A 132,394-nucleotide genomic window follows, 5' to 3' on the forward strand; every position below is an offset into this window, starting at 1 on the left:
TTTTCTTCTGTTGAGTTTTGTTTCCTCTTTCTAGTGGTTCCTCCTATTGGTTCTAATTCTTACTTGCAACATCACTAATGTTAAAATAGGTCTAATAGGAATGTATATGTATAGCCTATATCAGATTGTGCGCTGTCCTGGGGAGGGAGGTGGGGAGGAAGGGGGAGAAGAAAGAAAAAAAAAATGGAGCACAGCTTCTCCCACAATACTATGTTGGCCGGAGAATCTTAATTCATGTTGATTGAATTGAATTGGCCAATAAATCCACACTAAAGGCCTCCTCTCAGAAAGTCTTAGTGCCGTTGCCAGCTCAGTGAAATCCTCCATTATCAACTGCTACTAATTTCAGAGGAGTTATTAAATCAAATCTCTCAGAGACCCTTGTGATCACTGATCATAGGATCATAAATTTTGAAATACTAATTCATTTATGTCCCTTCTTCAAGTCACACTTATCTATTGGCAAATAACTTTGGTATATATATACATGTACATATGTATATACGTATACCTTGTGCATGGCAGATAGGTGGTTCAGTGGTTAGAAGTAGACTGGTGGAAGTCAGGGCCTTGGAGTCAGGAAGACTCATCTTCATGAGTTCACATGTGGTCTCAGATACTTAATTTCTATGTGACCCTGAGCAAGTCACTTAACCCTGTTTGCCTTAGTTTTCTCCTCTGTAAAATGAGCTGGAGAAAGAAATGGCAAACCATTCCAGTATCTTTGCCAACAAAATCCCAAATCGCATCACAAAGAATCGCATATGACTGAAACAACTACATATACATAAATACATGTATATACAGTTTTCAAAATAATTGCAAACTATTAACAACCCTATGAAACAATACTCGAAATCACTAATAATAAGAGAAATACAGTTCCCATGAGAGCCAAGATAGCAGAGTACAGGCAGCAACCCAGTTGAACTCCCTCAACATTACCCTTCCAACCACTTTAAGAAAATGCATCCAATCAAATTTTGGGGCAGCAGAGCCAACAAAAGGTCATGATGAGACTTTTTTCTTGCCTAAGACAACTTATGAGGTTAGCAGGAGAGGTTTGTGACTCCAGAGTGGAGGCCTATCTTGAGGGAATACAGAAGCTGCCTTCAGAAGCTCTCGGCCCAGAAGTGATAAAGAGATTGGACAAATGGTCAGAAAGAAATTACAGGAAACCCTTTGTGGATACTGGGTGCAGCTGGCACTGATTGGCAATTCTATTGCCCATATGCAGTTCTGGGTTACATTTCCTGGGTGGTGAGGAGCACTTGTGGTCTGTCATAAGGAAACTGATCACAATTCCAGGGCCAAGAGGAGCACTAGCACTTGTGGCTACAGAAGAAGAAGTAGGGGATCTGGTGGTCACAGTCCCAGGGCCAAGACGAACATTAGCACTTATGGCTGCAGGGGAGCAGGGACTCTTCCTAGGTAAAGATCAGAACCTGAACCAGGAGAACTGTGATCACACCTCTCCTCACATCATACCACCACAGAAGCATTGAAAACTTGCATACCTCCAGAACTAGTTCTGAAAACAGCAGCACAAAAAAAGCCTGCTTGGGACAGTGCTTCCCCACCCCTATGTAAGCAAAGCCCAACATTAACATAAAGTTCAAAGTCAAGAAATATAATGAAAAAAAATGAGCTAACAGAAAAAAAAAAATCAACCCACAAACCTTGACCATGAAAAGCTATTACAGTGGCAGGGAAAACCAAGACACAAACTCAGAAGACAACAATGTGAAAACAGCTACAACCAGAGCCTCAAAGAAAAATGCTAATTGGACCAAAGCCCAATAAGAATTCCTGGAAGAGTTTTAAAAAAGAGCTAAGAGTGATAGAGGAAAAATTGAGGAAAGAAATGAGAATGATGCAAGAAAATTATGAAAGGAGAATTTACTTCATAAAAGAGGCCAAAAAAAATACTGAAAAAAATACTAAAAAATATAATTGGCCTAATGGTAAAAGACACAAAATTTCACTAAAGAAAAGAACTGCTTTAAAAGCAGAATAGGCCAAATGGAAGAGGATGTACAAAAGCTTACTGAAGAACATAATTCTTTAGACATTAGAATTAGGCAAGTAGAGCTAATGAATCCATGAGACATCAAGAAACAATAAAGCAAAGTCAAACTAATGGAAAAAAATAGAAGAAAATGTGAAATATCTCAATGGGAAAACAATTGACCTGGAAAATAGATCCAGGAGAAATAATTTAAGAATCATTGAACTACCTGAAAGCCATGATCAAAAAAATAGCCTAGACATCATATTTCAATAAATGATAAAGGAAAACTGCCCTTAGGTGCAGAGGGAAAATAGAAATGAAAAGAATCCAACAATCACCTCCTGAAAGAGATCCCAAAAAGAAAACTCCCAGGACTATTATGGTCAAATATAAGACCAGAGCTCTCAGGTCAAGAAGAAAATATTGCAAGCAGCCAGAAAGAAACCATTCAGATATCATGGGACCACAATCAGGTTCGCACAAAATTTAGCAGCTACCATGTTGGAGGAGCACAGGGCTTGGAATATGATATTCCAGAGGGCAAAGAAGCTAGGATTATAACCAAGAATAATTTACCTAGCAAAACTGAGTATAATCCTTCAGGAGGGAAAATTGATATTTAATGAAATAGAAGACTTTCAAACATTACTGATGAAAAGACCAGAATTGAATAAAAAATTTGACATTCAAACACAGGACTCAAGTGGAGCATAAAAAGGTAAACATGAATGAGTAGTTATAAGGGAATCAGTAAAGTTGAACTGTTTACATTCCTATATGGAAGATGATACATGTGAGTCCTAAAAATTTTATCATTATTAAGACAGTTAGAAGGAGTGTACATCGATACAGGTATGAGTCAATTATGTTGAGATGATCTCAAAAAAATTTTCTTTAAAGAATTGGAAAGAGAAATGCACCAGAACGGGGAAGGGGAAGTAGCATGGAGACGTTTTTGTTGCATAAAAGAGGCATGCAAGGAAAGGTTTGGGGGCGGGGCAGGAGATGGCAGGCAACGCTTGAATCTCACTCTCATCAGAATTGCTTCAGAGGGAAGTATATACACACTCAGTTGGGTATAGAAATCTATCTGACTCAATAGAGAAGTAGGAGGGAATGGGGATAAGAGATATTGGGGGGCATGATATAAGAGAGGGCAGATTAAAAGAGGCAATACTCAAAACAAAAAAAAACAAAACAAAACAAAACAAAGGGGCAGCTAGGTGGCACAGTGGATAGAGCACCAGCCCTGAAGTCAGGAGGACCTGAGTTCAAATTCGGCCTCAGACCAAACACTTGACACTTACTAGCTGTGGGACCCTGGGCAAGTCACTTAACCCCAATTGCCTAAAAAACAAACAAAACAAAAAAAAAACAAAAAAAAGAGGCAATACTCAAGAGCAAAAAAGACTGTTGAGGAGGGATAGGATAAAAAGAGAGAAAGAAGGAAAAGAGAAAGAAAATAGGATGGAGGGCAACATATAGTTAGTAATCATAACTAACATTAATTGGGATAATAGTGAATATATAGATTAATTTTGGTAAAATTGTCATTTTTATTATATTGGCCCTGCCCACTCATGAACAATTAATATTTCTCTGTTTATTTAAATCTGATTTTATTTGTATAAAAAGTTTTTTATGATTTTCTTCACATAGTTCCTAGGTTTATTTTGGCAGATGTACTCCCAGGTATTTTATACTGTCTGATGGTTTTGTTTTTTTTTTTTTTTTTTGGTTAGGCATTGGGATTAAGTGATTTGCACAGGGTCACATAGCTAGTAAGTGTTATGTGCCTGAGGCCGGATTTGAACTCAGGTCCATCCTGAATCCAGAGCTGGTGCTGTATCCATCGCACCACTTAGTTGCCCCTGTCTAATGTTATTTTAAATAGAGTATCTCTAGCCTATCTCTTTCTGCAGAATCCTGTTGGTGATATGTGGGAATGCTGAAGATTTATGTGAATTTACTTTATATCCTGCTACTTTGCTAAAATTATTAATGATTTCAATTAACTTTTTAGTTGAGTCCTTAGGATTTTCGAAGTATATCATCATATTATCTACAAAAAAAGATAGTTTTATTACCTCATTGCCCATTATGATTCCTTCTGTTTCCTTTTCTTCTCTTATTGCTGTTGTTAGGATTTCCAATACAATATTGAATAACACTGTTGACAGTGGGCATCCTTGTTTCACACTGGAGCTTACTGGAAAGGCTTCTAGCTTATCCCCAATACAAATAATACTTGCTGATGGTTTTAGGTAAATGCATCTTATCAATTTAAGGAAAAGTCCTTTTATACCTAAACTTTCAAGTGTTTTTAATAGAAATGAGTGTTATACTTTATCAAATGCTTTTTCTGTATCTATTGATATAATCATATGATTTTTGTTACAATTCTAGTTTTCAAGGTGTTGTTTTTTTCTTAAGATTTTGGATTTCTTTTTCTAGTTGGTTAACTTTCTTTTCATAATTTTCTTGATTTTACTGTATTGCTCTTATTTTTCTTCCTAATTTTTCCTCAATCTCTCTTATTTGATTTTTGAAGACCTTTTTAAGTTCTTCCAAGAACTCTTTTTAGGCTTGTGACCATTTGACATTGCTCTTTGGGGTAGGAGTGGCTTTTTTTACTTCACTGTCATTGTCTGAATATGAACCCAGATCTTCTCTATCCCCACAGTAGCTATCTATGGATTCTTTCTCTTTTGCTTACTCATTTCAGTTTTATTTGTAGTAGCTTATTATTATAGTCAGCTCTAGTCCCTTGGTGTGGGGAATGGTGTGCCTGGCCTCAGGTCTTTCTTACTGTTATTTTCTGAACTCTGTCAGGGGCCCAACCTCAGGCACTCCTCTGCACCACCAAGCCAAGACTAGGACCCCCAGCCATGCTGTGCTGCAAATGCTCTTGCTCTCTGCAGACTGCAACCTTTAGCTCTCCCCAATGGCTTGGAACCAAAACCAGGTACTTCCCTCCTCATTTTGACTGCATTGGTCTTATTTGTGCAAAAACTTTTTACTTTTATATAAGCAAAATTATCTAATTTACCTCACATGATACTCTCTATCTCTTGTATGGTCATAAACTCTTCTCTTATCCAGAGATCTGACAGGTAATTTTTTTTCATCCCTAATTTGTTTATGATATCACCTTTTATGTCTAAAGCATGTGCCCATTTTGACGTTATCTTGGTATACGGTGTTAGATATTGGTCTAAGCCTGGTTTATGCCTATTTTCTAGTTTTCCCAGAAATTTTTGTTGAATAAAGAGTTTATGCCCCATTAGCTTGGATCTTTGGATCAAACACTAGAGTTACTGTGGTTAATATATCGTGGTCAATGTATTGTGTGTCAATATATGGACAGTTGTCAATACTGTGTGCCCAATCTATTCCATTCAGCAACCACTCTTAGCTAGTACCAGATTATTTTGGTTTCCACTTTGTAGTATATTTTGAGACCTGGTACCACTAAGTAGTGTTAACAAATGACAAGAAAATGAAGACGCTCATTTTGTAAATTGTAAAATATGATTTTAAGGCAATTATATACCCTGCTTATCAAGACAATATAATGTTATAGAAGTGAAAAAAATAAGGATAGAAAAATTTGAAGAAGTATTAAATGAAAATATGTAAATGTCATAGAATATTTTGATTTCTTGTTGAAGTTACAGTTGGTTCAGGTGTGAAAGAATTCACCTGGACCTTCTCTGTAGCCATTGGTGATGAGTTCAGGGTGGATCCCAAGAATGTTGGGGTGCTACATGAAATGATGAGGAATAGATGTTCAGGTCCTAGTGTCCTGAAAGAATTCACTGTGACAGTCTCCCAAAGAAAGGCATTTATTGGGGTGATGTACGCAAGTGGGCCTGCTCCCTGTGAGGCAGAGCCCCAGTGGGCTCTACTCCACGTAGGAGGCAGAGCATAAGCCACAGGCCCTGCTCTCCTAAGGGAGCCCAGCTGCCTCTGCTTCCTGTAGGAGGCAAAGGCTAGCTAGGTCAAAGATATGGTTTAAATACAATTTTACAGAATAGGGGGAAGGAGAAAGAGAATAGGAGGAGCAAGCATAGCTCCAAAATGCCTAGGGAGGGGAAGAGTTTTTCTGGAATTGAGGGTGCTTTGTGAAAGCACACAATGAAGTCCACAGTGGGGGCTTCAATGCAGAGTCCTCTTTGATCTCTTTTCTGGCTGGTCACATCCTGCGTCTTATGTCCTATCTCAGGTCCTGCTTGCTCTATCTGCCTCAAGCACTCTTTTTTACCTCATCATTGTCACAAATTTTCAAATCATTTTGTAAATGGGGCAATAAATGACACGTTCCAGGCAATGATTTCCTTATGTACATTTCATTAAGCTAATTTTGCCTTTGGCTAGTACGAGGAGATCTAAGAGAAATCCTTTTTAACGATGTGTTTATGGCAAGATGAAGAGTTTTGGGTTTTTGGGTTTTTTTTTGCAAATGTAAAAAAAAAAGTCAAATAACCCCCAAGTCCAATTAAATGTATTTATGGTCTGAGAAAGGACTTGTAGGGGAGAGAGTTCTTCAGCTGCTCAAAGGGGTGAGATAATACAGTTTCTAGAGGCTGGGGACAACTAGGTGGTGCATTGACTAGAGAACTGTGCCTGGAGTCAGGAAGATCTGGGTTCAAATTTGACCTCAGACACTTACTAGCTGTGTAACCCTGGGCAAGTCACTTAATCCCTATTTGCCTCAGTTCCTCATCTGTAAAATGAGGACACACAGGAGAAGGAAATGGCAAACCACTCCACTATCTGTGCCAAGAAAATTCCATGGACAAGTTCACGAAGTCATGAAGAATCAGTTACACATGACCAAATGACAACATTACTATTAAGAGGAAATAGGTTTTATGCCATTTCAGTTTTTCCACTTATCTCAGTACACTTGCACAAGAGTATTTCCAGACTGCCATTTCCTGCAGGCTGGTTATGCACATACCCAAAGATCAAGCAAGGTTTAAGCATGGAGCCCATTTGGGTAACTTTGCACACCAGGATATAGCACGATTATAAATGAATCATTCAACAAGTATTTAATTACCTACGATGAGGTTCCAGGAGAGGCAGGTAGGTGGCAGAGTGGATTGATCACTGCGTTTGGAACCAGACTCATGTTGCTGAGTTCAGATATGACTAACCTCAGACACTTACTAGTTGTATGACCTTGGGCAAGTCACTTAACCCTGTTTGCCTTAGTTCCTCATCTGTAAAATAAGGTGAAGGAAATAGCAAACCACTCTAGTATCTCTGACAAAAAACCCCAAAATGGGGACATTGACAGTTGGACACGACTGAAAAAGACAACTCAACAACAAATGTTAGAGACACAGTAGTGTAAGGGAGTCACACGGTCAAATTTACACTTAAGTAAAATTACTTTGGAGCATAGGAGGCAGTGGTGAGAGACTAGAGGCAGGAAGAGCAATTAAGAGGTTAATGGAATAATCTAGGTGAGAAATGATAAGGCCTAGAACTAAACTGGTAGCTCTGAGTGACAACAAAGGGTCCAAAACAAGAAATGCTATGAAGATACAGAGGGAAATGTTTGGTTTGACTATTTGGGGTGAAGTAGAGTCCATGAAAATGTGAAGATTAGAAGTTTAGGATATTTGGAACGAGGGAGAGTGAGGAGTCCACGATGATGCTTTGTGGAACTGGAAAGATGGTGAAACCTTGCAAAAACTGGGAAGTTTGTAATTCTGGGGTGCTTGGGCCAACCATCAATTCCTTATGTCTGTGCCTTAACTTAGTTTTCAAATGTGTTGTCACCTATGTTTTACTGTATTTTTATTGTTTAAATATTCCCCATCACATCGTAATGAGGTTCCCCCGTCCCAGAGAAGCAGAGCAGGTCAGCCTCCTGGGGCAGAAGGGCCAGGCGGTGTGGGGGGAGCTGAGGCGAGGCAGGGGGGCGCCCCAGCCCCCCAGGAGCTCCTGGGGCGCTCAGGGTGGGAACGGGGGGGGGCTGCCCCGGGGCGGCCCCGCCGGCGCAGAGCCCGGTCCACACAGTTCCTTAAAACCAACTAATAAATTTCGGGGTCAGTGGGGTGGAGGGGTCCCGGAGGGATTCCAGGTCCGGGGCTTCGGGTCCGGGCCCCCCCTCCTTGAGACTCTTCACAACTTCAGCTCCTCTCGCAGGTAAAGGTACTCTCACTGCCTTCCTCCCAGGGAGTTCGGAAGCGCTTTGTTAGCCTCTGGTGGCGCCACAGGAATGTAAGCCGTCCAAGAAGCCCGGTTTTCACGAACTTTCCCAAAAGCGCCTCCGAAGCGCAAAGCAGAACAATCGGAACCAGAGACTTCCTCATTCTTGCTCTTGACTGCGAGGCAGCGGGAGAAACCAACGGCTGAAGTTTCGGGGGGTGGGAGGGCGAGGGAAGCGACGACGCCTCCGCTTCGGGTGAACACAGAGCACACAGCCCGTTAATTCCTGCCTCGGCTTCTTCTCCCTCTGTCCTGTCCCTGGGAGCTTCTCCTGGGGCTTCTTGATTCTTCTCTGCAGCCCTCGCAACCTTTCCCCCCCTCACCCTCTTGGAGGCAATGGACCCGGCGGATCACGTGGCGGGACGGAGCTCGTGACCGCGTCCCCTCCCAGGTGTTGTCACTCGGTCCAGCTCTCGGTCCCTCACTCCGTCTCTGCCGCCGGACTTGCAAGGATGCTGTGCGGGGGAGTGTCGGCCGCCAAGCCGGCCACGGCCGAGACGCAGCAGATCGCGGACCAGGTAAGAGCTGCGTCGGAGCCTGTGGGGCCTCGCTGCCCGGGAGGCACGGCCGCCGCCCGCCTGCCCCGCCTGCCACGCCTTCCCCTCCGTCCGTGGGAGGCTTTCGGGTGGGCAAGGCACCGCCGGGGTCTCTTCCGTCTCTGAATCTGAGACCCCTCCCGTAGGTAGGGACCAGAAAGAGCCCGACTCAGTGTTTACTGAGCGCCTACTGTGTGCGACCCTGGGAATCCCGAAAGGAGAAATGAAGCTTCCAGCTTTGTCTGTAGCAGCACCTTGTTCACGGGCCACACCTGGAACTCGGCTTTAGCGCTGGAAGCGACTCCGGAGTTAGCGTCCTCCGGGCCCGTCGTGCCCACAAAGTCCCCCAAGTCTAAGGGCAGCCTAAGCTGCAGTAACTTAAGTGTAAATGCTTCAGACTTACAGAAAGCCTCATTCGAATGCTTATTAACTTAAATTTATGTTCACTTATTTTTGTGGGCGTCCGGTTATGCGTTGTGTGTGCGACCTTCTTTGGATTTCACTTTCTTAGACCGATGGATGATCGTCACATCCATCCCCTTGGGCTGTTTCTTGTATGTTCGAATCCAAACCTTGTTGGGGGAAGTCTTTATAAGACTAAGGTGAGAAATGAGGATTAATGAGCAGCAGATGATTAAAGTTTTTACAAAGTTCAGAAATCTAGGGTGATGTATATAGGTATGTATATATAAATAACACAATGAATGGGATTATAGTGTTATATGTAGCCCTTGAGTTTTGATAAGAAAAAATTAATATTTAAAAATTTAATTAACCTTTCAAATGTTTTTGGAAGTTTGTAGCTTTATTAAAACTTAAAACTCAGGCAGCTAGATGGCGCAGTGGATAAAGCACCTGCCCTGCAGTCAGGAGGACCAGAGTTCAAATTCAGCCTCAGACCAAACACTAGACCCTTACTAGCTGTGTGATCCTGGGCAAGTCACTTAACCCCAATTGCCATAAAACAACAACAACTTAAAACTGCTCTAAGCTTTGGGACATGGTGTACTTGTTCCTTGGAAGGTGGGGTTCTTTGAAGGAAGAAGGAAGTAATCATTTTAAAGTTATGGCATTTAACTAGCGAAATGAGAGGCTACTCATCTTGACTCATAAACCAGAAGTTTCCAAGCTATTTTTGGTTCTTATGGGAAGTGTTAGTAATGACTAGATCTTAAGATAACTAGATTACAGGGAATAACCATACAACTTCTGTAAAATAAAACTTACTAAAAGTCTTTTTTTTCTTCTCTTCTCTCACCAGTAGAGAACAGGAGAAAACACCATTGGTATCACTGTTGTTTTCTTTTTTAAAATATATTTTTTGGTTCCTTCAGTCTTTACATCACGGTCATTTTCCACCTCCACTCTCTTGTGGCAAAGAAAAACCATCAAAAGCATAATGACTGTACCTCACCATGTACACAAAAATCTGTTTTAGTAGTTCCCTTCATCTCTGTCATGAGGAAAAAAGCTTTATTCTTTGGGACCTTCTTTTCTTTGTTTTTTCTATTATTTTGAATTCAATTTCTTTGTGAAGACTTTTTTCACTTAATTGTTGTAGCCATTGTGTATATTCTTTTCTGCTTATTTCACTCCACATCAGTTCATATATGTCTTGCCATGTTTCTCTGGATTCCTTGTCATTTTATGTTCTATAATTCACAAACCATCATTTTTTCTGCCATACCTCAGTTGATGGGCATGCACTTCTTTTCTAGCTCTTTGCAAAGAATACTGCTATGAATTTTGATTACAGACTGAACCTGCCTCTAACTTCTGGGTGGCCTGAGCAAAACAGAGCAGGCTAGAGACAGGAGAGTCTGGAATCAAACAGGGATGTATGTGCCAGGGCCCCACCCCTGGTGGGGGGGACCCAAGGTAGTAGGGTTGAACTTTGATTTATTTACTTGTGGCTCAACAAAGAGTCAAACAGTGTAGTGTAGTAATAGTGGTGAGGCAAGGTTGTCTACTGACAGAAAGTCTGTTCATAGCAGGGCTTCATGTCTGGGCCTATTGGTGCTTGCTTGAGCTCAAAATCAGTTCTAGAAGGTGAGTGCAAAGGATTGTTGTTATGTCAAGCTCAGGGCAGAGCTTGTTTGCTGGGCCTTAACTCTGCAAAACAGGGTGTCTCCTAATAGTATCTTGACAATATTTTGGTATTTATTGGGACTTTGTTGCTATCTTTGACTTCCCTGGTATATATGCTGGGTCAGAGGGAAGTTTTGTCCCTTTTCTTGCATAATTACCAAGTAGTATTCCAAACAGATAAACCACTTCCCATCTATCAATATGTCTCTCTAACCATGACCATTAGATGTTTTCTAATATCTATTAGATATTAGATAATTAATTAAAATGTATGAAAATAGATAATTTCTAATTTGCATAGTGTAAATGAAACCTCAGAGCTGTTTTGATGTGCATTTCTCTTACATTTGGAACAAACATGGTGTCAAACTCAAATAGAAATGGGCCACTGAAGGGTGCATTATGTATTTTTTTTAATCTGTTAACTAGTTTCTTACTACATTCTAGTAATTGTTATTGTCCACTGTAATACCTCTGGTGTAGTGGATCAGCCTGAAAGCCTTATTTTGAAAATATTTTGTTCATATATTTTGACCACTTATGTATTGAGGAATGGCTTTTAGTGTAATAAATTTTTATCCATTTTCTGTGACTTTTGAATGTCAGACCTTTATTGGTGTTAATTGTGTAAAAGCTTTTTAAATTGTATATACTTAAAGTTGTCAATTTTCTCTTTTATGATCTGTATTCCTTGTTTGGTTAGGAATTCTCCCCCCACTAATCACAATTGTAAAAAATGCTCTTTCCTAGAGTTACCAGTTTTATTTTTAAGATATGTCACTACTCCACATACACTTAAAGGTTAAGATTAAGATGATTACTGTAATCGGCTCCAAATCTCGTCATCAGAACAATCATTATATACATTTATCACTTGGATTCAAGTTGTGTTTTTCCTTCTGTTCTAATTATTCATATACTTTTTTTGATTTGTTCTTTATTCCTCAGGTAAAGGCACAGCTTGAAGAGAAAGAAAATAGGAAGTTTCCAGTCTTTAAGACTATGGAATTTAAAAGTCAAGTGGTTGCTGGAACAAACTACTTTATTAAGGTACCATGCAGAAGTACAGTGGTTCTCTAATCTGAAACTGTGTTACTTTAGGTGCCTTCATGAATACTTTTTAGTTAATTGTTTGTGGAGGACTCTAGTAAACTTTAAGGGGCAAGCAGAGGTGATGGTATTTTTTGTTTCATTAACTAAATTAAATACTCCATAAGTACTAGACACCGAAAGCAACAAAAGCATTGAAGGAGGTGAGGAGAGAGAATTGGGACATAAACTAATCCTACCCCATGCAAAAAACCTGGGGGATGGAGAAGAGTTTTGAGGCAGGATGTGAAGATCAATCCTTGCCTTTGAAGCAAAGAAGTAAAAGGAAGAGTGGTGGGAATGATCCCTGCCCTTCAAACTCCCTCTCTCTCCCTCCCCCTAAAAAAAAAAAAAGTAGGAAAAATCTTGGGATTTTTCTAATTGTAAATTGGGTAATTTCTGATCCTCTGGTACCAATACAGTAACTAACCTGTAAATTACTGTCATGTACATCTTGTTTGTTTACTTTTATGTGTGGTGTTCAGCCATTTCAATTGTGTCCAACTCTTCATGACCCCTTTAGAGGTCCTCTTGGCAAAGATACTGGAGATGTTTGCCATCTGCCTCATCACTTGTCTCTATACTAGTCATATAAAGTGAACCTTTTCTTAATATTCAATCTAAATAGAATAAAATCTGTTGTTTAATCTACAACTGTTATTTATTTTTGCTTCTTAGGTTCATGTTGGTGAAGAGGAATTTATACATATTCGAGTGTTCGAAAGTCTCCCTCATGAAAACAAACCATTGGTTCTATCCAGTTATCAAACCAAGAAAACCAAGAATGATGAATTAGTCTATTTTTAATGCACTATTTTGAATAGTGGCCCTTTGTTCTTTTATGTGGGTACATTAGATACATCATATGGGCAGGTATTAAAATTTGGGACAATAAAAGAAATCTGATATTTAATAAGTAGCTTTCTGTTTTCTAACTCTGATATATGACCACAGATCATTTCATTATTCATCCATGATTTTCAAGTACACTGAACTTATGTAGCAATACAGCTAGGCCTTCTCTGGGCCTCAGTATCTATAGTTCAACCTTTCAGTTTGTAAAAGATTGATGATATCATTCCTTAGAAGAACATGCTGGAGACCTAATTTTTACCTTTTGGCTGGGGTGGTCATGAAGTTTATAGATTTAGAGATAATCTAGTTAACCCCTTCATTTTCAAATGAGGAATCTGAGGCCTGGAGAAATTAAACAACTTGAATAATTTCATACAGATAATAAGTAGCAGTATTCGGACTCATCTGGTTCTAAATCCAGTGCTCTTCCCACCAGGTCGCTGTGTGCTGATGTTTTAATCCAGCAGGTGGCCACCCTGCAGGGGACCTGCAAATCTCTTGGCATTAATTATATCCACACCTAATTGGTTTCTTTTAGTCGCCCACGTTGAAATTTTCATTTGTAACAGAGTAAGGCTTTTGTGGGCTGTAATTTGTGAATGACCACTTAATTCATCATCACTTTCCTGCTTGCTGAAATGCTGTGATAAGACTTTCCTTCTTTCCCTCTACCCCACAACCCGGCCCAGGCCCCTTCCCTTCTCTTGTACCATGGATTAGCAAAGTTGCTTCCTGTACATGATTGGCCCCAGCTTTGCTAACACGTCTTGTTAGCCACATAAGACATAAAAAGTTTTAGTCACACATAGTAGAGGCCACTTGGACGTGGTGGATTTCTGAAAACCACACAAGTCACTATATCCTTCCTTATATTCTGTCCTGATGACCAGACATTTCTATATGGTCATGCAGTCAGAAGAACGAAGTGCCCTAGTATCTTTGTTGTATATTCCTGCTGTGTTAGGGCAAAGTAAACCTCCGTTTTCAAACTGTTCAATGACAAGTGCCTCATTTTGTTTCAGTATCAAACCCTAAACTCGGAGTGCTGGCATAAGAGCCACATCCAACAGATGGGCTAGTGGGTTGTCAAAATATTAGGAGAGACCCTGTTTCCAGAGCTAAGGCCCAGTAAGTAAGCTGTGTCCTAAGCTTGGCATAACATCAGTCCTTTGCACTCACCCTCTGGCAAAATCATACAATTATCGTATTGCTCTGACCAGCACCAGGTGTTCTACAAACACTTGCTGTATCAGTGTTCCGGTCCTGAAGTCCTTCAATGAATCACACTTGTCTCATTGTTGGTGTTACCCCTCATTGTTAGGGCTGCAGTTCACTGTGTAGCCATTGGTATAAGTATCAAGGTTTAGCTGCACTAAGGTGGATCTCCCCACTAAAAGTGGAGCCCTGGCATGTGTCTAATTTGGCTCCTTGCTTGCAAGTCATTTTCCAAACATTGAGATTAAACTTGGTTGATTCCTGACTCCTGTTTCTAGCCTGCTCTGTTTGACTCCAGCCATCCACAGGTTAGAGGCCAGTTTGGTCCAGTTTGACAGAGTTTTGATATTTTCTCATTGGGTCTACCATGGTACTGTCAGGCAGCTATGATCTTATGCCCTTTGTGAGCATGGACCAAAACATACATTAAATAATGCTTAAAATCTCACGTACTAGTGGAAAAAGTCACGAAATTGCAACCTGCTTCTAGAGGATGACATCATCCCTGACAAATTGTCATATTGAATATATTTGAAATTCCATTTATGGGTCTTTCTGCCTTCCCAGGAAACTAATTTATTAAGTTTTTCTTTATGCAAGGGAACATTTACTATCTGTAATTTCTACCCATTGATAAAATGTAAGCTCTCTGAGGGAAAGGGTTGTCTCACTTCAATATTTGGTTGGGTTTTTTTTTTTGCTCACTTCAGTATTTGTATCTCCAAAGTTTAGCATAAAGTACAGGCTTAATAAATCATCGATTGATTGATCCCAGTTCTGCCATCTAGGTCCAAACAAAATAAAGCTGTCTTCTACATGCCAGCCCTTCCAAGTATTTGAAGCCCCTCGATGCATTGAATGCTGGACTTGAAATCAGGAAGACTCGGGTCCTCCTTCACTTATTAGCTGTAATTCTGGAAAAGTCATTTAACCTGCTTGTCTCATTTATAATAGCACCCACCTCCCAGGGTTGTTGTGAGGTCATATAAACTTTCAATGTAAAATGCTTTACAAATCTATATAAATGTTATCTATTATACCTTAATAATAAAGAGATCTAGACTTGGAGAAATTGGAGTAATGTCTTTTTTTAAATTTAATAACAAAAGTATTTTCCCCCTTCCATTGAAAAAAGGAAAATGAAAACAAAAAAACTTGTTAGAAATTCTTGCATTTGGCTATGTCCAATCATATGTCTGTCTCTTCACTTCTGTTGAGTCCATCACTTCTGTTAGGAGGTGGGTATCTTGCTTCATCATTATCTCTGGAATCATGGCTGGTCTAAGTTTTTCAAATTACTTGTCTTTACAGTGTGTAGTGTATTGTTTTAGCGTTGTATGATTTATAGTGTTGTTTTAGTTCTCACTTCCCTCTGTCATAATTTTTGAAAATTGTCCCTTTCATCATTTAACCATATAGCATATTAATACATTAATATAATTTGTTCAGCCATTCCCCAATTGATGGACATCTCCTAGGTTTTCTTTTCTAGTATAAAAAAAACTTAAGACATATTTTTGTGTATATGAGCTCTCTTTTGCTGGTTCCAAGGGTAGTTTAGTAATAACATTTAGGGCCAGATTGTTTCCAGAATGGCTGGTTCACAGCTCCACCAACAGTTCATACCAGCTAGCTTACAACTTTTTCCGTATTTGTCATTTTCCATTTTTGTCATCTCTGCCAATATGATAGATGTGAAGTAAAACATTGGAGTTTTAATTTGCATTTCTGTATTAGTGATTTGGAGCTGTTTTTATATGGCTGTTGATAATTTAGTACTTTGAAAACCACCTGTCCATATCTTTTGACTGTTTATGAACTGGAGAATGGATTTTCTTCTTATAAATTTGTTCGGTTCCTTATGTATCTTGAAAATGAGACTCTTATCAGAGCAACTTGGCTGCAAAGACCTTTCCTCAGTTAATGGTTCCCTTCTAACTTTAGCTGGATTGGTATTTTTTATATAAGTAAAATTGTATACTTTATAATCTGATCCTAACTTGTTTGGTCATGAACTCTTCCTTTATCTGAGGTCTTAAAGTTAATTTTCTTTCTCTTCTGAATTATTTATAATGTCATTATGTCTAAAGCTTATCTTCATATACAGTATGAAATAAATGTTGGTGTCTGGCGTTTTTCTGCCATATTATCCAGTTTCCCTAGTAGTTTCTGTTAGAGAAGTGGGGTTTGTTTCTTTTTTTGGGGGATGAGCCATGTCTTTTTTAACACATGTTTTGTGTCCCATGGCCAAGTCCCTTAAAACTCTGAGTTTCAGTGTCCTTTGTTAATTAAGATAATAATGCTTGTAGTATTATTAACTCAACCCTACTGCATAGTTATGAGAGTGAAATAAGTACACACACAAACACATACACATAATAACAATTATATTATGTACAGTAGAGAATATATAAATGTTTTGCAAACCACTTGAAAGTAATACATAAATGTAGCCATTATTACTTGTAAGTTATTATTTATTACTTGATATGTAGTCAAAAGAATAAAATACTTATCTGGATCTTGGTGGCTGGCTGCAACTGATTCTTAATTCACATCATGGATGAAATGCACCACTTTGTCAATGCTATCTCTAAAATGTGCACAGAGCTGAACACAATCTGCTGCACTTTGTACTTGTCAAGCCCCGGCCATGGTATTAACATTTTTCTTTGCTGGACACTTTGTGGTTTGAAAAAATGATATTTTATTTTCCCCCAATTACATGTAAAAACAATTTTTAATTAAAGTTTTGAGTTCCAAATTCTATCCCTCCCTCTTTTCCCCTCTCCCTGAGAGGTAAGTAATCTCATACAGGTTATACATGGGCAATTGTGTAAAATATTTCCATATTAATCATTTTGTGCAAGAAGACTACAACAAAATGGAATAAAGAGAGAAATATAGTTATCCCTTCCACTTTGTGGGGATAGGGGGGCCGGTGCCTTCACGATCTGGAAAAATGGGTAAAATTTTTTGGTCCTCCCTTTGTACCAGAAAAGAAGTCTGAACTTTTTTCTTTTTCTTTTATGGGGTGTTTACAAAACCTTATTGTAAAATTTGGGTTAAGTATTTGGTCCTCGGCTCTGTGTTATCTGCTGACCTTTGTGTGTCATCTGCAGCTTCTGCAAAACTCCCCCCAAAATTCCCATTTAATATTTTATGCCAACCTGTGATATATCAAAACTGTGTTGGGGAAAGTAGCAAAGTGGGAGGGATAACTGTAGTATCCTTCAGTCTGTCTTCAAACATAAATTCTCCCTCTGGAGGCAGATAGTATTTTTCATTGTAAGTCCTTTAGGATTGTCTTGGAGCATTGTATTGCTGAGAATAGCTAAGTCATTCACAGTTCATCATGCAATAGTTTTGTTATTGGGTATGATGTTCTCCTGGTTCTGCTCACTTCACTTGCTATCAGTTCATGTAAATCTTTATAGGTTTTTTCTGAAATCATCCTGCTTTTCATTTCTTATAGCACAATAATATTCCATTACAATCATATATCACAACTTTTTTCAGCCATTCTCCAGTTGATGGGCATTCTCTTAATTTCCAATTCTTAGCTACCACAAAAAGAGCAGCCATAAATATTTTTGTACAAATAGATCCTTCCCTTCCCCATCCCCCCCTTTAAAAATCTCTTTGGGATACAAAACTATTGCGGGATCAAAGGGTTGTATAGCCCTTTGAGCAGTTCTAAATTGCTCTCCAAAATGACTGGGTCAGTTCACTACTCCACCAACAATGCATTAGTGTCCCAGTTTTCCCACATCCCCTCCAATATTTATCATTTTCCTTTTTTGTCATATTAGCCAATCTCATAGGTATGAAGTGAGTTGTTTTAATTTTGTATTTCTCTAATCAATAGTGATTCAGAGCATTTTTTCATAAAACTATAGGTAACTGATTTTTGTCTGAAAACTGCCTATTCATATCCTTTGACTATCAATTGGGGAATGACTTGTATTCCTATTTGACTCAATTCTCTACATATAATTTTTCTCCAGAAATAAGTCTTTTATCAGCGATACTTGCTGTAAAATTTTTTTTCTCAGTTTTCTGCTTTCCTTCTAATTTTGGTTGAATTGGTTTTGTGCAAAAACTTTTATAATAATCAAAATGATCCATTTTATATTTTATAATGCTTTCCATATCTCATTTAGTCCTAAATTCTTCCCTTATCCATAGATTTGACAGGTAAACTATTCCATGCTCTTCTAATTTGCTTATGGTATCACCTTTTATGTGTAAATCTATTTTATATGTACCCATTTTGACCTTATCTTGGTATACATATTGTAATATGTTTTTCTATACCTAGTTTCCACCATGATGCTTTCCAGTTTTCCCAGAAGTTTTTATCGAATAATGAGTTTTTGTCTCAAAAGCTTGGATCTTTGGGTTTATCAAACACTAGATTACTATAATTGTTTACTACGATGTATTGTGTACCTAATCTATTCCACTGATCCCTGCCACTTTTTTCTTAGCCAGAACCAGACTGGCTTTTTTTCTCCCATTTAAAAGGCTTTTAAGTACATAAAAGTGCAAACTAGCTAGCAGCTTTATATTGAATGGTTATTACTACACAATACAGTTATTGTATAATTCACAACTTTTTGATAAGTATCTGGGCCCTACCTGATATATTACACAGGCCCTTTTTGCTACTAATTTCAAAGTTACTAACTCCCTGGGGACATGCCACCTTAGTATTGTTTTCTTAAGGCAAGAGACCAAACCATCTTCCCTAGCCTTAGTTCCAGTGATACCCTGTTAGACCCAGAGGTCAGGGCAGAACTGAGGGATTGTGAATGATGTTAGGTGCTATGAACAAACTCCAACGATAATGACATTTAGTCTTTTGCAAATGGTTATATCCAACGTGGTGCAAATTTCAGGGAGAAAGCCCAAATGCAGAAATACTTGTCTGTATTTTACAGTTTGGATCAAATACGGGTGCTAGCCCAGCTCTCTGGACCATCTGGGGTGAGAAGTATCAATTGCATGTTACCCCTCTCAAGTCAAATAACATAATTTACAAATGTTAACCATTAATGAAACAGGACATGGGCTCCTACCCAAATAGAATAGGGCTATTTTGTGCAACAAAGAATTACCATTGGCCTAGCTCAGCTCCACTCCACAGAACTTTGGGTAGGGCACAGGATTCAGGGTCCGGTGTGTTAAGGATTCAGAATCCAGGTTGTTGAGGCCACCCACACCATGACTAGAAAAGAGCTTTAAGGCCTAAGCTTTTATCCTACCTCACATCAAGCCGTCAGGGAGCCTCTAATCACCATATAACTATCCATGTATTTGTCACATCTGAATATAGCTCCATGTAGTTTGGGAGAAAAGGAGCCATCATTTCACAATGGAGCCATAGCTTCAAAATAATCACAAACAATTCAGTTTTTGAACTGTGAAAATTCATAAATACCTATAGATTTTTCAGGACCTATGAGCAAATGCAGCAGCTGACTGTATTTATTCAGTAACAAGAAAGCCATCCATTATACATGTGTCCATGTGGGTGGTATGCTGCCTTTGTGGTTGTATACAATGTAACAGCAAGGTAACTTTTTTCCTTGGAAAGTCTTTCAAAGAGAAATTTTTTCTGGTGTGATTCAGCAGGACCTACTCATCCATGGGATGGAGGAGTTACAGAAGCAAACAAAATAATTCTGTAGTTCAAAAACAACTTGGAATAAAATGACTATAAGTAGCTCTCAATTAAATATAACACTCCAGACAATTCCTTCCAGTGGTTTTGCTTTTACCATCTGGAGAAAATGAGATCTGGAAAGACTGAGAAATTTTTTTTTTACAAGCCAGAAGTCGGAGGAGCAGATTGCACAAGATCCTGGTCTTGGGGGCCCTTAAAGCTCCCTGGTTCCAAAGAACTTCCTAGAGCTTTAGTCATTGGAGGCATGGGACATGGGTACTAGACCTGTGTCAGTGACAAGAACTTCTGGTAGTAGCTCTTGGTGACATCAATCATCAGTTCCGGGGCACACTCTGGGAGCTCCCCAGAGAAGAGTCCTGGACAGTCCTGGACAGCCTGAGAAGATAGTGAATGGTGGGACTACAGTTTCAGGAAGTAATACTGTATTGTCTAGAATTTTGCAACAGTCTTTCAACACATAGCGTCAGCCAATTACACAGTTTTTCCCTGTGTGGACATAGGAACCAATTTGGGCTTCACTGACCACACAATCCTCTTTAATAAAGACATGATCACCAATGTGTAGAGGAAAGAATATAACTCCTTTGCTGAATTTCTTATATGGTGGCTTTATGATGCTATGGCTTTTCACAACACAGTGGTGCCCAATTCTTACATTTGCCAGATCCCCTTGAATAATACAGTCATTCATTATGATTGTCTTTCCATTTAGGACAGTTTTGGCTTCCACACAGAACTGACTGGTGACTAACTTTGTTTCCAGATGCCGTCTCAATGTACTCGGAATTATCGTAGAGTAGCTTGCTCAACTCTATCTCTGAAACCTTTGTCTCCAAAGCTCGTCTCTTTTCCTCTTGCTTCCAGTCTCCCCAGATTGTTTTAATAATTACCACTTTGCAATACAATTTGAGATCTGGCCAACTTCCTTCACATTTTTTCACTGAGTCCTTTGATATTCTTAAGTTCTTCCAGATGAATTTTATAATTTTTTCTAACTCTATGGTAGATTTATTGGTATGGCACTGAATAAGATTAATTTAGGTAGAATTGTCATTTTTATTATATTGGCTCAGGCTCCCTATGAGCAATTTTTCTTCTACTTTTCTTATTTGCTTTTTAAGCTTTTCTAGGAGTTCTTTTTGAACCAGAGACAAATTTACATTTTTCTTTGAGGCTTTGCAGGTAGCCATTTTGACACTGTTGTGGTCTAAGTTTGTGTCTTGATCCTCCCTGTCACCACAGTAACTTTTTTTAATTAAACAATTTATTTTTAGTTTACAACATTAACTTCCATAAGATTTTGAGTTTCAAATTTTCTCCCCCTTCCTCTCCTGCCCCCTCTCCAAGATGGCATGCAATCTGATATAGGCTCTACTTATACATATATATTAAGCATATTTTCACATTATTCATGATATAAAGAAGAATTAGAAATTATGGGAGGAACCACAAGAAAGAAGAATCAAAACAAAATAACAAAAGAAAAGGAGAGCAAATAGTATGCTTCCATCTGCATTCAGATTCCATAGTTCTTTCTCTGGATACGGGTAGCTTTCGTCATCATGAGTCTTTTTGAGTTCTTAGATCCTTGCATTGCTGAGAAGAGCCAAGTCATAGTAACTCTCTATAGTCAACTTTATTTTTTTGTTTGTTTTTTGGAGTTTTTTTGCTCATGTTCTCTGCCTATTTTGTGACTGTGCTTTTATGTAAGAGTTAGGCTGCTGCCACACTGTTCTAAGCTTCTTGTTTCTGGGCTTGTGGCCTTGCTACTGGCTTTCACTGGGCCTCAGAGCCTAACTGCCCAGTGGCTTACACTGGTGAGGGCTTCCCTATTGGCTTGTACTGGCCTCCCCAGGGGTGGGATCCTGCTGCTGGCTGGCTTCAGGAGCAGGGTCTTGCTGTCAGTCAGCAATGGGGGTTGGATCTTGATGGTGGGGCCTTGTTCTGCTGCTGGTCTGGAACTCCTGGCTTGCATGTGGGGCTACTGCGGGGCGAGAGGCTCACTAGGGGATTGCCCTGAGGATCAGAGCCTTTGTGCAATGTTACTGCATGAGACAGACCTCTCTTGGTAAGATGCTTCTCCAATCCTAAATTGGTTTTGAGGCATTTTTCAAGATTGTTTGGAGGGCAATTTTGGGAGGGCTCCAGGGAGTTCCTTCCCCACTCTGCCATCTTGGCACCAGAAATTCATTTTATGCTTCTTGATATAAGTCGTTCCTTGTTGAGTTTTTTTTTTAGCTGCCCTATCCTTGCTGATACACACTGACCTTGCAGTTTACTAGAACCCCTAGAAATGCTTCACGGGAACTATTTTCTAGGTTGGATTTTTTAAAATATGTAAGTATAGGATTTTAGTAAGATGAAATTAAAAATGATTATTCTAGCTGCAAATCAATTTAAAGTATTTATTAGACACCTACTATTGGGAATATAAATTAAAAAGTTAAGGAGATTACATTCTAATAGAGGTATATAACATTATGGAGGAGTGTTGACTAGGTGTTGACCAGGTCTGATTCAGATAGGTGTAGTGGTTCAGGTTCAGAACAAAATGAGACACTTGTAGACTACTTAGCCATCGCATAGAAAGGGTAGAATATTGATTCTATAGAGCACAACATAGCTTCCGTGCTTCTGCGCAAACTTGTTGGCAAACTGGGCAGAAACCTGAGTGAACACAGGAGATGCCCTCCCTTGTGCCTAGACCTTTGGTAGGCCTTGGCCTCCTATGCTGGGCCCTGCACTGGGTTGACTCCACCCCCTCCCCTATAATACTGGAAGTGCTAGAGAGTTACTTGTTTAGCCATTCCCCATGATGGCCATCCCCTCAGTTTCCAATTCTTTGCCACCACAAAAAGATGATACAAATATGCTAAAAATATAACTAGGCTAAATTTTTTGGACATGGTTCCAAATCCCTCTCCAGAATGGTTGGAGTAGCTCACAGTTCCACAAATAGTATATTAATGTACCTATTTTCCCACATCCCCTCCATAATTTATCATTTTCCTTTTGTCATCTTTGCCAATCTGATGGGTGTGAGGTAGTACTTCAGTTTGTTTTAATTTGAATTTCTTTAATTACTAGTGATTTAGAAAAATTTTTTCATGACTATTGATTACTTTGATTTTTTTCTTCAGAAAACTCCTATTTACATCCTTTGACCATTTATCAGTTGGGGATTTATAAATTGGCTCAGCTCTCATGAGATGTAATCTTTATCAGGGAAACTTGTTGCCAAGATCTCCACCCCTCCCTCTGAGGCTGCTTCTGGTTATTTTGGAATTACTCTATTTTCTTGGGCTTCTCAACCCACAGTGTTCTCCCCCCTCCCCAGGCAATCAGGGTTAAGTGACTTGCCCAGGGTCACACAGCTACTGAGTATCAAGTGTCTGAGGCTGGATTTGAACTCAGGTCCTCCTGACTCTGGGGTTGGTGCTCTATCTACTGCGCCACCTAGCTGTCCCTCACAGTGTTTCTTCATTATGTTTATTTATTTATTTTTTTCTTCTCTTTACTTCACATTTTTAGTCTCAGTTCTTGATTAGGAACTTTGTGCTCAGGACAATCTTCTCTTAGGCTGCACCCAGTCTCCTTGGTAACCATCTATTGTGGTTGATTCTGTCTCCGCTTCTGTCCTGACAGGCAAGGGTCAAGATCTGACTTCAGGTACCTGAATACTGGAGTTCACCTTGGCTTGGGATTCTGATTCTTGGTTGGCTTCCAGTCTGTTTTCCTGGAACAGCTTCTCTCCTCACTTCATAACCTGTTTGCCTACACTCACAATACCTTCCTTGGCAAGGCTCTTCTCCCCACCTCTGCTGGTTTTAATCTGGTTTACTAGAATTTATGTTGGATTCCTCAGCACAACCCATCTCCCTGCCATTTCTGCTTTCCACGTTTACTTGAGTTGGCTCTGGCTTACCAAGTGAAAACCATCCATCTTTGCCACTTCTGGACATATTACTGCACAGTTCTAAACTATAAGATTTCGATTCCATTTCTTTTTAGTTGTCTTTATTGTTGATATTTCTCAGATTCTTTACAGATATTTCCTGGGATTTTTGTGGAATGTGTTCAGCCATACTAGTATCTGCATTTTGCATACAGCTCAGCATCAATGTCAGAAAGAATAAGGAGAAATCTTCAGAAATGACCTTTGGGATCCAAACCAACAGCAGCTGAGCCAAGGACTCATCACACAGTGATGCTGCCTTTTAATGTGAACTTGAGAGGAATAATGCCATGTAGGAAATGAGCTAAGAGTGAGCCCACTCTCTCCAGAGATTGGGATGGGATAGGGGAGAGTATACCCCCCAGGATGTTGGAAGAAATGTTTGTATTTTTGTTATTGCTAAATGTTTGAAGTAAATTTGTTGTCGTGGTTTAGTTGTTTGACTCTTTGTGACCCCATTTGGGGTTTTCTTGGCAGAGATATTGGAGTGGTTTGCCATTTCCTTCTCCAGCTCATTTTACAGATGAGGAAACTGAGGCAAACAGGGTTAAGTGACTTGCCCAGGGTAAAACAGTTAAGTAAGTGTTTGAAGCTAGATTTGAACTCAGGTCCTCCTGACTCCAGGCCCTGCACTGTATCATAGACTGAGCTGCCCTTAAAGTAAATATCCCTTTGTAAAAGCTAACTGATGTTAAGTGGTTAAATGGAATTGGGACAACACTCACTGGCAACTGACAGTGGGGAGAAAACAGCCAAAAGGGACTTAAGTTGATGGCATTAGAGGAGAAAAACCCCAAATCTCTTTCCTCAGGGGGAGATATAGACAGCCAGACTCTAACAGAATACTCACTACATAATGACTGCTCTGATTGCTGGACAAAATGTGAACAAAACATGTGTGCTACTTCAGTTAGGGTGGCTTGCACAATTCCAAATGGATAAAACTCTCGTCTTACATTCTTTGTATTTGACCTAACATTCAATTTAAGTTTTCTGAGGTTAAAAAAAAATCAAAATACAGGCTGAGGTCCTATTCTATTAAAAGTAAAAAAATGGGGGCAGCTAGGTGGTGCAGTGGATAGAGCACTGACCCTGAAGTCAGGAGGACCTGAGTTCAAATGTGACCTCAAACCAAATACTTTACACTAGCTGTGTGACCCTGAGCAAGTCACTTAACCCCAATTGCCTAAAAATAAAAAATAAAAGTAAAAAACCAAAAACAACAAAAACAAAACAAAACAAACCAAAAAAAAAAAAAAACCAAAAAACTTCCTGATCAGCAGCCCAGAAACTTGCAATCAACTTCTTTAGTCAAGAGCATCAAATGACTTCATTCTAGGTGAAATTTTTCTTTAAATAATAAATCTCATAAAACAAACCTAAACACACAAATAAATATATATATTTATTATAATCATGTGCTATTAATAATTATTATTATTTTACATCAGGGCACTTCAGGAGTCACAATGTAGGCTTTCCCTTTGCCTATTTTACCCAACACTAAGAGAACCTTAATTAAAACTGACTCATGTATCAGTGTAATTAAAGCAATACTGGTTTAGTCTGCTGAAATTGCCAACAATGTATTTAAAAATAGGCTCTAATAATTCTGTTATGAGTAGTATAATAAACAATCATTTTATAAAAATCTAGTGACATAAATTGCAAATTAAAGTAGACTATTACAATCACCAGAGTAGTACCAGATAATGAATTAAAACAAGCTAATAAAAATGGACCATAGTTTTACAACCTTCTGTAAAGCCATACTTTAGTAACATCTTAACAGAGAAAGGACTGAAAAATGTAATCAATAATAGCTGACCTTTAAATAACACTTTAAAGTTTACAATGCACTGAGAAACAATTCAGATGCTCTAATGTTAACAAGTAATTCTGTTCCAACAAATCTCCCACAGCTTCTGATCACTTATTAGATCTCTTTGCAAGTACAAATCTGAGACTTTCTCATATTACTATTAAGTTATACCAGAGATATTTATATTTCCACTGAAAGATCTTTGAATTTGAAACTACAACTGCCACCTTTCCTCATATCAAAGGTTGATTGGGGATGTGTTCCACACATAAATCATATAAAAATCACTTTTGATTTTTATTGTATTCATGATGAAAAATAAATTTCATTTAAAATAAGTAGGATAATAAATGAAGCGATGAAGATACAACAATACAAACTTGTTTTCTTATGGAACTAAAATGATTTCTGTGTAATGATCTCATGTTAACACACAGATCTCTGCTATCAAACTGTACTTTTAAAGTATATATGTATGTATATATAGAATTAAAAAACCATATATGTATATGTACATACATATATGTGTATGGCATTGGGACTACTTTTGGCACAAAGTCCTTGCCCCTGAAAACTGTTTAAGGTCATGCTTCCAAGGACAAATGAATCATAAAGTGATAGCATTTCAGATTATTTCACAAATCCAGAAGAATTTACAGGAGGCCCTTAGTAGTAAAACATTTCTGGTTGTTCTGAGACAAGATACTAAATAAGCAAAACCTAATACAATACTGAATTTTACCATTTAAATGATATTTAAAACAATTTTAAAATTAGTGTTTGTCAAACCAAAATGTGCATTTTTTTTAAAGTCAAAGCAGTATATACCATAATTTCAAATCACAGATCAAGGATATATTCCCACCCCTTCAAATTTTAATACATTCATTGCATTTTCAGTTTTGTATTTCTACATCCTTCTTTCTCCTGCCCCAAAGTGCATACAGCCTCTAAGGTTAAAAACAATGCCTTGGATTTTCTGACATATTGCTATCTTGCTTTGATTCAAATTTGGTAATAGTTTATATACTAAGACTTTGTAAAGCCCCAAAGTTCACACTGATTTTAGACACTGCTCCTTCTGTTCTAATTTCTCTGGGGGGAGGGGAGGTCCTATGTCAGAATGTTGCAATCTTTTCACTTTGAAGTAACATCAACTAGGTCTCTTCTAAGAGACCTTGCTCTTTACCTCTGATTTGACAAAACATTCTAAGTCTCAAGAAGCACTATTTATTATCTATATATGTGTGGACTTGATGTAAAAAAACTGAACTGTCAACATGATGCAGGAAGTGATATTAGTGACTTCATTGACCAAGAGGAGTTAAACCACAAAGAAATGATCTACAATTGTTTATGTCTAACTATGACATTCATCAGTAGATTCAACTGTTAAAGAATAAATAGATTTTTTTTAATGAACATAAAATTATAAAGTGAAATGGTATAGCTAGCTTAACAGAGAGCAAAAATTACTCTTTGTTTTACCATAAGAAAAAAGTTAATAAATTTTCATTTCTGGAAGACAAAAGATTAAAAACATAGTTTGATAACCATAGTTAGCTACTAAGCTCTGCTTTGCTAACATAACTTAAATGGTATTTTTATTTGTGGGAGGGGAGGTGATGTGAAGAGAAAACATTTGGTTCTCCTTTCACCAACAACCATATCCCAAAACACCACTCATTAAAATATACCCAAATACGGTGCTGACAGTAGCTCGGCTTCTTTTCATTGTAGACTAGAGGGTTTCTCCAGAAGTCAAGTGATAAGAATCAGCCAATAAATTCTACAAAGATCACTCTACAGACAAATGGAGAGGGGAGTGATTTGCAACAAGTAGGTAGTGAAAGCTAAGCTGGAAGGACAGGTCGAAGGTGTTCAGAATAAATAATTCACCTAGTTATCCTACTCACTATAACTCTAATATTACCTTCTAAACCTAGGCAAGACAATGGGAGCAATCACCCTTCTCAGGTGAGAGGATTAGGGAGGGCAGAGCTACTCTCCAGTAAGTTCCTAGGTATGACCCGAACCAAGAAGGAAGGAGATCTGTGGATGGCTTTTCTGGAGCCAGCGGTGACGTCGGTACGAGGGAGGAACAAGCTGCAGAAAGCTTCTGTTGCTGGCTTTGAGAAGAGACCCTTTGCCTAAGGGAAGATATGAGAACTGGCCTTAAGGCCTCCTGGTTTTGAACTCTTTTGACAGGAATGTGGAAAGTAGAACAAAGACTTGTGACTATCGGGCAGTAGTGCTACATTGTAATTATAGAGTGTTTGACATCATACTATGAAATGTTCATATAAGTTAACTAAGAAAAACTAGTTTTCCAGGGGGAAAAAAACTACAAAGGAAATATTTCAATACTTTGCGTTCCTTGTTATGCCCTTCAGTGCTCTATATCCCCCATCCTAGTGTTCTTAGATCATCAGGTTCCTGATAAAAATGCTCATGGATTAACAAGTTCAAACACTACAAATTCTCTCTTCCTTAAATAAAGAGGATTTGCTTTCATGTATTGACAAAGAAACCAACAAATCAGGCATCAGCAAGGGAACTGTAATTGTGGGTGGGCAGTTACTTAATGGGTCCTGGCCTAACAGTTAGCTGGCTTCTTTTCTTTTAGTCTTGGAAAATTATCTGAGGTTACCAGAAATTTCAGAGAAGAAAGATTTGCTTTTATTCTTAGGGCAGAAACAAAGGAAAGGGTAAGGGGCATTTACTAGAGAAGTACAAAACTGCCACTCCAATGCTTTGGCTTCTGTGAAGACCAAGATAAGTTGTGGAAGGAAAAAAAAATAATGTATTACTAGAATTTTTAAAAAATTGAATGTATCCAAGGACCTTAAATTGTTCAGGTCAAGAAACAGTAGGTAGTCAACTCCATTGGCACTGCAAATGACTAACTGATAATATTGCATATGCTACTTTCCTTTCCCCAAGGAGTTCCAATCTCCCAGTACTCACCCTCCAGACTAATTCCATGAACAAATCTGGATGCTAAGGATTCTGAAAGAGACATCCTTGTGATATTGTCCAGGGCAGTATACAGAGTTGGATAAATTGAGGGGAGAGGCCTCTCCTTCTCTGAACAAGGAAATAAAATCCAAACATAGCTACCACATATTTTCACAACAAAAGATCTGCTGATACTTGACACTATTTTGTGAGAGAAAAAATATCAAGTTTAAGTCACATCTCTCAGGCAGACATTACATTTTTTACAGGAAGGGAAACAAAGACATCAATACATTGTGCGTTATTGGGTGACGTGTTCACATTCTTTATAACACAGTGGCTTCCACTATGATCTCTGGATTTTCTATATCCATTTTGCTTTGGACCATTCTCAGTTCCAGTTGGGCTGGACAAGGCTTCTTCCCTTTTCCAGCTTGTGCTGAAAGAATAAATCAGAATGTCAACTGAAAGGAAATGAAGCAGTGAAGAAAAATAGTTTCTTATTGCTTCCATTAGGAAGGAAGGAAACCTCTGCCTCACTGAGAAGGTGAAAGCTGCCAATAGTCAGGTTACTTTTATACTAAAGGCTAAGGTCGAGAAAGGGGCAACTGTTCTATGCAGATGATAATTTCCCCTCTAAAGGGCTAGGAAGAGATTCTTAGGATCGGATTACCTGGGGAAATTAGGGTTTGAATGACTGGTTTAGCTTTCTCATTCTCTAGAGGCATAAAAAGCCCAGTCAATGTAGAAATGGTGGCCTGGAGGTTTCAGTAGAACTTCCAATATATTTCAAGTGAAACAATCAGATGGATTCTCTTTTTTTTCCAAGTGATCCTACTTACAGTTAATTGATTTTGTCCTGCAACTGCCTAAGTCATGGTTCTTTGTCTATGAACTTAGTTCAAAAATTCAGCTGGCCTGTAATGACATAAGTTTAGAAATCCAGTTCTCTTGTTAATTACTGTCCTACTCTTGTGTCAAGGAAATCTGTTACCCTTGAAGGTGGCAGGTGGACATCAGGGAGTCTGGTCTAATATTTTTACACCACCAAGCTATCCTTCAAGCATGTCTGGTTTGTTAGAAGTCTAGATTCACATAATGAACATTTCTTAGTCACAGGAGGGAAGAAAGGGGTTATTGCTAGCCCTTATTCCCCATCTCCATCCAATCATATTTTCTTCCATCTATGATGCTAGTCTTCCTATTTTCTGTACTTCCCAAAACTATAAAGGATAGTTATCCCCCTCATTCAGGGTCTTAGCTTTGCTGAGGAAGCCGAGACCCTATTTATTGGTATATTTGCATTTTACTAATTGGACATGCTCAGAACTTTGTGCCTCAGTCTACCTTAATTTTAACTGTTACACAGGGATGATTTCTTGACTAAATGTTGTCAATTGTTGTGGTGAACATGAGGACTCTGGGGAGTTACATATTACTTGAATTCATTTACAAATTTGTTTTTATTGCATCTTATGATCCCTAGATGCCTAGAAGACAGGGGTCTTCTAATCCAGAGCCTTAATCTCTGGACTGGCCTCAGCCATGATATTTGGTATGGCTGGCAGGGACTGTTTGCAAAAACTACAAGGTTAAATTAATTGCTAAAGTAGGGAAGGGTGGGTGGTGTGAAAGAAAGAGAGCTTTGGTGACTGGATGGCCAGAGACAGAACCCAGGTATCTTGTGTTATTGGGTTCAGATGGGAAGCCTTATTACTGGGATAAAGATATTACTGGGATAAAGAGGAAACTCCCATTTATCACACTGGATAATGGGTATGATGAATGCTTGAGGAGTTTGATGAGGAATATAGGAAAATGGCAAATTTAAGTGTCCTTGGATCTTATTAACAGTTTTAGAAAAGCTAGGTTGCCAGTAAGGATAATGAAGAAAAATGGCCCTTGAATACTCAGCCTAAGAGGCACAGATGAATGATCTTTTGATCTTTAAGAATCTGTGTTCAAGAAGACAGAGAAGTAGCTTATTGATCTAGTAACAGCACAGGGGAAAAAGACAATGCTAACTGGAGTGGAGACTGAAAAGGCTACAAATGATGAACATCTCTGACTTAGAGGTTTCCTTTCCAATTATGTTAAAGCCTAGAATGGTTATGACTGTAAGAAGAGAATAAGAACAGGAAGGAATAATAAAAATTGGGAACTAGAGCCTATATGGTGGGAGCCAGAGCTTGTACGACTCCATCGAGAATGTAAACTACCTTGCATAAAAGTAAACAGGAAAAGAAGCTCCAACTATCCCATGGGAGAACTTGAACACAACCCTGGGCCATCCCTGGCATTATGCCTTCTCTGTTCCATTTCTATATAACATCTGGCCTGCTCTGGGGTTGGCAAGGGAATCCATTTTACTTTGTTCTACTGCCACCCAGGACAACTGGCCACTTGTGAGTAAGCTCCCAAATTAACCCAATTAACCTTAATAAAACCTTTTAATAACCAAGCTGGCATGGGCCCTTCTTTCTTTGGTATCTCAATTTTCTCTTGGAGGCTATGCTAACCTACAATTGGCATAATTAGGGCAGAACAGATCTGCCCCCTTTCAGAGACATAAGTAAGAAAGCCTTGGCTTTGTCCCATTACTTCTACTACTTCTTAGGGAGTGACTTTGAGGGAAGTCAAAAAGATGGACAGGCTTTTACCACCTTAGAACTTAACAGTCAGAGGGGAAATTTATAATGCAAGGTAATGAATCATTAGAATAATGGTGAATGAGGGTGTGGTCTAACCGGGGCTATTCAGTTTTTGTCAGTTTCAGACTTGTATCAGCTTGAAAAGTATGATAGGGAACCATGTTTAAATCCCTGCTCTCATGTAGGTAAGGCTAGATTTTGTCAGTACCTTAAAAGGTACTGATTCATTCCACCAGCCTTGTTTGGTTCAGGGGACTAAGGCCTCAGATTGCTGATGTCATTTCCTCATTGCCTGAGTGTCAACGGTGGCTCATGATGGGAAAAATTTAGATGAGGGAGCTTCACTCAGCTGAAGCAATTCAAAATGTTCTCAATGTCTATGTTGAATAATTTTTTTTTTTTGGCCTGCTATAAATTTTACAAGTTTATCCTTGAAATGTAAATCTTTACCTTTTTTGGGGGGGGGGGGGGGAAAGGCCAATGTAAATCCTAATAGTATCTTTTTTTTCCTCTGAGGTAACTTGAAACTATACAAGCCTTAGGAAAAACTTTGTCTAATACTTATGAATTAATCAAGAACTCTGAGTCTGTGCTCTAAGCATAATAAAATCTGGTTTTCAAATGTCTCTACATATTGATAAATATGATTGGCAGCAATACCTATTAAGGAATCATTTAATATTTCCCTAATAGTCCTCTTAGGGTGAGAGCTAACATTCTTTTGAGGCTAGTCTGTTCTACCTGCCTGAGTTATTGTGACTTGGAAAGGAAGAAGTGCCAATAGTCAGGTTACTGTTATACTAGGGGACCCTCAGGAGGGCCATAGGGCAGCCTAGTTTCTACTAAGGGTTTTGGTGGGCAAGACCACTAAGAGAAGGAGCACACTTGCTCAGATAGAGTTAGATGGAAGACCCTGTGTTTGGGTCTCAGTTGCATAGCCTCATCAGGGAGAGTGTACTGAAGGCACAGCTATTATGAGTTCTTGGGAGGAAGTACTTATATAGGGACTTACGGTAGATACTGTACTGATTATTGTAGATAAGGCTAAATGGAAGCCTTGGACCTGCTTGAACCATTCCATGAAGTGAAGATTAAACAACTTTAAAGAACTGAAAATTGTTAGTCTAGAAGAGACTACCTTTAGCACTTTCAATAGTCCTCTGGAGAACATGGTGCATGGCTGACACCGTCTTTTCACAGGCCACCTGTAATAAAGGGAGCGAAAACAATTGACATACAACTCCTTCTGTGACCCATGAACAGGTTATGTAATATTTAAAGATTAACATGGAAGTTTTGTTAATGAGAATTTAATTTTCCTTTCATCAGACACCAAGGAGATAGCAGCTGGGTCCAACATAGTGTATAAAATTACATTTCTTTCATACTATAATTAAGGACAAAGGATAAAATCAAGAACAGTATGTCTAAAAACAAGAGGCCATAAGTTACTTACTGCTATTTTTTTTTTTTTTGTGAAGCAATCGGGGTTAAGTGACTTGCCCAGGGTCACACAGCAAGTTAAGTGTCAAGTGTCCGAGGTCACATTTGAACTCAGGTCCTCCTGACTCCAAGGCTGGAGCTCTATGTACTGCGCCACCTAGCTGCCCCATATATTTTCAATAAAAAGTTTTTCTTTAGGGGTAGCTAGGTGGCACAGTGGATAGAGCTCTGGCCTTGGAGTCAGGAGGACCCAAGTTCAAATTCAGCCTCAGACACTTGACATTTAGCAGCTGTGTAACCCTGGGCAAGTCACTTAACCCAGAGTTCTACTTTGCTTGGAGGAAATTAATTCCCTACAGTTTCCTTTCTACACGGTTCCTGTCAAATGGGAGCCCCTTTCAAATTCTTTGTGAGGAGATGTCAAATGCCTCTGCTACAAAGGGGAAAAACCATTGGATTTAATTTCTGAAAAGTTTCTCTAATCCAGAGAGACTGAGTGAGCAGCAAGTGCTCTAGGGGAAAAGATTCTGCAAAGCAAAAGCCCTGGTGCGGTGGGCTGGGTCCCACTGCAGGCTCCTTTCAGAACCCTCTCCTCTTTAACATCCTTGCTCTTCCCTGTCAGCCAGTCTCAAACTCAGCCTACTGGCACATTTCAGTAGATCTCTAAAAGTTTTTCTTTCACTAAACATGAAGAAAGAAAAAAAATGAGTATTTCCCTTTACACAACAGAACACAAAAAAGATCATTCTTAAAATATAGACATATGAATCCCAAATACCTATCATACAATCTTCCTTTTTAAAAAAGCTCTATAAATTCAATATGCCACTTTCAAAGCTTTCCTGCTTGTCTGTTTCCTTTTCAATTTGCTCCTGTTCTCTTCTGTGCACTTTTCCCTTTATCCAGAACTTAAATTTCCCAAAAATAACATTTTCATATTAAAAACAAAACACAAATAATAGGATTGTACTGAGAATCTTCATTTTATATCATTTGCTTTTAAAAAAAAACTCCTTTAAATTCCACATTACTTTCACAACTGCCCTATTCATCTGTGCTTATCTTCTATTGTTTTCTATACAATTAAGATTGTTTTAATGGCCCTCTTTTTATGGTATTACTATTTATTCTTCTTACCTCCCCTCCCATTAAAAAAAATTGAAAGAAAAAAATCCTCATTAAAAAATAAGCACGGTCAAGGAAAACAAATCCACACAATGACCATTTCCAAAAATGTATTTCTCCTTCTGAAGTGAGTTCACTTCTCTGTTAAGAGAAGGGGAACATGTTTCATCACAAGTCCTCTGGAGGCATGGCTGATGCTTCTATTGATTAGAGTTCTTAAGACTTTCAAAGTTGTTTTTCTTTACAATTGCTGTACAATGTTTGATAATTATAACTCACTTCCCTTTGCATCATTTATTAAGCACCTGCTATGTGCCAGGGACCGTGACAAGGACTAGGGATGGCAAAAATGAACCAGTCCCTGCCTTTAAGGAACTTCTGTTTTATTGGGGGAAAGATGTGCACATGTAAGAAAATACAAATACATATACAATACAAACAACACATATAGAAATAGAATGTAATTGGGGAAGTGGATCGGGAAAGGCATCATGAAGGAGATGCCTTTTCAGAGAGATTCTAAGAGGCAGAAATGAGGAGGGAAAAAAGAACTTCGCAACAGAAGGACAGTCCAATTTGACTGGAATGTAGAGTGTATAAAGGGGAATGGGTTGAAGCCAGATTGTGAAGTGCTTTAAATATAAAACAGGGGAGTTCATATTTGTATAGAATTAGCAACTGAACAGATGAGAGCTGAAAACTTCACCAAGAGTGACTGTAGAGAGAAAAGAAGAGGCCCAGAATAGAGCTTCGAGAAACATCCAGAGTTAGGGAGCCTGATATGAAAAGGAAACTGAGGCTAGACAAGACAGGCAGAAGGAAACTCAAGAGAGGTAATGTCACAAAAACCAAGGAAAGACAGTAGTTAGGGTCAAATGTTAGAGAAACATTAAGAAGGACAAGGACTGGGAAAGTCCTTGTTTTGTAATGATCAATTAAGAGATCATTGGTAACATTGGAAAAGAGTAGTTTTAGATCAGTAAGAATGTCGGAAGCTAAATTGCAAGGATATCAGAAGTGAGAGGAGAGTAAGTAGAGAAAATGAGCACAGATAGTTTTTCTAGGAGTTTGGCTGTGAAAGCGAAGACACATTGGGAGCAACTAGGTGGCGAAGTGGACAGAGCACTGGCCCTAGCGGCAGAAGGACCTGAGTTCAAATCTGGCCTCAGACCCTTGACACTAGCTGTGTGACCCTGGGCAAGTCACTTAACCCCACTGCCTAGCACACAAAAAAAAAAAAAAGAGAAAAGGAAGACACATATCCAATAGCTTGAGGAAATGTTAATAATAAAGAAATTTTCAGGATGAGGGAAACCTTGGAACAGTAGGCAACAGTGAAAGTGCCAACCAAGAGAATGAAGATTAGAGGTAGGGGATGGGGGATGATCGTAGGAGAAATTTGCTAGAGAAATAGGAGGGACAAGGGTACAAGCAGAGGTGCTTCACAAATATTATCTCATTTGATCATCTCAGTAATCCTGTGAGGTAGGTGGTATTATTATCAACATTGGAAATTGAAGTATTAGCCTTGGAACAAGGGACTACTCTTCATCAGAGCCTGGAGCAAAGGAAGAGAAAACGGAAGATGATGTCAAAGGGTTCTGAGAAACAGAATTGGGGAGAAGAGGGAGCTCACAAAAAAGGACATCTATTTTCTCAGTAAAGTACAGGGCAAGGTCATCTCTTGATGACCTTCCTCAGGGCCTTGAGGAAAGAAGAGGAGATCTGAAATAGTCACTGTAGGAAATATAATAGAACGAAATGATTTATTTATGGTAGTAAGGACCCAGTCGAAATGAGAAAACACATGTAATTAACCTATGCAGGTGATATCAGCCTGTCATGACCTCATTTGGAGGGAAGGAAGCTCTCCAGTATTCCATCATCATCTTTTTTTTGGGGGGGGGGGGAGGCAATTGGGGTTAAGTGACTTGCCCACAGTCACACAGCTAGTAAGTGTCAAGTGTCTGGTCTGAGACCAGATTTGAACTCAGGTCCTTCTGAGTCCAAGGCCAGGGCTCTATCTACTGCACCACCAAGCTGCCTCCCCGACATCATCTTGTTCCTGCTCTCCTTTCATCATATTTGAGCATTGGTTAAATCTTTTGCAGAGGATTTATGGAAGGATTTGAACAAGAACTATACAAGACAAGAAGGCAGGGATTTTCACCAGACTGGTGAAAAGAGTATAGCCGCCCTGAGGAGATTACAATTCACTGACCATCAAATTTATTTAAGTGCTGTTGATGTAAACTCCCAAGCAAATTGCACAGGCAAAGTTTCAAATTCTTTGTGTAGAACCAACAATTCTGGCTGAAATTTTCATGACATCTACTTGATTATTCTTGGCATTTTACCCTTTTTTTTGGTCCCCCCGCAAAGGACTGCTTTCAAATAGCCTTTTTTTCCTTCCACCTTTCTTTTCTTTTGAAGGAAGATTGTCATGTAATTGCTGTAATTTCAGTTTAGAACTCTGACTAGTATTCAAAGTCACAAAAGCTGTTCCAGGTTGCCTAGGATACAGTGAGATCATGTATCGTCTCTCCTCTGGCTCTTAAACTAAAATTACATACTGTTTTTAAAAAATCCAAGTGAAGATTATTCCAGAACTTCAAAGAGCTACTATTTCACTGGTGTGGGGTTCATAGTCTCCTCTATACCTTAACAGGAATACTAATAAGTTACCGTGACCCAATTTACTTAAAAATTTCTTTCAGATTTGTTGTGTATTATATTCCTTAGCTTCATCAATTCATTTGAAGAAGGCAGGGGAGGGGAGACAAAGAGTAGTCAATAAATCAACTAAGAAGCAGGGCTGTGCTAACTGCTGGGAATACAAGGATGACAATGAAACAACCCCTGTCCTCAAGGGTTCTAATGGGGGGCAGAGAAAGGAAAAGACACTATATGTGTATTCTGTATAAATGTAATATTTATAAAACAGATCCAAGATAATTTTGTGGAGGGATAGAGGCACTTGTAGCTGTGAGGATCAGGAAAGGTCTAAAGCTGGGGTGGGGAACCTTCGGCCACATGTGGCCCTCTAGGTCCTCAAGTGCTGCCACTTTGACTGAATCCTTCAAATTCGTACACCAAACCACATGTAGCCTCGAGGCTGCAGATTCCCCACCCCTGGCCTAAAGTGCTGGCTCTGGAGCAGACAGTTTGAAGGAGACAGGACTCAGAGAGGTGGAAGTGAGAAGAGAGGTGCTTCAGACATGGGGGACAACCTGTGCAGAGACTGGAGGAAGAGGAAAGTGGAAAAATGGATTAAGGTAGAATAGCATGGAAAGGTAGGCTGGAGCCAGGCTGTGAAAGGCTTTAAAGGACAAACACAGAAGTTTGCATTTGACCCCAGAGGGAACAGGAAACCACCGAAGTCTCTGGAACGGGAGAATGACATAGTGAGAATTGCCTTTAGGAGCACCAACGGCAACGGTGTGGAGGATAGACCAAAGAGGGGAGAGACTTGAGCAGGAAAACCAATTAGGAGGTGAAATGTGATGATGGTAGTCCTGAGAGCTAGAGAGGAAGGGACAAACAGGAAAGGCATTATGCTGCTAAATTCAAGGCTTGGCAATTGAACGGATAGATGAGGTGAGGGGAGAGTGAGAAGCTGAAGATGCCTCCAAGGTTATGAATCCAGGCGACTGGAAGGTTAGTAATGTCTTCAAAAGAAACAAGGAAGTTTGCAAGAAAGGTGAGTTTGAGGGGCAGAGGGGACGTGGGAAGATGATGAGGTCTGTTTGGGACATGTTCAGTCTGAGGACATTCATTTCAAATGTCAAATAATGAGGTGGTGATAAAGACCTGGAGATCTGCATGGAGAAGAAGTACACCCATGTAAATCAATGAAGTTCCCAAGGGAGAGAAAATGTAGAGTGGGCAGAAAGTGCCCAGAGCAGAGGTTTCTGGTGTACCCACAGGGCACGTGCTATGGATGATGACACAGCAAAGGAAGCTGAGAAGGAAAGGATAGGTAGAGAACAAGAGAAAGCAGTAAAAATCCAGAGAGGAGAGATTATGCAGGAGAAGATGGTAAATAGCATCAAAAATTGCAGAGGGCAAAAAGGATAAGAACTGAGAAAAGGCCTTTGGATTTTGGCATCCTTGGCAACTTTGGCTACAGCAGTTTTATTTCAGTGATGAAGTCTGAAGCCAGAATACAAAGGATACAAAAATGAGTGAGGACAAGAAATAGATAATCAAGGAGTACTCCAAGGAAATGAACCTGGGTGCTAAAAGGACCACAAGGGTGGTCAAAAGAAAACGGAAATTTGGAGGTTGGACATACTGAGTTTGAGATGCTTATGGTGATATCTAGGAGGCCACAGATGATGTGGGCCTAGAGTTCAACAGATTGGAGCTATATATGTAGAAAAGGGAGCCAGGGGCAGCTAGGTGGCACAGTGGATAGAGCACCTGCCCTGGAGTCAGGAGGACTTGAGTTCAAATCTGACCTCAGGCACATAACACTCTCTAGCTGTGTGACTCTGGGCAAGTCACTTAACCCCAATTGCCTTGCCAACAACAACAACAACAACAAAAGGGAGCCAAGTACACACAGTGGGATGACACCAAGCGGCTGTGGTTGATTGATGATCTAGCAAGGAGACTGAGGATGTGCCAGGAAGGGAGAACTGGGAAAGCACTGTGTGATGGAAGTCAAGAGATGAGAGCACTGTCAGTGGTGTTATGAGCTGCAGATGAGTCAAGAGGCATGAGAATGGAAGGGAATTTATTCTTATCATTTCTTGACAAAGAAAAAAAAAACAAATTTTCTCTTAAGCTCACCTTGAAATTATTTGGGTGCTTGTGTGTCCAAGCCAGGAGCATGGCAGCAAACAAGTCTCCTGTTCCCACAAAGACAGCATCCACTTTCTGAATTTCCATTTTGATTCTTTCTGTCACTTTTGTGCCATCTGGTTTTTCTGTACAAAGAGAACAAATGAGACTAGGATAGTAGTGCCTTTATGGAAAAAAAACATTCTTAGACATAAGAGGATAATTAAGTATAACTCACTGGATGCATTAACAGCACCTTCATTCAACAGATTCTGAATATATCAAATGTACTAAAGCAAAAGGACTCAGAATGTTGGCTCCTCACTTTTCAAAAGCAAGGTGGGGCGGCTTGGGATTCTCGATCTAGTCCATAGAACACAGAGTGGGGACTTCATTCAGGCAGCACTGTAACATAGTTCAGGAATCAGGGATTTAGCTAGTGGAAACTCCCAGGCAGGGCAACTTCCTCTACCAACCCATATTGAACTTATAGTCGTGCTCCTGTTTATTACCCATAGGTCCATCAGCAAGTCATGAACCTAACTAAGCTTCAGTCTCCTCGTCAGTAACAGGAGGGAGTTGGGTCAGATGATCTCTACAGCCCTTTCCAGCTGTGGATCCTATGATCTGACTCTATGGGGACCAATGGTTTCCCTCACATCTGCAACTGCTCTTAGCAATTTTGTTTTCTTTTATTTTTCTTTAGTTTTTAGGCAATTGGGGTTAAGTGACTTGCCCAGGGTCACACAGCTAGTAAGTGTCAAGTGTTTGGTCTGAGGTCAGATTTGAACTCAGGCTCTCCTGACTTCAGGGCTGGTGCTCTATCCACTGGGCCACCTAGCTGCCCCTTGCTCTTAGCAATTTTGGAAATGGGTTTAAATCCTTCTTGAGCTGATTTTCAGCCTACACTTCTTCTTGGAATAATAAGTTCCATAAAATTAGTACTTTCTGTATAAAATGCTCTTTACTTTTTAACCTGTCCTAAAATTCTTCTTGGCATTTGATGGTCACCATAGCCATACCCCTAATGATTACACAGAGGAAATCATATATCCTTCCCTCAACCTGTTTTCCTTCCCAAACTAAAGTCTGAAGTTTATAAATCAGTCTTCATATACTGTATAAGTCCATTCATTCCCTTTACAATCTTAGTTTTCCTTATTTTTGATACTCCTTCATGATACTCAGAATTTTGTTGGCCTTTCTGGCCACAGCTGCATCTTATACCCTGAATAAAGGAAAGAAGAGAGCAAGCTTTATAGAGTGCCTACTATGTGCCAGGTCCTGTGCTAAGTACTTTACAAATCTGGAGCATTTATACTTCTGAAATTATTAAACCTTAAAACTGCACTAAGACTTTGGGGATAGCACATACAGTTAGGATTATGCTTTCTTTCAATTGTTCATTTTAGATATGTCCACACTGACAAGCAAACTAGAAGAGCCATATTAGGTTAGAGAGTAGGTGAAGAACATGACTTACGCTTCCTCTGGCTTCCCAAAGCAATCAGGTAGTTGTTGCCTGAAGAAGCTGGTAAGTCAGAACTGGTGATAACTACAGTCTCTGGTCCCATAGAATGAAGTATATCCATTACCTACCCAAGCACAGAAAAACAGGATCTTAGTAACAATCATTATCATCTTATTAAGACTAATTAAATTAAATATTATTCCAGAATGGCAAATTAGAATTCTCTGCCATAAGGTCACAACATTCTAACCATCTTCTTTCACATCCAAAATAAGTCAGATTCACAAGTCATAATTCACCATGATGACATAAGTTCCCTTAAGACAGGAACTGCATTTTTTACATTTAAAAAATATTTTTATTGATATCTTGTTAATTTTCAAATATATTCTTCCATCATCCAGAGAGGCATCCCTTTTCAAAAGAGGAGGGGAGGGGGAAAGAAGAGAAACAAAATGTAGTTCAGTAAAACAAACCAACATATCAACTAGGTCCAACATTTTATGCAATGATCCACTGCCAGGATCTCCTCCTTTTTTTTTCTTTTAATTGCTGATTTTTTTTATTGACCAACTTTCTTTCTTTCTTCTTTTTTATTAATTTATTTTGATTTATCAATAATCACTTCCATATGCTTTTGAGTTTAAAATTTTTCTCCCCCTTCCTCCCCGCACCCTCCCCAAGACGGCACATAATCTGATATAGGCTATACATTTACATTCATATTAAACATATTTCACATTAGTGATGTTGTAAGTAGAGATTAAAACCAATAGGAGGAACCATCAGAAAGAGGAAACAAAACTCAACAGAAGAGAAAAAAAATAACAATTCGGCCTCCATAGTTCTTTCTTTAGGTGTGGATAGCATTTTAAAACACAAGGCCTCTGGAGATGTCTTAGATCCTTGTATTGCCAGGAAGGGTTAAGTTTATCAATATTAGTCCTCACACAACGTGGCTGTTATTGTGTACAACGTTCTCTTGGTTTTGCTCACTTCACTCTGCATCAGACCATACAAGTCTTTACAGGTTTTTCTGAAGTCAGCCTGTTCATCATTTCTTATAGCACAATAGTATTCCATTATATTCATATACCACAACTTGCTCAGCCATTCCCCAATTGATGGGCATCCTTTCAATTTCCAATTCTTTGCCACCACAAAAAGAGCTGCTATGAATATTTTTGTACATGTAGGTCCTTTTCCCATTTGTGTGATCTCTTTGGGATATAGCCCGAGAAGTGCTATTGCTGGGTCAAAGGGTATGCACACTTTTATAGCCCTTTGGGCATAGTTCCACATTGCTCTCCAAAATGGTTGGATCATTTCACAACTCCACCAACAATGCATTAGTGTTCCAATTTTCCCACATCTTCTCCAACATTTATCATTTTCCTGTTTTGTCATGTTGGCCATTCTGATGGGTGTGATGTGGTACCTCAGAGTTGTTTTGATTTGCATTTCTCTAATCAATAGTGATTTAGAGCATTTTTTCATATGACTATAGATGGCTTTAATTTCTTCATCTGAGAACTGTCTGTTCATATCCTTTGACCATTTATCAACTGGGGAATGGCTTGCATTCTTATAAATTTGACTTAATTCTCTATATATTTTAGAAATGAGACCCTTATCAGAGACACTGGTTGTAAAAATTCTTTCCCAATTTTCTTTTTTTCTTCTTCTTCTTCTTTTTTTAGTGAGGGAATTGGGGTTAAGTGACTTGCCCAAGGTCACACAGCTAGTACGTGTCAAGTGTTTGGTCTGAGGCCGGATTTGAACTCAGGTCCTCCTGACTTCAAGGCTGATGCTCTATCCACTGCGCCACCAAGCTGACCCCTTCCTTCTAATCTTAGTTGCATTGGCTTTGTTTGTGCAAAAACTTTTCAATTTAATGTAATCAAAATTATCTATTTTGTTTTTTGTAATGTTCTCTATCTCCTGTTTGGTCACGAATTCTTCTGTTCTCCATAGATCTGACAGGTAAACTATTCCTTGCTCTCTCGGTTTGCTTATAGTATCAGCCTTTACATCTAAATCATGGACCCATTTTGATTTTATTTTGGTATATGGTGTGAGATTTTGGTCTATGCCTAGTTTCTGCCATACTCTTTTCCAGTTTTCCCAGCAATTTTTTTTCAAAGAGTGGGTTCTTATCCCAGAAGTTGGGGTCTTTGGGTTTATCAAATAATAGATTACTATAGTCATTGCCTACTGTGTCTTGTATACTTAACCTATTCCACTGATCCACTACTCAATTTCTTAGCCAGTACCAAGCAGTTTTGATGATTGCTGCTTTATAATACAATTTAAGATCTGGAATGGCTAGGCCACCTTCCCCTGCATTTCTTTTCATTAGTTCGCTTGATATTCTGGACTTTTTGTTCTTCCAAATGAATCTTGTTATTATTTTTTCTAACTCTATAAAATAATTTTTTTGTAGTTTGATTGGTACGGCATTGAATCTCCTCCTTTTTAAAGGGGGCAAACACATATTCTCTCTAACTGATGGGCATCTACTTTGTTTCCACTTCTATGCTTCCACAACAAGAGCTGCTACAAATATTCTGGAGCATATGGATATTTCTAACTGTCTTTGATTCTCTTAGGGGTAAATGCCTAGCAGTATGAACTTTGGTCCAAAGGATATAGATATTTTAGTCTCTTTCTTAGCATAACTTCAAATTTTTTTTTCCTGTCCCCACTCCACCCTACCTCAGACCACATATACAATCTCTGTTTGGAACAGCTCTGGACAAAGAAAAAGGCAGGTTAGTCACTCTCCAAAGAATAATGATGCATTTAACTTTCACCAAAAGAAAAGCAAAAAGAAAAATTCATTTGAAACTTCTGACTCATTCCTTTTTCAGGAATATCAAAACTGTAGCAGGCAAAAGGAAGCATTTTTGTCTTTCATTAGGAGATTTCCACAGGCTAGCTAATCTAATGAGGAAAGCTGGACCAATGCTCCTACCTCTTACTTCCCTACTAGGCTTCCAGACAGATCACAATACCACTGAGCTTTCTGGCCTCATCCACGAAGATCAGGAGCTGCCTGCTTCCTCATCCCATCTACCCCAACCCTACACCAACGAAATGCTAATACAGATTTGTCTGCCAATTCCTGCAACCAACACTGGGCCCTCTGAAACTCCTATTTCACAATTAACAACCTTCTTGTCATTTTATATAATTTTTCTTCTTGTACCACCCATCTTCTATCATGCACATCTTCTTGGCTCCTTCCCAGTGACACTGCCAACTTCCCAACTGCACTAACTGTCCACCAGAGGCATCAGGCATATATCACTAGGCCTGGAATCGGGAAGACCTGAGTTCAAATCCAGCTGTATGAACCTTGGCAAGTCAAATAACTTCTTCCTGCCTCAGTTTCCTCACTAGCAACTACCATACAGGGTTGTTGTGAGGATCAAAGAGATAATATTTGTAAAAAGCATTTATCATAGTGCCTAGCACATAGTAGGTACTATATAAATGCTTATTCCCTTCCCTATCTCCCATGACTGGAATGTTCTCCTTCTGCCTCCTAGAATACCTGACTTCTTTCAAGACTCAGCTAAGCTGGCTTCCATAGCAGCATTAGGATTAATACAGAGCATCCATTTTTTAAAAAGTTATAAATAAATGAATCCTTGTATTTCACCCCAAATGTTTCTATAATGTATGTAATTTACTAAGGCAGCACTTCTGGAAAGTCATGCATTTCCATGGTCAAGAACTTTTCTTTTGTTTGTAAACTTCCATCAATAAATGAAAGAATCCAGGGGAAAACACTGTATTTTCTAATGTCTATATCAACATTCAAGATTTAATATCTAAATAATTATTGAAAGTTTGGTTTAATAAGGTTTGTTTCAATAATTTGCCTTATACATACTACATGGGTTATTCCATATTTCTGTATCATAGCTTGCTTTTCATAGCTGGAGTTCAAAACCAATACAAATAAGATTTTCCTCATCTCTCATTCCATGAGATAGTTCCAATCTTCAGTGTTTTCATTAGACTGTGGGGAAGATCATATCTCCATCTTCATGTTTTCCATTTCTCCAGCTGATTTCTCCAGATTGACTGGCTGATGTGTTAACTGAGAGGAATGATTACCTATCGTGCTGGTTACTGATGCACAAAGGCTGTTGGTTCCTGGTGACTCTGATGGCATTGCTAGAACCTTTGCAATATCAAGCCACCCCATTCCCAATCCCCTTCAGCTGCTCTGATTCTTTCAAAGCACCTTAAATTGCTTTGGATCAATTTTGGATCAATCAAACTTTAAAAAGAAAGAAAAAGGAAAAGGAGGTATATGTACAAAAATACCTATAGCAGCTCTTTTTGTGGTGACAAAGAACTGGAAATTTAGGGGATGCCCATCAATTGCTAAATGGCTGAACAAGCTGTGGTATATGATTGTGACAGAATACTATAAGAAATGCTATAAGAAATGATGAGCAGGATGCTTTCAGCAAAACCTGGAACAACTTAGATGAACTGTTGCAAAGTGAAGTGAGCAGAACCAGGAGAACATTATATACAGTAACAGCAATACTGTATAACGATCAACAGTGAATGATTTAGCTATCCTCAATAATACAATGATCCAAGACAATTCTGAAGGACTCGATAAAAAATGCTATTGACTTCTAAAGAAAGAATAGAGAGACTCTGAATGCATATCGAAGTATGCTTTTTTTTTTTACTTTCTTTTTCTTTTCTTTTTTTTTGGTCTGTGTTTTCTTCTGCCATATGGCTAATATGGAAATCTTTTGTGTGACTGCACATGTATTATATATATCAAATTGTTTGACTTCTCAAGAGGGGGGGGACGAGGATGGGGGGAAGGGAAAAAATTTGGAACTCAAAATTTTAAAAAAACAAATGTTAAAAATAATTTTTAGATGTAACTGGAAAAAAATCAAATACAAAAATTTCCACATACACACAAAAAACCCAAACTAACTTCAAGAAGAATATCCCTTTTGATTTCATATGAAAACACTTTTGACTTACCAAATGATCCCCAAATTTAGAGCTTTATATTCCTTCCCATGCATGAAGGTGTTGTCTTTAGGAATACCGGTATGAATCTAACCTCGTATCAGACAGTTCTCACTAAGATTATTGTTCCCTTTTTTTTTTTTCCAATACATACATCAACACAAGTTCTGGAAAATCACTTGATATAAAGGAAACCTGATTAGGCCTTGGTCTGAGGGCAGCATTGTTAGCATTAAGAAACTTATGCTAATATACCTCAGACTAGAATTCTGAATAAATTCTAGTAACCCTACTCCTTTTCTATTCTAATTCTATTCCTATTCTAATAATCCTACTTCTTTTATCATGCTGTTCTAGTGGAAAGACCCAGGATTACCAGAATCTGCCTCCCATAGGAACTAGTTTCACCGTAATGAGCGAGAACTCCCTTTTACTGTTGAGATATTAGCTGCATCACATATATTACACTACATGCATAAATTCACTTGCTCTAACTCTTGTGCCTATAGAGGACACTATTTGCCACATAAGGGAGACATGGGGTAGAACCCACCTTCAGAGGAATCCATGGGATCCAGTGTATTTTGTCTTTATTTCTACAGCACATGAAGACAAATTGATCTCCAGGGCAGTCACAAAATTAAAAAGACTAGGGCACTAGTTACAATAAACAAGTACAATTACGGTAACAAGTTACTGTCTCTATCATCTCTCTCTTCCCTCTGTATTTCTCAGAAGCGTGGCATAGTGGAAAGAGTACTGGACTTGGAGTCAGGATATCTGAGTTCAAATCCCTCAGAACAGCTGCGTGGCTGTAAACAAAATCACTTCACCTCTCAGTCTCAGCTTCCTCATATGCAAAACAGAGAATGTGAACTATTATTACTGTCCAGAGATGTGCTGGATGAAGGTGATATAATGGATATCCAGGAAGGTTTGGAGTCAGGAAGACCTGAATTTATCTAGCTGGGTGACCCAACACACTCGTTTCCTCATATCTAAACTGGAGAAAATACTAGTATCTACCTCATAGGACTGTTGTGAGGTTCAAATGAAGTATATATACACTATGTAGCGCTTTGCAAACCTAAAAGCTCTATGTAAATGCTAGCTATTATAACTGTCATGTTAGAAACATATTTTCAAAAAGCTTACACAAATTAAACAAACTTGAGTTCGCACAAATTACAACATGGACTTCAGTATTTTAACTGGGCATCTAGGTCTTTGGGAGCCTAAATATATCTTTACAGTGTGGGTCGGAATTGAACAGGTTTTCCAGCTTGTCTAAGATTTGTCCTGACATACTCGGCAAAGACAGTAGAGATCATAATGGGGGATTTTGTCCTTTGTATTGTCCCACTGTCATTACAGAGGCTGAGGGATTTGAAACAGATGGATGCAGTGCTGACATTTCTATGTGCCCCTATTTTCTGAACTAACTTTATGATCATGTTGTTCTAGTTCTGCTTGAAAAAGGCAGGAAGAAAAAGTGAACATTCATATCATGTGACCCAGGAAGGGGACACTATATCAGCTTCCAGCAGGCAGCAGGGAGGGGGCAGCAGCACAGGACCAAAGGGGTCAGAGATGGAGATCTGTAAGGGACTTAGAGGTCAGGTGATTCAACTCTCTCATTTTATAGATGATAAAATTGGTAAAGTGAAATCTATCTTTATCCTGGGTAACAGTTTCATAAAATCCACAAGACCTTTTACAATGCATTATGTGAAAATAAATAATAAATGAAATATGCCATGGGCAGAATACTTCTCTCCATAGCATTGCCTGAAATTCATTTGCCTTGAAATCTATTTGCCTTAAAGAGAATTTCCTTTCCTTCTCTCTTCTTTCCCACCTCATCAATTAAAGACAGTCTTGAATATAAAAGGTGCTGAAATCCACAGGATATAACAAAGTTGATTCTTAAATTATTTTGAGGTAGTATGCAGTTAAAATGAATTATAAATTCAAAGGTAGCTATGCCTACCTCTAATGCTTCTTCTTGTGTACAAATCTTTTTTCCAGTGAGTAACCTAAAGGACAAACAAAAAGAACAGGGGAAGGAAACAGGAAGAAGAAAAACTAATAAGGTTTATCAAGTTTTTGGTTCTATGGATTAGGTTCTCAGAGACATGTTTCATGTATGCTTTAAGCCATAACCTACGATAATGAATGTCAATCTAAAAACACAAAGGCAATAAAGTAGTATATAGAAATGCATAAGAATATAATGTTATCTGTTACATACTATCAGGAAGAATTTACCTTTGAAAATAAAAATATTACAAGTTTTTAAACTAATGAGTTTATATATTCTGTTCAAAAGCTTGATTAAGGTTTATACAGAGCAAAGTAGAGATTATTATACAATACCAAACTACCATCCAGGTATCTCTCAGTTATCTAAATAAATAGGGAAATACTCTATAATTACAACTTCATTAATTAAAAATTTTTTTCCCCCTTGTCTTACTTATCTGAAATTAATGATGTATTGCCAGACAATTTTTTGGGGGGAAAACATTTTACAATCATGGCTTGTCATTGCTAAAAAAAAAATTCACGCCCAAACAGTAATGAGACTTCTCTTCCTTCCCTACTTGGTTGCCAGGGCAGGCCTAATCTGTTGGCATAGACTCAGAAAACCCAGTGTCATCTATACCATAATGAGGCAGGTATTACAATAATGTATTAATATGTATTTTAAAATTTTAAAATTTAAAAAAAAAAAAAAGAAAAAGAAAGCATTTAAAAATCAGTGAGTTAAAAATCTGTTCTCCAATATGGGTACCCTGAAGCATTCTTTTCAGCCATCAAGACACACATTTTTACTGGAATCTTAAAATTTTGGGTAAGTTTTTCTAAGGCGTACTACATACACATGTCTTTTGGGATTGGCATGCATGAGTTTTCAGGTCCTTAGCTTGCTGGAGCACAGTTTTCCAAATAGTTATCTTGATGTTATGACATCCAGTTTCATCAACTACCCAAATTTCTACATGGAATAGGATGGCTAAAAAAAAAAATTTTTTTTCTTTGCTTCCTAAAGACTACACATGTCAAGGAAACCCTGAAAGAAGTGAAAATACCACCTGCTTCTCTTTGCATACACATAGGTGAAAAATTCAATCAAAATAACTTGTCACCAAACGGTTACTGTTAAAAACTATAGTTTTGGGGTAGCTAGGTGGCACAATGGATAAAGCACCGGCCGTGGAGTCAGGAGGACCTGAGTTCAAATCCGGTTGCATACCAGACAGTTGACACTTACTAGCTGTGTGACCCTGAGCAAGTCACTTATCCCCAACTGCCTCACCAAAAAACAAAACAAAATTAAAAAAAACCATAGTTTTGTCAATTTAGCTAAATTCTGCTTGTGAATGGCAAGTAACTTGCTTACCTTCTAGAAATGAATTAACCCTTTCAGACAGGTAATCTACTGGGGCAGAAAATTTTCTAAAATGGTACCTCAGTAATCTGAAAGAACTCATATCTCCAGCACCAAGCCCATCAGAGAGAAGATTCCTACATGATCTCAGTGTTACCCTCAGTAACCTTACATTTAGAATTGTGTACTTAACAAGAAATCTTTAAAAAAAAAAAGTTAATTTACTCAGCCTCAAACTGATTTGGAGTTATTATATCTGCTACAGGCACAACTTTTTCCTTGTAAACTGGAAGGAGATCTGCTGGAACATACTATGAAAAAGAAAAAGAGAAAAGTTATACATTAAGCAAGAAGTAATAATTGAGAAACTACTAGGTATTCAGGACAGTGCTTAGCATATTCACAGAATACAAAACAGTACAACACTCAGTATTACCCTCAAAACATTTATATTTTAACTAGATATAGGGCAAACACGTGGAAAGATATTCAACAAATTATGACAGTGTATGCTAAATGCCAAATGAGTGGTTCAGATAATAAGTGCTATAGGAGCTGAAAAGAGAGAGAGATCACTATGGGCTTTGAGGGAGGACTTTACTTTGGACTTTATGAATAGGTAGGGTTCCAAATGTCAGACATAGAGGGAAGGGCATTCCAGACAAGGAAACTGCATGTTATAAGGGATAATGAGTAGATCAATCCTTTTTCAATCAGAATTCTTATAAGGAAATAATGCAAAGAAGGGAAAAATCATAGGATGAGATAAAAGAAATGGGAGAGGCTACATGGAGATGTGTCAAACTTTCTAGTTTTAATTACAAAATGCACAGAATAGAGAAAATTTGCTTACTTTTAATTTTGGCTAAAGTGATTAAAATGTACCCCCTGGTCTACTAGAATATTGTTTTCTTTTAGGATGTCGGATTAGTAGTTCAATATGACAATTTTCATTAGATTTCAGAGCTCATCAGATTTCTCTAAAAAAAAAAAAAAATCAGGGGGCAGCTAGGTGGTATAGTGGAGAGAGCACCAGCCCTGGAGTCAGGAGGACCTGCGTTCAAATCTGGCCTCAGACACATAATACTCACCACCTGTGTGACTCTGGGCAAGTCACTTAACCCCAATTACCTCACCAAAAAAAAAAAAAAAAATCAGATTGAAACATACAGTATGTGAGCATCTGATAGAAAACTCATGGACTTTACAGTATACTTCAGATTACCAAGGAAGTTTTTAGATGCCTATTAATTAGCTAAAATTTCCTAGCACTGGTTTATCATAAGGTTACTTCTCTGGAGTAGAGGTACTGAAACATATTTGACAAGTGAGCTGGTCATGCAACATTTACCACTCACACTCTGAATAAAGGTAAACTCTGGACACATTAATCATGATACGGTGACTGAACAAAATCTAAATCCTGAATGATCACTTTACTTGGTTTAAGTCCGATAGCTTTACTCATACTGATTGGACTTAAGAATTTTTTAAACGATAAGTACAAAATTGCTCCCACCTAACCAACAGTCCTAACTACTTAGAAATGAAATAAAAGCATCTTTGGAAAATGACATTTCACTATTGACTTCATGTATTTTAGCTAGGTCTTAATGGAAAGGTTTTACTAGCTGACTTTTTTGTTTTTTTTAATGATGGCGTAAATGAAAAACAAGGGAATAGCAAAAAAATACATAACCATGAGGTTATGTAAATTAAAATGAAAAGATAAACTGGAAAACTATTAAGTAAAAAAAAAGTCCAAAACAAAACAGAAGAACAGATTTATGTGGCAGAAATGTGGTTTTCCAATATTAGATGAGATAATATGGGTGATGGAAAGACTTGCATGAACTGATGCTGAGTGAAATGAGCAGAACCAGCAGAACACTGTACACAGTAATAGCAACATCGTGCAATTGACCGACTTTGTTAGACTTAGCTCTCCTGAGCAATGCAAGGATCTAAGACAATTCCAAAAGTCTCATGATGGAAAATGCTATCCACATCCAGAGAAAGAACTATGGAGGCTGAATGCAGATTGAAGCATACTCTTTTCACTTCTTTTGTGTGTTTTCTTTCTTGTGGTTTTACCCTTTTGTTCTGATTCTTCTTTCACATCATGACTACTGTGGAAACATGTTTAATATGATCATATACGTATAGCCTATATCAAATTTGCATGCTGTCTTGGGGAGGAGGAAAAATTTAGAACTCCAAAACTTATAAAAGCGAATACTGAAAACAAAAAATAAATACATAAAATTATTTTTAAAATTCATAAGGGTGAGGCAAATCTGTGAATTGTTTCTAGTGTCCTTTGTGGCAACTGATGTCTAAGCCAGGGAAGAAGATGGAAGTTTTAATGACCCCAATTTTGTTCTTAACACTGGAAGACCAGTCAAAAGATGTCATAGCCAAGGATCCAGATACTTACCAGAGCAGAAAGTTTTGAGAAAAAGTATAAAGTTAAGGACGAGTACAGAAGTAAATGCCTTCCCTAATAGTACAGCCCCACCCCTCCATCCTCGACCCTTTGTGGGGTTAAGGGGAAAGCAGCTAGAAACTATCAGGCTCTATTTCTCAGAAAGTGACCAATTTCTCACTGAGCTTAAATGGCAAGAAAAGGTAGGAATGGGTCAGAAGTCTGCTTTTTAATGTTTTTGCAAACAAAAATGGAACAAATCAAGTCTAATGTATCTTAATTGTATTTGCTAACAAAAAAGAAACTGAATGAAAAGCATTGGATTTTAAGAGTCATGAAACCTGGGTAACAAATCCTAGCTCTGCTATTAGGTGACTGTGGCCAAATTATTTCACCTCTCTGTCCCCAGTTTCTTCTGTAATATGATAGGGGTGGAGGCATGATTTCCTGGGTCTAAATGCCATAACCCATGATGCTAAATCAACAAGAAGCAGGGAGGCTACATGGCAATCTGAGTAGGAACATAGTTACTGTAGCTTTCAGCAGGGCAGCAACAAAATCATCTATCTAGCTTCCCACAGGAGATGGAAGAAGGAAGGAAAGGAGGAGCACAGGAGCAAAGGATCAGAGATTTAGAGCTGGAAGGGGCCTCAGAAATCATTTAGTCCAACTCCTTTATTTTACAGATGATGAACCCGGGATGACAGATCTTTGCTCTGGGTAATGGTCTCAGAAGATCTAAGGGGCCTTTTATAATGTAATATATAAATACATTTGGATTTTATAGATAATAAATCAGAAAGTTTACTTCTCGTACTGAACAAAGCTGATAGCGTTTTCTTTCAAGAAAGATAATTTAGCATTGTATATAATACTCTGCACTTGACTTTTGGCAGGAAAATTCTAAATCAAAGACTGTGAGTGAGGTAGAAGGAGAGGGAGAGAGAAAGAAATAGTGAGGAGGAAAGTAAGAGGAAGAAGAGACAGAATGAACAGTAACAACACAGTTTTAATCATTGGGCTAACGAAAATAGCCTCTTCTATCACCAAACATCAAATGAGCAAAGCCTGAAACGCTGGTTCCCTACCCACCCATGAATTTGGCCAACATCACCACCTTCTTCCTTCACCCTGTTTAAAAGGTGTGAAGGATGAGGTGAGGAGAAGCAAATATAGTTTGGGAATTAGTACTTTAGAGTGTGATATAACTCTGCTTGAATCTGAGTAAGTTTTTGGGCAGCGCAAAGTGTGCGTGCTTTGTGTTCAGAACCCAGGCTGCAGTGAAGTTGTGCCATGCAACACCCTGGATTCATTACATGTTTGATTTTGAATTAATTTTTGGTCATTGCGCATACAGAAACTTTATACTGTTGCCAAATTTTTTGCGACCTCATGTAGGGTCATGACCCACAGTTTAAGAAGCGCTGTAGAGTCTAAAGAACCTCCAGGAGTCAGGGAGCAGGTCACTTAGGGCTTCAGCAAGTTCGCTCAAGGAAAAAGAGGGAAAGGTAGAGTGACAATATTTTGTGAGCCAAAAATTGGGACATTTGATCTGATCAAGGAGCATCCTGTTAGGGGCAGCTAGGTGTCGCAGCGGATAGAGCTCTGGCCTTGGAGTCAGGAGGATATGAGTTTAAATCCAGCCTCAGACACTTGACAGTTACCAGCTATGTGACCCTGGGCAAGTCACTGAACCCCTGATTGCCTCACCAAAAGCAAAAAAAAAAAAAGGGGGGGGGATAGCATCTTGTTACACATAAACAGATTTCCTTTTCTTTAAAGTGGGATTGTCCCAGAAAATCCAGGATGCATGGTTGGTGTAAATACAAGGAACCCCTGGGACCTCAGTCCACTAGGATAGAAAGAAAGAAATAGAACAGAAATTATACAGTTAACATAAGTCAACTATGACATGATTCTTGGGAAATGAAGCACTATAGACAGGAGACTAGGGAGAAGAAAAAAAAAGACACTAACTAATGCAATGGTTCCCCATAATTTTTTTTTACTCCTAGCATAATAACCTCTGCTGAGAAGAATCTGTACACATTGAATGTTTTAGCTGGTAACACTATATGGGTGTGGAGTTCACGTAGTTGTCTTTAAATTAGAAGAGCTGTTTTTGTTGAATTCTTTGTGAGTTCAAAATCTGACATGCTGAGGTCAGTGCTTATGTGTAACAGACAAATTTTGTTTACTTTGCAAATACTATACTTACCATACAATATACGCTGGGTAAGTAAAATTTAAATGAAACTAAATTATTTATAAATTTTTTTCTGCATTAATTTTGAAGTATAGATTTCCAAGAGGCAGCTACGTAGCTCAGTGACAGACTTCCAGGCCTGGAGTCAGAAAGATCTGAGTTCAAATATGACCTCAGACTAGCTGTGTGACTCTGGGCAAGTCACTTAACTTGCCTTAACTTAAAACGCCTCAGTTTCCTCATCTGGAAAATAAGGTGGAAAAGGATATGGCAAACCACTCCAGTATCTTTGCCAAGATAATCCGAAATGGGGTCACAAGGAATCAGACACAACTGAAATGACTGAACAAACAGCTCCCCAAACTACCAGTACCAGAGCTCATCCTATACAGTGTTACATAATCTTATTTAGATTAGGATTAGAAGAGTTCTGTAGCAAATTATGGGTATTTCTCCAGATACTTCCAAGCTTTCATCTGCTCCTTAAGTTCAATTATTTCAAGTTCCCCAGCCATGTTTCATAGTGGAGAGAGTGTTGTTAATAGTGATGGAGTCTGGAAAAACCTTGATTCATATCCGGCTTCTGGTGCTTTCTGGTCATGTGACCACTGGCAAAAAAATCTCAGTTTTCTCTTCTGTAAAACCTGAAGTACCTATACCTCACAGAATTGCTGTGGGTCTCAAATTCCACAATGTATTTAAGCTGGCCTCAATTAGCATGCCATACAAATGTTACATTATCATTACAAAATACTGAGCAATATATTGGCACCCTTTCAGTTACTTTTAGAAGTGAACCAGCTTCATCATTCAAGCAGTCAGGGAATTACTAACCATGGAGCCTTCTCCATTCCACTTGTCACCCATCACCGGATCACACACTGCAAAATGAAAAAGTACTTTAGGAAAAGACCCTTTTCATGTCATGACAGAGAGAAATAGGATGTAACATATTCTTCAATGTTATAAGAATCTTAATTATTAAAAACAAGATTAAAAATACAAGAAAATATGATAAAGGATCTTGCTTCTTTTCCACCATGCATCTTGTTACATGGCCTTCTACATTTCACTGTCCAAAGCTGCCTTGTTAATTTCTTTTTAATTTATAATCAGTTTCATTTTCTACTGAGACTATATGACCGTAGAAAACCAGCCTAGAAGCCATAGTGACCCTAGATTCAAGTACAGCTTCTGATACTAGCTGTGTGAGTATAGGCAAGTTATTTAATGTCTCTGTGCTCTAGGTAACTGCAGCAGAAAAAGTGTTGACCTATGCTGGCAAAGAGACTTTCTTCATCCAGGAGCTTCTTGCACTAATGAATGGGTCCAGGCCCCATTCCTCTCTCTTCATATTCTTTGTGAGTAGAAATATTATTATTATGGAAATAACAGTGACCATTTCAAATTTTACTAAGTAAGCCCCAGCTTAATAGCTCATAGATAGCATTTAAATGTTTATAAAGAACTTTCCTCAGAACAAGACAGGATCAGAAAAGGTACGTGATTTTCAGGTTGAGTGCTGGAGAACTGGGTTTGAAGCTGGGTGAGAACTCCGGTTTTTTTTTTTCTTTTTTTTTATTATAATTAACAATTATCCACACATAAAAACATTTCAATATAGCTGCCATAAAAAGGACTGTACAAGGTGTCCCAAAAATTTAGTGCAGTTTTAAAGGTTTAAACAAATAGCAGTTTTAAGGTTTAATAACTTCAGAAGTATAAATACTACAAACTTACAAAGAAAAGTATTTGAAATGTTATCTGAAATTTTAAAATACTGATGATTCAACATAACCCCATCTTGTGCTATCTACTGCTCTCGACAATTTTGAACTTTGTAAAAACTTTTATCAACTGCTGATTAGTGAATCAATGGAACACATTTGTAATCATAGCCTTAGGATCATCCAAAGAACAAAGCATACGTGATGGTTTTGATATAGCCTCAAGAGAAAAAAGTCTAATGGAGGTAGAAGAGGAGACCAAGGCAGCCAAGCAAGAAGACCTCCTCCATTTATCCACTGGTTTGAAAGTATCCAGGATGTTATACACACAATACATAATGACAGTATGCCCCATCTTGTTAAGATTTAAAATGGTATTACTCAAAATTCATAAAACTAAATAAGTTTAAAAAATTACATAAACTTTCAAATGTTTTTGTAGGTTTGTAGTATTTATACCTCTGAAAAAAAGGTTTTTTTGGTCGAGGCAATGGGGTGAAGTGACTTGCCCAGGGTCACACAGCTAGTGAGTATCATGTGTCTGAGGCTGGATTTGAACTCAGGTCCTCCTGACTCCAGGATCGGTGCTCTATCCACTGCGCCACCTAGTTGCCCCCTACCTCTGAAATTTTTAAAGGTTAAAACTGTACCAAGACTTTTGGGACATATGGCATATGAAACTGAAATTGTTGTGCATAGCTTGTTTTGAAAATTTTACAAGGTAGTAACTTGTCCCATTTTTGTCTCCTAAAATTATTTTTCATTTGTCCTAGGTATTTAAAATGTTTTGCTGACACTCTTTTTTTGTGTTTCCATCACTACCCACTAATTCTCCCCACTCTCAGCCCACAAAAGAATTCTTAACAAGTAAGTATTGTCAAGGAAAACAAATCAACACATTAGCCACATCAATTCAGGACTTTTTCCTACCACACCTAAGAAATGTCTCTCATGATGCCCTCTTTTTCTCTCTGCTCTCTATCTCTATGATCCTTTCTTCCTATTTGATTCTGAGTTATATGAATCAAAACTCCCAGTTCTATCTGTCCTCAAGTTCTTTTGATATTTTGGTCTTTTTCTTCTATTTACCAGCACTCATTTTTTGACTCTTCCCTCCTTACTGGTATTATAGACCCCACAGCTGGGCTGAACAGTCCTCCTCAGTTCCAAGATACAGATTTATCAGCCTGGGTCCCTGACTTGTATAACCTCTTGGATACAATGGGTTCCTGCTCACTGTCAGTCACTTTTCCCTCAGGGATGAAGTAGCCCCCTGGATGGGTTTTTTTCTCTGTGATCCTTTCCTCTTTGTGACTGCACAGAGTCATCACCTGTTTTTTGTGGGGGATTGTGCGGGGGTATTTGGGCAGAATTACTGAAGCTACCTACAGCTACCCTACTGCTGCCCACACAAGCTTTTCACTTAAGATTACACTTGCAATCCTGGGCATGTGGTGATGGTTAGGAATAGCACTGAGTATTCTGAGCATTAAAGTGCTCCTGTTAACACATGCTCTCGGGAGCACCCAATACCTCGCACGCCCTAAGGCAAGGCGGCCAACTTGCCTCCTTTTCTATCACTGTGAACATGTTGTCATTTTAAACATTTGCATACCTATACTCTTATTCTCTCAAGACTAATTTGAAAACCTCACTGAAAGAAAAGCATTGGTTTGTCATCTAATGTGATCTTGCCTGGAGTCTGGAAATAGAGGAATAAGAAAAACAGCTTCCTACCGTACACCAAGCTGGAATTCTGCTGCTTCAGCTCTCGGATTATGTCAACTACCATTGCAAGGAATGATTTATCTCTTGTGTAACCTTTAGGAAGAAAAACAACAAAGTGCACATGAGCTAGTTTGACTAAAAGAGAACGCTCATGACCTGGAGAAAGAAAGGATGGCAACTGCTATGAATCAGACATTTCTGAACTAAAGTGTTCTATGACTATTCAGCAGAACTGAGAGGAAGCAAGAACTCATGGAGCCAACTCACTAAAAAAAAAACACCCCACCATGGAAGAAATGTTGAAAAGTAAACAGTACCCACTGAATGGTAGATTCCTAGAATTCCATATTAAGTATTAACTATTTTCTTGTTAGTTTGGTTTAAAAAAAAAACCCCAACACTTTTCTAGCCTTATTAGAGGCATTAGCATGGAGCTAAATCCTCAAAAGTACTTGTAATATGACTGGAGCAATATAAGGCACTGCTTAATCCAAAAAAAATTTTGGATTTTGCTGTTTGAGAGGTCTCCATATTTAAGAAAATCTCCAGTTTTAAAATGGAATGTCCTACATTGCCATTTTGGATGTTTAAATTACCATTAATGAAGAATGAATTCTACTAGTCAAAATAAAGATATCTAAGAATAATCCTGTAAAGTAAGAAAACAGTGAAATCTTAGGATAAAATAGTACCAAACTATTAGAACAGCATCCTAATACCATTGAAATTTACTAAATAATAACATTATCATACTAAAAACAAGATCCTTAGAGCACAGGAATCTGTTCGTTCCCCTAAAATTTACACAGGATAAGAATCAGGCCAGGTAAGAGGAGTCACAGACAGGAAAAAGAAAGTGAACTACAGTATAGATTACTAGAATTAGGAGAGCTAAGGAGGCTATATAGCAGGTTCACCATAATATGTTAGATAAGCCATTTCACATCACTGTGTCATAGATATCCCCAATGTGCATATTGTTACTGTTTTTAGCTTTGATAAGTACCGAATGAATAGAGTTTAACTTAATACAACTAACTTATTAGCATCTGAACTAATGAAAGACAAGGGAGATCAGAGATTCACAGAAAATCCCCCAATCTCATTTTAACCAATAATTTCAAATTCTTTTATCAACCTTTAAGAAAGAAAACCAACCACCAGCACTCCTGTTAATAAAATGGATGATTTTCTTCTTCTCTCCATTTCTTAAATACTAAAACCCAAATGTCATTCTTTATGTGGATGAAATAAAGACAGGGTTGGTAACACATATGGCCCTGCTACGCTACAATGAATAAGACAATAATCATATACTGCCTTGTATTATTAGTTAACTTTTCTCCTGAAGTAGACTTGAAACTTCTTGAGAGTAGTGCCAGAGTTATATACTTCTGCGTCCATTATAAGACCTAGCAGCAGTTCTCATACACAATTTTTGATTGCTTATGATTTAATTTAAATGAAGGGGACAATGAAATATTCCGAAGATAGGCAGCAGAAGCAAAGGGGAAAAGCAAGTACAGTATTATAAAAGCTATTAGAGAAATCAGTCAATGACTAATAAGAATAAAAACTGCTTTATTCCATAAAATGCTACAAAGATATTGTTGGTAAAGGGGAAAATACCATCCGGTGCTATTGTAACTCCTGCCCAACAAGTAAAATACTTATAAAATAGAATAAAACACTCCCAAGGCTTCTTACTGACTTTAATGAGAAAGAATTACAGACGTATTTTTTGTGAGAAGGCAGTCCTTACTGGGACTATTTTCTCTAAAAAAATCACTCCTGTGCTTCATAATAAATGTTAATATTTTGCTGAGCCAAAAACCAATTGTTAATTCTAGTTTTAGAGGTCATGCTATAAATACGTGGGATCTTCATTATAGTATTAGGACAATTCATGGAGCCTAGGGGTATGCAACCATACAAAAAAAGCCTTGGTATCAAAGAGGCCCTTGGGATAATTTTTTAAATTAATTAAAAAATTTTTCAGTGTAATAGATTAGGTACACAAGACACAATAGTAAATGATCATGGTAATCTAGTGTTTGATAAACCCAAAAACCCCAACTTTTGGGACAAGAACTCTATATGACAAAAACTGGTAGGAAAACTGGAAAACAGTATGGCAGAAACTAGGTGTAGACTAACATCTCACACGATATACCAAGATAAGGTCAAAATGGGTACATGATTTAAACATAAAGAGTGATACCATAAGCAAATTAGGAGTGCAAGGAATAGTTTACCTGTCAGATCTACAGATAAGGAAAGAATTTATAATCAAACAAGAGACAAGAGAGCATTACTAGATGTAAAATTGATGTATTTTTATTATATTAAACTCAAAAGAGTTTATACAAGTAAAACCAATGCAACCAAGAGGATTAGAAGGAAAATAGAAAACTGGGAAACAATCTTTACAGCACATATCTCTAAGGCCTCATTTGTCAACTATATAGAGAACTGAGTCAAATTTGTAAGAAAACAAGTCATTCTCCAAATGATAAATGGTCAAAAGATATGAACAGGCAATTTTTAGTGAAAAAATTTAGCTACCTATAATCACGTTAAAAAATGGCCTAAATCACTATTGATTAGAGAAATGCAAGTTAAAACAACTCTAAGGTACCACCTCACACATATCAGATTGGCTAATCTGACAGAAAAGAAAAATGATAAATGTTAGAGAAGATGTGGGAAAATTGGTGGAGTTGTGAACAGATCCAACCATTCTGGAAAGCAAACTATGCAATCAAATTGTACACACCTTTGATCCAGCAATACCATTTTAGGGAAAAGGACCTACATGTACAAAAATATTTATAGCAGCTCTTTTTGTGGTGGCAAAGAAGTGGAAATTGAGGGGATGCCTATCAATTGGGGAATGGTTGAACAACTTGTATATGGCTCTAATGGAATACTATTGTGCTTTAAGAAATAATGAGCAGGTGAATTTCAGAAAAATTTACATGAACTGATGCAAAGTGAAGTGAGTAGAACCAAAAGGACATTGCACACAGTAACAGCAATATTTTACAATGATCAACTGTGAATAAATCAGCTATCTTCAGCAATACAACGACCCAAGACAATTCCAAAGGACTCATGAAAAATGCTACCTGACTGCCTCACCAAAAAGAAAAAAAAAGAAAGAAAAATGCTATCCATCTCCAGAGAAAGAACTGATAAGAGTCTGAATGCAGATGGAAGCATACTATTTTTCACTTTATTTTATTCACTTTTTTTTTCTTTTTTGGGTCTGTGTCTTCTTTCACAACATGGACTAATATGGAAATATGTTTTGAATGATTACATATGTATAACCTATATCAAATTGCTTACTGTTTCAGGGAGGGGACAGGTGAGGAAAGGAGAAAATTTAGACCTCAAAAAAATTTTTTAAAAAATGAATGTTAGGGGCAGCTAGGTGGTACAGTGGATAGATCATTGGCCTTGGAGTCAGGAGGACCTGAGTTCAAATCCAGCCTCAGACACTTACTAGCTGTGTGATGCTGTGCAGGTCATTTAACCCTAATTGCCTCCTCCACCTCCCCAAAAATGAATGTTAAAAATTGTCTTTACATGCAATTGGGAGGAAAACAAAATATTATTTTAAAAAATTCTTCATAATCTCTAGAGAAAAGGCTGATTTGTAATATAAATCTACTATGACGAGGGAAAAAAATGTTTTCCTCCATTAATAGAAATAGTAAATCAGAGCTGAGTGCTTATACTACATAAACTACAAATAAAAGACTAAATAAAACTGAGCTGCTGAATGAGGCTGGAAGAAGTTATAAAACTGAACTGACTAGGTCCACTACAAATTTATGTTATTTAATTTTAACTGAGTCATTAGAAGAGCAAAGCAAACTTTCTCTTCTCTCCTCAAGCTTCTCTCCACTCTCAGGTAAAAACCTTCCCTAACACTTTTCTCAATCAACAAAGTGTGGAATTCCTGTTCCATAGTCAATACATTTTCTTTCATCTTATTCCTCTCTCATTCCTCTCCTTCCACCTACGAGCTGTCCCAGAGATCTGGCTCCCTCCTGATGACACTATATCCTTGGCCATCCTATCCAACACTGACCATTCACTTACAGCTCCCCACCCTTTAACCATTTCTAGACTATCTCTACCACAATCACTCAACTCCTTTGAAATTCACTCAATTACAATTTTATGCCAGTCTAGATCATGGTGACTATTGCCTATTTAGTGGCCCCTAAAGCCTCCCCTTATATCAGGGAACTTTAACACCCATATTCATGTTATCTTCCTCTCCCTAACATACAAATTCCTCCATCTCCTTAAATCCCATGATCTAATCCTTCACTCCACTTCAGGGAGAGGGAATTCGTCCAGTCTTTACTATGTGTCAGACACTATGTTAAGCGCTGGGAATACAAATCAAAAATAAAGCTCCTCCTTAAGGAGCTTACATTCTAATAGGGGAAGACAGTGTATGGTCACAAACTGGATCTCATCATTACCTACAAGTGTTCTGCTTTCACAATGAAAAACTCTGACATTCCTCTATCTGATCATAACCATTTCTCCCTTGCCTCATTCCTCCTAAATCTATTCTCTGTTCTCATTTAGATCTCGAATCCCTCCAACCCCTCAGTATTTTCTCAGGCTATTTTCCCCTGTTTTGATTTCAGCATCTTCTATTTCCAATCATGATCTCCTTCTCATCTCCCCAGCTCCCATGTGGTATGGGGTTGTGGATCTCAATAATGTCCTTTTCTCTATTCTTGTGACCAAGAATAGTCAGGAACAGTTTTGCTTTCACCTGGGAAGGACCCCAGTATATCTTCACCATCCTTCCCTTGGGCAAGGGACTCTCCATAATACAACAATCTAAGAAGCAGAGATGCCTCACTTTCTAAGGACACTGATGCCCCGTACTACAATGATGACCCAATAAGAGTAGCCTAGAGAAGTCCACAGTGACAAAGACCTTGGATTGCATGGCAGCCCATATAATGGACAAGGGGGTGTGAAGTCAACCCTAAGAAAATCCAGTATCCAACTCACTCTGTCAAGTTTTGAGTAATACAGTAGATGGGGAGAACCCAAACACTTCTGGACATAGTCCACAGTGAACTACTGACATTCATTTTCCTACAGTTCAAAAGGGAAATCCAAAAATCTGCTGGATGCTTTGAGTTATGAAAAACCCAAATTCCCTATCTTGATAAGCCCCAATTGCCAAGTCACATGCCAGTTTGCCTCTTTTGAATGGGAACCTAGAACAGGCTACAGCTTGGGAAGGCCTAAAGTGGGCCATTCAGCATTCTCTTCCCCTAAGCATTTATGACCCCATGGAGACCACGTTTTGGTTTCAAGCCTGAGCTGAGTTCAGTAAAACCCTAGTTGCTATTGAATGAATGATGCAAGATCAAATAATTACATTTCACAGAGAACTATTATAAGTTGGGCAATACAAGATGGTCCCTGTAATAAGATATACAGGGAATAAAAGACTTCTATTGTTAAATGGAAATGGTACATTCAAAATCACACTTACGTAGGTCTTTGAGGTATTAGTATTCTTAACAAACAGGCTGCAACTCTACCACACGTTGATGCCTTCAGTCCCAATCTGCCTCCTTGACTAGTCCAATAGGCCCTGACCTATGAGGACCCTGCTCCTTACAATGGTGTTTTGCATGGTTCACCAAATTATGTGCACTACAAGAGAGTCATGAGCACCTAGATTCTGGTGTCCATTAATTTGTTAATAGGATATGAGAGATGGGGATTTTGGCAAGTCCTCCCAGTGTGCCAAGCTAAGGAACTGCATTTCTGGTATGTGAGAGAGCCTTGAGGGATGGGCTAGATAAGATCTTCATTTCCACTGATTCGTTGGTAATGGACATGACATGGTTCTGGTTGACTAATCAGGGGTCTGGAGAGAATGGGACTAGGCAATCAAAGGCTCTTCCATCTAGGGTTAAGGCCAGTGGAAGAATTATGCCAATGAACTCTTCCATATACAGTGGTTGGCAGGTATGTCAGCAAATATGAGAGACATATATGACTTCTGCCCTCATGAGCAATCAACTAAGGTTGATGAGGGCCATGATGCCAAGTTGTAAAAAGGTCACATGAGCCCTTAAGGATAATATTTCTCTTAAAGATAATATTTCTCTCCAACAGGACTCTTCATAACAATCAAAGCACCCACTTGTCCTATAGCATCTTCAGCCTACTTTCAAATGGCAAACTGAGCTCCTCCAGAACTGCCCAATTCAGGGCAAGAAGTTTGCTTCTACTAAAGAAAAACTTAGTCAATATGCCCTAATTATCAAGGTAAGGTATTCTACCTCATCTACACCCAACTGATGCCATCTTAGGAAGAAGGCAGTCTTGGAATACAGTTTTCCAATAAAGTAGGCTTACAACCAAGAATAATTTACCCTACAAAGCTAACTGTATCCTACAGGGGGAAAAAAACAACCTTTAATGGAATAGAAGACTTTCACATATTCTTTATGAAAAGACCAGAACTTTGAAGAATAAATATAAGAATCCAGAGAAACCTGGAAAGGTAAATTTATTTGAGGAACTGGGAAGAGCTATATGTTGATGTCTTGCTACTATTCTAAATGGGGAGAAGAAACAAGAAACAACCTTTAGAAACTTAAAATGTCTTCAGAGGGTATTGAGGAAGGTAAATAAGAAAAACAGGCACTGGGGTCTGATTGCTTATAATCTGGGCTTTTAAGAGAGGGTAAAAGGAGGACTATATTAGTGTAGAAAGGAAGGAGGATTAACTTGCAATTTATTGTAAACAGAGTATGTAAGAAGGATATAAAAACATGGAGGAAGGGGTCAGGGAAGCAGGCATCAGATGAATCTCACTCTTCTGAAAGTCAAAGATTGAGGGAAATACACACACACACACACTCACATACCCAGGGTGATGATAGTCATGTGGAAAAGAAACTTCCTGATCCTGAAGGGGGATTAAAAAAGGGGGGAGGGGGTGCATGCAGCAGGAAAAGAACTAGAATCTAAGGGGGTACCTTAGGTTACCTTAGACAATTGGGGAACAGCTGAACAAACTGTGGCATATGAATGTAATGGGATATTACTGTGTCATAAGCAATGACAAAAGATGATTTTAGAGAAACTTAAATAATATGAACTGACATCTAATGAAATTAGCAAAACCAGGAGAATAATTTATACAAGGACAACTATACCATAAAGAAAAACAACTTTGAAACACTTCACTTTGAAAGATCTCTGTAATGAAATGTGATACTCACTCCTACTGACAAGAGTTAATGCACACAAAGTACAGATATACATTTTTAGATATGGTCATTTTGTGGATTCATTTTGCTTGACTTTACTTTTTTCTCATTTATTTTTCTTGATTATTTGGGGACAGGAGTATGGGGCACAGAGATAGTAATAATGAGGCAAAAAAAAAAAGATTTTTAAACATTTTTTAACAATTTTAACATTTTTTTTTAGGCAATTGGGATTAAGTGACTCGCCCAGGGTCACACAGCTAATAAGTGTCAAGTGTTTGGTCTGAGGCCGGATTTGAACTCAGGTCCTCCTGACTTCAGGGCTGGTGCTCTATCCACTGTACCACCTAGCTGTCCCAACATTTTTTTTAAATGCACAAGGAAGTTGTGGCTGGTGGGTTGTATGAGCTTGGGAGCTACAGGAGGGGAAAGTCAACTGAGTAACTGTACTAAGTCAGACACACTCCTCCTGGGAGTGGAGGGCCACCAGGCCCTAAAAACAGGTAAACTTGACCAGGTTGGAAAAATGCAGCAGATACTTCTAGCCTGGGAAAGATGGGGAGACCCAGTCCTTTAAAAAAAAAAAATACACAGAAGACAACAGTGCAGAACGAAGGATAATTTTGAAAGTACATGCTGAACTTAAGATACTTTCTTTTAACGCAAGTGATATGAAATGGAGATTCACAATTTCATAAAGAATTATAATTTTGTGTTCTGCTGTGTGTATGGAAATATTCTTTTTAGTTGTTTCACATGGGAGAGGGTTAAGCTATAGTAAGGATAAGTTCTAGAGATGTGACACAACTATAGCAAAAGGACAAGATGGCAGAAGGTAGGCTGGAAGGCAGATGGTAATGCCCAAGGGGCTGTGGGTTCATCTCTTTGCCTACCAGAAAGTATAAAAAAAGACATAAACAGTTATAAGGTGAAAATCACCAGGTAAATTTACTTCCTCTCCTAATCACGCATACTAACACTCTACTAAGAGGCAACTAGTCCTTTTAAGGAAAAGAGAAGGGTTATATTTTCTTACCTGTGAGAACATAGTCATACTTATTCACACTGTTCAGCTTAAGACCTTCATACAGCTCATGGAGTTCATTTGAATTTAATACCTGACCTTTCCAGTATGGATAACCTAAAAGAAAAATAAAAGTACTGAAGCCTTTACTTACAGTTATAGACATGACCAATATCAATATTAAAACAATACTTGCTTCCCTAAAATAGCATTTTGGTTACAAACCACCATCTTTTCAACATCTTTTTATTATATTTTTAAAATTTTATTTCTTTATTCTAAACTGAAACATACAAAACTCATAATGCACATGAGTTAAGCTGTTGATTCAGCTTATAATTTTCCTGAAGAATGGGCAGTGTCTCTAGTGAAATCCTAAAATCACAAAATTGGTTACTTTAGCTTGGGGTTTTTCTAGAGTAATTCCTTTTTTAGACTATCAGTAACCATTTTCACCTCCATGTGATAAGTTTCAGATAATTTCCTCAGGGCAATTTTGGATAAGAAGAAGATGGAAACACCTAAGGGCAAAAATGGAAGGTTGTAGGGGATCTTTTTAGAAATTTTAGAGATAAGAGGGAAGAGCAACAAGCAATTATTAGCTCACTAGATGCTGGAGGAGACTGCAAGGAATGTAAAGAAAATACCAAGACCAACATTCCTTAGTTGTTGGCTACATTCTGCAGAAGTTTGCCTGCCAGCATTATAAATAAGAATGAAAGTAAACTGGCCCAGCATATTTAGTATAAAAGACATCACTCTTGGCCTTTAAGGTCCATTTTATGAAGGCTGACAGAGCTTGATGTGACTGTTTTAAGTGATGGTGGTAGCGGCAAGATAGGTCACAACTAGGAACCCAAAGGCCTGGGAATGGAAGTAGTCTCCAACCCCGAAGTTTTGCTGCATTCCAAAAGAGATCATAGACAGGGAGACAGGAGAATGAGAGAAGTGAGAGAGAGAGATATAACTTTCACAGGGGGCAAGAAAGCCCCAAGCTTATACTGTTACTGCTCCAAGAAGGAAAGTTATTCCTTCCACTGAAGGAGCAAAGGTTGGGTGGGCTTTCACCTGGGGAAGTTGCAAGAGAAGTTCAAACACAAATCTCATGAGTCTCTAATTGCTCCTGAGGGTATGGCTTAATGAAGCCAATGCTGAAATGGTCTCCCCAGTAGTAAAGACATTGTTACAGATTCAGCTACATGTAGGGGCTGCCCTTCGTTCCTTTTTCTGTGGCTGAGATGGGGAGCTATTTCCACTAGAACACAAAATATTTCCCTTAGGGATCTTCAAGGGAGAAAGAAAAAGAAAATTGTTTTCATAGATGAGATCTGTTCTACTCCACTGCACTCCTTCTCACAGCTCACCATGTACCCCCTGAATAGCCAGCCTCAGGGGAATCAGATCTCATCTTCTGAGTGGAGTCCTACCATAACGATAATATCTTCAGAATTTAGCTATGTATCTCCCTGCCAGGGGAAACTGTACAGGTATGGGCTGATAAAATGGGAAAATCGGAGAAAGATATAAGGAGAGCTGCAGCTATGCCTTGGGGCACTCTGGGAGAGGAGGGGGGTGGAAAGGAAGCACAAAACCCACTATCTTGCTATCAGAGGGTGAGGACACCAGGTTGATATAAGAGAGCACCTGATGACTATAGTGTCCATGGAGTATAGGGAAATTCAGAACTCATTCCTTCAGCTCCACCTAAGCCCTACCCCATTTGGATCATTCCAAAACGGTTATAGAAGGTATACCGCAGAGGGAAGAGATTTGAGTCATCAGTATCTGTGCAAGTCCTTTTGGCAACCTCTGTGTGGATTAATGTGAGTAGGGTCACATGGAAACCCTTGAAATTGCAAGGCAGATGACACCTGGAAGTTTATAGTGAATTATAGGGACCTACAGTCTTCATTTTACTATAGCTAATCTGACTTCATTAATGTTATAGACCAAGGAGCCCAGGCCCGGGATGAGTATTATGTGGCTACTGACTTCATCAATACCTTTTTTCACTTTTCCTTTGTCTGAGACAAGTCAGGAGAAGTTTGCTTTTGTCTGGGAATGAGTTCCGTATATTTTCACTGTCCTTTTCCCAGGATCACCTGAACTCTCCCTCATGCTGCCACATTATAATGGGCCTGGAAACCTGAAAGACTCATCTCTTCGTGGGGGTACTGATGTACAGCACTACAATGATGACAAAATGTTGACCAAGCCAGGTGAGCCACGGTGTCAGAATCCTTATATAAGATGGTAGAGGCACAAGGAGTAAGAAATCACCTATGAAAATCCATGGTCCAGTCTATTCAGTCAAGTTTGGATGAATTCAGTAAGTGGGGAAATTCTAGGATTCAGAGGATTCTAGGAACAGTCTGGAATAAGCTACTGACACAATCTAAGAAGAAAACCTGGAGACATGCAAGTTTTGGACAACCCTCTTTCCCAACCTGAGTAACCTAGCTTTCCATTTACCAAGTCACCCACAGGCACACCTCTTTGAAATAGGGTCCAGAACATGCTACAGCATGGAAGATATAAAAGCAGGCTATCCAGCAATCTCTCCCCTTGGGCCCTCACAGGACTCATGCTGCTGGAGGTCTCTGTCTTGAAAAAAATAAGCTGGCAAGCATTTGGCAGAAAGACTGTTGGACTTGTAGAGATACATGTTTGCCAAAGGGAAAACTCCCTACTACCTCTTTTAAAAAGCAGTTGTTCACCTATTTCTCGGTCCTACCTGCTCTTTAACAGATAACATGGGGTCATAATCATCCTTTTCATCCAGAGTTGCCTCTTAGGAGTTGGGTGATACAAGATGCGCAGGGTACACAAGACTTCTACTGCTAAACGGAAATGCTTCATTCAAAATCATACTTGCCTGGATCTCAGCAGGACTAGTGCCTTTCAAGCATGGACCTGCCACTGAGATCTGAGATTTAGTTCTTTCAAATGGAGGTAGGGGGAGGGAAAGGAAGGGAAGAAGTCTAGAATTTTTAGCTTTTGTTTTGCACTATTTTTTCTTTTTTCTTTGCCTTTACTGGTGATGCCTTCAGAGATAAGGGAAAGTGAGCTGTAACTTTTTTCTTCTTCTTTTTTTTTTCCCCTTAGTACTGCCTATGCCAGGAACACTGTCTAATAAAAGCCCAAAAGCATTCATATGGTAGAAGGTCCTCTAGTAGATCCTTAAGATTTGCGATTATGGGATGGTAAGTAATAGGACCAATACTGACCAGGGTTCCCCGCTACTCTCCCACTTGGATATAGTTAGTTTTTTCACAAAAAGTCAACAAAGCTGGGTCATGATTGGCCCTGGGAATGGGCCAAGGCTCAAGCTGTTCCCTCTTGGACATAACTTTTCCTGGTAGCATCTGGCCATGCAGTCATAGCTTCCTCCTGGTCATCTAACATAAAAAGACCCATCTCCATGGGGCTGGGTCCTTCAGACTTGGTGAATGCCCTGAAACCACTGGAGTCACTACATCCAACCCTGCTGACCAGACAAATTTCTTTATGGAGAAAAGGGGCAGGGGATACGTCTACCCAAGCTAAGTTCTGGAGCATCCTCATTGTATACCTTTCTATGTCAAGGCTAAGTAAATGGACCCATGAGTACCTCATTTTGTTCTGATATTAAGCCTGAACTGACTGACAACCTAAATCAGGTCTGCCCTTAACAAATGGTCAGAAGTGAGGGAACCATGAACAGTGTCACAGAAAACAATGAACATTACTTCAGTTATTACTGAAAAAAAGAAGACCTATTGGTCTTCTGAAGGGAGGGTCTACCTGGAAGGACATTTAGTCCTCATGGAAAGATCATTTAATATAAGAAAATGACAACATGCCCCCAAATAATTTATATATTTAATGCAATACTGATCAAAATGCCAAGGGATTTCTTCATAAAGCTGGATAGAATCATATTGAAATTTACCTGGAAAAAACAAACAGGAAAGAATGTAAAGGGCTGTTGAAGGAAGTCTTGCACTATCGGGCTTTAAATCATATTGTGAAGTGGTTATCATCAAAACTATCTAGTACTATATAAAAAATACAGAAAAAGCATTATGGTACTCAATAGAAGATATCAAAGATACCACCACATACATATAAAAGATTAGGGGAAGGGATAAGAATTGGGCCTGTGATTTCCCAGATTTCCTTCCAAATGAGGAAACTACAGCTCTCTACCAGTAAAGGTGGTGTCTTGTCTGCAAGTTGCACAGTCAGTGTATGTCAATGGTAAGACTTGAACCCAGTACTTCCTGGCCCTAAGGCCAGCCCTTTTACTCAAAAGGCCACAATGCTGCTATAAAAGATTAGTGTTTCCAGGGCAGCTAGGTGGCACAGTGGATAGAGCACCGGCCCTGAAGTCAGGAGGACCTGAGTTCAAATCCAGCCTCAGACCAAACACTTGACACGTACTAGCTGTTTGACTTTGGGCAAGTCACTTAACCCTGACTGCCTCACTTAAAAAAAAAAAAAAAAGAAAGAAAAGATTAGTGTTTCCCAAAACTACAGAAAATAAATTGAGGAAATGTATAGCACTGATTCTGGAGTCAGAGGACCTGGGTTCAAATCCTGCTTCTAATGCTTATTCCCTCAAACCATCTATCCAATCATTTGCCAGATATTATCATTTCTACCTATACAGCAACAGTCACATCAGACCGCTTCTCTCTACTCAACTATTTCTCATTAGGTTCTTATCACTTCTCACCTAGAATACTATGACTGCTTACAACTGCCGGTGCCCTCCCTCCCAAACTGCCTCATATTTAGCTGCTTGGTATATATTTTTATTTATGTCTTATGTACTTACACGTGTCTTTGTTGTCTCTCCATTAGAATTAACCTCTTTGAGAGCAGAGATTCTTTTATTTTTTGTATTTGTATCTCTAACACTTAGCACAAAGACCAGCACATAGTAAATATTTTTAAAAAAAGTTTGTTGATTTATTAATTAATCTCTATGGTCCCTTCCATTTACAAAATGTGTTAATTCTAGGTGAAATTCCAAAAGTCAAAGAAGTGCAAAAAGAAAAGAAACATAAAAATTACTCCACATTAAACAAAGCAAGTTTTCTCTTCAATTATACTCTTATTCTAGCTAAATAATAACCAGCTACATAATAAGTATTTTTGTATAGGTAGCTCTAAAGTTAATTATTATCACACACTGATTCCTAAACCTTCCAATAAAAAGCACCACACCGGGATTTAACAATGTAGTACTACACCAGGCTGAAAAAAACTCTTTTATCCTGCCTACATGAGAGTTCACTTGTCTCTGGTTTCAGGAACAGTATGCACCTTCCTGTGTCACTTTGCTCTTGGTTCAAAGTGATGCCTAAATATTTGGACTTACAAAGTACCTGATCGTGTCTTTCAATTTTACATATGTGCTGTATTACAAATCTATAAACTACTGCCACCCTTAATGCATCCATAACCAGTCATATGGAGCAGAAATCTCAACATATATTGTTTCAACTCGAAGACAAATGGCATCACTAGGAATGATGATTATGGGACCTCCCATAATCAAAATCCAAAATCTGGTTCTTCAGGGATAATCCCTTCAAAACAATTTGAGAGCTTTTAAGTATTAGTGATTCTGATATCATCATTGTTCCTTCTTCTGTACAACAAAAAATACAATTTAAATGAAAATAAAAATAACAGATTTTACGAGTGGCAGTGTAGTGTAGTGGGCAGAGAGATGGCTGTAAATTCAAGAAGACCTGAGTTCACGTCCTACCTGTGACACTCTAAGTCAGTGTGACTGTGGGTAAGTCACTTAACTTCTCAATGCCCCAGGTACTTGTCACTTAATAAAAGTTACTATAGATGTAACTAATGTGGGACATTTTTTTGAAGCCCATTTCCAAATAAAATAAATTACCTGTATGATTTGAAAATTGGACAGAATTCACTGTGTCAATTTCGAATCCCAAAACCTGCAACAGAAATAGAACAAAATTTAGAGGCATAAAATGAAGTCTTAAAAGTCTGGAACACGCTTAAAAATAAAGGAAATGATAAAAATTAGGATATACTTCAATGACTACATACCTACCTCAAAGCTTAGGATTCTGTTTTAACAAAAACCAACCCCATAAACAGATGCCATGGAAATATGGTTTAGAATTTATAATCAGATGATAGAATAGATCATACTAATACAAAAGACCCAAAATAGAAATATAGGTTTACCAGTCTTCAGGTAGAGTATAACTACTGCCACGATACATATGGGCAAGACCTAATTTAATACCTAGATTTTTAGTGTTCCTTTTGCCTAGTAAAAGGCTCTCCTGCTTCACTTTAGCAATGATGTCTGTCAGAAGAATACTACACATTCCAGGGCCTACAGGATCCAATGAGTCATAATCTCAGAAAACAGTAAATGAAAACCACTTACATAAGAACTCAAATAAAAAACAAATACATTGATTGATGCCTACTTTATATAGCATGTTCCTGAAAAGGCCAACAATTGATCAATCAATCAAAAACTATACTATTCAATGCACACAAATGAGAGAGAGAGAGAGAGAGAAATTACAAAATAAATACAAAGTAGCTATGGAGATAAGACACTACAGACAGAGGGAACAATAAATAAATAAATACTTTGGGTAGAAGCCAGTGTTTGAGCTGCTTCTTAAAGGAAAAGAGGGTATCTACTGATATAAGTTGAGATAAGGAGAGGTTACATTACAGGAATAGGGATGGGCACGGCAAAGATAAAGAGATGGAGTACTGACAGGTACAGGCCCTGGGAACACCCTGCACCTCCCTCCCCCCAACTCTCCTGGAGTTTTCTCCTTTTCCCACATGGTCAAGTCTCTGGCATTTGCCTGAGGCATCATCCCAGTAATCCTCTCAACTGGCCTTTCACTGTGGCTGTGCCCAATCTCCCAATTCAGTCCAGTTACCTCCCCATGGTGCCCGTCAATTTCCACTCTTCAATTCTATCTAGACTCCAGTCTCCCTTGGTCACCTGGTCCAGGTCCCTGACTTTGAGGTCCTTCTCTGTTACCTCACAGTCACCTCACCTACTTGGCCATTCCTAGATCCCTCCCACAGTCTTTCTGTATATAAGATCCATCTTGGCCTCCATTTAAGTGCTCAGATTCTTAAAATCTAGCCAATAGCTAGAACTCACTAGAAATCTCACTCACCCCAATCAGTGTTCCAATAAAACTTGTCTTGTTTGGGTCGAATTCATTCAGGCAGAACCAACGTGTCACTATTTTGGGTTCCCAGTACCCCTAAACCTGTAAACCTCAACAGGAAGATGTGTTAAAATACAGAGATGGCCAATTTTGGTTGGATCATAGAGTCCAGAGACTCTATGGGACCAGGTTATGAATGGCTTTAAATGACAAAAAGAAGAGTTTATACATACAAATCCTAGAGGACAAAGAGAGTTCACTGAGCAGGAGTGACATGGTCAGATTTGTGTTTTAGGAAAATTATTCTGGCAACAGTGAGTAGAATGGAGGGAAAGATGAAATAGGTGCATCAATTTAGGATGCTACTGCAATAGTTTGGGTGAAAGGCAATAAGGGCCAAAACTAGGTGGAAGTGGCTATTTTAGGAGAAAAGGAGTCAGATGCTAGAGATACTAGGGAATTGAATGAAGTGAAAAGCCTGAGAGACAGAGTTTCTGGGTAATTAATAATTACTCCTGACTGGTAAACAATTAATGAGGGGTTGACATCTTATCGAGGAAGTAGGCTAAGAGTCTTCAGCTCTTCCTGCTAAGAAGTGGCAGAAGGAGACTCAGCTGCCTCCAGCAGTCTGGACAAAGGAATCCACTTCTACCCAGACCACTTGGATTGGTCTTCTCCAGATACTTGCCCATTCTTGTTAATCTTAACTACACATCTTTCCCATTCACCCTCTTCTGTCCACTCTAATGGACACCACCCTAATTTAGGCAGACACACACACACACACACACACACACACACACACACACACACAAAATGAGACAGGAACAGAGATAAAAAGAGAGAGAGACAGAGTGACAGAGAGAATGCTTACTATATGCCAGGTACTGTGCTAAGCACTGGGAAGAAATAAATAAGCAAAATAGTCCTTGCCCTCAAGGAGCTTAAAGTCTAACGGAGGAAAGGCAACAAATAAAGGGAAGCCGGAAGGGGAGGCGGTATACACTCAGCAGAATAGTGTAGAAATGGCTAGGAAGCGGCCCTGATTCCTGGCAAGTTAGGGTGAAAGCTCATTTATCAGATTCTACTTTGGTGGAATCCAAAAGTTCCTGTAAGAAGGAGGTAGAAATGATAGCCAAAATGGAGGCAGGATAGTCTGCAGATAAACAGGAATTGAAGTCAAACTTATAAACCTATAGTTTGAAGAATCTGTACCGGCCGCGCCGAACACTCCTCCTATAAGGAGCAGGCTGCCAGAGTCATATTCATTCATCAGTCTTCGGTCCTCAACCGGATAAACACACAGAGACGAGCCATCGGGAGGCGCCAACACCAGAGCTTTATTCAGAGGCCATCACAGCAAGCCATCACAGCAAGGCCAAGCAGGAAGGCCAGAGCAACAGAGCAGGAGCCAAGAGAGAGCGCGATCTGACCACGCTCCGTTCCTAAGTACCTACTTAGCCCCTCCTCCCCAGCCAGCTTACTAGCCAATGATTGTAGGGTCAGATACTGGAAGGGGCTGTCTGAGTTTAGCACACCAAGGAAGAGGGAGTGACGTAAGAGGCTAGGACCGGATACAGGAAGGAGGCGTCTGGGATTAGTGCATAGACAGAGTACGTGACCTAGGAAGTCAGACTCAGGAGGGGTCTGGGGTCAGTGCTGCACAAAGGGACCCAGGGAGTCAGGAAGGTCACAGGAAGGAGGCGTCTGGGGTTGACGTTGCATATAGGGAGGGGACTAAGCAAAGGGAACTCGTTCTCTGCCGTCCCTCTCCCACGTGGCACCGCCCCTTGCCTCAGGAGCACAAGCTCCGGCTACTTCCTTGCACCCAGCTTATCTCACATAGCACTGCCCACTGCCTCAGGGCTTCTCCGTACCCAGCCCATCCCAGTCCACCACGACTCCGCCTACCACAGCCCCTGCCTCGACTTCCAAATACCCAGATCTTACCCTAATCTTGCCACAGCGCCCACCTGGTAGTTGCCAACATAGACAGTCCCTCACAAGAATCTATTTTTTTCTCTTTTTTGAAAATATGGATACTATCAGGGAAAATGAAAAAAAATGCAAAAGAAGGTGGCCTATCCATACCAGATCTCAAATTATATTATAAAGTGGCAATCATCAAAACTATCTGGTACTGGATAAGAAATAGAGTGGTAGAACAGGGGAATGGATTAGGTACATAAGACATAGTAGTAAACGACCATAGTAATTTAGTGCCTGATAAAACCAAAGATACCAGCTTATGGGACAAAATCTCATTATTTGACAAAAACTATTGGGAAAACTGGAAAACAGTATGGCAGAAACTAGGTATATACCAACATCTTACACCATATACTAAGAGAAGGTCAAAATGGGAACACAACTGAGACATAAAGGGTGATACCATAAGCAAATTAGGAGAGCAAGGAATAGTTTGCCTGTCAGATCTATGGAGAAAGGAAGAATTTATCACCAAACAAGAGATAGAAGTATTATGAGATGTAAAATAGATAATTTTGATTATATTAAATTTAAAAGTTTTTGCACAAATAAAACTAACTCAAGCGAAATTAGAAGAAAAGCAGAAAGCTGGGAAATAATTTTTACAGCAGGTGTTTCCTGATAAATGCCTTATTTCTCAAATATATAGAATACTGAATCAAATTTATAAGAATACAAGTCATCCCCCAATTGATAAATGGTCAAAGGATATGAACAGATAGTTTTCAGATAAAGAAATCAAAGCTATTTATAGTCAAATAAAAAAATGGTCTAAATCACTATGGATTAGAAAAATGCAAGTTAAAACAAGTCTGATACCACCTCACACCTATCCAATTGGTTAATATGCCAGAAAAGGCAAATGATGAATGCTGGAGAGGATGTGGGAAAATGAGGACACTAATGCATTGCTGGTGGAGTTATGAACTGATCTAATCATTCTGGAGAGCAATTCGGAACCATGCTCAAAGGGTAATCAAACTGTGCATACTCTTTGACTTAGCAATATCATTACTTGGTCTATATTCCAAAGACACTAAGCAATCACATTCAACAGTTTTTCAGTACTTCAGGATATAGTGTGTCTGGATCAGATGACTAGAACTCATCAAGAGGAAGTAGGTATTATTTTATTTCTCTTGGGTATGACACCTGCATAAGGATGGTCAATGGTTTCAATTTACTGATTATTAGCTAGCCTAATTAATAATCATACAGTTCATACCCAAGAGATTATCTGGAAACTGTCTTTCAGAGGTTTTATTCGCTACAATATAAAACAAAATATCTAATGTTTGTAACAGTAATACTGGAAAATGGAGAAAAAAATATGAAGAAAATGCAAAAAATGATTCCCATATAAATTCCCATTTCTAGCAGTGGCATGGGGGTATCATGTTGATATGTTGCTCCTGAAGCCAGGAAAGTACAGAACAAAAATGGTTAATATTATGCCCAGGTAGATGCCTTGGGGGTAGGAGAAAATCACCCAACTGTTAACACCCTTCTAAAACTGTCCAACCTTTTCAGGAGTTGAGCCTTAACAGAAATAGGCAGGAAAAGGATGGATTATAAATTAATAATTAGTTATTAATACTAGTACAATATTAATTTCCCTCAATATCATTTCAATTTTCCTTTGATGTTGAGTTGCAAATTTTATCTAGTTCAACTTTCTTGCTATTTTAGGAAAAAACATTGGTTGTTGAATTGTATAATTTTGATAAGTAATTTAAAGACTTTGCTCCCTTCTCACTGAAATTTTACATGAAGCCAAATTTTTAAAAATCTTGTTTCTATTTTAGGTTTCCTTTTATTTTTGTTCTGTATTAATTTTTTTCTAGTTCCCATGCATATTTTTCTCCATTGTACTAAATCTACTGCATTCCTAGGTTGAATTTACATATGAAAGACTATTATTGAATGCTAATTAGAGAATTAGGAATGATTCAGTGCCACTGATGGTGTATACACAGCATGCTGTTACTGTCACACTGCTCCCCATGTGCACACTTGCTTCCATTTTTATTTGTTACGTCACTTGCTCATAGTTCTGCTTTACTTTATCACTGTGATATAATCACATTTTCACATTTATACTGTAGTTTGTTTACTGCCATTATGGATCAATCCATGACCAACCAGACATGCTGTGAGTTGTTTGAAAAGTTTTTCTTGTTATTTTTACCCCAAAATATATGGATTTCATGATTTTGGTAGTGAACAGAGAATAAAAATAAGGATTTTTTTTTTTTGGCAAGGCAATTGGGGTTAAGTGACTTGCCTATGGTCACACAGCTAGTGAGTGTCAAGTGTCTGGTCTGAGGCTGAATTTGAACTCAGGTCCTCCTGACTCCAAGGCAGGAGCTGTATCCACTGTGCCACCTAGCTGCCCCCAAGGATATTTTTTAAAATGTCAAAAAAAAAAATTACAAGATCTTTCCAATAAGATCTAGAGTAAGGCAAGGATGGTCATTTTCACTACTACTATTTGAGCACTACTAGAAATACACTTATAGCCATAAGTCAAGAAAAAGAAATTAAGGGAATAAGTATAGGCAAAGAAAAAAATTATGACTTTTTACAAATGATATGATATGAAGACCCTTTAAAAATTAATTGAAACAATAATAACAAAGGGGGTGGAGCCAAGATGGCAGAGGGAAAGCTGTGACTTGCTAGAGCTCTCCCCCAAACCCCTCCAAATACCTACAAAAAATGGCTCTAAACAAATTCTGAAGCAGCAGAATCCACAAAAAAACAGAGTAAAACAAATTTCCAGCCCAAGAAAACCTGGATGGCTGATCGGAAAGGAATATCACGCCGTGAGGGGAGAGGAGCTTAGTTCAGTGTGGGCGCGCAGGCCGCAGTGACCCTGGAGCAGGCCTCAGAGGACTGAATCGTGGGCAGCTGTGGCGGTTTCCAGACTTCTCAACCCCTGAACGCCAAAGACAACTTAGAAGGTCAGTGGGAAAAGTCTATTACTGCAGTGAGAGAAGGTGTTAGGTCTCAGCCGCCCCAACGGCAGTGGCTGGCTTTTGAGCTTCCGGCCCACAGACTGAGGGGGAATTGAGTGGCTGATCAGAGGGGGATTGCAAGGATGTCTTTGCCAGTGCTGAGGCAGGAATCTCTTGCTTTACCGGTGCTTGGATCTGGGTCACAGTTCTGAGGGGCAGTCCTGGGGCGAGGAGGAGCGCTGGCCTGGTGGAGCTTGTTGTGGCTGTGGAAAGGAAACACCTCGCCCCTTATCAGAGCACCTTGGAAGAACTAACACTTTTCAGGTCCCTAGAAGTATCTCTGAAAATGGCTGTACAAACCCCCAAAGCTTGGGACAGTACATCCTCCACATTGGAAATAGACTCTTACCTTAACAAAGAGTTTAAAACTCAAGTAATTGGTTGAGCAAGGAGCGCAAAAAGAGTCAGACTATATTATCTTACTTTGGTGACAAAGAAGATCAAAACATACAACCAGAAGAAGAAAACAAAGTCAAAGCTCCTACATCCAAAACTTCCAAGAAAAATATGTATCAGTCCCAGGCCTTGGAAGAGCTCAAAAGGGATTTTGAGAAGCAAGTAAGAGAAGTAGAGGAAAAACTGGGAAGAGAAATGAGAGTGATGCAAGGAAATCATGAAAAGCAAGTTAACAGCTTGCTAAAGGAGACCCAAAAAAATACTGAAGAAAATAACACCTTAAAAAATAGCCTAACCCAAATGGCAAAAGAGGTCCAAAAAGCCAATGAAGAAAAGAATGCCCTAAAGAGCAAAATTGGACAAATGGAAAAGGAAGTCCAAAAGATTACTGAAGAAAATACTTCCTTAAAAATTAGAATAGAGCAATTGGAAGCTAGTGACTTTATGAGAAATCAAGACACTGTAAAACAAATCCAAAAGAATGAAAAATTTGAAAACAATGTGAAATATCTCACTGGAAAAACAACTGACCTGGAAAATAGATCCAGGGAGAGATTTTAAAATTTATTGGACTATCTAAAAGCCATGATCAAAAAAAGAGCCTAGACATCATCTTTCAAGAAATGATCAAGGAAAACTGCCCTGATATTTTAGAACCAGAGGGCAAAATAGAAATTGAAAGAATCCACCAATCTCCTCCTGAAAGAGATCCCCAAAGGAAAACTCCTAGGAATATTGTAGCCATATTCCAGAGTTCCCAGGTCAAGGAGAAAATATTACAAGCAACCAGAAAGAAACAATTCAAGTATTGTGGAAACACAATCAGGATAACACAAGATTTAGCAGCTTCTACATTAAAGGACTGCAGGGCATGGAATATAATATTCCCTAGGGCAAAGGAGATAGGATTACAACCAAGAATCACCTACCCAGCAAAACTGAGTATAATTCTTCAGGGGAAAAAAATGGTCATTCAGTGAAATAGAGGACTTTCAAGCATTCTTGATGAAAAGACCAGAGCTGAATAGAAAATATGACCTTCCAATACAAGACTCAAGTGGAAAATGAAGAGTTAAACAGGAAAGAGAAATCATAAGAGACTTATTAAGGTTGAACTGTTTACATTCCTGCATGGAAAGATGATATTTGTAACTCATGAGACCTTTGTCAGTATTAGGGTAGCTGGAGGGTAAAATTATATGTATGTGTGTGTGTGTGTGTATATATATGTATATATATATATATATATATATATAGGTAGATAGATAGATAAGATAGAGGGCACAGGGTGAGTTGAAAATGAAGGGGTCATATCTGGAGAATAAAATTAAGGGGTGAGAGAGGATTATACTAGGAGAAAAAGAAAGGGAAAGGTAGAACAGGTTAAATTATCTTACAAAAAAACAGAAAAGAAAAGGCTCTTACAGTGGAGGGGAACTGGGGGAAGGTGAGAGGAAATGAATGAATCTTAGTCTCATAGGATTTGACTTAAGGAGGGTATGACATACACACTCAATTGGGTATGGAAATCTGTCTTACCCTACAGGAAAATAGGAGGGGAAGGGGACAAGAGAGTGGGGGTATGATAGAGAGGAGGGCAGAATGGGAAAGGGGGTAATCAGAAGCAAAAACTTCTGAGGAGGGACAGGGACAAAAGAAAGAATAGAATAAATGGGGGGACAGGATAGGATTAAGGGAAATAGAGTTAGTTTTTCACAGCATGTCTACTATGGAAGTGTTTTGCATAACTGTACAAGTATAGCCTATATTGAGTTGCTTGCCTTTTCAATGAGGGTGGGTGGGGAGGGAGGAAGGGAGAAAATTTGGAACTCAAAGTTTAAAAAAACACATTTAAAAAAAAATGTTTTCACATGCAACTGGGAAATAAGAAATACAGGAAATGGGGTACAGAAATCTATCCTGCCCTACAGGAAAATAGAAGGGGAAGGGGGTAGAGATAGCAGTGAAAGCAGACTAGGGGAAGGGGTATTCAGAATGCATGCCATCTTGGGGTGGGGCGAGATGGAGTGAAAATTTGGAACTTAAAATCTTGTGGAAGTAAATGTTGAAAACTAAAAATAAAAAAAATTAATTAAAAAAAACAAAAACAACAACAAAAAAAACAAAAACAAAAATAAAAGAAATTAAGAGCTTGATCAGTGGAATAAATTAGGTATATAACTTACAAATAAGTACAGTAGCCTAATACTTGTTCAATCTAAAGATTCCATTTATTGGGGTAAGAACTCACTATTTGACAAAAACTTCTGGGAAAACTGAAAAGCCCCTCTAGCAGAAATTAGATATAGATCAACAACATCTCACACTACATACTAAAACAAATTCCGAAAGTATACAAAATTACCTTTTAGATCTACCTACTGGGGAAGAGCTGATGATCAAAACATTGAAGCAAAGAGGATAAAATGTACAATTTTGATCATATAAAATTCAAATTTTTGCACAAAACTGCTAACATGTAGCTAAAGTTAGAAGGAAAGGAGGTAATTGGGGAGAAAAATCTTTGTAGCAAGTTTCTCTAATAAAATTTTCATTTTGGATTGATTCAAATTTGTAGGAATAAAAGCTATTCCCCAACTGACAAGCGAACAGACAGTTTTCAGAGGAAAAGTTTAAATGATTCATCAAGGGGTCTAGATGGGAAAAGGAGGCCAGTATAGTTAGTGCAGGGATGATTAAGCAAAATGGGGGGTTGCATTTGGAAATTTTGTTAAGTTGTTTTTCAGTTGTGTCTGATTCTCCATAACCACATTTGGGGGCTTTCTGGGAGAGATACTAGGTTAGTTTGCCATTTTCTTCTCCAGCTCATTTTACAGATGAGGAAACTGAGGCAAACAGGGTTAAGTGACTTGCCAGAGTCTCACAGTTGGTAAGTGTCATAGGCTAGATTTCAACTCAGGCCTTCCTGACTCCAGGCCTGGTGCTCTATTCACTGTGCCACCTAGCTGCCCATAAGTGGTTTATACCAGTTTGGAAATTTTCCTCTCTCAGGTAGAAGGCTTAGATTTAGAAGGAAAGGAATAAGCATGTTATATAGTACCTACTATGTGCCAGTATTTTACACTTATTGTCTCATTTGAGCCTCACAACAACTTTGGGAAATAGGTGCTGTTATTATCACATTTTACAGTTGAAGAAACTGAGGCAAATGGGTTAAGTGACTTGCCCAGGTTCACACAACTAGTAAATGTCTAAGGCTAGATTTGAATTCAGTTCTTCCTGACTTCAGGCTCTGTTCCCACTGGGCTGCTACTCTGGCTTCCCTTTCCTCCCTCTCATGATTCTTAGTGAACCAGTTCAATTTTATACCAAATCCCTTGTGTTCCTTTGATTTACTGCCAGTCAGACCTTGCCAAACCCTAACCCTAGATTACTCCCACCACCCACATCCTCCACTTCTGTTCACATACTACTGAACTAAGCTGTAAGTCACGCAGCCACGCTGAGTGGGTCCACTACAAATTAATATTGTCTAATGGCAACCGGGGCCTACTGCAGCAAAGAAATTTTTTTACTCTTCTCTAACTGATTTTCTATCCCATTCAACAAAATGTTCCAAAACCTTCTCTTACATAGCATCTTGTCAAAGAGGGTGTTTTGCCTTCACGAGCAACATCCCACGCCCCAGAGAATGGACATTCTCTGTTTTTAGAGACAACTGGCACCCATTCTCTTGAATGGATGGAGGACACAAAGATAAAGAAGAGGTAGCATGACATTTAAGAAAGAAAGGTTTACACAGTGGATAGAGCACTGGCTCTGGAGTCAGGAGGACCTGAGTTCAAATCCAGCCTCAGACACTTGATACTTACTAGCTGTGTGACCCTGGGCAAGTCATTTAACCCCAATTGCCTTACCAAAAAACAAAAAACAAAACAAAACAAAAAAAAAGAATGAAAGAAAGAAAGAAAGAATAGTTTGGCCTTACTTTGTATCCCCCTAGTGCATGGGACCTAGGATGTGCTTGAAAAATGATAGGTGATTTGACAGTTTTGGATACAGGTAACTTTTAGGACGGCATATAACTGACATATGATTCTTTCCTTACCAACAGATATTTCCAAGAATAAAGGCACAGCAGAAAGAAAGGGAGGAAGGATGGGACAAAATCTATAAAGGCAATAATAACATAAAAAATGATTCCCAGAAGGAAGGACCTCAGACCTAGTTCTTCAGAGATTCAGTAAGAGAGGAATAAAAGGATTGCCTTGCTATATAGTAAGGGCCCAGCTGAGATTAGATAATACAGAATGGATTTCCTATGGTTTAAGTCTAATCATATCACCCTCCTGAAAAATCTTTAATCCTGCCTTACTGTCTATGGGATAAAATGCAAACTTCTCAGGGTGGTTGGAGTTTAGAAGTCTTGTAACCTGGTCCCAACCGATTTTTCCATATATATTTCCTAATATTTCCCCTCACGTATTCTTTGTTCCAATCAAACTGGCCTACTGGCTATTCTCCTGCCTCCTTGCCTTCATACAGCCTGTCTCTCCAGAATCCTTATCCCTCTTCAATTTATCAACAAGCAACTATTAAATACTTAAGTACTGTATTAGGTGCTGGGGCTATAAAAACAAAAATGAAAGTCTCTGCCCTTAAGGATCTTACATTTTATCACAAGGGACAACATGTATACAAATACACATATACAAAACGAATATAAGACAAATTTTAAGTGAGAAAGCACTAGGAGCTGCTAGGGAGGAGTGGTGGTGATCAGAAATGGCTTCATGTGCCTTGAGCAGAGTTCCAAAGGAAACATGGGATTCAAGGAGGTGGGAGCACATGAGGAACATTCCTAGCATGAGGCACAGAAAAACCAATACACCAGAGACCAAGAATGGAGGTCCATATGTGAGGAACAGCAAGACAGTCAGTCTGGACTATAGAGTACAGGAAGGCAAGTAATATATAATAAGGTAGAAAAGGTAGGTTAAGTCCAAGTTGTGAAGGGCTTTTATGTACAAAAATGTTTATAACAGCTCTTTGTGTGGTAGTGAAAAAACAAACAAACCGGAAAATTAAATGATGCCCTTCAATTGAGGAATGGTTGAGTAAGTTGTGATATATAAATGTGATGGATTTCTTAGGTTTTGATCACTTGTCCTTTGTCTCTTCCAAAACTGATTGAGGTTCAGTTCTACAAAAAGAAAACCCTAAAAGTCAATAGTCACCAACTATATATAACTGTCCCTACTAGTACAGCTACAGTAACAGTAACTAAGAGATCTAATTTGCCTGGGGAATACACATGTAAACAAAATTGGATTCCTGAAATGCCAGAGCAGAGATGTAAATATTAGCTTTTAAAGTATTTTTCTTTTAAAAAATATCCATGTATGCCTTTTATTGTTCTATTACATTTATTTCCATGGCCTGCTTACTTGGTAAGCCATCCTTTATAACAAAGGTTAAAAACTAAACAGGAAAAAGCAATTCAGCAAAACCAACATATTAACCATGTCTGACAGTCAACAAACATTTATTATGCATCTATCATAACCAGGGACTGTGCTAAGTGCTTGAAATACAAAAAAAAAAAGTCCCTGCTCTCAAGGAACTCAGTCTAACTGAGGAAACATCTAAACAATTATGTGCAAAACACATATACAAAACATACTGGAGATAATCAATAGATATAAGGCACTAGTATTAAAGAGGGATTGGGAAAAGCTTCTAATACAAGGTCAGATTTTTATCTGGGACTTGAAGGAAGCCAGGGAAGGTCAGGAAGCAAAAATGAGGAGGGAGGGGTAGCTAGGTGGTGCAGTGGATAGAGCTCTGTCTGGCCATGGAGTCAGGAGGACCTGAGTTCAAATATGGCCTCAGACACTTACTAGCTGTGCAATCCTGGTCAAGTCACTTAACCCTGATTGCCTAACCAAAAAGCAAAAACAAACAAACCAAAAAAAAGTGAGGAGGGAAAAAAATCCCAGCCATGGGAGTGAAAATGCTCTGAACCTGTAAATAGAACGTCTTGGGCTAAGAACAGCAAGGAGGCCAGTGTCACTGGATCATAGAGAACACCAGGAGAAGTAAGATATAGGAAGACTGGAAAGGTAGGAAGGAACCAGGTCAGGAAAGGCTTTGAAAGCCAGAGGATTTTATATTTGATCCTAGAGGTGAAAGAGAGACATTGAAGTCTACTGAATAGGGTCAGTATGACATGGCCAGAGCTGTTCTTCAGGAAGATCAATTTGATGTCTGAGTGGAAGACGGACAGGAATGTGGGAAAACCAGACAAAGAGATCAACTTCTGGAGATCAATTAAAGCTACTACAATATACTAAGTGTGAGAGGATGAGGTCCTGGACCACAGCTGGGGCAGTGTCAAAGGAAAGAAAGGGCAAATCAGATTTGTTACAAAGGTAGAAGTGACAGGCAGGACTTGGCAACAGATTGGTTATGTGAAGAGACAACAGGGAGGCAAAGATGACCCCTAAGTTTCCTCAGTAAGGAAGCTCAGAAGAAGCAAACTCCTGGAGTGAGAGGTAATGAGTTCAGTTTTAGGCATGCTGACTTTAAGGTGGAGAAGTGAGAGATCAGGAGACAAGCTGGGTCTGGATAAGTAGATGTGAGAATCATTTGCATAGATATGATAATTGAATCCATGGGAACTGATGAATTCACCAAGCAAAATAGTAAGTATAGTCTAGAGAGAAGAGCACTGCGGGACTGTCATGGTTAGTGAGCATGACCTGGATGAGGAATCAGCTCCAGAGTCTGAGAAGCAGCAATCAGACAAGTAGAAGAAGAACTAGGATAGACAGAGCAATGTCATGGAAATCCACAGAGAAGAGAATATCAAGAAGAGGGTGAACAAGAGTGTCAAAGGATGCAGAGAACAAGCATAAGGACTGAGAAAAGGCCACTAGATTTGACAATTAAGAGATCATTGGTAATATTAGATTGAATGGCTTCAGTTGAATGATGAGGACAGAAGCCAGATGGCAGAAAGGTAAGAAGAGAGTGAGAGGAAGTAAAGGCACCAATGATAGACGACCTTCTCAAGTTTAACCACAAAAGGGAGGCTTAATAAACAGCTAACATATAGTGCTGCTACATACAAATATCACATTTAATCCTCCCAACAATCCTGGGAGGTCAGTGCTGTTATTTTTTTACAGTTGAAGAAACTAGGTTGGACAGAGTTTAAGTGACATACCCAGGGTCACACAGTTAATGGCTGAGGCTGGATTTGAACTTGGGACTTTCTGACTCCAGACTTACTTGTGCCACCTAGCTGGAATAATAACTAGTAGGGATAGCACAAACAAGTGACGGATTTTGGAGGCTAGGGGAAACATAGGCATGTTTGTGGGCAATAGGGAAGATCAATAGTATCTCACCTCTACAATGAAGGGAGAAAGGTACATTTTCTCAACTATCTTCAAGGGGGTCAAGACTGGTCATTGTAATTAGAGTGTTCAGATTCATTTTATTATTCTTTCCATTTACATTAATATAGTCATGTACATGGCTTCCTTGGGTTTGCTTCCTCCACTCAGTTCTAATCCCATGTATTTTCACTTTTTATGGCACGATGATATTCCATTGTACCCATGTACTACAATTTGTTTAGCCATTTCCATCGGATTAGTATCTACTCTGTATTAGTATTCCTATCCTTCTACAACTCCTCTATCATTAGTTATTCCCATTTTTCTGGGTATGAAGTTAAACCTGAGTTGTTTTGATCTGCATTTCTCCTATTATTAGTAATTTGAGAAGTTTTAAATACAGTTGTCGGTAGTTTGGAGAACTGTTTGTTCATATCCTTTGATCACTTATCCATTGGGGAATGGCTCTTGGCCTTGTATTTTTATACTAAATTCCTAGACTTGTTCTTCTATAAGACCTATAATATTAAGTTATTTTTGCACATTCTGTCTTCAAGGCCTCTCCCTCTCCCTCTCTCTCTGCTCTAAACCCCATCTTCAACCTCTCCCCATCTACTTGTCCTTCTAATATGGCCAAGTCTCTTCCAACTTGCCATCCACTCAAGTGATTGTTCAAGGTTTCTTTCCTTTCTCAATTAAACTCCTTTAAAAACTCCCTCCATTCATTGCATCTGCTTCTTCTCTAACACAATCTTCAGCCCACCTATTCTGGCTCCTGACCTCATCGCTAAATTGACACTGCTTTCTCCAAAGGTACAATCTCTCACCTAACAAATTTGATGGTCTTCGTTCAATCCTCATTCTTTTGAACCTATTTGTTGTACTTGATACTGATGACCACCTTCTCCTCTTGGATGCTAAGGATTCTATGACACTACTCTCTCCTAGTTTTCTTTCTGCTTGTCTGCCTGCCCCCTTTCCAACCCATATCATCTTCCATAACTGAGTGTTCCCCAAGTTTCTGACCTAGGCCTTCTGCTCTTTTCCTGCTACACATTTCTTTTAGTCAATTCATCAGCTCGCATTGGTTCAAGAATCATCTCTATGCAGATGACTCACAAACCCATATATCTAGATCTAGTCTCTGACCTGTAGTGCTACATTACCAATTGCCTTGCCTATCAGACATCTGAAATGGAATGTGTAAGAGACATCTCAAACTCAACATTTCCAGAATTGAACTAATTTCATCCACCACCACCCTCATTCCAAACTTCTCTATGCCAAAGGTACCATGACCTTTCCAGGCTCCAAGATTTATAACATTCACATTATCCTGTACTTCTCACTATCCTTTGTAAAACATAACCAGTCAGCTGCCAAATTTCTACCTCCATAATATTTCCTGCATCTGACCCCTTCTCCCTCCTCATAAAGACAGCTGTTGTCCTAGGTCAGTTCCTCATAATCTCAAACCAAGAGTAATGCAACAGCTACTCAAGCTACTGGGGCTTCAGCTAATTAGCCTCCCTGCATCAATTCTCTCACCACTCTAGGCCATCCTATACACTGTTGCCAAAGCAATTTCCTTAAGAGTAGAAGTGACTATGACACTCTCTACTCAATAAAATTCAGTGTATATTATTGTTTTCAAGATAAAATAGAATGTCCTCTATTTAGTTTTTAAAGCCTTTACAACCTAGCCACAATGTGCCCTTCCAAATAAATTTAGTTTTCTTTCAATTAAAAAAAAATATATATATATATACATGTGTGTGTATATATATATATACTCTCCCTTCTATCTCCCTACCCATTGTGGAAAAAAGAAAAATGAAAACAAAACCCTGTTTTGAGCATACATACTCAAGCAAAATACATTCCCGAACTGGCCATGTCCAAAAATATGCATCTGAAACTAAACTCTATGTCAGTCACCTTTCTATCTGGAGGTTGGGTAGCATGCTTACTTCATTGTGGTTTCTTTGGACCAGTCATTATATTGACCAGAGTACTTAAATCTTTCAAAGTTCTTTATAACTTTACTCTTATGTAATTTTTTTTCTTGCTTCTCTTCACTTCATTCTGCATCAGTTTATACAAATCACCCAAGGTTTTTCTGAAACCACCCTTTCATCATTCTTTATGACATAATAGTATTCTATTACATTTATATACCATAATTTGTTCAGCCATTCTCCAAAGATGGCTATCCCCTTGGTTTCCAATTCTTTGCTACCATAAAAAGAACTGCTATAAATGTTTTTGTACATATGGTCCTCTTCCTCTTCCTCTTTCTCCTCTCTCTGGAGTATAGGCTAAGCGGTAAGCATGCCAGTTGAGCAATTTTTTGGATATAATGATAATAACAGCATTTATTCACCAAGTGCTAAAATCCCATCTTTTACTGGAAACCTCCCCCAATCCCTCAAAATTCTACTACCTGCCTTTATTGATTATATCTTATTTATCTTATGCATAGCTAGCTTTTCACATATTTATTTGCATGTTGTCTTCTTTGGGGCTAGGGTCTATCTTTTGCTTCTTTTTGTATCCCCAAGACTCAGCACAGTACGTGGCACACAGGAGGTTGATAAATGTTCTTGACTTATCAATTGACATATAGCACCTTCTATGTTCTAGGCACTAGGCTCTGCAAATATTATCTCATCTGAGCCTCATAACAACTATGGGGTAGGTGTTGTTATCCTCCCCATTTTACAGATGAGGAAACTAAGGTAAAGAGAGATTAAATTACTTACCCAAGATCACACAGCTAGTGAGGCTAGTATCTGACGCCAGTTGTGAACTCAGGCCCAGCACCCTATCACAATATCTATCTGCTTTACACTCTATTTGCTTTAAATATATTTAATATATATGTATATTTATATAGCTCAAAATTGCTTTTCACAATGACTAGAATAATTCATAGCTTCAACAATAATGCATTAATATGCCTCTTTTCCCATTGAACCTCCTGGGGCAGCTAGGTGGCACAGTGGATAGCACACTCCGATCACCTCACCAAAAGAAAAAAAAAACAAACCACTGAACCTCCAAACTTTGTCATTATTCATTTTTGTCATCTTTGCCAATCTGATCTGTGTGATGTGGAACCTCAGAGATGCTTTAATTGTCACTTCTCCACTATACGGGATTAATGAACAATTCACAGCTCCAAAAACAGCGCAGTAATGTATCCCTTTTCAGACAATCCCTCAAAGATTTGTCATTGTCCTTTTATATCATCTGAATTTTGTTATTTTTTCTAGCTCTATAAAATAATTTTTGGTAGTTTGATTTGTGTGGCACTGAATAAATGAATCAATTTAGGTAGAATTGTCATTTTTATTATATTGGTTCAATCTACTCAAGAGCAATTAACATTTCTCCAACTGTTTAGATCTGACTTTGTGTGAAGTGTTTTGTAATTGTTTTCATATCATTCTTGGGTTTGTCTTGGCAGGTAGGCTCCCCAAATATTTCATACTGTCTACTGTCATTTTAAATGGAATTTCTCTTCCTGTCTCTTGCTGTTGGACTTTGTCGGTAGTATATAGAAATGCTGATGATTTATTTTGGGTTTGTTTTATGTCTTGCAACTTTGTTGAAGTTAATTATTTCAACTAGTTTCTTTAGTTGATTCTCTAGGATTCTCTAAGTATACCATCATATCATCTGCAAAAAGTGATAATTTTGTTTCTTCATTGCCTATTTTAATTTCTTCAATTTCTTTTTCTAGTCTTACTGCTATAGTTGGCAGTTCTAGAACAATACTGAATTACAGTGGTGATGATGGGCATCCTTGCTTTACCCCTGATCTTACTGGAAAGGCTCATAGCATATTACATTTACTGATAGTTTTAGATAGATAATACTTATCATTTTAAGGAAAACTTTACTTACTCTATGTTTTCCAGTGTTTTTAATAGGAATAAGTGTTGTATTTTGTCAAGAAGTTTTTTCTGCACCTATAATTATATGATTTTGTTGGTCTTGTTATTGATATGGTCAATTATGATGATAGTTTTCCTCATACTGAACCAGCCCTGCATTCCTGGTATAAATCCCACCTGGTTACTGTGTATGACCTTTGCAATATACTGCTGTAATTTCCTTGCTAGTATTTTATTTAAAATTTCTACATCAATATTCATTAGGGAAATTGGTCTATAATTTTTTTCTCTGTTTTTGCTCTTCCTGGTTTAGGTATCAGCACCATATTTATGTTGTAAAAGGAATATGGTGGAACTCTGCCTATTTTTCCAAATAGTTTATATGGTATTGGAATTAATTGTTCTTTACATGTTTGGTAGAATTCACTTGTGAATCCTTCTGGTCCTGGGTATTTTTTCTTAGGGAGCTCAATGATGGCTTATTCAATTTCTTTTTCTAAGGTGGGATTATTTAAGTATTCTATTTCCTCTTCAGTTAATCTGGGCAACTTATATTTTTTAAAATAATCATCCATTTCACTTAGATTGTCAGATTGAGTGGCATATAATTAGACAAAATATTTCCTAATAATTGCTTTAATTTCATCTTCATTGGTGATGAATTTGCCCTTTTCATTTTTGACACTGATACTCTGGTTTTCTTTCTTTTTTACATCAAATTAGTCAATAGTTTATTTTATTTTTCATAAAACCAGCTCCTAGTTTTATTTATTAGTTCAATGATTTTCTGACTTTCAATTTTATAAATCACTCCTTTGATTTTCAGGATTTCCAAATTGATGTTTAAGTGGGGATTTTTAATTTGTTCTCTTCTTAGTTTTTTTTCAGTTGTACACCCAATTTATATTTCTGCTCTTTATTTTATTGATGTTAACATTTAGAGATATAATTTTTTTCCTAAGAATGGCATTGGCTGTATCCCACAAATTCTGGTACATTGTATCATTGTTGTCGTTCTCTTTAATAAAATTGATTTTCTATGATTTGTTCTTTGACCCAGTCATTCTTTAGAATTAGATTAGTTTCCAATTAATTTATAATTTATTTCCTCAAACCCCTTACTGAATGTAATTTTTATTGCATTGTGGTCTGAAAAGGACACATTTGATATTTCTCCTTTCTTGCATTTGATTGTGAAGTTTTTACGTCCTAATACATGGTAAACTTTTGTGTAGGTGCCATGTACTGCTAAGAAAAAAGATAAATTTCTTTCAATTCCCATTCATTTTATCCAGAGGTCTATCACATCTAACTTTTCTAAAATTCTATTCATCTCCTTAACTTCTTTCTTGTTTATTTATTTATTTTGGTTAGATTTATCTAGTTCTGAGAGGGGAAAGTTAAGGTCCCCCACTAGCATAGTTTTATCTCCTCCTGTAACTCATTTAACTTTTCCTTTAAGAATTTGCATGCTACATATATGACACATCAAGTAGCTCACTGTTTTATGAATAAGGGAGAAAAATTTGGAACTCAAAATTTTATAAAAACGAATGCTAAAATTGTCTTTACATAAAATTGGGGAAAAATAAAATACTATTAAAGAAAAAATTTTTTTAAAGAATTTGGATGCTATACTATTTGGTGCATATGTTCAATTGCTATTGCTTCACTGTCTATGTCTATTATCTTTTGGCAAAATGTAGTTGCCCTGCTTATCTCTTTTAATTAGATCTATTTTTGCTTTTTCTTTGAGATCATGATTGTGTGAAGAGAGTTATGATTTTCATATTAATTGATGTATGTGTAATGAATATAGTAATAATTTAGATTTTTCAGAATTGCCTCATCTGGCTCATGAGTCAGAAGCTCACAATGCAGTTGAATCAATCAAATCTTGAAAATACTCACAATCACTGCATTCTTGTGCCTGTGTACCTTTGGTGAAGTGAATCAAAGATTGTAGAACCTGTTGTTGTCACAGAACTCTGGTCCTGTGACCACCAAGTAATGACCCCTAAAGATCTAAAATAATAAGGTTCCCACAGAACTCCAGAACACCTGTATTGTGGGCTTCTCATGGGAAACCACTCAGACCCTGAGAAACAGTTGTTTGTAATCCACCTTCCCCGTCCTTTCCGACTTGTGATCTATGTATATAATCTCTGCCTTCACTACAGCAAAGTGGAATTCTGATCAGGAGAATTTCCAATTTGCACATCTGTTCTTCATAATAAAACTAATTAAACCGCTATCTGATTACTGGCACTTTGTTTCTGGCCTGCTGTTTCGTCATTCCCGGGTTAGACACTGGCTCAGTAAAAATCTTAACAATTGCTATTCCTCCTTTTTTATCCTTCAGCTGAAGCATAATAATTTTAACTTTGTGCATGTGCCTCTTTACTTCAAGTGTGTTTCTTATAAACAACATATTACTGGATTCTGGTTTTTAATACACTCTGCTATCCACTTCTGTTTCATGGGTGAGTTCCTACCATTCACATTCACAGTTATGATTACTGTGTATTTCCCTCCATCCTATTTTTCCCCATTTACCCTTCTCTCTCCTTTCATCCTGTCCTTCCTCAAAAGTGTTTTGCTTCTTAAGCTCCAGCCTTGGAGTCAGGAGGACCTCAGTTCAAATTCAGCCTCAGACACATGACACTTTACTAGCTGTGTGACCCTGGGCAAGTCACTTAACCCCAATTGCCTCACCAAAAAAACAAAAACAAAAAAAAGGTGTTTTGCTTCTGACCACTGTCTCCCCCAATATGCCCTCTCTTTTATTAGCCTCCCACCCCTCCTACTTCTCTGAGTGTGTATATTATTCCCCCTTTGAACCAATTCCAATGAGAGTATGGTACAAGCATTGCCTACGAACCCCATTTTCCCTCCACTGTAAAAGTTCTTCCTTTCTCATCCTTTTTATGTGAACTAATTTACCCCATTCTACCTCTCTCTTCCCCTTTTCCCAGTCCATCCTTTTTTCTTACCCTTAATTTTATTTTTTTGAAATCATTCCATCATAGTCAAGTCATACTCATGACCTCTGTCTATGTATACTCCTCCTAACTGCCCTCATAATGGTAGTTTTGAGGAGTTACAAGTATCATCTTCCCCTGTAGGAATATAAACAGTAATCATATTGAATCCCTTATGATTTATCTTTCCTGTTTATACCTTATTTTTTTCTTTTCTTGAGTCATGTATTTGAAAGTCAAATGTTCTATTAATTAGGAATGCCTGAAAGCCCTCTTATCTCATTAAATATCCATTTTCCCCCCTGAAGGATTATATTCAGTTTTGCTGGGTAGTTTATCCTTGGTTGTGATCCTCACTCTTTTGCCCTCCAGAATATCACATTCCAAGCCCTCTGATCCTTTAATGTAGATGCTGCTAAATCTTGTGTCACCCTGACTGTGACTCCATGACATTTGAATCATTTCTTTTCTTTCTTTCTCTCTCTCTTTTTTTTTTTTTGGCTAGGCAATGGGGTTAAGCGACTTGCCCAGGCTCATACAGCTAGTAAGTGTCAAGTATCTGTGGACAGATTTGAACTCAGGTACTCCTGTATCCAGGGCCGATGCTCTATCCACTGCACCACCTAGCTACCCCTGAATTATTTCTTTTCTGGTTGCTTGCAATATTTTCTCCTTGACCTGGGAATTCTGAAATATAACTATAGTATTCCTGGGAGTTCTGAAATACAACTATAATATTCCTGGGAGTTTTCATTTTGAGATCTCTTTCAGGAAGTGATCAGTGGATTCTTTAAATTTCTATTCTATCCTTATTCTAGGCTGTCAGGACAGTTTTCTTTCACAATTTCTTGAAATACAATGTTTAGGCTATTTTTTTTCTTATCATGACATTCAGGTAGTCTAATAATTTTTAAAGTTTCTCTCCTGGATCTATTTTCCAGGTCAACTGTTTTTCCAATGTGATATTTTACATTTTCTTCTTTTTTTTATCCTTTTGATTTTGTTTGATTATTTGATGTCTCATGTAGTCATTAGCTTCCATTTGCCCAATTCTAATTTTTAAGGAATTATTTTCTTCAAGGGGCTTTTGTACCTCTTTTCCATTTGGACAATCCTACTTTTTTTTGGTTTTTGTTTTTGGCTAGGCAATGGGGTTAAGTGACTTTACCAGGGTCACACAGCCAGTAAATATTATGTGTCTGAGGCCAGATTTGAACTCAGGTTTTTCCTGAATCCAGGACTGGTGCGCTATCCACTGCATTACCTAGCTGCTCCCTGGACAATCCTACTTTTTAAGGAGTTCTTTTCTTCAGTGAATTTTTGTACATCTTTTTTCCACTTAGCTTTTGATTTTTAGAACATTCTTCTCTTCAATGGATTTTTGTGTATCGTTTAACATTTGGTCAATTTTGTTTTTCAAGGTATTTTCAGTATTTTTCCTGCCTCTTTACCAAGTTGCCAACTCTCTTTTCAAAATTTTCTTTTCTCAATTTTTCTTCTACCTTACTTGATTTTTTAAATTATTTTTGAGCTCTTTCAAGAATCATTATTTTTTGGGGGGAGGAGGAAGCGTTGTGACCAATCACCTTTTTTTTTTTTTCTTTTTGGTGAGGCTATTGGGCTTAAGTAACTTGCCCAGAGTCACACAGCTACTGAGTGTTATGTGTCTGAGGCTGGATTTGAACTCAGGTCCTCCTGACTCCAGGGCCAGTGCTCTGTCCACTGCGCCACCTGCCCCCCAATCACATTTTTCTTTGAGGCTTTGCATGTAGCAATTTTGTCTTCCGAGTTTTTGTCTCTTGAAAGTCACCATAGTAATTTTTTATAGTCAGGATCTTTTTCTGCTGTTTTCTCGTTTTTCCAGCCTAATTCTTTATTTTTTCCTTTATGTTAAAGTTGGGCTCCTAGTGTAGAGGAGGTACTGTCCGAAGCTTTGGGCCTTTCTTGCCGCTTTCAAAGCTAAGCCTGTGGGTCTATAGGATTTTGGAACTTCCAAGGTAGTATGATCCAAGGCAGGCCTACATAACATATGACCCATGGGCCACCTGTAGCCCACCAAAGCAGCCCGCAGGCAGTATGTTGTACAGGTCTATTTTACATCCTCTACATTTTTCATGGGCTGCCCAAAATCCTTTCATGGACCTAATGATGTGCAGACCTGATCCAAGGAGAAGTGAACTTTCCAGACAGGGACACAGCCTCACTGTAGATGACCTTTGTATCCTGAAAAGAAGGGGTAGGGTAGCACAAGCAGCCTAAGTAGTAACTTCTCCCTCATCAATGACAGTTGCCCTGGAGCAACTGCGAGCTTCCCCTGCAAATCTGGGGACCCAAGTGTGACAGCAGCACAGACATAGGCAACTTGAAGGAAGAGTCACATATCTTCTCCCCAGATTGTGCCCTGAAGCCATCCCAGTAATCAGAAGACAGACAGCCTTCCTATCAAGGCATTGTAGAAGCCAAGTTTTCTAGTTTCTCATTCTTTAACCATTCTGGTAACTTTTTCCAAACAGGAAGCAGTCCCTTGGAGTTTCCCAAAACCAGTTCAAAAGACCACTCTTTGCCTGGATCCTCCATCTCTAAAGGTTCTGGCAACTGGCAGATGGTGATGGGCTGTGGCATGAATGGGTAGTCCTGACCACAGACTTCTCTTTACCTTTCAGCTTCTCAGATGAGCTCCCTAACAGCTGTCTATTCACAGCACTGACCAAACAGGAATCCGAGCTGGAAAAGGTCCATTCAACTCAAGTCCATGACACCCAGCCCCTCAGGAGCTAGTGGGGGTCTCCTTGAACAGTTTCCATGAGGAGTAAAATTCAGTATTAAGCAGCACTCTGTGAACCACTGCAGGTTCATACAATCTCCTGTTCCACCTCCTCCTCATCCCCAGTTAAGCCACTAGAGGAATCAAGGCCACTCGAGCCCTGAAATAGTGGCATTTCCCCCAGACCTTCTCTTAGGGAGTCTCCTGACACCATTTGGCAGCCCATAGAAATGTGCCTCTGCAGAACTGTAAACCTCTGTGACCACTAGCATTTATCGCCTTTTTGGGTCTTCTTTGCCTTGTCTTCAAGGCCTTCCCTGCACCCACAACACACACTTCCAGTTCTGTGCAACCTCAGCCTGGCTGATCCCTCACCCTGGAAACTGAGTGCTCTGAGAAGCCCCGTCCAGGCAGCATTTCTGAGAGGTGTCCCTTTGTTTTTATCACTGTAGGGGGAAGGGTGACCTGTACCTAAGATGAAATGACTGTGACACAAACAACTAAAAATGCTGGAAATCAAAGCAAACAAACAAAAAAACCACGACTCCCTCAACTCTCTCCCAAGCCCATTACCCCTGAACTTTCCTGCTGCGGCTCTTCCTTCCTCACCCTCTCAGCTGAGAACTTGGCCTCATATTTCACTGAAAAAACTGAGACCATTTGCCCGTTTTCCTTCTTTCTCATCTCACATTGCTCAGATTCCTTCTGCTACTATTCCCTCCTTCACCCACCTAACATGAAGAAGTGGTCCTTCTTGGTTAAGGCAAACCCCTCTCTATATGCACAAGTGATCCTGTTCCAACCCACAATCTCCAGCAGACTTCTCCTATATCACTGTTGTTCACTCACTAATCTTCCATCTCTTCTTGTCTATTGCCTGCTTCCCTAATGCCTAAAACAGGCTTATATCTCCCCCATTCTCACTTGATACATCAATCACCACTAATTATCATCCTATATCTCTTCTCTCTATCCTGGCTAAACTTGAAAAGACAATTGGTGTTTCCACTAGCTTTCCTGTCATTCTCTTCTTAAATCTCTGCAGTCTGGCTTCTGATCATTCAACTGAAACTTCTTGCTTTCTCCAAAGCTATCAATGATCTCTTTATTGCTAAATCTGATGGTCTTCTCGATTTTCATCCTTTTTTAAAATTTTAAATATTTTTCCCAATTACATGTAAAAATAATTCATTTTTTATAAAATTTTGAGTTCCAAATTTTCTCCGTCTTCTCCCTCTCTTCCCTAAGTGGGTAAGCAATTTGATATAGGTTATACATATGCAATCATATCAGACATATTTCCATATTAGTCATGTTGTATAAGAAGAAACAGAATAAAAGGAAAAAAAAACAAAAAAATTTAAAAACTGAAAATAGTATGCTTTGAACTGCATTCAGAATCCATCAGTTCTTTCTCTGGATATGGATAGCATTTTCCAACATGAATCTTTTGGAATTGTCTTGGATAATTGTATTGCTGAGAAGAGCTAAGTCAATCATAGTTGATTATCAAACAATGTCACTGTTACAGCGTACAATGTTCTCCTGGTTCTGTTCATTTCATTTTGAATCAGTTCATGTAAGTCCTTCTAAGTTTTTCTTAAATTCATTGCTCATCATTTCTTATAGCTCAACAGTATTCCATCACATTCATATACCACAACTTGTTCAGCCATTCCCCAATTGATAGGCATCCCCTCAATTTCCAATTCTTTGCCACCACAAAAAGAGCTGCTATAAATATTTTTGCACATGTAGGTCCTTTTCCCTTTTTCATGATCTCTTTGGGATACAAATCTAGTGGTGGTATTACTGGATCAAAAGGTATGCACAGCTGATTGCTCTTTGGGCATAGTTCCAAATTGCTCTCCAGAATGTCTGGATCCATTCACAACTCTACCCATGTGCATTAGTGTCCCAATTTTCCCACACCTTCTCCAACATTTATCATTTTTCTGTCAATCTGATAGGTGTGAGGTGGTACTTCAGAGTTTTTTAAATTTGCATTTCTCTCATCAATAGTGATTTAGAGCATTTTTTATATGACTACAGATAGATTTGATTTTTTTTACTGAAAACTGCCTGTTCATATCCTTTGACCATTTATCAACTGGGGAACGACTTGTACTCTTATAAATTTGACTGAATTCTCCATATATTTGAGAAATAAGGCCTTTATCAGAGATACTTGCTATAAAAATTGTTTCCTAGCTTCCTGCTTTCCTTCTAATCTTGGTTGCATAATTTTCACCCTTCTTGCTTTTGATGCACCCTCTTCCTGATGCTTTCTTTTCTCTGTTTTCTCCTACCTGTTGGACCACTCTCAGTCTCCTTTGTTGGGTCTTCATTCAGGTCAAGCCCACTTAGGAAATGGGTGTTCCCCAAGGCTCTATCCAGGGCCCTCTTCTCTTTTCCCTCTATTATTTTTCTTAGTGATCTCCTCAAGTCACATGCATTCAATTAACCTCTTTATACAGATGATTTTCAGATCCATTTGTCCAGCTCTTAACTCTCTGCTGACCTACAGTCTCATTCTCCCCAATCACCAGGCTTGTAATGCAGGTTTTATCCTCCACTCCTCCAATCAGTTTGCCAAGTCCTATCATTTCTACCTTTGTAACAACTCTCAGACATTGCCATTGACCTACTGTATTCATCACCTCATAATCCTAGTCAATAGACATTAAGCATCTACTATATGCCAAGCACTATGCTAAGTGACAGAAGAAAACCACAAATTAACATGATCTAGACTTTATTATATTTTATTAAACATGTCCCAATTACATTTCAATCTGGTTCAGTAGTCAGGTGTTCAAGTAATTTCAGCCTAATTCATCAAACCTTTTTATCAGTACTCTACGTTTGATACAGTTACTAACATTAAGAACTGTATCTAGCATGGGACCACTAGGCTTTTATCCCGGGGCTTTGTCATATGAGGTTGGTGCTTTTTTCCTACAGCAGATGGCACAGGGCCAGTGGAGGACCATGAGACACAGAGGACTACCTCAAGGAACAAATACAGTATCCCTCCATCCACCTGATTTTAGTACCCTGACAGATAGAAACGTGCTGCCCAAGACACACACCATCCTCTTCTCAAGGTACTTTTTCCTACCACCACAATGGCACAATTGCACTCAGTCTCTGCACTGCTGGGATCCATAACACATGGCATCATTGACAATGACTGTGGGGCATGTACTGGCTTGGAGTATCCTAGAATCTCTTTCTCCCTCCTGTTCCCCTCTCTAACTAAATCTGCTCCAGGTGCCAGAATTCCCAGTTAAAACATTACTAACAAAAAAATGAAGCACCCATAATGTGGGCTATTGAAGGAATGAGGAAAAACACAAGGTTAGTTATTACAAATGAAAAATTTGACTTTGAACAACTAGGCAGTACAGTGGATAGAATGTCTGGCCTGGAGTCAGGAAGAGTTGAGTTCAGATCCAGCCTCACACACTTATTAGCTGTGTGATCCTGGGCAAGTCACTTAACCCTGCTTGCCTCAGTTTCCTTATCTATAAAATGAGCTGGAGAAGGAAATGGCAAACCACTCCAGTACCTTTGCCAAGAAAACCCCAAAAGAGGTCACAAAGCGTCAGACACAACTGAAATAATTCAACAACAGCAACAAATTTTTCTACATGACACTGGTATTGGACATGACTGAAAAATGACAGAGCAACTGAAATTCAGATTGAGCTACAAGCCTTTTTTTCTCCTTATGCCCTCTATCCTTTCAGGGTTTAAACATATTTGTTACTATCTAGCTTTTCATCTAGGAATTTCCTACATGAATATAATTACAGGTTCAATTCTTATCTCCCTTAACCAAAACTTGATTAAATGCCTTCTATGTACCAGATACTATGCCAGGCACTGGAGGTACTATTACAAAGTTACTATCTGAGTGACTTTAGCCATGTCACTTAACCTCCCTTGAGTTTTCTCACCTGCAAAATGAAGGGGTTTCACTAAACGACCCTGAGGTCCTGCCCAGCTCTATATCTACAATCCCATGCCTGTCCTATCAGGGCAGATGACCGGGTGGTCTTCTTGGGCAGAGACAGATGGGGCGATTGTTTTATCTTCCATGGGCAGCTCTACACAAGGGAAAAATCCCATAACTAAGTGGATTAATTGGGGGGGGTACAAGGGAAAGTGGAGATGAGGAGTGATAAAGTCACTGCTTTACAAAATTAATACATCTGTTGCTAAATTAGTACTATATAGTATTAAATAAGTGCTATAAACAAGTTCATGTGACCTTGGGCAAGGCACTTAACCCTGATTTCCTCACCAAAAACAAACAAAAAAAAAGTTCAATCGTTCACAGCACTTGCCTATTATAGCGTGAAGCTCTAGTATCAGGTGGTTTGCACACCCAATTTTTCTTCTTTCTTTGTCTTGCTTTTTTTTTTCTTAAATTTTGCAAAACGGCTAACATGAAAATGTTTTGCATGACTTCATATGTATAATGGGTATTCCTTGCTTTCTCAAAGGATGGGAGAGGGGTGGAGAGAATTCAGAATTGAAAATGAAAACAACTTTTAAAAATAGAACAAAATTGTCTACTATTAAAAATATACACAATTATAGAAAGCTTACCTTATTGCACTGCCAATGCATTCCATTCTAGGCATCTACCTGACTTGCCTACCCCCTAGTCTAGGTTCTGCATGAAGTTCATCTCTAATCTCAATTGTACCATGAAGCTTTTCCACAAGTGCTTCAGCCGTCACCAATTTCTCTCTTCTTCAAATTCCTTTGACTTTATGCCAGCACTCTACAAGAAAAGTGGCCTTTTGGATGGCATATTCTAACCTTTTTGTTTGAATAGGCAGAAAGGTAATTCAATTTTAATTTAACAATCATTTAATTTTTTAATTGTACGATATATTTTGTTTTCCTTAATCCGGCCTCAGACACCAACTAGCTATGTGACCCTGGGCAAGTCTCTTAACTCTGTTTGCCACAGTTCCTCATCTGTCAAAAAATGAGCTGGAGAAGGAAATAGCAAACCATTCTAGTATCTTTTCGAAGAAAACTCCAAAATGGGATCCCAGAAGAGCGGGACATAACTGAAATGACCAAACAACAACAAATGCTTATGGGGACAGCTAGGTGTCAAAGTGGATAGAGCACTGGGCTTGGAATCAAGAAGACTAATCTTCATGAGTTCAAATCCAGCCCCAGACACTTATTAGCTATGTGACCTTGGGCAAGTCACTTAACTCTGTTTGCCTCAGTTTCCTCATCTGTGAAATGAGCTGGAGAAGGAAATGGCAAACCACTTCAGTATCTCTGCAAAAAAACCCCAAATGCGGACGTAGAGAGTTGGACATAACTGAAAAATGACTTAACAAAATTTCCAAATATATGCACCCCGACTGAATCCTCTCTTGTAACAAAGAATAAAGGAGAGAGAGTGAAAAGATAGCAATTCAGCAAAAATACCCTAACATTTGAATCTGATAGCATATTCAATATTCCACATCTATAAGGACTTCTCCCCCTTCCACCTCTGCAAAACAGGGAGAAAGGTGCATTTTCTCATCTTCAAGAATAAGCTTGGTCATTAAAATTATGCTACTCAACACTTATTAAGTTCCTACTATATACACAGAATAGTGTAAAGTGATATTGCAAAGGGACTTCAATACCTGGTGAAGGACACTCAACTTGGTAGGCAACAGGAAATTACTGAAGATATCTGAGCAAAGGAATGACAGGACCAGACCTTTGCACAAGAAAGGTTATTCTGACATATCGTGCATGAAGGATAGACTGGGGAGGGGATGCAAAAGAGGCTACTGAAATAACTTTTCTAATCATTGTATCCTAAATATTTCACTGGTAAATTATGCCAAATTGAGCTGATTTATCTCTGATTCTGGTCCTCATCCTGCATAGACCGTATCACTAAGCCCCAGGATCTCTTTTACCTCTTTTTTTTTTCTTTCTTCTCTTGCTGTAATCATCATGATGAACAATATGGTTTTCAAATACCTCCTGAATATAAACCTTTAGTTATCCATGGTAATGGAGTGCTCTCACGACCTCTAAGATATGCCCTAGCAATATGGCAATTTAAAAGTATTACTGAAAACAATTAGCAAACCCACAAGTTATAAGAAGAGCAAAAGAAAGAAATTATTTTGAAATCAACCACAGAGTCAAAATTAAGATCCCTGAAAATATATGGATTCAATATGTTGACTTTGGTACCATCTATGCAATGTACCTAAAATTAAATTCATGAAAACAAACCAAATGCAACTCTAGAATTGTCCTCTGGTTTTCTATTCCAAAGGTTTAAAAAAAAAAAAAAAGGATGTATTTGCAACCAAAAGCAATAAACCATGCCCCTCATTTCGATCTATTCTTTAATCTACAAAGGGAAGTAATTAATAAAATCTAGAATTTTTTTTTTTGCACAGGCCACTGGGGTAAATCAACAACCAGCACCAACACAAGCTATCTGCACCATCTCACCCTCAATCTATGCCTGACTTTATGCTGCCTTCTTTCCCATCCTCGTGAAAAGACAAAAAACAAAAACCCAAATCTTAGAGACTTTGATGTTTATACCAAATACATGATTTGAACTTTCCTCTTGTCCCTTTTTTTCCTTCAAAATCCCTAGATTATTTTTTCTTCAAAATCCCTAGATTGTACAGCAGCTTCACAGAGACTGAGTCTCTAGACAGAACATGGTAAAGTAAGGCCTATGTACCCAATTTCTTTTCACTTTTTAACATTTCTTTCTGATTTATCCTATGGAAAATCCAAACAATCCAGGGCACTTTTTTGTTTTGTTTTAATTTGCATTTTTTTTTATAAATAAGCCTTTTCTGTATTTCATCTAAGGAGAAGGAACAAAATAGAAACTATTGATCTACTATAAAATTAGTAAAGAAAACCTCCATCTAACAAAAAGCTGTTTAGAATCTCTAAATACCTAAGGCAAATGATGACTACTACTTTAAGAAAAGGAACCTTTTCACAAAGGTAAAAAGAATAGGTAACAATCTCTATTTACTAAGGTTTTCACTCTGCAAGAATCTTGGAAACATGTTCTAATTTGGGGCTGCTAAGTGGTGCAGTGGATAGAGACCTGGCTCTGGAGTCAGGAGGACCTGAGTTCAAATATGACCTTAAACACTTACTAACTGTGTGACCCTAGGCAAGTCACTTAACCCTGATTGTCTCAAAAAAAAAAAAAAAAAAAAAAGACAAGAAACCTGTCTTAATTCAATCAACACCTAGTGGGTTTTTATTTTTAAAAAATACTTAAATTCTACCTTGTCCCCCACACCAAGAAAAGTGCTTATAGTAAGTTGCTTAGCAGACCATTTTTACTACAGTACTACTACTGTTCTCCCACCAAAATTAAAAAGTTCCAACATCCTATCTCCCAAACATCTTATTATCCTTTTCTGCACAACTCTGGTCTGCAAGCATGCTTCCATAATAGGCTCATTATACAGAGGCATTATATACATATCTTACAATGTTTAATTTACATTGCTTGTTCAATGACAGCTTTTTTCCCCCCTTCACAGCTAGTACCTTCCCAATCCTTAATCTGTTTCACTGAGTGCTCCTTGACAACTAAAGACAGGGAAGATAATACTAGTCTTGGCCCGCCCCAACCTCCTAGATATGTATGTATGTATGTGTGTGTGTATGTATATAATAGGGGTCTTCTAAGTGTCTGTTTGGGGCAACTAGGTGGTGCAATGGACAGAGGAAGAAGGCCTGAGTTCAAACCTAGCCTCAGACAGGGTGTGACCCTGGGCAAGTTACTTAACCTTGTCTGCCTCATTTCCTCATCTGTCAAATGAGCTGGAGAAGGAAATAGCAAACCACTCCAGCATCTTTGCCAGGAAAATCCCAAATGGGGTCATGAAGAGACAGGCACAAGTGAAAAGTGACTGACTGAACAATAAGAGTGTCTGCTTAAGAACTAAGAGCTGATGGAGAACTAAGGACAGAGAAGATACCAGCCTTGCTCTGCCCCAACGTCCTATACATCTACACATAGGAATACATCCACACAAGTATAAGTATGGATATATACATATGTAGATGCATATGTGATGTGTATTTAGTGCAGATGTACATGTGTATATATAAATATATAAAATGAGTCTTCTGAATGTCCAAGCCCTGTGCCAACCTCCTATACATGTGTACTTATAATATAGATGTACACATATTTGTATATATAAATATACATAAAATGAGTCTTCCAAGTGTCAAGACTTGCCTTGCACTGCCCCAATGTCTTATACATATGCATATATGATGTGTATTTATCATGGATGATGTGTTTTGATTAGTTCGTAAATTGCTGTAGATAGACATATGTGTATATATAAACATATATATATAAAATATATAAAATGAGTCTTAAGTGTCAAGTCTTCCCCTGCCCCAACCTCCTATACATATACGTATATGATATGTATTTATAATCTAGATAGACGTGTGTATATAAATATATACATATATAAAATGAGTCGTGTGACAAGCCTTGCCTTGCTCTGCCCCAACCTCCTATACATATATGATGTGTATTTATAATGTAGATAGAGGTGTGTGTGTGTGTGTGTGTATAAAATTAGTCTTCTAGGTGTCAAGCCTTGCCCTACCCCAACCTCCCCTCCAAAGCCCAGACCACTTAACAGATTATTTGCAATCCTGTCATAGGAACCTAGACAAAAGAGTGAGTTACATAAACTCTCAAGAAAAGAGGAGGAGGGTGGGGGGCTCGGGGGTGCTCGGACATGCCGAGGGAGGGTCGTGGGCTCCCGATCGCGTCTCCAGGCTCGCCCACCAGCAGCCTCCCAAACCTTTCCCAAAAACCAGTGGATTGTCCCCTAACCTCCCCGCGGCTTCCAGGCAAACCAAGCCAGAGCCCATTCCCCCAGCCTCCGCGCCCTTCCACCCACGCCTTACTTGCAGGGGAAAAGTAGCCGCTCGGTTGCCCACATAGCCTCGGACGACGTGACTCTGGATGGACAGGACCCTGCACTCTTCCTCCATGCTGGTCTCCTCCGCCGGGCAGCAGCAAACCCGAGGCTTAGGGTCGGCTGAATGAGGAAGGAGGAAAAAGAGACAGAGCGTCAGGAGCAAGAGCGCGGGCAGCCCACCCGGACAGAGCCCCGGCAGGCTCGGACGCGGACTGGTCCGGGCTACTGGACGGAGGCGACTCCCGCCAGGGTACGACCGCGCCGACGAGCGACCGAGCAATGAGCGCAGCAGCTGTAACCGAGGCAGAAGAGGCGGCTCCCGGAGGGCGGGGGGGGGCGGGGGAATGGGGGGGCGGAGCGCGCAGACCGGAAGTAAGGAGCCGAGGCCAAGCCGGGCCGAGCTGCGAGCGCGAGGCGGGCTGCCCGGGCTCGGGGTGTTGCTGGCGGGCGTGACGTAGGCCGGAGCCGAGGTCAAAGGGTCGCCGCCGGCTCCCCGGGTTGGCCGCGGCACGCGCGGTGGGCCTCTCTGCCGAGCTCGGCTCAGGCGGTCCGCGCAGACACCTAAGTCTCGGTTTCGCATCCTTGCTCTGAGCCGGCTTCAGGACATTTGGGAGCCGGCGTGGATGGGAGGGCGTCGGGCTGACGCTCGCGTGGCATCGCGCCCCGCGCCCACACGGCGCAGCGGGTCGCCCCCGAAGGAATGAACAGCCCACGCGTGTTTCTCTCCAGAAAACGCACCCCCCCTTCCCACTAAGCCTGCGTTTTTACATCATTAAATCTGAGCAAGCCTTTGAACGAGGCAACGTCAGGACAGCGAGGGGAGGAGGCGATCGTGAACCTGGCGCTGAAACGGCTGGGACTCCTCCCACTCTGCAGATACCAAGGTCTACACACGCTCTGGTTGCAAATGGCAAGGGCTTCCTCCTGGACCAAACACATTCATAATTACATGTACGTGGTTTATGAATAAGCAGAGAAAACCGGATAGCGCTATGTTGCGTTATTCAGGTTATTTTAGTGTTGTGCTGGTTTCTATCAAGAGTTACCTATCGCCGCTTTGCCTTGTCTTTCCCCATGCTCAGACAAAATTATTTATGATCTTTTAGCTTCATTTATCATTTTCTTTTTTTTTTTCTAACTCTGTTCCATCTCCTACGATAGACGTCGTTCTTCCACTTCAGTCCAAGGAAACCAATGTGATCTCTCTCTCCCTCTCTCTCTCTATATATGTAGTCTAGATCTACATTTCTGTAAAAATTAAAACAAGGTCCACCAGCTTTCAAAGAATATGAAAAATTATTTGTTAACGTTGTTGAAGCACAGTCTTTCTACCTTCTTCGTCCTTGGCTTTCAGGCGTGCTAAAATATTTTGTACATATATGTGTCATGCATGCACACACAGTATGTGTATATGAATGAACACAACATGTATTTTGTGTTCTAGGTTATTAAAGTTAAGCTTGTAAAGTTGTAATTCTCCTTTGCTTTTATTTGTCCTTGTGCTTCACCTTGGCCTTGGTTTTCACTTGGTGCAAAGAAGAGCCCATTGCTCAGCTACCCTATACACTGACTCCATAATTGGTGTTGGATAAGTCTACCACATTATCCAGATTTCATGGCTCCCAATTTCTGTCACCCACGTAACACACTAACAAATGTTAGCAAACATTATTATATTTTATGTGACACTAAAATAAAGTGGCAAAAGAATGGGAAAAAAAGAGTCACCGTGGGTGTATGCTGACTGGGAATAGCCAGCTGCTACAGGAATGAGGATTTCCCTGGATTGACTCTGTTGATGTGGAATAAGTGAAACACAAACTTCAGAGGAGTATTGCAGTTAAGGGGAGAGCTGCCTTTTCCCAGCTAAGAGCCATGATAGAAGGATTTTAGGGAAACAAGTCAGGGTCATCTTTTCTAACCTAGTCCACTAGGCTCAGCACTCACTGGTCACCTTTGCCTTAGGGACAAAGTTAATTGGGGTGGCCTCTACTGCACTAGCAATAGCTTCTACTTTTGAAGTCTTTGGAGAAGAGAGCAAAGAAGCACAAATCCCATGCAAAATGCTTAATTTTGCAAAGTTCACCTTGGCCTCAATATGGAGATTCTACCCCTTCTACCCCTTGGTTGCAGTTTCTTTCCTTCATTTGGGACTTTCTCCTGGAAATCTCTGTGGACAATCCCAGCAGCCTTCATGACCTCATGGCCAATTAAATCCTAGGAAAATTTGAATCTCTGTGGTCACACTAATGTAGAGCCAGATTCTGACACAAGATTAAACCAAATTCCAAGAATTATACCATTTGAGTTGTCATGAGTTTAATTTGGGTAGCAATAGATTTATTATTCACAGTAGGATTTATAACACCACTGGGTTTTCAACCTTTAAATTCAAATTAGTGAAAAATAAGTACTAATTTGAGAAGAGGCTTTTAAGTGAGCCAATGAATCTATACAAGCTGATCCATAACATCTGTCCAATAGATTGCCAAGGGAGAAAACCAATAAAATATATCAGATCGATTTAAGAATCACAGAATCACTGAATCTTGACGTTAGAAGGAAATTCATAGGTCATCCAATCCAACCTGTATCTAAAAAGTGGTTCTCTATCTTCTGCTTAAAGACCTTCAGGAAGGGGGAAACCACTATCTCCCAAGACAGCTCATTCCATTTTTGGATAGCTGTAATTACTAGTATAAGATCCAGTTATAATAATTAGTTCATTTTGAGCCTATGGGCAATATAACACCTCCTAAGTTCCATATTCTTCCCTCCTCTCCAGCTTTAGGGAGTTTATTTTATTTTATTTTGTTGTTGTTCATCCCTCCTTTCTTCTCTTATTTTTAATTTAGTATTTTATTTTTGCCCCATTACATGTAAAAACAATTTTAACAATTGTTTTTAAAACTTTGAGTACCAAATTCTCTTCCTTCCCCCATCCCCACCTTCTCATTGAGAAGGCAAGCAATTCAGTATAGGTTGTACATGTGTAGTCATGCAAAACATATTTCCTTACAAGTCACATTGTGAAAGAAAACATAGACTGCCCTCTCAAAAAAAAACTCGAGAAAAATAAAGTAAAAAATTATGCTTCAGTCTGTATTCAGATGCCCATCAGTTCTTTTTCGGGGATGAAGAGCATTCCTCATCATAAGTCCTTCAGAGTTGTCTTGGGTCATTGTATTGCTGAGAATAGCTAAGTCATTCACAGCTGATCATCTTACAATATTATTGTTACTTTGCACACAGTACATTTCACTTTGCATCGGTTCATATAAATCCTTTAAGGTGTCTCTGAGAGGAAGCTCATCACTTCCCATAGCACAGTAATATTCTATTACAATCACATATTATAATTTGTTCAGCCATTCCCCAATTGATGGGCATCCCCTCAATCACCAATTCTTAGCCACCAGAAAAGAGCTGCTATAAATATTTTTGTACATATAGGTCTTTTTCCTTTTTGTTTTTTATCTCTTTTGGGATACAGACCTAGTTTTGGTATTGCTAGGTCAAAGGGTATGTGTGGTTTTATAACCCTTTGGGCATAACTCCAAACTGTTCTATGAAATAGTTGAATCAGTTCACAACTCTACCAGCAGTCCATTAATGTCTCATTTTCCCCACATCCTCTCCAACATCTGTCATTCTTCTTCTCTGTTCCACTAGGGAATCTAGTAAGTATAAGGTAGCAGCCCAGAATTGTTTCAATCTACATTTCTCCAATCAGTAGTGAATTAGGACATACCTTCATATGGCTATAGATAGCTTTGATTACTTCATCTGAAACTGTTCATATCTTTTGATCATTTATCAATTAGGGAATGGCTCTTATTTTTATAAATTTGTCTCAGTTCTCTACATATTTGAGAAATGAGGCCTTTATCAGAGAAACTTGCTTCAAAATTTTTTTCACAGTTACCAACTGTATTTCCCTCCAGTCTATTCCCCTTGTCCCATTTATTCTATTCTCTTTCTCCTTTCACCCTGTCCCTGCTCAAAAGTGTTTTGCTTCTGATTCCCACCTCCCCCAATCTGCCCTCTCTTCTATAATCCCATCCCTTCTCTTATCTCTTTCTCCTTCTACTTTCCTGTAGGGTAAGATAGATTTCTATCCCCAATTGAATATGTATGTTATTCCTTCTTTTGAGCCAATTCTGATAAGAGTAAGGTTTACTCACTCCCTCACACCTTCCCTCTCTTCCCCCCCACCTTAAAAGCTTTATCTTGCCTCTTTTATGTCAGATAATTTACCCCATTCTACCTCTCCCTTTCTCTTCTCCCAGTGCATTCCTTTCATCCCTTAATTTTATTTTTTAGATATCATCCCTTCATAATCAGCTCACACCTGTGCCCTCTGTCTATATACACTCCTAACTGCCCTAATAATGAGAAAGTTTGTGTGAGTTCCAAATATCATCTTCCCATGTAGGAATGTAAACAGTTTAACTTTATGAAGTCCCTTGTGATTTCCCTTTCTGGTTTACCTTTTTATGCTTCTCTTTAGTCTTGTATTTAAAAGTCAAATTTTCTGTTCAGCTCGAGTGTTTTCATTAAGAATGCTTGAAAGAGACTTCTGGAGCCAAGAAGGTGGAGTGAGAAGTAAATCAATCTCACCCTTCCTTATTAACCTCTGAAAGCCCAGAAAATATCACCCTAGGAAAAACTCTGGAAGAGCTGAGCCAGCAAAAAGACAGAGTGTAGCAGTCTTGTAGCCCAGAAAGCTTGGGGGATTAACTGGAAAGGCCCCTCTTACTCTGGGGGAGGGGGAGCAGTACAGGATGGGAAGTGTCCCAGCACGCCAGTGGCAAGGCCCACCTCAGCAAACCAGGGGAAGATCCTGAGCTCCACGGTGGTGGAGCATGCAGGTGCCAACACCAGGACCCCTCCCCCTGCCCTGGCCAAGTGCATCAGCAGAGGCAGGGGAACTAGTAAAAACCAGCTTGGAAAATGACCACATGCACTGGCATTCTCCAGCAGCCAAATATCCTGGTGCTTCACCACAATTACAGGCTGGCAGACATCCTCCAGCAGCCAAACATTCTAGTGCTTTAAAGAAGCCCAGGTGAGCAGGAGTCCCCAGGTGGTCAGACTCCCCACCCCTACTCTGAGAACCCCAGGGCTGCTGACTCCAGCTCAGCACCAGGTAGGCAGCCAGACTCCTACAGCCTCTAGTGGCCAGCACCTGAGGCCCCAGCACACAAAGACAGTGACCAGGTCCCAGGCTCCCAGCACAGGAAGCATGGGTCAGTGGCCCCTGCACTCCAACAGGAGAGCTCAACTTTTAAAGCCAGGAAATAGGTAAACACCATGAACAGAAAGCAGAAACAGACAATGACCATAGATCCTTATTATGGGAACAGGGAAGATCAAGGCACAAATTCAGAAGAGGACAACATTGTCAATATACTCACATTCAAAACTTCAAAGGGAAATATGAACTGGTCTCAAGCCCAAAAAGCCTTCTTGGAAGAGTTCAAGAAGGATTTTAAAAGTCAAATAAAAGAATTTGAAGAAAAATTGGGAAAGAAAATGAGAGGTCTGCAAGAGAGAGTCAGTAGCTTGGAAAAAGGACAAAAATTGACTGTAGAAAACAAGTCCTTAAAAAAATACAATTGGCAAAATGGAAAAAAAGTATATTGAAGAAAGCAAGTCCTTAGTTTTTTTTTTTTTTAATAAGGCAATGGGGGTTAAGGGAGTTGCCCAGGGTCACACAGCTAGTAAGTGTCAAGTGTTTGGTCTGAGGCTGGATTTGAACTCAGGTCCTGCTGGCTTCAGGGCCGGCGCTCTATCCATTGTACCACCTAGCTGCCCCCAAAGCATGTCCTTAAAAAAATACATTTGGCCAAATGGAAAAAAAAAATACACTGAAGAAATCAACTCCTTAAAAAGTAGAATGGACCGAATGAGAAAGGAGGCACAAAAACTCACTGAAGAGAAGAACTCCTTAAAAAGTAAAATGGGCCAAATGGAAAAGAAGGTACGAAATCTATTAGAAGGAAACAATTTGCTAAAAATTAGAATTAGGCAAGTGGAAGCTAATGACTCTATGAGAGATCAAGAATTAGTTAAACAGAAACATAACAATGAAAAAATAGAAGAAATCATAAAGTACCTCATTGATAAAACAACTGACGTGGAAAATAGATCCTTGAAAGATAATTTAAAAATTATTGGTCTACCTGAAAACCATGATGAAGAAAAAGGCCTGGATCTTTCAGGAAATCAAGGAAAACTTCCCTGAGGTCCTAGAAACAGAAGGTAAAATAGTCATTGAAAGAATCCACTGATCACCTCCTGAAAGAGAACCCAAATTGAAAATGTCAGGAAATATTGTAGCGAAATTCCAATATTACCAGGTCAAAGAGAAAATACAGCAAGCAGACAGAAAGAAACAAATTAAATATCATGGAACCACAGTCAGTATTATGCAGGACCTTGCAGCTTCTACATTAAAAGATCAGAAGATGTGGAATATGATATTCCATAAGGTAAAGGAGCTTGGATTACAACCAAGGATCAACTACCCAGTGAAATTGAGTATAATCTTTCAGAGGACAAGATGGGCATTCAATGAAATAGGGGACTTCCAAACCTTCCTGATGAAAAGACCAGAGCTCAACAGAAAATTTGATCTTCAAATACAAGACTCAAGAGAGGCATAAAAAGGTAAACAGGAAAGAAAAAAAAACAATAACATGTTATTAATAAGGGCAGACTGTTTATATCCCTACAAGGGAAGATGACATTTGTGGCTCTTTTTTTTTTTTAAAAGGCAATTGGGGTTAAGTGATTTGCCTAGGAGTGTTTGGTCTGAGGCCAGATTTGAACTCAGGTCCTCCTGACTTCAGGGCTGGTGCTCTATCCACTGCACCACTTAGCTGCCCCAACATTTGTAACTCTTGAGAACTGTATCTTTATTACAACATTTAAAAGGGGTATACATAGACAGAGGGCATGGGTGTAAGTTGACTTTGATGTGATGATGAAAAATCTAAGTGGTGAAAGGGATTGTTCTAGGAGAAGAGGAAAGGGTAAATTGCATCACATGAAAAGGTGCAAAAACCTATTACAGTAGAGACAAAGAAGGGAGGGAGATTAGTATTGTTTGAAACTTACTCTCATCAGATTTGGCTCAAAGAGGGGATAACATAATTAGTTAAATATAGAAATCTAACTTACCCTATAGGAAGTAGGAAGGGAAAGGGGAAAGAAAAGGGAGAGGGTGGATAGAAGGGAGGGAAGAAGAAGTAAAGGTAAAGGGGAAGAAAAGGGAGGAGACTGATAGAAGGGAGAGCAGACTGAGGGAGGCAGTGGTTAAAAGCAAAACTCTAGTGAGGAGGGAAAGGGAGAAAAGAGAAAGAAAAGCATAAACAAGAGGGAAAATAGGATGGAGAGAAAGACACAGATAGTAATCATAACTGTGAATGTGAATGGGATGAACTCTCCCATAAAATGGAAGCGTACAGCAGGGTGGATTAAGAACCATAATCCTAAAATACGTTGTTTAAAAACCTGAAAAGACTAGAACTGATGTTGAGTGAAATGAGCAGAACCAGGAGAACACTGTACACGTTAACAGCCACATTGTTCAATGACAGACTTTGATAGACTTAGCTCTTCTCAGCAATGCAAGGATCTTAGACAACTCCAGAAGACTCATGATAGAAAATACTCTCCATATCCAGAGAAAGAACTTTGAAGTCTGAATGCAGATGGAAGCATATTATTTGCTGTCCTTTTCTTTTGTTGTTTTGTTTTGTTTCTACTTTCTCATGGTTCCTCCCATTATTCTTTATATCTAACGCAAAAATATGTTTAATATGAATGTATAAGTACATCAGGGAAGAGAGTATGGTAAACAGTGCCCCAAAACTGTAGTGAGGTCAAGTTTGATGAAAGCTGAGAAAAGAGTGTCAGATAAGGCACTTGAAGTGAACAGTTTCTCCTCAGTGGTAGAGTCAGAAGCCAGATTGCAAGGGGAGTGACAAATTTTTTGGAGTTAGGAAAGTAGAGTTAGTAAATGCTGATGATTTTTAAAAATTCGATTATACAAGAAAGAAGAAATATAGTATGATAGTTTGGTGGATTGTTAGAGCCAAATAAAGGTTTTTGTTTTTATTTTTAATTAATTTCTTTTTAGTTTTCAGTATTCACTTCCATAAGCTTTTGAGTTTTAAATTTTCTCCCCCTCCCTCCACACCTCCCTTCCCAAGACAGCATTCAATCTGATATAGGCTCTACATATATATTCCTATTAAACATATTTTCACATTAGTCTTGTTGTAAAGAAGAATTAGAACCAATAGGAGGAAGCACAAGAAAGAAGAAACAAAACAAAACAGAAGAAAAAAAAGCAAATAGTATGCTTCAATCTGCGTTCAGACTCCATAATTCTTTCTCTGAATGTGGATAGCATTTTCCAGCATGAGACTTTTGGAGATATCTTAGATCCTTGCATTGCTGAGAAGGGTTAAGTCTATCAAAGTTAGTCATCGAACAATGTGGCTGTTACTGTGTACAATGTTCTCCTGGTTCTGCTCACTTCATTCAGCATCAGTCCATACAAGTCTTTCCAATTTTTTTCTGAAGTCTGCTTGCTCATCCAAATAAAGTTTTTGTAAGAATATGGGGAGACCTGGTCATGTTTGTAGCAGTTGAGAAAGGAGACAGGAGATCATAAAAGGATAAAAGATGTTAGAAAGAGAGTGGGAATGATAAAGTCATTTCCTTTGGTGGAGGATGAAATCAAGACACACAAGAGGGGTTGACATTGTCAAAAGAAAAGGTCACCTTTTCTTCAAAGACTGGATTAAAAAAAAAAGAATAGGCACAATTTAAAGGGGTTTTGAGACATAGCATAAAAGAGAAGAGCGGTCTTATTGTGACTAGCTTCAGTTCATTCCTTCATTCATTCATTCATTCCTTCATTTATTAAGTAAGGAGGTAAGGGAAGAAAAGGTTTGAAACAGCTACAGCTTCAAGGAGTATGATAATAATCAATCACAGAAAAATAAAAAAAGATTACTTGTAGCAGCGGGCATCCAGTTGAGATTAGATAATTTAAATTTCTCATGGACCAAGTTTATGTACGTTTGTGTGACTTCTTCCAGTGGTATAGCAGCATGAGAATAGGAACAAAGAAGGTAGAAGGTGGGAGCAAACTGGGATTGTAGTTTGACAAGGAAAGATCAGCTGCAAGACAAATTGTTGTTCAGTCCTTTCAATCATGTCTGACTTTTCATGACCTTGGCAAAGATACTAGAGTGGTTTGCCATTTCCTTCTCCAGCTCATTTGACAGATAAGGAAACTGAGGCAAACAGGGTTAAATGACTTGACCAGGGTCACACAGTTACTAAGTGTCTAAGGTTGGATTTGAACTCAGGTCCTCCTAACTCCAGGCCCAGCTATCTATCCACAGCATCACCTAGCTGCCTATGGGACAGCACCTTGGAAATGTTCAATAGGCAGTTTGTGATGAGGAACTGGAGATAAGAGGATAGACTAGAGTTGAATGTATAGATTTGGGAGTCATCTGCTTGGAGATTGTAATTGAACCCATGGGATCTGACAAGATCACCAAGGTAGAATGTATAGAGGAAAAATCGAAGAAGGCTGAAGCTAAAACCTTGAGATGTACCTGCAGTTAGGAGGTGGTGACTTGGATGATATTCCAGCAAAGGAAACTGAGAAAGAATGGTTTGACAGAGGAAGAGAATCAAAAGAAAGCAGAGTCATGAAAACACAGTGAGGAGAGTATATATCTAGGAAGAAAGGGTCAGATGCTGCAGAGAGGTCGAAAAGAATGATGACTGAGAAAAAGTAATTGGATCTGGCAAAAGAGTAGTAATAGTAAGTAGCATTTATATAGCATCATTTAAATAGTGCCAGGCACTATGCTAAGGGCTTTACTGATTTAATCTTCACAACAGCCTTGAGAGATAGGAGCTATTATTATTTCCATTTTACAGTTGAAGAAATTGAAGCAAACATAATTTAAGTGACTTACCCAAGGTCATAGCATGTCTGAGGGTGGATTTGGATTCAGGTCTTTCTGAATCTATTTCTAATGTTTTATCCACTGCTCCATCTAAGATCTCTAAGCTCATAGAGAAACCCAAAAGTTCAAGTTTCAGACCAGGTATGAGGGTAGTATCATGTCACAGTAGACCAGCAGGAACATTATTTTAATGGCAGGCAGAACTTTGTAGTGCCATTTAAATCCTACTGTGTTAATTAACTCTACTCCGTATAACTGCTGCTGTCACACTGCCTAACTGAAGGGTCAAGTTAGGCATGAGAGCAAATGTTTAGGCACACTGAATGCAAACCAATTCAAGATACTTTGGTGGGAAATGGAGGGGTAGCAGAAAAACAGAGAACGGCAAATGAGACAAGCATTAAGGAAATTCAGGGAATTCACAGTTAAATAGAGGCATGGATGGAATACAACTAGACCTGCAATTTCATTGGTATTGGGAGCCTCCAGTGGAGAAACTCCCTCTGCTAATGCTGATGGGCATCTTCTCTGCAATTAATAGTCTTAGAATCTCTTGGGGCACTGAGAGATTTTAGTGATTTGCCTAGGATCGTATAGCCAGTATGTGTCCCTTCTCACTGCTAGTCCCTTCCCTCTAAGATTATCTCCCATTTGAATTGTATAATCTTGTATATAATTTTTTTTTTTGCTTGTTGTCTCTCCCTTTAGAATGTGAGGTCCTTGTGGTTAGGGTCTTTGTATAGTTTTGGCTTTCTTTGTATCTGCAGTACTTAAAACAATACCTGGCATAGAGTAGGTGCTGAAAAAATGCTTCTTGTTGTCATTGTCTTTATTATCCTTCTCCTTCTTTTTCTTCTCCCTCTCCTCTTCCTTCTTCTTTTCCTCTTTCTCCTCCTCCTCCTCCTCCTTCTCCTTGCCTCTGGCCTCTCCCTTCACTAATCTATTCACACAGCTACCAAAGAGATATTCCCAAAGCATAAGTATGGTAATGTCACTCCCCTGCTCAGAAGACCCAGTGGCTTACCTATCTTTTCTGTAGGATTAAATACAAACTCCTCTGCTTGACATTTCAAGCCCTTCACAATCTATCTCTGGCCTGCCTTTCTAGACTTACTGCCCATTAATCACCTTCACTATGTGAAACAGTGGATGGAGTGCTGGGCTTGGAGTCAGGAAGGCAAGTCTTGAGTTCATCTGGCCTCAGACACTTACTAGCTGTGTAACCCTGGGCAAGTTACTTTACCCTGTTTGCTTCAGTCTCCTCATCTGTAAAATGTCCTGGAGAAGGAAATGGCAAACCACACGAGTCTCTTTGCCATGAAAACCCCAAATGGAGTTGTGAAGAGTCAGACATGACTGAAAAAAGACTGAATGACAATTTCTTCTTATGTTCTGTGATCCAGCCAGACTGACTTGCTTGCTGTCTTTCAGATGTTTATACTTCATATCTCTTCACAACTATAAACATCCTTTTTGTTGTACTTAAGCATTTTTTTTCAAGCCTTTGCTACTTCTGGGCTTTAGCCTTAATGACACTATTTTTACAATTTTGTTCTCCTTTTGTATTTGTCTTCATGTTAGTTTCCCTTACTGCAAAAATTAGATTCCCTGCTGCTGAAAGTCTTCCGGTGGAAGAGCCAGCAGATAGCAAAAAAGAGAGCAAAGAAGAAGCTGTAAGTGAACTTGGCATTTTCCCCCACTGGCCTTCTCAGTAATATCTGCTGACTGACGTTACTACTTTTATTGTGGGCAATTAGCCCATTGGCTGGGATTTGCTGATAACTGATTGTTCTCTTATAGGATTGTAGGAACCTGGAAGGACTATAAGAGATAAGAACTTTGACAGGCCAGAAAAGCCTGGGCTTTAGAACACAGAGCCCTCAGTTAAGCAAAGAGGTACTGAGGAGGGGAATCATGAAAGACTTCCTATTGGAGGTGAACTATGAGCTGAACCTTGAAAGATATGAGAAATCCTGAGAGTTAGAGATAGGGGTGAATGCATTCCAGGACAATATGTGCAAAGAATGTTGAATTCTATCAATAGTAAGGTCATAGTACTTGAATGGGGTCTAATGTCAAATAATACTGGAAGGAAACATTGGAGCCAGATTCCCACTGGTAGGGCAGCTCCAAACCCACCTTAAAAGCTCAAGGGACAACATACCTTAAGATTGCAGAGTAGGCAAGAGTATTATAAACTAGGCCAAGCTTAACTGAGTGACAGTGGACGTGGAAGAGAACTTTTAGCAGTTTATCAAGTAGAAATAAGAAAGCAATTGAATCAGGATTAGCTTTGAGCTAACATCTTAATAAATTACTCACAGTATTATCCCAGGTTGTGTAAGTGAAAGGATAAGAATTCATCTGAAGTTCGTAATTAGTGGAGCTGCAGGGAAAGCATTTTACACCTCTTTCTGTCTAAGTACTTTGGGATCATTCTGTTCCTCACAGTAACACTGTAGGTGATCAATATAACCTCTGTTTCCCTCTCTTTTTTCTATATGGTAATAATGTGACAAGTGGTATAAGGCAGTGGTGTCAAATTCAAATAGAAACAGATCCCTACTGGGGGCATATTGACTTAGATAATCACAAAATAAACTTATCTTTGTTGCATTGTATTTTTATTTATGTTGTTAAACATTTCCCAGTTATATTTTAACCTGGTTTGTGGCCTGCTTGGACAAAAAGTTTGACAGCTCTGGTGTAATGAACCTCATCCCCCAGAAGAGTTGGGTTCAAGTACTGATTCTGACATATACTAGCTGTGTGACTTTGGACAGGGTACTTAACTTCTTAGGGCTCAGAAAATTCTCTAAGGCTCTAAGTTAAAGAGAAGGTAGCAACAATCTGTATTGGCAGAGGAAGTTTCTTACCAGGAATTCCTTTCATCGAAAGAAATCACAGGTCCAGTTCCTATCTAAAATGTTAAGAACTTCAAACTCAAGAGGACACATAGCCCTAGGTATAATCATGCCCCCTTTTCTTCTACCCAACTGTTTGATGTTGGCAGTGATACAACCTCATGCCTCTTTGTTAAATTTGATCTGATCAGGTTTTTGTCATCGTTTTGTGGTTGGAAGGGCAGCATGTGCTTTTAGAAGAAGGCGATCAGACATCTCTGATCTGGATGAGATGGTGGCTATGGAAACAATCGACTAGAAATTCCATTTCTTAGGAAGGGTCACTAAATTATCAATGGGGGAGGAGTCAGGAAGAGAAAGAGTTGAAGGACTTCTCAAATAACAAAAAACTTTAAACAGATGAAGACTTAAATGCTAGTTGGCAGAATTCTTCAATACATCTATGATCTCATCAGGGTGGGTATTTGCAACCCATCTATTTCTTGCTCAGGTCTTCCTGTAAGCTCACCCCAAGGCATCTGCTATCAGGGGGATGCTGGGGGCCTTCCTCACTTACTTTTGATGTCCTGAGGCTTCCAGTGGGGCACTTGAGCTATCCATTGGTCATTCTTGTTTTTCCACATGACTAGCCCATCTCTTTATAATCCTGCATATCCTTTACACTGTTTCTTACTAATTCCTTGTTTATAATATGTTAGACTTTTCACACTTATCATGAAATTCATCATTGTCAATTTCTAGGAGATGGGGTTATTCCATGGCTTATAGCCATACTGCTCTGGCAGAATATTTATATTTGAAAGATTGGAAATACAGTACAGGGTATAGGGAACTGGATTTCAATGCAGGAAGACACTAGTTTTGTAACTCTGGGGTAAGTCCCTTAGTCCCTCTGAGCCTCAGTTCCCTTGTCTGTAGAGGGGAGGTAATAAGATCACCTATCTCACAAAGCTGTTTGGGGGAATCAAATGAGAGAATGGATGTTAAAGCACTTTGAAGCAATAGTGAGCTATTATTTTTGGGAGAAGTTTGGGGTTGGTAACTGGGGAAAACCACTGAAAATTTTCAGGAAGAAACACATAGGCATTGCTATAAGTTTCCCCTTCTTTTTGCTTTTTCATGATGAGAGAATTTAAGGGAGACAAAGGGAATATGGCAGGTACTTTTGATGAGGAAGACTAGAAAAGGCCACCTAAGGATATCCCTCTCATTAGATTGAACTACTTAAGTTGTACAATGACCATTTGTGGCTGGGATAGAGAAAAGCTAACTGGCCACTGAGTCAAGTTTCTGGAAGAGCTTTTGATGGCTAACTGGCTTGAAGTTCTGGAGTCCCACATAAGCCCCTAGAAGGTACATCACCAAGAAAGATTCAGGGGAGGTTAATGTTCTAGCTGGGGGGAGAGGGGTAGATAAAGGGAAAGGCAGGTTAGATTAAGCATTGATTGAAAGAAAGGTTAAGGATTAGTGATAAAAGCCTCATTTTGTGTTGTGTTTATTATTACTTATATTTCTAAGTTTTGTTCTCACTCCGTAGCCTATTTAAATGAAGTGATTATTTTGTGCATAACTGTTGATGTAAGAAGTTCTGTTTTTATTTCAAACAAGCAAACAAAACATTGAATGGGAAGATATGCCAATCTCTACCATCACCAATCACCATTCCCACTCCCACCCCACCCCCCAGTATCACAAAATTATAACTCAGAGATCACTGTCCATCTGGTAGTTTACTCTGATTGCAAGTAAAGTATATGGGATGAAAAAAAATTGGCGTTGCAGATGTAGACTTTAATAAGTCAAAATATATGTCATCATGGCCCTGATGATGAATACTCTTACTTCAGGACTCTCTCTGGCCCAGCATTGCCCAATGCTAAGAACCTTTTATAACTATCTCTCTACATGTGCCCCTTTCCCACCCTTTTCAAATGTAGGCATCTTCTGTCCTCTTTATCAGTATGCTTTTATGTTGTATGACGGTGGAGAGCAATGTCTTAATTTGAAACATGAATTTCTCTTTATATTCTAATTAACTAGTACATTGCCCCCATTCAGCAAGATTATAAATGCACTTGGGCATTAGGAAACATTACCTCTTTCTCTCTGTTTTTCTGTCTTTTTCTGTGTCTGTGTCTGTCTCTCTGTTTCTTTCTGTATGTTTCTCTCTCTATGTCTCTTTCTCTTTCTCTCTGTCACACACACACACACACACACACACACACACACACACACACACACCCCCCACATGTACCACCTGCCATTTTGTTTACTTTTTCTGGGTCCCCATTAATAAACTGTCCTAGTAAATGGCCAGGCTGTCCATATAACATGATAGCTCATCCCAATGAAAATCTAGATTTGTCTTCAGAGGATCCTTAAAGAATATTAGCTAATATAGCAAGCTGGGAGGGAAGAGGAAGTTAGGTAGGCCATTTGGCATCCTTCATATCATTCTATGTAGGCAGGTAACAATACCATATATGCATTGAAGGCTTGGTCCACTTTAATGATGGAGCTCAGGGTAATGCTCATGGCCTCCTTTATTTAAATCTTGAGGACTATTCCCTTGATAAAATGACTTTGTTGGAAAACTTGCAGTCTGAAATAAAGATTCAGTAAAAGAAAAATATTCTAGAACACAATGTGGGGCTCAACGAATCCTCTATTTGTCCTAAGGTAGAACACCATGCTAAAAATGTGGTCTTTTATGCCAGGGCAGGACTTAAATATGCCATTGACTAGGGAAACCCTTAGGCCAAGGGTCATTGTCACTTGGAGCTGGAAAAACCCAAAAGCTAGGCCAGGTCAGTTATTGGATTATCGGTAGGACACTGAGATGGAAAGGGTCAAGATGACCCAGTTTTCAAACCAGAAAATTTAGAAGTGGGGCAATCTGATGGAGGTTAGGAAACCAAAAATGCAGAGATTGTGAGGGAATTGTTACTTTGTTTGACTCACCTTGCTTCCTGGATCTTAGACTTTTTTTTTTTTTAATTTTAGAGGTTTGTGGGTTCTCCCCTCCCCCTCCTCACTAGTGTTAAAAGCTTACTGACTCAGCCTACCTCAGCCAGCTAACAGGCAAGTGGCCACATAAGATCTCGTTGAAAGGGGAAAATGTAAAATTGCTGTACATATGACATGCATACAAAATGAAAAATAATTACATAAACTTACCGTGTTAAAAATATTAACCTATTTGGGGGGAAAAACCTGTCATTTTTCTTTCCAAAAGTGAATATTCCATATTTGTAGTAATATGCACCCATATTAGCTATTGCTTTATAATTCACACTTTCTGTGTCCCTTGCATGCCCTGATTGCCTCAATCCCAGGAATATTCTATCCAAATTAAATGTAAAAATTGTACTATGTTAAATCCAGAGTTCAGTCTCATCAGCTTCTCCTTTCCACTGATGAAATAATGAAGGGGTAAGGGAAGAGGTTGGGAATAAGCATTTATATAGCACCTACTATGTGTCAGGCACTGTGCTGAGCGCTTTACAAATATTGTCACATTTGATCCTCACAACAACCCTGCAAGGTAGGTGCTGTTATTGTTCCCATTTTACAACTGAGGAAACTGAGGCAAACAGAGGTTAAGTGACTTGCCCAGAGTCACCCAGCTAGTAAGGGTCTAAGGCTGACTTTGATCTCAGTTCTTCATAGGCTGCATAACAAGCTAGTAAAAGAGTCACCCATGGTGTTTTCAAAGCATTTAGCCCAAATGAACTACATTCTTCATTACTGAAAAAACCGTGGACATGGTAGCTGAGCTACTATTAGAGAGATCCCAGCAGGATTGAAGGGTAGGGGGGTAATGGGTGTTAATTTTTAAAAATCTGCATTTAACAAACACAAAATAAAGCAAACATTTCCATATACAAAATAGAATAGAAAAAGAGGATTGTACAAGAAACTGTGAATCTGTTATGTACCCTTTGCTTTTCCTTTTAAATGTATAATTAAATTCAACATGTAACTTAGTTTTTTTAACATTCATTTTTACATTTTCAGTTCCACATTCTCGCCCTCCCTCCAGCCCCTTCCCCACCCATTGAGAAGGCAAGCAATATGATATCCATTATACATGTGAAGTCATGCAAAACACATGTCCATATTGTTAACAGGATTTAACTGAGCCAGTAATCAAGTAGTAGTATAATTAATCAACTTAAGAGTGAGGAGTGCTCTCCAAGCTGGAGTAAAAACCACAGCTTATATATACATATAAGGGTGGATTACAAATAATTGTTTCCTATGGCCTGGGTGGTTTCCCATGACAAGACCACAAGTGCAGGACAATGCAATTCTTTGATTATTTCCGATTTGGGGGGGGGGGGGTCACGACCACCCTCTAAGGCACAGAACCAGAGTTCTGTGACAAGAATAGGTTCTACAATCTCCGATTCACTTCACTTAGGGTGCACAGGCACAAGAATGCAGTGATTGTGAGAGCATTGTAAAGGGTTTGATGGATCATTTCAAGATGTATTGTAAGACTGACTTCTAAGCCAAAGTCTCCTGAGAAATCTAAGTTATTAGTATATTCACTACGTGTATCATGTTGATTATTATGAAAATCATAATTCCCTTCACATATTAACCATTCAACGTGTAACTTTCAAAACCATCTTTATCTGCATTTCATTCTCTCAGAGATTTTTAAAGATTGAAAGATTTTTGAAAGATATTTGAAAGATGAGAGAAGTGTCATAGGAAAGGAAGAGGGCAAAGAGAATCTTGATTTTCAAAATTAGGGAAGAAAATGGAATGTTTTGTCTCTAAGTCAATGAGTTCAATTTAGATTCCCAAAAAAAATTCTGTTAGCATTATTAAAAAGAACATTTGGAAATGCAGAATGGTGGCCCCAAAGACTGGACTTTAAGAATACTTTGAAGGATCAAACTGTGCCAAATGATACAGTACAACTGAACATACTAGAGACAGTAGAATAAAAATGTTTATTTTATTTTATTTTTAAAAAATTATTTTGTGTATTTTCCCCAGTTACATGTAAAAACAATTTTTAACATCAATTTTTAAAACTTTGAGTTCCAAATTCTCTCCCTTCTTCCCTCTCCACCTCTCCTCCCTCTCCATGGAGAAGGCAAGCAATTTGATATAGGTTATATGTGTGTAGTCATGTAAAACATTTCCATAATAGTCATGTTTTGAAAGAAAATATAGACAAAAAAACCTCAAGAAAAATAAAGTAAAAAAAGTGTGCTTCAATCTGTATTCAGACACCATCAGTTCTTTGTCTGGGGATGGATAGCATTTTTCATCATAAGCCTTTCAGAGTTGTCTTGCATCACTGTATTGCTGAGAATAGCTAAGTCATTCACAGTTGATCATCTTATAATGTTGCTGTTACTTTGTACTCAGTACATGTCACTTTGCATCAGTTCATGTAAGTCTTTCCAGGTTTTTCTGAGAGTATTCTGCTCATCATTTCTTATAGCACAGTAGTATTCCATCATAATCACATACCGTAATTTGTTCAGCCATTCCCCAATTGATGGGCATCCCCTCAATTTTGAATTCCTTGCCACCAGAAGAGAGCTGCTATGAGTGTTTTTGTACATAAAAGTCCTTTTCCTTTTTTTTTTTAAATCTCTTTTGGGATATAGACCTAATAGTGGCATTGCTAGGTCAAAGGGTATGCATGGTTTTATAGCCCTTTGGACATAGTTCCAAATTGCTCTATGGAATAGTTGAATTGGGTCACAACTCCACCAACAATGCACTAATGTATCCTTTTCCCCACATCTCCTCCAACATTTGTCGTTTTCCTTTTCTGTCCTATTAGCCAATCTAATAGGCATGAGGTAGTACCTCAGAATTGTTTTAATTTGCATTTCTCTAATCAGTGGGGCATCCTTCATATGGCTATAGATAGCTTTGATTATTTCATCTGAAAACTGTTCATTTCTTTTGGTCATTTATCAATTGGTGAATGGCTCTTATTTTTATAAATTTGACTTAGTTCTCTATATGTTTGAGAAATGAGGCCTTTATCAGAGAAACTTGCTGCAAATTTTTTTTCACAGTTACTATTGCTAACTGTATTTCCTTCCATCCCATTCCCCCCCCTCCTGTTTATTCTGTTCTCTCTTTCCTTTCACCCTGTCCTCCTCAAAAGTGTTTTGCTTCTGACTACCATTTCCCCCAATCTGCCCTCCCTTCTGTCATCCTACTCTCTTCTCCTATCCCCTTTCCCTTCCTACTTTCTTGTAGGGTAAGATAGATTTTCTATACCCAATTGAGTGTGTATGTTATTCCCTCTTTGAGCCAATTCTAATGAGAGCAAGGTTCACTTGTTCCCTCTCCCCACTCCCTTCTTCCCCTCCACTGTAAAAGCTTTTCCTTGCTTCTTTTATGTCAGATAATTTACCCCATTCTGCCTCTCTCTTTCACTTTCTCCCAGTACATTCTTCCCTCATCCCTTAATTTTATTTTTTAAGATATCATCCCTTCATATTCAACTCACACCTGTGTCTTCTGTCTATATATATATATATATATATATATATATATATTCCTTCTAACTGCCCTAATAATGAGAAAGTTCTTATGAGTTCCAAATATCATCTTACCATGTAGAAATGTCAACAGTTTAATTTTATTAAGTCCCTTGTGATTTCCATTTCCTTTCTACCCTTTTATGATTCTCTTGAGCCTTTTATTTGAAGTCAGATTTTCTATTCAGCTCTGGTCTTTTCATCAAGAATGATTGAAAGTCCTCTATTGCATTGAATATCCATTTTTTCCCCTGAAGGAGTATACTCAGTTTTGCTGGATAGGTGATTCTTGGTAATCCTAGCTCCTTTGTCCTCCAAAATATCATATTCCAAGCCCTCCTGTCCTTTAATATAGACGCTGCTAAATCTTGTATTATCCTGACTGTGGCTCCACAATACTTGAATTGTTTCTTTCTGGCTGCTTGCAATATTTTATCCTTGATCTGGGAGCTCTGGAATTTGGCTATAATATTCCTGGGAGTTTTCATTTTGGGATCTCTTTCAGGAGGTGATCAGTGGATTCTTTCAATTTTTATTTTACCCTCTGGTCCTAGAATATCAGGGCAGTTTTACTTGATAATTTCTTCATTTTGTGTGTGTGTTTTGTTTTGTTTTGTTTATGCTTTTTTGGTGAGGAAATTGGGGTTAAGTGACTTGCCCAGGGTCACACAACCTTGATAATTTCTTGAAAGCTAATATCTAAACTCTTTTTTTGATCATGGCTTTCAGGTAGCCCAATAATTTTTAAATTATCTCTCTGGATTAAATTATCTCTTGGATCTGAAAAACAGTGAAACATTTCACATTGTCTTCTATTTTTTCATTCTTTTTATTTTATTGTTTCTTTCATTTCTCATAAAATCATTAGTTTCCATTTGCTCGATTTTAATTTTTAAGGAATTATTTTCTTCAGTGAGTTTTTGTACCTCCTTTTCCATTTGGCCAATTCCGCTTTTCAAGGCATTTTTCTTCTCATTGGCTTTTCATACCGCTTTTACCATTTGGCCTAGTCTGTTTTTTAAGGTATTGTTTTCTACAGTATTTTTTTTAATGTCTCCTTTACCAAGCTGTTGACTCTTTATTTCCCCATGATTTTCTTTCATCACTTTCGTTTCTCTTTCCAGTTTTTCCTCTACCTCTCTTACTTGATTTTCAAAATTTTTGTTAGCTCTTCCATGGCCTGAGATCAATTCATATTTTTCTTGGAGGCTTAGGCTGTTGGAGTTTTGACTTTATTTTCTACTTCTGAGTGTGTTTTGATCTTTCTTGTCACCGTAGTAACTTTCTATGGTCAGAATTTTTTTCTGTTGTTTGCTAATTTCCCCAGCCTATTTCTTGACTTTTAACTCTTTGCTAAAATGGGACTCTGCTTACAGGGCGGAAGGCGAACTATCTCAAGCTTTAGGGGTCTTGTGCAACTGTTTTTAGAGATACTTCTAGGGACCTGTAGGTTTTCAGTTCTTCTCAAGTAATATGATGTAAGGAAAGGTGTGTTTACTACTTTCCTGGCCTGTGTTCTAGTCTGTGAGCGACCACAAACATTCTTTTCTGTCCCGCAACTCTGGTTTGCTAGCTCAGGTATGCTAGTGCTCCTCCTTGCCCTGGGACTGCCACCCAGGACTGTGACCCAGATACAAGTATGGGTGAAGAAATACAGTGCTGCCCCCAGCACTAGCAAAGAGGCCCCTGTAATCTCCTTCTGACCAGTTGTTTGACTTCCTTACTGTCTGTGGGCTGAAAGTTCCAGAAGTAGCCACTGCCACTGCTGCTGCTGCTAATTCAGTGGTTCCCAAGGTCTGCTCATTGTTTGATGTGGCCGGGTCTGAGCTGGTATGGCCTGTGCTGGACTGTGTTCCATTCTCACCCAGGTGCAACAGACTTTTCCTGCCGACCAGGAAAAAAGTTGTCTTTTGATGGAAAATTATTTCACTCCGTTTTTCTGTGGGTTCTGCCTCTCTAAGAATTGTTTTATGGTATTATTTAGAGGTAATCAGAGAGGTTTTGGGGAGAGCTCAGGTGAGTCACCTTTTCCCCACCAACTTGGCTCTGCCCCCATCAGGAGTTTATTTTACATGAAAAGTTGGGAGTTAAATCACAACTGCTCTAAGCCCCTAATTAGAAATAATTCATTTAACTCAGAATTTGGATTTTCTGTCTACATATCTACGTCTAGTTAACTCCTGACTTTGTGCTTGTAGCAAAATTCAGGTCACTTGAAAACATTTGGGTAATGAAACAACTGATTATATTATAGAATCTGTAGATAAAGACACACTAGGAGGACAAGTTAGGAGGGAAATAGACCTTTTCTTAGGCTTCCCCTCCTTAGGCTTGAGTAGGTGGGTATGGTGGTGATATCAGCATGAGTCTTCTTCAAGATGACTGTAGGATCAGTGCCTCTCCTCTGGTGGTAAGTTCATCCCAAGCCTCTATTCAAAGAAGCACCAAGCCAACCAACCTTATTTCAAATCTGATTTAGCCCATGACCCCCAGACTCCTTCTGGATTTTTTCTCTACTATGTGCCTGTAAATGCTAGAGAGCCAGGACTGATGGATTGTAGGGTATGTGAAGGAGAGTACAGTGGAATGGAAAGGTAGTGTGACAGGACCAATATGTATCAGGGTTTCCTTGTTTCCTGAAAACAAGGTGTACAAAGTCAACTACTCCTGCTGAATCAGACTGAATGACTCCATGTTAAACCTTATTTAGCAGATCATGGGTACTAATCCTATCTCCCTATGATACTGTAATGAGAGGGGATATGAGGTGGCACTAATCCCATCTCCTCAGAATTTTGTGTACCAATAAAAATATTTTTTGTCCTTATATGGAAGTTGTTTACTCCTTTCTATAAAAAACAGGCTCAGTTTGAATGGGGGTGGGAAGCACCCAACTACAAGCTATTTTGGAGCACTAAATAAAATTCTTTTAACTTTCTTGAGTTCGCCTTATTGACCAGGGCAAGGTCTGAACAGGATTTTCTCTTAACAATGATGTGTTTTCCCTAAAAGGTGACAAAACTGTCTCTGAGACCTGATTGGTTCTTACATCGTTTGACAAAAGTTTCTGGTTACCCAATAACATAAAAAGTCCCATTCATGTAGAGTTTGGACCCTTCTAACTTGGTGGATAGCTGACAACTATGCAAATCACCATACTCTGTCCTGTTGACCAAATGCATTTCTATATAAAACAAAGTGGGCTGTATCTATAGAAGCTGAATGCCATTGTAATCTTTTTTGCATATCCTGGCTATATTAGGACAAAATAAACCTCCTTTTGTTAACTCTTCAATTACTTACTAATGCCTCATTTCATCTAAAAACTGAACCTGAACTAACAGGGTGCTGGTGCCATGTCCATCCCTAACATATAAGAAGGGGTAATATTGTAAAGAGCTTTAAAAGCCAAAGAGGATATTTTGTATTTTATCCTAGTGGTAATAAAGAGCCATGGAGTTTACTGAGTAAAAGGGTGAAGTAGTTAGACCTTCACTTTAGGAAGATGATGTCGCGGCCGCTGCAGTGGAGAGCATGAGACCAGCTCAGTGCTCAGTAACCCGGAGACGCATGGATGAGGCGGGAGACAGCAAGGTGGCAGAAGCTCCGTTTATTGAGTGCGGGTAGCTGTCTTTTATAGCCCTAGTGATGCATGTTCAAAGCGTGATCCCCCTGTGATAGCCAATCATCAGGTCTGCTGCAGCTCGTGTCAGGACTCATCTCCCAATGAGAGGAGAGCCAAACCAACCGTGGGAGCTGCATGTCAGCAAAGGAGAGGTCCTGTGAGACTTCCTTATTTTTGCCATGCAACTATGTTGTGACCCTCAGCTTCTGCTGATAGAAGCTAGAACTCCCATGGGAAAGTTCCCTCAACAGAGCTCTCATGAGACCGTGAGACATTCACCCTAACAAGATGATTTAGCAGCTGAGTAGAGAATGAACAGTAGTGGGGAGAGACTTCAGACAAACACACCAACCAGAAGGGTACTGTAATAGTCCAGGAATGAGGTGATAAGAACCTGTTTCAAAGTGGTGGCTATGTGAGTGGAAAGAATATACTTATATTTTCTCATAAATATATTTTACAAGATATATTGCAAAGGTAGAAATGATAGGACTTGGTAACAGATAGAATATGTAGGGTAAATGCAGTTGAGAAATCAAGGATGACACCAAGGTTGTGAGCCTGGTTGTCTAGGAAGATGGTAGTGCCCTCCACAGTAATAGGGAAGTTTAGAAGGTGGGAGAGTTTGGGGGAAAAGATAATGAGCTCTAGTTTGGACAAGTTAATTTAATATGCCTACTGGGCATTCATTTCAAGACATCCACTAAGCAGTTGGTAATACAAGAATTGAAGTCATCTGAGAGGTTAGAATTGGATAAATGGATATGAGAACCATCTGCACAGAAATGATAATTTAACCCAGGGGAGTTGATTAGATTACCAACTGAGATAGTAGAAAGAGAGAAGAGATGATGAAGGCCAAGGACAGACCCTGGGGGTTATTCATAGTTATTGGGCATGACCTGGAAGATCTCCTCAAAGTAGAAAGAGTCAGATAGGTAGGAAGGAGGAAGAGACAGGGCATCAGAAGAAAGTTGTGTGGGCAGCCAATCTGGTAGCAAGAGAACTGGGAGAGTGTCATGAAAACTCAGAGTACTTACTATTACATGCGTATTATGTTCAAGCCTGTGAGTACAAAGACAAAAATGAAATAGTCCCTGGCCTCAAGGAACTTATATTCTCCTGGGAAAGTACAACATGGAAATAGGAAATAAATGCAAAGTGTAATGCATATGACAGGGGAACTGGCCAGTGAGGTCCTGGAAATATGTGCAGTGAACTCTGCCTGATGATAACCGACACGGACAGTTTGGTGAGCCTGCTTCTGGAAGTGCATGATGACATGGAATGCAGTGACCTGGCTTTTTATTTCAGAGTATGTATAGGTGTTCAGTGGCTGTTTCCTCTTTATTTATCTCATGGCGAAAAAAAGAAAGAAAGCTTTTATTCTATCTAATTCTATCAAATATTCAAAGAACAATTTTAATATCATATAAACTGTTTGCAATAATAAGAAAAGAAAGAACCCTTCCAAGATCTTTCTATGGCTTTCATACCTTAACTAAGAAGAGATGAAAAGAAAGAAAACTATAGACCAATATCCCCAATGAATACTAATGTAAAAAGTTTAAATAAACCATCAGTAAATAGTCTACAGTAACACATTTGAAAGATGACAGGAATGTAGTGTTGGTTCAACATAAGGAAAAATATAAATGATAAAAACTCCACGATAACATCAATAGATGCTGAAAAGGCTTTTTGACAAAAATCAATACCAATTTCTGTTTAAAAAAAAAATTTGAAAACATAGGAATAAAAGGACTTTCCTTAATATGGTAAATAATATCTATTTAAACCCAAGAGGAAGAATTATATATAATGGAGAATGCCTTTCCAATGTCTGTAGATGCCTTAGATCTTTCCAGGGCATCTAAATGTCTTTCCAATAAGATCAAAGATAAAGTGTTGATGTCCATTATCACTAATACTTTTAAATAGTTATAGAAATGCTAACTGAAATTATGGATAATAGAGAACTTGTAGGGTCTTTCCAGTAAGATCAGGGAAAAGCAAGTATATCCATTGTCATCACCAATAGTCCTAGAAATGCTAGCTATAGCAATAAGACAAGGAAAAAAATGAAGGAATAAGCAAAGACAAAGTGAAAATAAAATTATCTCTGTCTTTAGATTGTATAATAATAATAGTTTACTTAGAGATCCATAGTCAACTGAAAAATTAACTGAAAGAGTGACTTCAAGAAAGTTGCAGAATATAAGATAAGTCCATCTAAATCATCAGCATTTTGGTATATTACCAGCAAAACTCATCAAGAAAAGATAGAGAAGTTATATTAAAAATAACAACAAAATGTATAAAATATTTAGGAACCTACCTATTAACACAAATAAGAATTATAGGAATAAAGCTGCCAAACACTCTTTATATGGAACAAGAACCTAAATAATTGGAAAAATAGTAATTGCTTATGGATAAACTGAACCAAAATAATAAAAATTATAATACTATTTAAATTAATTTATGCATTCAGTTCCATACCAATACAAATACTTAGATTACTTTACAGAGAAAGAAAATAATGAAATTAATCTGGATGCAAAAAGGTAAAAAAAAATCTCAAGAGAAATGATAAAAAAACAAAGCGGGAAAGAAAGGAGCCTAGAAGTATCAGATCTGAAACTATACTACAGAGCAGTAATTATCAAAACTATTTGGTCTAGTTAAAAAATAAAAAGTTGATCAGTAGAAAAGATCAGGTGCACAAAACATAGACAACAAATTGCTGGGAAAACTGGAAAGTATTCTTGTAGAAATTAAGGATAGACCAACATTTCACATCATATACAAAGATAAACTCCAAAGAGATCTATGACTTAAATGCAAAAGATCACATCATAAACACATTAGAGAGGCAAGGAAGAAAATACATCTCACAACTATGGATAGTATATATAACCAAAACAAGGGATAAATAAGATCACAAAAGCTAAAATAGCTAATTTTAATTATTTTAAACTAAAAAGTCTTTTCACAAAGAAATTTAAGGCAGTTAAAATTAGAAGGCAACTGTTAACTAAAGGGGAAAAAAATCTTTGTAGCAAGTTTTCCTAATAAAAGTCTCATTTCCAAGATACTTAAGGAACTGATAGAATAAAAACAAGAGTCACTCCCCAATAAATGAATGGTCATAGGGTACGAACAGACAGTTTTCAAAGAAAGAAATCCAAGATATCAACAACCATATGAAAAAATGCTACAAATCATTAATAATTGTTTTTGTTGTTTAGTGGTTTTCAGTTGTGTATGACTCTTCATGACCCTTTTGGAGGTTTTCTTGGCAAAGATGCAAGAGTGCTTTGCCACTTACTTCTCCAGTTCATTTTACAGATGAGAAAACTGAGTCAAACAGGGGTAAGTGACTTGCCCAGGTTACACAGCTAGTAGGTAAATCTCTGAGACTGGATTTGAACTCAGGTCTTCCTGACTCCAGGCCCAGTACTCTATTTACTCTGCCACCTAGCTGCCCCAATTTTAATGAATAATTAGAGAAATGGAAATTAAAACAGCCTTGACTTTCCACCTCGTGCCCATCAGATTGGCAAAGATAATTAAAGTAGGAAATAACAGTTGTTGGATGAGGTCTTTGGGAAAACTGGTACACTGGTGTACTTGTGAATTGTCTAGTCATTCTGGAAAGCAATTTGGAGCTATGCAAAAAAAAAAAAATTTGTATACCTTTTGACCCAGCCATACTGCTACTAGGCATAAAGAGATCAAAAAAAGAACAAAAGGACCTATGTGTATAAAAATATTTTTAGCAGTTTTTTACATAATAATAAAAAGCTAGAAACTAAGGGGTGCCTTAATTTGGGGAATTACAAATGAAATTATGGTATGTGAATGTAGTAGAATATTATTGCACCATAAATAGAAATGATCAGAGTTGGTTTCAGAGAAATCTGAGAAGACTATTATCAATTAATGTAGAGTGAATTCAGTAGAACTGGGACAACAATTTAAACAATAAAAACTCTGTAAAGAAAAATAACTTTAAAAGACTTTAAAAACTATTATCAATTAAATGATCATCCAAGATTCCAGAAGACCTATGAAGAGGCATGTTACTTACCTCCTGACAGAGATAATAGATTTAAGACACAGAAGGAGATATACATTTCTTTTGGATGTGTCCCATGTAGAAATTTGTTTTGCTTAATTGTACATATTTTTTAAAATAAAATTTAATCTTTTTTCAATTTACAAACATTTATTTTCTCTCTTCATTTACCTTCCCCTGACTGGGGAGAAAAACCCACACTAAGAAGCAGAGAGTCCCTACCCTCAAAGAGCTTACAATCTAACAGAAGAGACAACATGCAAACAAATATATACAAAGCAATCAGCTATATACAGAATAAATAGGAAATAATTAAAACAGGGAGAACACTGGAATTAAGAGGAGTTAGGGTAGGCTTCTTATAGAAGGCAGAATTTTAGTTGGGACTTAAAGGAAGCCAGAGAGGTCAGAAGTTGTAGCCGAGGAGGGCGAGTGTTCCAGGCATGGGAGATAGCCAGAGAAAAGAGGTCAAGAGGTGGAGTGTTTTATTGGTGAAATAGCCAAGAGGTCAGTGTCACTGTATGGAAAAGTACCTACTGGGTAGGAAGTTACAAGAAGACTGGAATGGTAGGAGGGGGCTAGGCTATGAAGGGCTTTGAATGTCAAACATAGCATTTTGTATTTGTACCTGGAGACAATAAGATGCCACTGGAGTTTATTGAGTAGGTAGGTGACATGATCAGACATGTGTTTTAGGAAAATCACTTTAATGGAGAATTGAGAATGGATTAGAATGGTGGATTGGAAACTTGGGGCAGACAGGCTCATTGCAATAATGAAGGTGGGAAGTGATGAGGACTGACACTAAAGCGGTGACAGTTTCAGAAGAGAGAAGAGGGGCATATTGCAGAAATGTTGCAAAGGTGTAATTGACAGGCCTTGGCAACAGCTTGGATATAGGAGGTGAGAGACAGTGAGGAATCTAGGATGAGTCCTACGTTGTGAGCCTGAGCAACTCAGGAAGATGTTGTTGCCCTCGACAGTAATAGGGAAGGTAAGAAGCAAGGGGGAAAGATGCCGAGTTCTGCTTTGGATACTTCGAGGACCTTATCATCTTATAGAGAACCTCTCTTCCATGGAGCTGGGAGGGCTTTGTTACTGTTCAAAAAGAGAATAGATTGGAGAGATAAACACAATTAATGATTGTAACTGTGAATATGAATGGAATGAACTCATCCATAAAACAAAAGACAATAGCAGAATACATTAGGAAGGAGAATGCAACATTATATTGTTTATAAGAAACACACTTGAAATATAAAGTTTCACAGTTAAAATACAGGGGTAGAACAAAAGCTATTATTTCACTTGTGTTCAATTCTTTGTGACCCCATTTGAGGTTTTCTTGGCAAAGATACTGGAGTGGCTTGCCATTTCCTTCTCCAGCTCAATTTATAGAGGAGGAAACTGAGGCAAACAGGTTCAGTGACTTGCTCAAGACGTTAAGGATTCTAAGATGCGTGAGAGGAGGATAAAATCAGTTTTAGATCAGAGTGACAATGTGTACAAAGGCAGGGAAACAAGATGGAATACTAAATTTGGGGAATATCTAGGAGTCCAGTTTGGCTGAAATAGAGAGGATGTGAATATCTGATTCATCTGATAGGTAGGTTAGAGCAGTGATATCAACCTTAAATAGAAAAGGAGGCCATTAAACTGTATATAGGAGGCAGCTAGGTAGCAAAGTGGATAGAATGCCAAGTCCTATAAGTCAGGAATACTTCCTGAGTTCAAATCTGGCCTCAGACACTTACTAGCTGCGTGATCCTGGGCAAGTTACGTAACCCCGTTTGCCTCAAGTTTCCTCATCTGTAAAATGAGCTGGAGAAGGAAATGGCAAACCACTCCAGTATCCTTGCCAAGAAAACCCCAAATGAGGGCACAAAGAGTCAGATATGACTATGATTGAACTGTACATAAGGATCTCAACGGACTTCCTATTGACTTAATTTTAAAAATGTAGCATTACCTATATTTCATTGTATTTTTATTTGTTATATGTTTCCCAA

The 132,394-nt window shown here is 38.7% G+C and overlaps 2 protein-coding genes and 1 pseudogene across 2 annotated transcripts; 1 reads left to right on the plus strand and 2 right to left on the minus strand.

Moving 5' to 3' along the window:
* Positions 1-8,615: 8,615 nt before the first annotated feature.
* CSTB (cystatin B) lies at positions 8,616-12,862 on the plus strand. Its single transcript, XM_027843656.1, has 3 exons — positions 8,616-8,754; positions 11,809-11,910; positions 12,628-12,862. Exons 1-3 carry the CDS (start codon positions 8,689-8,691, stop codon positions 12,754-12,756), a joined length of 297 nt encoding a protein of 98 aa, XP_027699457.1. The 5' UTR covers positions 8,616-8,688; the 3' UTR covers positions 12,757-12,862.
* Positions 12,863-19,966: 7,104 nt separating this feature from the next.
* On the minus strand, positions 19,967-21,683 carry LOC114029276 (annotated as a pseudogene).
* A 3,372-nt stretch (positions 21,684-25,055) lies between these two features.
* PDXK (pyridoxal kinase) lies at positions 25,056-103,575 on the minus strand. Its single transcript, XM_027843662.1, has 11 exons — positions 103,274-103,575; positions 70,615-70,669; positions 64,725-64,829; positions 56,421-56,504; positions 53,791-53,837; positions 48,551-48,636; positions 46,925-46,970; positions 39,931-40,042; positions 38,457-38,593; positions 32,233-32,299; positions 25,056-28,882 (listed from the first exon to the last, which is right to left on the minus strand). The coding sequence occupies exons 1-11, from the start codon at positions 103,358-103,360 to the stop codon at positions 28,770-28,772; spliced, it is 939 nt and encodes a 312-aa protein (XP_027699463.1). The 5' UTR covers positions 103,361-103,575; the 3' UTR covers positions 25,056-28,769.
* Between the last annotated feature and the right edge of the window lie 28,819 nt (positions 103,576-132,394).

This window comes from Vombatus ursinus, unplaced genomic scaffold (genome assembly GCF_900497805.2).
Source record: "Vombatus ursinus unplaced genomic scaffold, bare-nosed wombat genome assembly UNPS02014924.1, whole genome shotgun sequence".
Taxonomy (NCBI): domain Eukaryota; kingdom Metazoa; phylum Chordata; class Mammalia; order Diprotodontia; family Vombatidae; genus Vombatus; species Vombatus ursinus.

Excerpts from the sequence above, each read along its gene's own strand:
- CSTB (XM_027843656.1), top strand. The coding sequence starts at position 8,689 with ATGCTGTGCGGGGGAGTGTCGGCCGCCAAGCCGGCCACGGCCGAGACG. Across the intron at positions 8,755-11,808 it reads CGCAGCAGATCGCGGACCAG|GTAAAGGCACAGCTTGAAGA; the intron begins GTAAGAGCTGCG and ends TTTATTCCTCAG. Across the intron at positions 11,911-12,627 it reads GAACAAACTACTTTATTAAG|GTTCATGTTGGTGAAGAGGA; the intron begins GTACCATGCAGA and ends TTTGCTTCTTAG.
- PDXK (XM_027843662.1), bottom strand. The coding sequence starts at position 103,360 with ATGGAGGAAGAGTGCAGGGTCCTGTCCATCCAGAGTCACGTCGTCCGA. Across the intron at positions 64,830-70,614 it reads CCAATTTTCAAATCATACAG|GTTATCCATACTGGAAAGGT; the intron begins GTAATTTATTTT and ends TTTTTCTTTTAG. Across the intron at positions 40,043-46,924 it reads CACAAGAAGAAGCATTAGAG|GTAATGGATATACTTCATTC; the intron begins GTAGGCATAGCT and ends GTGCTTGGGTAG.